The 106529-nt window shown below is 48.3% G+C and overlaps 5 protein-coding genes and 1 long non-coding RNA gene across 13 annotated transcripts in view; 2 read left to right on the top strand and 4 right to left on the bottom strand.

Annotated features, from left to right (window-relative positions):
* Nucleotides 1-5845: 5845 nt before the first annotated feature.
* On the bottom strand, nt 5846-30853 carry LOC129129993 (protein argonaute-3). Of its 2 annotated transcripts, XM_054648162.2 has the most exons (19): nt 30580-30853; nt 23856-24027; nt 22686-22806; nt 21936-22144; nt 20614-20750; nt 18402-18536; nt 16183-16270; nt 15904-16051; nt 15475-15594; nt 14871-14993; nt 14561-14694; nt 13964-14148; nt 13531-13690; nt 12795-12885; nt 11644-11838; nt 11200-11334; nt 10533-10634; nt 9272-9471; nt 5846-8184 (listed from the first exon to the last, which is right to left on the bottom strand). In XM_054648162.2, the coding sequence occupies exons 1-19, from the start codon at nt 30596-30598 to the stop codon at nt 8076-8078; spliced, it is 2583 nt and encodes an 860-aa protein (XP_054504137.1). In that variant the 5' UTR covers nt 30599-30853; the 3' UTR covers nt 5846-8075. The 2 variants fall into 2 exon arrangements, with proteins under 2 accessions (XP_054504137.1, XP_077045711.1); XM_077189596.1 differs by lacking the exons at nt 22686-22806; nt 23856-24027; nt 30580-30853 and having other exon boundaries at nt 22067-22127.
* Nucleotides 30854-33299: 2446 nt separating this feature from the next.
* On the bottom strand, nt 33300-56282 carry LOC129130055 (protein argonaute-1). Of its 3 annotated transcripts, none has more exons than XR_013184974.1 (20): nt 56127-56282; nt 49038-49221; nt 48184-48304; nt 47873-48054; nt 47461-47597; nt 47226-47360; nt 46870-46957; nt 45734-45881; nt 45512-45631; nt 44582-44704; nt 44060-44193; nt 42716-42900; nt 42407-42566; nt 42031-42121; nt 40168-40362; nt 39909-40043; nt 38941-39042; nt 37878-38077; nt 36960-37454; nt 33300-35848 (listed from the first exon to the last, which is right to left on the bottom strand). XR_013184974.1 is itself a non-coding variant. In XM_054648271.2 (19 exons), exons 1-19 carry the CDS (start codon nt 56149-56151, stop codon nt 37346-37348), a joined length of 2574 nt encoding a protein of 857 aa, XP_054504246.1. In that variant the 5' UTR covers nt 56152-56282; the 3' UTR covers nt 33300-37345. The 3 variants fall into 3 exon arrangements, 1 of the variants encoding a protein (XP_054504246.1); XR_013184975.1 differs by having other exon boundaries at nt 33300-35723; XM_054648271.2 differs by having other exon boundaries at nt 33300-37454.
* A 1345-nt stretch (nt 56283-57627) lies between these two features.
* Nucleotides 57628-73041, bottom strand: AGO4 (argonaute RISC component 4). The gene is made up of 18 exons (XM_054648288.2): nt 72585-73041; nt 69873-70038; nt 69099-69219; nt 67949-68130; nt 67415-67551; nt 67201-67335; nt 66947-67034; nt 66345-66492; nt 66149-66268; nt 65802-65930; nt 65530-65663; nt 64874-65058; nt 64470-64629; nt 63202-63517; nt 62620-62754; nt 61756-61857; nt 61342-61541; nt 57628-61249 (listed from the first exon to the last, which is right to left on the bottom strand). The coding sequence occupies exons 1-18, from the start codon at nt 72601-72603 to the stop codon at nt 61141-61143; spliced, it is 2586 nt and encodes an 861-aa protein (XP_054504263.1). The 5' UTR covers nt 72604-73041; the 3' UTR covers nt 57628-61140.
* A 4784-nt stretch (nt 73042-77825) lies between these two features.
* Nucleotides 77826-92019, top strand: CLSPN (claspin). 4 transcript variants are annotated; one of them, XM_054648360.2, is made up of 25 exons: nt 77826-77974; nt 78746-78875; nt 79431-79885; nt 80180-80344; nt 80926-81015; nt 81235-81307; nt 81564-81672; nt 82199-82752; nt 83207-83398; nt 83831-84027; nt 84365-84567; nt 84747-84811; nt 85207-85412; nt 85983-86143; nt 86230-86456; nt 86659-86773; nt 87460-87541; nt 87855-87946; nt 88507-88671; nt 88756-88877; nt 89507-89634; nt 89916-90018; nt 90103-90185; nt 90375-90536; nt 90737-92019. In XM_054648360.2, the coding sequence occupies exons 1-25, from the start codon at nt 77936-77938 to the stop codon at nt 90848-90850; spliced, it is 4032 nt and encodes a 1343-aa protein (XP_054504335.2). In that variant the 5' UTR covers nt 77826-77935; the 3' UTR covers nt 90851-92019. The 4 variants fall into 4 exon arrangements, with proteins under 4 accessions (XP_054504335.2, XP_077045728.1, XP_077045727.1 ...); XM_077189613.1 differs by having other exon boundaries at nt 80177-80344; nt 86662-86773; XM_077189612.1 differs by having other exon boundaries at nt 80177-80344.
* Nucleotides 92020-101375: 9356 nt separating this feature from the next.
* LOC143695610 (uncharacterized) lies at nt 101376-105980 on the bottom strand. The gene is made up of 2 exons (XR_013185003.1): nt 102858-105980; nt 101376-102786 (listed from the first exon to the last, which is right to left on the bottom strand). It is a non-coding gene; the product is annotated as an uncharacterized LOC143695610 (long non-coding RNA).
* Nucleotides 105981-106514: 534 nt separating this feature from the next.
* The window catches only part of C22H1orf216 (chromosome 22 C1orf216 homolog), a 3598-nt gene continuing 3583 nt past the window's right edge, over nt 106515-106529 (top strand). Inside the window, exon 1 of one of the 2 annotated variants that reach the window (XM_077189559.1) lies at nt 106515-106529. This exon is cut by the window's right edge and continues 118 nt beyond it. The gene's annotated coding sequence lies outside the window, so the exon portion shown is untranslated. The other variant, XM_077189558.1, reaches the window with a different exon arrangement.

The raw sequence follows: 106529 nt of genomic DNA, 5'->3' as shown, positions 1-106529 counted from the left end.
CCAGCTCTGTTCCTGGTCAGAAAAAGGCACATACTTGCTCTCAGTGAGTTCAAGTCCAACACAAAAAGTTCAGGATACCCAAGTTAATGTCTGATGTCCCTGAAAGGTGTGAGCTGATCACAGCTCACCTGACACCCACCCACCTCCTACCCAGTCCTTTGTTTCTACAGGCTTTTGTCACCATCCCACCCCCACGCTCACATCCAGAGCTGCTCTGTGCTCCAAGCAGCCACAGCATCCTCAACATGGCTAATTCCATCCAGGCAGTGGAGGGACAGAGAGACCCTGGTCAGGGAATGGGGAGGTAGGTAAGAGCTGAGTAAGAGCAGAGCAGCTGCAGTGCTACAGCAAAAGGAACTCTACACCTGCCTGCTGCTGTTCCTGGGAGCCAGGCACACCTCCAGCAACCAGGAATCTCTCAGGGCATCCGTGTTGTACAGCAGGGCCACATATTGCTCACAAAACCCCTTGGGTTGGTGCTGTCTGAACCAGTGGATCCACTGGAAACCGCATCTGTTCCACCCAAGTAAGGGATTCCAAGGTTTGGATAAAACCACAGTTTGGTTTCAGGGGACAGCTGTCACAGGCACTGCCACCTGGAGAAGAACAGCCACCCCTAAAAATATACAGGAACATGCTTTTCCCCTCATACATTAGTTTTTGAATTAGCAGTCACAGAATAACAGAGTAGTCTGGGTTGGAAGGGATCTTTTAAAGCTCATCCAGACAAACCCCCCTGCTGTGACCTGGGACCTCTAGACCAGGTTGCTCCAAGCCCCATCCAATCTGACACCTTGGATGTTTTCAGAGATGGGGCAGCCACAGCTTCTCTAGGCAACCTGTGCCAGCGTTTCAACACACACATTGTAAAATTCTTAAATCTAGTTTGAACTGACCTCCCTCAGTTTAAAACCATCACTCCATATCCTGTGGCAACAAGCCCTCCTAAAAGTTCAACCCCATCGTTCTTACAGGCCTTTTCAAGTACTGAAAGGTACTGAAGTTTTACTTTTTTATTTACTACAGGAGGCAAAGGAGGCTCTGCTGCTTCTTCATGAGTGTCAATATTCTGATGTTCACACTCGATAACTTTTAAAAGAGTTTGAATAACTCCTACAGTGCTCTGTTAGTTTGAGTCTGCCCTTTCTGCTTCTTCCACCTGTTTTCTTTCCCTTGTAGAGCTGTCCCCACAGCCACAGGATCTCAATGTCCCACAGGTTCTCCATCTCCTGGAGGTCCTCCCTGTTCACCTGCAGCTGCTTCTTTTTGTGTTTTGGTTTGCTGGTTTGTTTTTTTTTTTAAAGTATTTTAATAATGTCTATTTTCAGTAGTTTGTTAGCTCTTATTTAATTTAGATACTTTAAATCATCATGCACCCTCCAATGACTGCAACAGAAACATTTCTACTGGAACTAAACCTCGCATGCGGCAGCTCATGGACACCAAGGCAAGAGATTTGTGTCCAACAGAAAACTGCTTCATCAGGTGCAAGTTCATTCCTTTTGATAGAAAGAAGAGGCAGCAACTTCCTTCTAAATCTCAACAGGTTCAGTATGAGCTAAATATAGAGAGAAACAAAGCAGTTGGTTGACAGGCAGGGGAGGAGATGGAGGGTATTGCTGCAAACAAGCTGATGGTGCAAGATTTTTGGCCCTTTTTAGTCTAAAAGATAGAAACAGCTACTTCTAAAAGGGTCAGGAGACACAGTTTTGGCTCAGAATTTAGACTGAAAAATGCTTTCTAAACCCCAGCCTAGTAACATTGACAAATTGGAAATATAAAATAATTGAACATCATGGCAAGCTTAATACCAACACAGTGGCATTGGGCACTGCAGTAAGACAAGAAAGTTGGTACAAGCTACAAGAGACATTGGATCATGTCTCAAACTTGAATCAGAAGAAATTACAGAGCAAAGAGAGTCAATTTGTGCCTGGGGAGCTGCAGCATCCCCTCAACAATGAGGTGTGGGCAACTCAGCAAGGGCACTGCCCAGTGCTGGGACTCTGAACCCCACATATTTCATTGATGATGTCCAGAAGCTCTGCTCACTCCTAGAAAAAGTCTGGACACAAACATATTCCTGCAAAGAGACCACTTGGAATTACTCCGTGAGTTCTGTGGTTAAGCTCCTGATATTCAAAAATATCCTGACATCAAGTTATTCCACATCTTGAATGCCCAACACTATAAACAGTAATAAAATGCACAAAATCATTTTAGTTGTAGAGAAACAAGGTACCAATGAAGCACTTGTCTATGGCGAGCGGGTTAATTGTCTCCTCTCAAAAACGACTGGTTAAGCCAACTTTCTTTGGAGAAGAAAACCAAAACATTCAGAAACTTCTCCTGCCTAAAAATAAGTGTTAAAAGCAACACACAGAGCAGACACACAGACCTATGAGCTGCACACAGACCACCAATAAATATACAGAAACACCACAACAAAGGACAAGGCTCATCATAAAAGAAAAATCCCATAACTGCTACTCAGACTGATACCAAAGGAAAGGGAAGTGTTTTTTGCAGGCATGTGCAAGCACATTACAGTGTCAAAGCACAACTTTGCTATTATTATTACTTTATGCAGCATTACAAGGTTACTGAGGTGCAGTGTTTAATAGTCTAGTCTACAGCTTTTCCTGACTGCAGGAACGCTCACCAAACTCACCATGGACCCACCCCCTCATGGCATCACCCCAAGCTGCTCCCATCCAGAGCATCCAGCTCCCAGCTGGCAGTCAGAAACACCCACTGATCCACCCCAAACACACGTGAGCCATGTGAGGACCAACCATCCTCCTAAGACACCCTTCAGTTTGTGCTTCCCCTAAGGGAAGCCATCCTGTGGGAGCTATGGATTCCTTTCAGCACCAATCAGGTCCCCATGGCTTCTGCCACACCCCAACCCCCAGTCCCCTCAAAATGAAGAGGTAAATCACATTGACCAAACCCAACCTAACCCCAGCCTACCAGCTGAATTTGGTGATCGCTCCTCAATGCCTCTCCCTCCAAAGGAAAACACCTTCCTGGTTATTCTTGGTCCTGACTCAGAGAAGCTGGTGCTTGAAAGTACCTAAAAGATACCATCAAACACTTGGCATTTTCAATAATTTATCTTAAATTTGCAGCCACGTACAACTGGAAAATAAAAATCTACAGCACCATCTTCTAAAAAGGCACTTTCTGAGGACTGTCTTGCTTAAAAAAAATAAAAGTCACTCCAAGTTTTAAACAGTGGAACTGCTTTGTTTGAAAAGGACCCTACGGTAACAACCCATGTCAGGTGAGGGGGTACCTCAGACAGGATGTGAAAGGCCAGGGCACGTGGGATGGAAAGTGGATGGAGTCTCCCCAACACCCTTATTCCTGCCAAACCAATGCTCTGATATTTTCCCTCACATGCCTCTCCCTTACAACTCCTTCCCCACCATATGCACCTTTGTCTACTCAGGGAACAACAATTTGGGTTTTAGTGTCACGGAGATCAGGATTTTTGAGATTCTGCTCGGGAGGTAAGATGTAGGATCCTGTATCCATCTTGCTCATACCTCAACTACAGAAAGTACACAATCTTCTACCAGCAGAAAGCACCAACGAGCTCAAGCTCTAACCACGATATTTTACAAAAACAAGGAGTGAATTGGCTACGTGAAGTTTGATTTCAACATGTGCCAAACCAAAAATGATATTCCAAACATGCAGCATCAACCTAAAGTACCATCTTTGGGTAGAAAAGACAGACAGAAATCTTTCCCTTTGACACCCCTATGGAATTTTTCACCAGATCCAAACAACCTGCCAGTAGCAGCCATGAAACTCCACAGCACTGAAAGGGACAGAGCATCTGCCCGGCCTGACCAGAGACCACGATGGCCATTTAGAAACAACCACCTTTGAAAACTGAATTTACAGGTCCAACACACATCATCTGAACTTTTGATTCCTTGGTTATAAAAGTGCTTTGAGTAAGGTTCTAAACCCTCAATTCACAAAACAGGGAAAATACCAAAAGTGGACAAGATTTGAAGAAAGTGTAAGAAAAGGGAAGGAAAAAAAAGGCCTTAAGCTTGAGCTTGGAATTTCACCAGAGTGAACTTTAAGACTAGTAGAAAACCAGTATTTGTAGCTGGAATTTTTACAGCAGACTATGTGGTATCTCATGTTGAGCATTTTATAGGACAAGTATTTGTACATGAAGAAGTGAAAATCATTTAGGACCAAGAGCATCTTGAAATAATTTGACTGACAACTTCCAGAAACCCATTTTACTCCTGAAAACCATTTCTGTGGCCAAACTCCCAAAAGAAGACCGGAATGAATACTATAAAAATAACTTTTGGACACGTGTAACCAGATGACACATGGAACAGTGACACAGCGATCCTGAGTCAAATGGCCACAGCTCAAGTCCCTAGAAAGGGAAAAAGGCGACTTACAGCGGAGCCACTCCTCCTGTTGGCAAATGTCGCGAGTTTAACGCCTCAACCACAAACATCCTGGGATTCTCTCCAGCTCTGGATCTAGCAGTGGCCAGGTGGGAGGTTTGGGCAGGGCTGGCTGGGTGAGGAGGGGCTCGGTGATACCCTGGGCCTGCCCCCACCACGGGAGCACTTAGTGGCACTTGTTCAGTACAAGTGAGGTCTCAGTGTCTGAGGAGATGGGAACTGCTTTTCTCCACAGGCAGGAACCTGAGGCCAGTGTCTGCAAAGCAAGAAGAGCCATCAGCCTGTGCCCACATCCCTCTTTGGACTATCCACAGCCAGCTCTCGGCCAGAGAGGGGGATCTGCTGTGCCACTCAAGGTTTCCTCAAACAGCACATAAAATTTGAGTTTTTTTTTTTTTTTTCTTTTTCAAGGAGAGCAGGTACAAAAATAAAAGAAATCCATATACTCTGAAAATATACTGGAAACTGCCACCACAGATGAGGTACCATTTATCCCGACCCCCCACCCCCAAACTGCAAACATCAAAATATATATGTTTTTAAACAAAAGAAGAATATCTGGCTATTTAATCTCAGTTAAAATGACAGCACCCTTTGTTACACTTGATATTTCACACCATTAATTCTCTTTTGAAAAAAAACCAAGATATCTAACTAACCTTGATTCCTTGCTTTTCTCCTCATTCCTTAGTGCAGTAATTGTCCATCTCCATTTAAATAAATATAGCAGCTACAGCATCATAAATGTGTGGCCCTCACAACGTCAGTAACTTGATATCATAATACAAAGAAGTATCGGCACTTGACGTAGATATTTGCAAAACCAAGAAGAGAGATTAAAACTTCCAAATACTCTTCACATGAAAACCAGGTACAATGTTACCTTGACAACTGAAGTCACTTTGTCAATGAAGTTTCTTTAGTTTTTGGTGAAAGTAGTGAGCAAAAAAGCTTCTCAAATCCGAGTCACCGAGCATGGGCAGGGTGAGAAGCAGCTTTGAAAGGAGAGCTAGAAGGCTTTGTAAAAAGGAATTTTCAGCTAAATGCCAGAAGTCCACAAGAACTCTTTGCAAAATAGGTTTTTTTTTAAAAAAAAAGTTCTCTGTTTTCAAAAGAAATTTCTGTATAAAGCTTAAGCTGAACCATTTACAAACAGCATTGCTACTGAGAGAGCTTTAGGAGAAAAATGTCAGGTCACAGACTGGGAAAAACATCTGAGAGACTCACTGAGAAACCACCTCGCTCAAAGGACTCTGTCACACCCCCCTCCCTGCACCAGGTGTGTCCAAAGGCACCCACAGGGACAGGGCACTCCAAGCTGGGACCCCCTGGCTCTGGGGGTCCCCAAATCCTCAGGGCCTCCTGAGCCCCCCAGCCACCCCCACCGAGCACCCCCAGCCAATGCCCACCCCCACCACTGTTTCCAGTGCAATTTTAGCTTTGCCAAGTTAGTCTTTGACATTATTTTCCTTGTTTTTGAGAGATAAAATAGGTATCTACACCAGCTGTTAGTAAAGCTCTTGCAGACAGTGTTGTGAACAGCACTACGGACATTTCCATACAATATACAAACGCACAAAATACAGTACTTGGTTTTTCTGGCAGAAAAAAGGGGGTTCATGCCTGGTGAAGCAAAATGGGCTCAGATTTTAGGCTCAAAATACAGTATATTGGCAAACAGCAGATTTGGTGAGAATGAGGAGAGAAGCTACTTAGACCAACCAGGTTTTCATGTGAGAGCAGGTGGAGGTCGGGAGGGCTGGGATCACAGCAATGCCCATACAAACAGCTGCAGTAAATATACTATGAACCAGTGCAAATAAAAACAGTCAAAAATGCAGTTCACGAGTTTACAAAGTGCAAAACTCCCCAGTCCCCTCGTTGAATAAATGCTCGTCTCTGACATCTTAAACATTGGTTTTAAAGTGGAATGAAAGAGTCCCATTGGTTTGTTTCACATTTCGGTGATTTAACATGTTAGAACTATCCCAGCCCTCTTTATTTGCAAAGTGAAATGAAGTTACCAATAACTTAATTTTAAAAGGAAAGTCACTATCAAAGAGGAAAAAAGCCTAAAAACTTTTATTAATTCCAGACATTTTACTGATGTCAAATAGGTTTAACTAAGCATGTAAAAACTGAGATCTTAATACAAAACCCTTTCCATTTAATTCAAATATGCTCCACATTTCAAAGCCAAAAATAAGGCCAATTCCTTTGTTAAATCAAAAGACTGCAGCAACAAGTAAAGCTTGCAGAAGTCTAGAAGCATTTTTTGTAATTTTTTTTTGATTTAAAAAAGGAAAATTCAAGATTCCTTCTGACTATAAAACTTTCCTTTCAAAATTAAGGCTTTTACTTTGTCCTTTTAAAATCCTGGAGGTGTCCATTCTCCCATGGTCCGTGGTACGGACACTGCTTCAGTACAGCTCAATGGACACAGTTTTTCTTTAGAATGCTTATTGCACTAAAAGGTAGCAAAACAAGTTGTCAGTTTCTTTTTTTAAAAATAAACATGATTACATTTCTAAAAAATAAAAGTTGATGTTGACCATATGTTCCGTAATAATTAAATTAAAGCATTATTATTACTCTAATAAATATAAAAGAAACAAAAGGAAGCTAAACTTCAAACACACATACATATGAATCACATTAAGGTGTGAGAGGCAGCAAGTAAAGTAGCAGGTTTCTTTTTTTTCCAAAAAGACCTTAGCTCTAAAGTTTCAGTTCTGGTGGTTACTGTATGTCATCCCAGAAAACCTGGGACATCAGATCTCACGTGAGGCTTCAACAGATTTGACTTGCCAGATAGGAAAAAATTGAAACTTTTGGACTAGGTAAAACAGCAGCTTTAGTAAATTCCCCCAGGGAGCAAGAAGAGTTGGGTCACTACTGCCTGCACATGAACCACGAGCTTCTTGGATTGCTTTTGAAAGGGAATTCTTGGAGCTGAGAACTCCAAAGCTGTGAGAAAAGACACAAAGGCAGCCATTGGCTAAATTAGGTTCAAATTACTGGATTAGTGTGCAAAACATCTTCCCCCCCTCACTGTTACCTAGCTAGTGCTGTACATTCCAATGCACTTGGATATGTTCACATTCAAACGCTCGATGGCAATACTGAGAGAAAGATTCCTCAGTGCACGGGGGTTAAAAACTTATTTTCTTTTTTGCACACTTCCCTTCTCCAAACAATCACTGTGATTGTTTCTAAAAGGTGGTTTGTTTTTTTGTTTTAAATTACACAATAGATTTTAGTTTATTATTACTATCTTTTTTTCTTTTTTTGCAACAATAGTTGTGCTGCCGAGCAACTTGAGGTAAAGGCAGAAGAGGGTTAAACTACGAGAAATAATAATTAAAAAAAAATGATGGTGGCGGCTTCCCACAGGAGCCCGCCCCAAAAAAGCAGTTGGCTGGTTTCATATTGCATAATAGTGCTGTGTTCCTGGATGAAGTAAACAATCTTCCTCGTGTCAATTTAAGGGTGAGCCTCTCGCCCCTGCACAGCGTCAGCTCCAGCACGATGGGAGGCACAGCCCCTAAACCAACCCCCTGGAAACATACATTGTATGTGGCTTAAGTTCTCAGTTCTCCTCTCCGTGAGTGTCTCCCGGGTCATTGATTAAGCGAAGTACATCGTGCGTAAGGTGTCTTGGTGAATCTGTACAGCCTTCGCCAGGGCCTGCGGGTCTCGCCCGTTGCTCTGTCCTGACACGTGGCTCCCTTCAGCACTGCAGGGAACGAGGGAGAGACAGGCAGGGCTGTAAATTGTATTAATTCGGATCAAAAAGCTGCTTTCACGTCTCTTTGATAGAATCACTCAGGTTGGAAATGACCTCTAAGGTCGAGTCCAACCTGTGAGCGATCCCAACCTCATCACCCAGCCCAAAGCACGGAGTGCTGTGTTCAGTTGTTCTTGAGCGCCTGCAAGGACGGGGACTCCACCACCACCCCAGGCAGCCCCGTCCAATGCCTGACCACCCTTTCCATGGAGAAATTCCTCCTGTCTTCTGTTGTTCTTGAGCACTTGCAAGGATGGGGACTCCATCCCTTCCCTAGGCAGCCCCTTCCAATGCCTGACCACCCTTTCCATGGAGAAATTCCTCCTGATGTCCAACCTGACTCTCCCCAGGCACAGCATGAGGCTGTTTCTCCTTGACTTATCCCTTGTTCCCTGGAAGCCAAACCAGCCCTGGTTGGACCCCCCTGTCAGGGAGTTGTAGAGACTGAGAAGATCCCACTTTTCTCCGGGTTGAGCCCCCAAAGGACTGACTCTCCAGGCCCTTCACCAACACAGCACCAGTGACAGAACTGGACACTGAGAAATATCAACTCTCATATTCACTCAGCAACCTTGAGGCTTTTGACAAATCTCTTCACCATGGCTGCTCAGCTTGTTCATCTAAAAATAAGCCTTTTATAAATAAATTGATGACTTGAAGGTTGTAAAATACTTCTGACGTACAGAGTTAGATAAGTGGAAGCACTTAACATTTGGTTCATTCATGACTACTCTGATTCTAAAGCAAAAAAATTAAATCGGTGGCTTGATTGCCTCAGACCACGTCAAAATCATAACAAAATACTTCAGTAACTGAATTCTTTTAATCTGAGTGTTATTCAGTAGAATCCACCAACCCACTCTGGTCTGATGTAGAGCAGCAGCTGCCAGGAGCGATGATCTTAACATCAGTCCTAGAGGCAACAAAAACTGAGCGCAAGACCAGCAGGAATCACCCAGACACAGTCAGGTGCCTTTAGGCCTGACAGTGGATGAGAGCAGAGGCGACTAAACCCTGAGCAGAGGCTGTGATGTACCTGTCGTGTTCCTTGTCCACGAGGTGGTAGCGTGCTCTGAATGCCACCAGGTGAGCGTAGTAGGCGGGCGCGGGGATGGAGACGGAGCGGGTGCAGCGCACGTAGGTGTGGCACAGCTGGTACGTCAGCAGCTGCAGCTCGTCTGCTGTGAAACAGTTGTCATCCCACAGCACGTGGTAGTGGGAGGGACGGCTGGTTCCCTGCAGAGATGGCCATGGACACAGTCACTTGGCTGGGTTTCCATAAATAAGTCAGGTTTTGATGCCCAGAAAGGGCCAGGCTATCTATTGTGAATGCCTAGGTAACAGCAGCTGAACAAGTTCATTTTTATGTCAGCCCTAAATGTATTTAAAGATTACTAAGTCTAACATATACATGATTTTATTGCTCTGTATGTTCTTGCTTGGATAAAACCCCTCAGTGAGCAACATCTACTCCCAACATGACTAAACCACAATTACAGCTCCTCTTACCTACCTTCAATTAAACTGTTTCTCACGAAACATCCCAGAGAAACACCCAGTGCTTTTAAATCCTTCTGGTTCCTGAGCACCCTAACTGCAAGTATGAACACTAGAAACTCAAGTTAAATCTTCCAGTGCACCTGAATTGGGTGAATAGTTGTGCTTTAGCCAAGCTACAAGTCTCTCCTTTTAAAACAAATATATCTGGAGTATCAATTTAGCTCAGGTTCTTTATGCCTTGTTATATTAAACACAATGAGCTGCAACTACACCCAGCATTTCTGCTTCAAATGATATAAATCTTTTCTGCTTCTCCTTGATATAAATCTTTTTCCACAGGGCCAGAAAGCAGCTTGCTCAGACACAGTGTAAAGGTTGACAAAAATCCCATTGAAATGATTCAAAACTGGAAAAGAAGTCATGCCCAGCCAACCTAAACAAAACTGATGACAATGTGGTCAGACGCACAGGATAAAAATTTAAAGAGTAAATTTTTTTTAACCTTTTAAGCAATAGCCTGATACAAGGCTATAATATTTTTTCAGAAATAATAACGCTACAAAATAAAGTGACCTCTTAAAAACAAAACTTTAAAAAGCACCACTTACCATCAGTGCAAATTTAAATGTGCAAATAATTTGTTAAACAAATCATCCTCTAAGTCTCACAATAATGTTTTATCTCAGATAAAACCGAGCTAAAAGAACATTTCCCTGCTAAGTAACTGTTTGTAAACAGGTGTCACAAAAAGAAGAAAAACAATTTGTTCTAAATTCACATTTACAAAGCATCCATACCTGTATTCCAGCATGGCTACAGAGGTAAAAATCAAACTCGTAGGGGTGTGTAATGTCTGTATCTACAGTTGTCCCAGCTGGAATATTGCCACTTCGTCCAACCTAGAGAAGAGGTTTGTTAAGTGCAGCCTCAGCTGTTTATACAGCTCAACTGTAATGAAAAATACAAGTTTCTATTCACCACTGGCAAGGTTTCGGCACATCAAGCGCCACAGAACTGTTTGGAATGTGCCACTACATCAGCCTTGGAGGTTTGACAAGGACACTGGATGGCTCTCCAGCAGCTTACACAACACTGCACCTCCAGCACATCAGAACCTTCCAGCTCAGACTGAAGAGCTGCAGACATTTGTATTTAGAATTGTCAGCTTCAGTTTGGATTGATTAACTCAGAAAAAAGGTTCCACCATTTTGTACTTTCTTTTATTACTGCTGGAGATTGGTCCTGAGTAGTCACATGGATTTTAGCTCCAATGTGATGCTGTGGGGGTTTTTGACAGACTTAAGGTCAATGATTTTTCAATTTGGAGCCCCATTTTATCAAATCAACACATCCCTGCATGCACATTTAACCAGATGGACAGAAGCCCACGCTAATATTTTCTCCAGCAGACTAAAAGCTCCTCATGAAGCTTTCCCAAAAGGCTCCTCAGAGGGCAGTGATTACCCTTTCTGTTCTGTCAGCACAGAACAGCCGCGTATGATGTCTCTTCTGCACCACAATGTAGGTTATTCCAGGCTGGTAATCCTTCTCCAAACTGATGCAGGCTTCTCTAATGGCCAGCAGTTCATAATACAAAACCTACAAGCAAAGAACAGAGGGGTTTAAGTTTTCCTTCCACTGTATTCTACACACAACTCTGTGTAGTTAACAAGTACAGCTTTGGCACACAACTGGTAATCTCAGAAAGTACTTAGAGATATGTGATTTCCCAAATTTGAAGACTTCTTCCCAGACAGGAAAACAGCTGCAACTCTTCTTACCCAACAAGATTAAGAAATTCTCTCCTCAATTATTTTGTGTAAACATAAGCAACTCGAACAGTACAAAACAACACCTGCAGCTACTACAGAGTAAGAGAATCTTTCAAGAACCCACAACTGAACCAACCTGTCGGAACTGTCCCTCAGAGACCCCGTCCCTGTAGAAGATGATCCGGGTGGGCTTGAACCGTGTTGATTTGTAGAACTGGATGAGCAGCTCCCTGACCATGGAGGCCAGGTCCTGGATGATCTCCTGCCGGGGCCTCTGGACCCTCACCGTGGCACAGTACCGGCTGGGATGAGCATCCATGCTGCCTACAACCTGGGGGGAGATGCACCAGGGGAGGCTTCAAGCTCAAATCTATGCCAAAACAACTAAAAACAAAAAAGCCAAGAGAGGCAAGCACAAGATGTTTGTGCTAAACAACAGCCACAGTAACACTTTCAACAGGAACTTGTACTTGGTACAGGTTTAACACCTTTTGCCCCCAAGCATCCTGAAATGCACCTGCAGAATTTGGCTTCTCACTTAGGCATATTTTTATAATCCAGAGACATTTTTCTGTGACGTTTTCTCACCTTTAACACTGAGAAAAACCTCAGCTTCCCTTAGTTACTTTAAACACAGATGCAGTTTCCTGCAATCAATGACAACTAAGATACCAAGGGGACGAAGTAGGAGAGGACTGACCAAGCCTCCAATCACCACCTTGAGTTCCTGGACTGTACCAACACAAAAGGTAAGAAATGTCAAAACATTTCTGCCAAATCAGGCCTTTAATGACGCTTTTCTCCTTTAAAGAACCAAAAAATGTTACTAGCTAACTGTTGCAGTAAGGAAGAAAAACCATAAAGAAAGGCCTCATAAAATCAGGCCTGCTCTGGCTGGCCTGTCATTTCTTCTAAGGCAGGCTAGCTATTTATGTGAATACAGAATGGGCTTTTTCCACCATGAAGAAAATGGAGTCCTGTGTGATTTATTCCCATAGCTAATGTCACCAAGCTGTATTATTTCCTTGAGAATATTTCTGCAGAAATATATTATTTAACAATGTCATTTTACCTTGATTTAAAAATTAAAGAGCTAAGGAACCACTCTGAAGTATAAGGCAGTTTTTTTCTTTTAAATACATGATTTTTAATATCATTGGGACTGTGTACAAAGAACTGGCATAAGCCCTGAAAGATATTTGATATGGACATAGCCCATAAGTTGCACTTACTATTCTAACATTTACCCACAATGAAAAAACACCATGTAAATTTAATAAAACTTACAGCAGCAATGGAAGGCTTCTTTCCATCTCCAGCTGGAGGGTGAGTGACATCAGCTCCCAAAAAGATCACTGGCTGCTGGAACACAGAAGGTCTTCAAAAAGAAAAAAGTGCTAAGTCACACTCGTAGCTGAAGAGCTGCCACAAGGTCATCGCTCACCGTGGGGGTTGTTTCTGTCTCAGCCTTATCAGGTACCCGGGCCAAGGCTCAACAATGGGATCTTTGTGCACAAGAGGTGAACTTGGAACCCTCCCCAGCAGAGCCCAAAACACACTGCAAACACACTGCCAGAACTGGGGCATGACTGGTGGGGAGCAGCCCCAGGGCTCCACTGGAGTGGCACAGCCAGGGGCTTCAGAGGCCCCATGTGAGCCTGGGGGTCCCCTGAGCCCCACTGAGCTACAGCACCAGCACACACATTATACTGTTCTGCAGGACTTGAGCAGCAGGATGCTCTTATACTGCCTTTAAAATATTTTTCCTCACACAACTGTTCCGCATTTCAACTTTGATACTGATCAAACCTTTGACAAGAACCTTGGCTGAAGACCTACTGCACAGGCCAAGCACCACTCTGAGCCTGTGCTGGAACGAATTTAATTCTACTTCAAATACCACATACTATTATCAAAAGACTGTTTTAATTTAAAACTTGGCCACATTTAAATTTTGGGTGCTAAGAAGCAAACGTAACCATATCTGTCAAAAGAAAACCCAACGCAATCTCCAGAGTCTTACCGTTGATGAGGTACAAGGATGTTGTTGATTCCTCCTAGTTTAACATTAATCTTCAGGCACAGATTTGAGAGGGTCTGTGGAGATGTTTTAATGACGTTCTTGACCTGAACACACTGTGTGGCCATTCCCAACAGCGTGTCTCCCACGCGCTTCACCTCCGCTGGGAAGCAAACACAAGGAGACAGCTTGAGTCCTTTTGAGGTTATTGCTGCATTTTGATCTCAGATAAGACACAATAATTCTAGTGCACATACTGTGCAGTAACTTCTAACTTAGCTGCATACTCAGACCTGCTTCCAATTTATCTTCAGATACAAAACAGTGGTGTCTAATACCTAAAGGACGGTTCTGAGTAATTTTTAACATATGCTGGGCAGCAGATTTCTCCAAATAATACCTGACTGAACGGGTAAAGACAGAGGTGTGCCCTTACCATACACAGGTGTCTTCCCTGGCAGGATGACAATGATGAGCTGAAGCCCTGAATAGGTGTTCTTGAGGTGTCGGAACATGGGCTCCACGCTGTCTGCACCCTGGGCGTACTTGCAGAAGCAGGGCTGGCCCTGGATGGGCATCCCAGCGTCCTTGGAGATCTTGCGCAGCTGGTCTGTGAAACCCCTGCAGATGAGGAGATTTTTGGATTTGTGCAGTAGCAACAGAGCACAATAAGCAAAGCACAAAGGGACAGAATCGTCAAAGGAAGATGATTCCAAATAGCTTTTAAAGCAGCATTTTAAAAATCTTTGTTATGCGAAGGGTGTACAGCTGTGAAACACCACAGGCCAGAATGGGCTAAAAAATAGTCTAGACAGTACTTTGTTCAGGTGTCAGAAGGGACTATATACAGTGATATTACAAGACAAACACCCCACAGTGTACCCAGTATAGTGTTTTGATTGTAAGCAAACCAGCCCAGATTCCCACCCTAACATCTCACATTAAACCCAGGTAAAATGCTCATTGTAATCCTACATTCGTGTTTCACTCCATTAAGAGAACAGTCCAAAGCCTGAACCACAACATGCCTTACTTCAGAATTTCTTCTCTGCACTGTCTCTGCGTTGCAAAGCAAGCTATGGCCCACATCTTGATCTCCACCCCAGTGTGGAACTGTTTCCCTCTCATGTCCCACACACCGTGGCTTGGTGTTGCCACGGTTCGATTCTGGGGAAACAAAAGCAACAGACACTCAAGTGACTAAAAAAAGAAGCAGCCGATGCTATTTGCAGTTTCAGGAGAACAAAGAAGAGTTTATCATTCAAAGTCTGATCCCTGTAGAGTCAAAGTGTACAGGAAATCACTCCTCAAAATGGAAAGCAGAGGAAAAGCCAAAGCCTCACCCGTCCTCCATACTGCAGCATCGGGGCTGGGAGCACACGTCCTGTCACATGGGCCATCTCATCCCTCACTTTGAACTGGAACTCTTGGACAAATGGATCTGCATCATAATTTGCACTTCTCACCTAGGAGAGATTTACATGTTACAGAAATATCTGATTATAATCCATATAATAAACCATAGGATAACAGGAACACTGCAGATGTGTTCTTAAAACAATTTCATTGAAAAAGGCTCAGATGCGACTGCTCAATATTATCAACCCATCCCCAATGAAAACAATTACTACCATGAGATCTAATGGATGAGATGGTGTCTGTTCCCTTCATTACTCAAGTGCTCATTTTCAGTTTGTTCATTCAAAAGTATTTTTTTGAGCATTTCCTCACAGTAAATTAAATGTAGAGATGATAATGCAAGAGCCTGTACTATGGACTCATGTTATCTTTGCATGCCATTTTAAATAAATCCTATTAAAAAAAGTAGTTCAAATCTATTAAGTTAAAGGACAAGGAGGAATGAAAATACTAGGAAGTTTTGCATGAATATAATCCAGCCCAGTGTCACTGAGCAGTGTCCCATGGAGCTGGGACTGGGGCACTCACCAATCTGCTGATCTCCTCCTGCCTGTCTGGGGCAGACCTGGCTGTAGCTTTTATCATGGTTGATGTCTGATTGTCTGTCAGCTTCTTGATGCACCGCTGGCCAGCCACGATGTTACACACCTGCAGGGGAAATCAGAAGCATTAATTCACACCAGAAATACTCAGATCACACCACACTGTACACACATGACACTGTGCTGCCACTATGAACCCCAATGTGTTTGAACAACTGCCCATTATTTCTTGTATTTCTACACTTCAAAGCACTGTAGGATGCAGACAGTATTTAGTGAAATTAAAGAGTAAACCATGTACTCTGTACATGTAAACCCATTAACACACTTGTATTGCAAAGAGCATAGATTCTTAATGTTTTGTAAACTGACAGAACCCACCCAAGCCCAGCTGATCTATCAGAGTAAGGCTTACTTCTAAAGGCAGGTAGGTGTGTTTTTGTTCCTGTCCCACTTGCAGACAAGGAAGGTGAGGGTATTTCAGCTGGAGGTTGTATTTCTCTCTGAAATACTGTGCTACTGTCCTCTCCACAGTCTGGCCATTTTCTAGCTGTAAAGGAAAGCTGAGAAGACAGACATTTTAGTAAAATATTATCTGTCTAATAGCATCATCCCAAAATGAACGAAATAATCAGGTCCTGTTACTCAGTGTGAAACTATCACACATTTCATGCTCTGACAGAAAGGCTCTTACGTTTGATGACTTGCAGGTCGTCTCGTTACGTTACAGACACGGTACTTCCTCCTCATTGTCCCACAGTGAGTCACTTCTACCTTTAGACCTGCATAAAAGCATCAAAAAAACCTGATGCCATAACTACACAAACACGTACACAGGAAATACAAGGTTTTAAATGATAGAACATAACAGCTTTGGGGTCAGCATGAAATAGCACAAAGAAATTATTATTCGCCCAACATTTTTACTTTCATTATAATTTGAGTTCTGACTAATCCTGGTGATTATCCTCACAAATCATGACGTAAAATATTTAATGTTCAATGGCTTCTGAATTTCATTTCAAAGCATTGACTGAACTCGGACAGCAGTTTTCACAATTTCCTTCTGTTCTCATTCTCAATCTTGTACATCTCTCCAAACTATCAGTTCCAATATAATTGAAATTAAAAGGACAAAACCAGGTTTCTACTTTATCATCTTCCCCCCAGCTTTGTGTCCACATTCATACTGTAATTTTCTTTAATTTCACTGACCAAGTTCAATTTTGCATGTTGAGAATCTCGTCTCAAAGCACCCAGCCTACACACCAGAGCCTCTCCAGACTTATCTCTGCCCACGATAATCATGACAGTGGCAGCTCCAGGAGGCTCTGGGGGCTGTTGCTGTGACTGTGCACACACTGTGCTGCTCACACAGAGCAGCCTCAACATCTGCTGGGAGCACCAAGCTTATCACACGAGGGCTGCACAGCATCCACACGCTGCTGTCCTTCCCCAGCTCCACAGGACAGAAAGCAGCTAAAAACAAAGCCTGGGTACTCAAAGGTTTCACCTCCAGCAGTAAAGTCTAATTTTAGTGATGTCTAGGACTACAGGCCTTTGAAAGAGCAGCTGGATGGCTCATCCTGTTGAGGTTTGTGTGGATTGTGGACCACTGACTGAACACCACCCAAAATCAGGTCCCCAGGTACCAGACACCAGACTGTGTTTAGTTTACAGGGGACACAGACATCACAAAGAAGCACTGACTGTACCTGCTTTCTCCCTGACAACACTAATTGCATCAAGAACATCAGTATTACTCAGAGGACGGCACAGTAAAAATAAACCACCACTGCCCTGACACGGCATTAAGAGAAAATAGAGAAAAGAAACCATGGGGCACTGTGACCACAGACAAGGGCTGATGAACACAGAGATATCTGGAACCCATTCCCTGCTCTGTCATTACTCTGCTGTGACTCTACCAAGGCAGTGCCCTCCCCCAGTGCTGCTCACACACAGCCAGCTCTAATGCAGGGCTTGTTTTGCTCTACATGGTCACGTCCTGGCTGGAGCTCTCAGACCCTACAGCAGCAAAGATGAGTCTGAGAGCAAAGGGAGAACTTTCAATATTTTCTGACTATGGTAACAGAGCCTCTGAGGCACCTGAGATCAAGCAGAGGCAGTTTCTCAACCTCCAGTTACCTGCCCTACAGAATTAAGGCAGACAGGCAGATGTAAAAGGGGGCATGCTAGGACTAGTACAAAATAATTCCTGTCTTTTTTCAGTCATGGCTCTTCTGTGAGCACATCCCTTTATGATTACAGTTCAAATTTACTTTTTAGCTTCCCAGTATTTCAGTAGAGTCTAATCTTGCATCAAGTAAGAGCTGAGCTCCTCCAAGGCTTTTCTCTCTGCAAATTACACTGGAATGAAGGATATGGGAAAATACAAACCCAAGTAGCATATATGGAGTGAAACCACTCAAACCAGCAGCTTATGCAATTCCTTTGGAATGGAATTTGGCCTTCAGCTGCAAGTGGTACTTATTTTTCCACAAGGCAATCAGTTATTAGAATTCACTATAATACTCTTTCATAGAATCAATGCTAGCCCTGAAATCAATGTTCACTTTGCCACAGCACTGAAACAACAGGAGCCCACACACAATGCCAGGTGGCCTCAGGGACCCTGGGCTAGGAGAGGTTGGCAGAAGCCACTTACCTCTGCCCAGGCAATGAACAACGTGCTCCCTCTTTCCCTCTAAGCCACTGGAATGTTTTTCAGCTCCCATTTCTGCAGAGCTGCATTGTTTGTCTCAGGATTAGAGCTACACACATGGATACTACAATTCTCTTGGCAATTCCAGGCCCTTCTGATCCATGTTAAACAGGCTTCCAGTTAAAACAATTCCCTTAGAATTAACTTTACTGTGTTACCTAGGAAAAAACCAACCCATTTCTACTCACCCTTTATCTCTTTGGTGAATTTTACCCGATGAGAATCAGTCAGAGGTCTTGGTTGTTCATCAATATTATGAATGTCAAGGACTTCACACATGAACTGAATTACGGGTTGTGCTTTGTAGAAGGCAGTGGCAGAAACTGCAAAAAGTAAAATATGAAGTGTAAAAAAACCCCAGTCAAAGTATTGTGAAGCAGCTCATACATCAATATTTCTTAGAATTCCACGTAAACCTCAGGCACATTTAGAAACAGAACAGTGAGTTCTGCAAGAGTAAAATAACAAAAAGCCAGCAGCAAGTCTACAGTGACACATCTCTCTCCAGTACAGTCATCCTGCTACTTCCTGGAATTTCAGGGGTTTAAAGGGTTTTTCCCCCAGAGAACATTTATTTCTAGAAAGCTGCAACACCCCAGAGAGACATTCTTTTACCTCTGTATGAAGCTGCAGAGACAGGATTAATATCCCTCTACCACAGACTTTTGAATATTAAAAGCTAACATAATTCAACGTGCAATATAATTTTGTCAGTTACACAATCTGCTCAATTACTGAAACAATATCTGGTGTAGACATGAGCACTATTTTGACTATGCACAAATTGTGTTGGTGTAGGGGGAGTGCAACCCTTGATCTACTCCAATCTCCTCCCCTCCCCACATGCTAATGACACTATCACTTTAAGGGGCAATATACTGGTTTTAAGCAGGACAGCTGACTTATTATAAATCATAAATTACCCTCTTGACAAAGTTATAAGCAACTGAAACGACACCTTTGGCAGGAAGGGCGAGGTGGGACTAGACAGAGCTCAGACACAAACTGTTCCACACGTTTAAAACTTTAAATGTCAACAACAGAAAAGAAACACTCAACAAGCATTTATCAGTTTTCCAGATCTCATGTACCAAACCTGCCACACATCTGTGCTCATACAACCCAACATTCTTCAGACATGTGTCACTTGAGCAGCCTACCAGGCTCACATGAGGCATCAACCAACACCTCCAGATGCCTGAGACTGCTCCAGATTTGAGTGACCCCAAACCCTCACTCTCCCCACCCTGGCAGTGTGTGGGCTGTCTCCCACAGCAACACTTCTATGGAGAACCTCATGCAACAAAACAATTCAAAAACCTCCAGTGATGGGATGTGAAGACAATTTCACAGCCTCAAATGAGGAAACAGAACAACAGCTCTGTGAATCAGCACTTAAAAAGGGCTTCAAATTTCTCATTCACAAGAAGGACTGAAAAACTTTTATTCCAAGAGTTACTACTGCACTTGTTAATGCTGGTAAGAAAAACTTGTGTCACAAAGTAACAGCACGGTACATTATCAATTGGTGTAAATTCATCCTCTTCTACCTGAACTGCAGTTCTCTCAGTACCTTACATATAGATACCAGCACTGGTTCTTTTTGGGACAGGTTGAGATTTTTACATTCATTTTTTTAAACCACAGCTGCTGTTAGAAAGGCAATTTTACAAGAACAAACTCTGTAACTTCAGTCACACGAGAATCACCCACAATTTACGTCAACCAGAACACATGGACTTGCAAATTTTTATCAAGACAGCTCAACATCTGCAATATTTTATTATGCTCCAAGCACAACCTGACTTGGAGTGCTCAATGTAGAGCAAGACAATTTACCTTGGGTTTATAAAGCATTTCAAAGACAGTGAGAACTGAATGCAAATCAGAGAAAACCTCAGGCAGCACCTGCATCTCCACCACTGACACTTTTCAATGAGGGTTTAACAACTAAATAGAGTTGAGTGCTCACAGGACGAGGGAGTCTGACACAGGCACCAGTTGATCTCAGATCCATTCATCTGGGACTCAATACAGTGCTGCAGAGCTGATCCTTTTGCATAAGAAAGCCTATTCCAATCAGCCCTATTCAGAGAAGTGTTCGGGGTATGTTTTCCAGAGTTTTCTTGGAAGTACTGAGCACCACTCACTGTGTACAGCTGCACAGAGACACAGTGCAGGCAACCTGCCTCTGTCACTGGGGATGCACCAATACTGAAATTAAGCAGGAAAACAAGCCCTGTGCAATTCCATCTTATGTAGGTATACTGGCTTTTATATGGCAGCTAAATTTCTGCTCAAACATTGACACCACGCAAATGCAAGGAAAACAGACTGAATTTCTAGGTAGCCTTTGCCTTACATGTCTGGTCTGAATCTCAGCCCTGAATCTCCACTTACCATCGATGTTGAGCATCATTTTCCACATGGCAGGTCGGACAGACTGATGGAACCCAAACCAGACCTCCCTGCCCCCTCCCAGGGGGTGGTCATAGCCTTCTGGAGCTGAGAAGAAGGAGCGGCCCACGGGGGTGTACCTGGTGAAACAGGTGGCCACACATTTATGCTCTTGTTTTCCAAACATCAAATTCATGTAACAAAGATTATAACACACTGCATTATTATTTTTTGGCATTTTGTGCACCAGCAACCTGTGCCAAGAAGCAAGTATAAACAAAATACTCTGAATGCTTCTTTTCCTATTGCAGTGCTTTTAAATTTAGACAAAAAACATTTACTACTTTCAGCAATGCACAAACCACTTTCAGTTTTTACAACAAATCAGGAACTAAGTTAACTTACCCTTCCTGATCTTCTGCTTCAAGAAAGTGGAATCTCCACCACAGCAGATTCTGTACAACAGCCTTGTCTATACTGGCCTGACCCTTAAATACCATTTTTTCTAATTCATAGGGAACTTCTGAATACAAGATACATTGAGAGAAGCAAAACTTTGGGTGAAACAAAGAACTAGATGAAATGATGTTTCTCTCACAGGTAGAAAACAGCTGCTCCTGAGCCTCCACACCTCCTGTTTTGTAATGCACAGGCATTGGTACAGAGGCTAACATCTTCAGATCTGGGGAAGCTGAGGAACACTGGATTCCACAAAACCACAGGGCACTTTTTTTGGTTGTCAGCTACACGCAGTGAAACCCATCAGAGCTATCAGTGAAACCTATCAGAAATCTGCTCAGAGCAAAGCCATTGTGCTGCCTAAAGCCAAGAAACTTCAAAAGTAACTTTCATTGACCAAATCAAGCAAAATTAATGTCAGGGCTCTGAGATAAAATAACAAATATGAGACTTGGTTAGGACAGATGCTGGTCCCAGCCATGTATTTCAGACATGAGAAGCATGCACTGGTGCCAGTGTACCAATGGATTAAAGAGACTCTGCTTTTCACAGGCACTGCCCTCACTTGGCACAAGCTGAGCAGAACCAGGACAACAGTGCTGCAGCTCACTGGAACCTCTCAGCATTTCTATGAAGGCCTGTTATAAATGCCTGATGTTTCTCGATCTTTTCCAACACACACATCACCTGCTCTGCCTACAGAAACACTTGTACAGGACTGACTATAAGCTCCCTGTTCAGCTCACCAGCAGTGCTGCAGAGGGCAATGAACAGTTTCTCTTTTCACCTGTGAAGAAATGGGGATGAAGGTCTCCCAGTGGGGATACTTCAGGTAAAGACAGACTGCAGGAAGACAGTGAACCTACTTCATGGAGGGGAGGTGTCGTAGCACCACATCGACAGCATGAACAGGGTTAGTGCTGATAGGTTTGTCTAGTTCCAGAGGCTCAGGCAAGGTTCTTCCTGTCAAAACTTCATGCAGCAAGTGCCAGCTCACCCGAGAAACAAACTTTATTGACACTTTGAAGGGACGATCTTTTCCACCTTCTCCGGGTAGTGTCACATCCAAATCCACCTGGGCAGGAGAGAAAAGAAAGAAATAAAAAGCAGCTTTTTAATCTGGAGTCTGGTAGCCTTGAGATTCCGCTCCTTCCCATAACTGGACCACAGACTCAAAAACTCAGATATTGAAGACACAGCACGTTTGATGAAAGTACATTATCAAATGCACACAGTGAAGAGAAGTGGGCTCTGACCAAGCACAAGAGGACAGAATAAACTTTTGTCAACCCAAATCATAAAGCAATACATTCTAGAAAAACTCTGGCTTGTTTTTTCAATTCATCATAAGATCATGTGTTACAGTCTGTGAAATGAAATGTTTTAATAGATTTTGCTGTAGAAAGCAGCTAAATTATAGAGAAAGTTCAAAATACAACTATTACATGAACATTTACATACACTGGAATTTGCAGGAAATGTATCAGAAGGACTCCATTTCAGTACAGATGCTGTAAGATACATCTAGCTTTTCATAAATCAGCAATATTTAAAAGTTGGGTTTTTTCCTTTCCTATGAAGCTGCTATTAATATAACATGTTTCCAGTTATCTTACCCCAGTAGTGGCCACAGGAAGTGGATTGGCTGTATAGAGGCTTCTTTTCCCATCATAAACTGGTCTACGGTCCCCAAATATTGTCACTTTAAAATGCTGCACCATAGAGTCCACCACGTCCCTGGAAAAAAGGGATATTTGCATTGAAGATGTTTCTGAAGAAGGATCAGACCCAAGCTGGCTCCCACTCCCAGGTGTTTTGCTGAAGTAGTTGCAATAAACAATACTTGAGTGAATTATAAACACCCACTGCTGTTCCAAAAGGTGCTTCACGTACTTTAACTAAATAAACACTACAGAATAAAATCAGAATCAATGCAAATGCTCAAACACTGGAGAATATTGGTAGTGAAATAATCTCAGAAACTCCTAGAAATTACCAAGGCCTTTGTATCATCTTTATGATGGAAAACAAGAACACTGTTACCTTGGAAAAAACCCACAAAGTGGTACTGTGAAAAAACAGCACAAACCCCATCTGGAAGCTCTGCCAGTTCATTGTACTGTCTGCAGCAATGTTTATCTGCTCCTTGATGAGAGTTCTGAATTCTGCCTACACTGGTTATAAACATGAGATGCCCTAACAAAACAGGCTTGGCAGTAAGTCCTTAATAACCTGAGTTTCTACAAAGTCATGCACAAGTCTGATCCAATTTGCACACAATTATAGATTTGCCTCCCTCGCTTTATTATAAATTGATGGCAATAAAGATTAACCTGACACAAGCACTGAAATTACACTTGAAAAACCATAATAAAATTTTCAGCTTATACAAAAATGCTTCTTGATGCAAGTAGTAGATAAAACTTTTGGAACACAGTAGACTTTTGGAACACCTCCAAGTGTAACAAGCCTTTGGGATCTGAATTCTTTGGGAGGTCTCGGTGTTTCAGTGGCACAGAATGGAAACACTTTCCTTTCAGCACATGCAAAGCAGCCTTCCTGCACAGCAGCAGCTTCCAGGCACCACGGCCTGGCCAGGCAATATTAACCCAAAGTACTTCAGGAAGATGATAAATATTGACTTCCTCTTCAAGCTGAATGAGCAGCAGCACTTTCACCTCCCAGCTTGGAGGTGGGGAAAAGGAAAGAAAGTCTCCCTTCCACGGCTCCTGATGTTATTCAACATTCCCATTGGTATGATTTACAAGACAAATGTATCTTCTCACCTGTTCACCCTCCGAGGACACTTATCTGGTTTGATATCCACCTCATAGAGGTAGACATCAATCTTTGGGATTTCAACTTGGAAGCAGTTGGCCAGCAGTTTAATGGGCTTGCCCATGGTGCCATAGCCGGGACGTCTGGGCACCATGAGCAGGGGCTGGGCCCCCACGGGTCCTGTGAAGGAAAAATCCCACAGATTAGGAGAAAAGCACAACAAAAAATCCCCTGAACCAACTCCCAGGAGAACCAGGTGGGCACCAGAGCCAGCACAGTCAAGGAAAGGAAATCAGCTGTCTCCAACAGCATGAAATTCCAAACAAATGCTTGCCCATTATTAATCCTTAATCCTCCTCCTACATCTAGATTGTTCTCTTACTCATGAACTTCAGTGATCAGCATGAATAAAATCAGGAGGTTTTGTTTAGATTTCCTAAGAAAACCCAACCAAAAATCCAAAACAAAAAAAAAAAAAACCAAACTCAAAAACCCTTAAACAAAAGCAACTCCAAAAATAACACAGAAAGTTTTACAAGTCTTTTCTGAACACCCTGGTAATAACCAAGTGGCTGCAGAGTACAAAAATACAGAAGTAACTCTGGACTAATGCACAGGATTTGAGATAAACTCTTCATTTCAGTGCCAATATCAGCTTAGTCTTGGAAGACAGATTATTCTTGAACTTTGCTGGCTGAAAATGGATGAAGAGTAAGACCATTACCTCCCATCTAACTGCCCCCATAAAGCCAATTTGCCAGAAGAGTAAAGACTAAGATTAAGACAGGATTGTAAAACTCTTGATTACTTGTAGGCTAGAGAAGAATACCCAGAACTGCTCAGAAACATCTAAATCTGCACTGAGATGGGTACTTTGAAAAGTAGCTAAAACACCTACAGATTTGTTCCATTCTCATCTATTTAATTTGCTTTGCATAATTTAGGTGAGAACCCTCCACTCAAGATTTGCATTACTCATGCCTTACAAACCAAACACGGTAGTAAACATAGCCCATTTCCCAGAATTTCTACTGGTATTTCCACTTAAAAGCACTTCTTTCCAGTTAAGAAACAACAACAAACCCAAAATGCTTGGTAGCCTGAGTTTTAAGAAGTTACTGGTGGTACAAATGTCCTGATTTTCAGAGCATTTGAGCGAGGTAGTGCAAAGTTCTCCCCTCTCCTCCTACTCGGTGACGCAGGCAGCGATTCCAGCCCACTCGTTTTCATTGCAGAGTTAAAATGTCAAGTGCTGGGAAAAATGGTTTTTATTTGCCTTTTGATTAATCTCCATAATTTCTGTAAAAACCCCTGTATTATCTTGAAAGAAATAATCATGTCCTGAGAACAGGTGAACATCAAAGCCAAGTTCCTCTGTAACATTTGTCTGGCTCTACCCAGAAAACTACTGAAAAATTCTGAGTGGGGCTGGCTTGGAGCCACAAGATAAAACAAAACAGAAAGCAAGAAGCATCATTTAAAACCCGCTCACAGACTCTGCTTATGCAAAACTTGTTCCAAGCATCTGCTCTCTTCAACTTTTCCTTCATTTTAATACTCTCACGTGAGTAAAAGCAGCCCTAGAATTTACTCCAGCTATATTTGCAGAATATAAGCATAAGCAAAAAAGTTACTACTAAACATTTGAGTGGCATAAACAAGTCAACAGTTTGTTTTAATATTCTAAAGACATACACAGCACAGTTTATATTTAGTTCCTATCTGGAGGAGAGAATAACAAAACTGATGAAATAAAGATAACATTAAAAAGGTTCTTTTAGTCTGGTCAGCCTTGTGTGTCTCGCTCACCCTGGAAGAAGTTAGAACCCAGATTTTAGCAAACAGGAGTTAAGTGACCAATAAATGAATCACAAGTGCAGGTCTACACATTGTTCAGTTGTAATTTTAAAAAATTCAGCTATTTTGCTATTATTGTGTGAATCATATGCTCCCTTGGACAAATGAACTTAAAAACATGAGTATGCCAGTACTGCCCAAATATAAGGGCACCCACCCACTGAGAAGACCCTGCTTTGAAGAGACACTGACTTGCCAGATTCTGTTGTCAAAGTCTTGTGTCAGTGGCCCCAAAGCTGTGACTCAAAGCCCAATAAAACACAAATAACCAGCAAAGCTCTGGGGATGGTTCTGCCGCTGATCTATCGGTGACTCACCCAACCTCATGCCTAAGTCCTGTGTCAAGCCCATGGAAATAAACACACAAACCAAAAATATTCAAAGTACTATTATTCTACTGAGTACAGGATGCCCGAGTGGCAGATCCTTTCCTTCAAGTCCTTTAACCATTGCAAAAACAAAGTGGGTCAAGGCTGAAAAACCTTTCTCAAAGCAGCAGCACTGTGACGCCTCCTCCACAGGGGATGGAGCAGCTCCTCAGTGCTTCCAGAGAGTTCTGTATTGCTCAGCTGCCCACAAATTTGAGAGGAGAAACTTCTTTGTGTTAAGGAAACCAATCTTCTGCCATTGCAGCACCAGGTACATACATACCACAGAATCATGGAACGGTTTGGGATGGAGTCACTTAAAGATCACCTCATTCTCACCCCCTGCCATGGCAGGGACACCTTCCACTGTCCCAGAGTGCTCCAAGCCCTGTCCAACCTGGCCTTGGACACTTCCAAGGATGGGGCAGTCACAGCTTCTCTGGGCAGCCTGTGCCAGGGCCTCTCCATCCTCACAGGGAAAAAAATTTTCCCAATATCCCATCTAAGCCTGCCCTCTGGCAGTGGGAAGCCATCCCCCCCATCACTCCAGGCCTTGTAAATTGTCTCCCTTCTCAATTTTTCTTGTAGTCTCCCTTCAGATATATGCCTAGGACGTTCTTAAAAATCCAAGTAAAACCCCCAAACTAACTCTGTTCAGTGTGCTGGAGCAGAGCTCAATTCATAAAATCAGCTCAGCAAAGCTCCCAGCACTAAAACTCAACTGATTTATAACAGAAAACAATGAACACACAAACAGGAACTATAACTGGTGTCTCAGACAGATTCTTGGAAGGCTTTTGTGCAGCAAGGGAGCACGTCTCAGATCATGGAATGGTTTGACTTGGAAGGGATCATAAAGCCCCCCCAGCTGCACTCTGGAAGTCCCTCTAACGGCTCCAACGAGCTCGGAGTGAGAATCTTTTCTTCCATGGAAGTATCAATGTTCCAATCAAGCTTGAACACAGCCAGAAGGGACGGCGATTCCTCGGCAGCCCAGCCAGCACACGGACAAGCCTGGCCTGCATCCAAACCCTGGCTGCACCTACCTAGCAACCAGAGAAGCCCTGTCGGAATAAAGCCTGAGCACAACGAGCAGGAGCTCAGAAACCTGCAAATGCTTCCAACACACCATTGTACGAAAAACTGCAGCTCCTGGCACAAGCAGGGTTTTTACAGAATGAAGAAAACCCCTGATCTCCAGCAGGATGCTAATAGGAAATGCAGATTTCCTTACAGAAAGGGCCATCCCCACCAAGCTTCCAGAAAAAAATTATCCTCTTTCACATTGTGGCTTCAGCATTATAAAGCCAAACTCTAATAACAGAGATAACCTAGTAGCTTTATTTTTGTTTATACAATAGTTCTAAATCCAACTGGATGGGTGGTGGTACTGCCTAAAACACAACAGCAAGGCCTGAGCAGGTAAATACAACTTACTCTAGCTCAGGAACATGAGGCAGAATTGTGGAACCGATTCCAGCCTCAGGCTGGAGCTGCATTGGAGAGAGCTAGAGCTCTCACAAGGAAGGGGAAAAAATAAAAGACTCCCTTTCACAGGGCCCCTGGCCTCCACTCAGAGGCCCAGCCTGTGGAGCTCTAAGAAGATTTTATCACTAACAAAAAATAACCTAATTCTGGATTTAAAAAATACATAGAGAAGATTTGATTCCACGTTGGTTTCAATGATCGAGCGCCGTCTGCCAGAAATCGTGAATTGCCTCATTTCTGTCACTCGGCCCTGCTGGGTGGCATTACATTATTTATGAGTAATGCAATCCATGTTTTCTAAACATTCCTCCTTGCAATTTAGGGTTTGGTTTTTTTCAAGGTTTCGGATACTAAGTCATGTTCAAACTCATCAAAAGCCAACATTTTGATGCTGTGCTCTGTGACTGCCAACTGCACAAGCAAATACTGGTGTGGTAACTCATTCTGCCCTAATGGACTTACAGAAAATACACTGGAGTGTTTTGGGGAGAATTTAAAAGACAATCAATGCTTCTGAACCATTAAAAAAATCTAAATACAAAAGCTTTAAGCCCAAAAATGCTGCTTATATGCACATAGTGGAGTTAATACCCAATTGCTCTGGAAGAAGAGAATGTGCCAGCCCACACAAACCCTGCGCAAGTTTTCCCTGGAAGGTATTTCCACAGACCAAAATCTGGAAGGTAAAAATTAGCTCAAGAAACACTCTTCGACATCTTCACCCCTAAGGAAGCAAAGCTCTGAGGATGAAACAATTTTCAATGTTCATACTGTGAGTCAAACAACTTCCACAGCAACTCCAGAGGAAATCTGCCACTGTATCTTACAGTAGAATAACTTTTGAAGGCAACTATGAATCACCCCCTTCCCTGCTGTACCACACCCACAAAAACGGGACTTTTAATGGGCCTCCCAAAGCACTACTCTGAATCAGAGAAAAGCCACTTCTTGGGATTTTCTCTGCCCAAGCTTTGTATGGAAAATAAACAGAACATTAAGGATGCCTGCAGTGCCTCATTAAAAACTGAAATTAAAAAATCCAATCCAAAACAAATTAACACTTTCAACACAAAAAGACGTGAGCTTTGAAAGAACAATGTAGGACATGGAAATGAAGACAATGGCACTGACACAACTTGGTTACAGCACAGAACATCCCCTTGGTTGGTTGAACCTCCCTGCCTTCTGGAATTTTACTGAACATTCTCCTGGTGGAAGTGCAATGCCTGACCTGTGCTGAGAGCAGCTTCTCCTTCACTTCACTTTCCCCACCAAACATTTTACTGCTGTTCCTCAGTTTGGCTCCACCATAACCCACACCCGGAGCAGCCACCTTCACATCCAGCTCCTCCTTTCAGTGATGTTCAAATTCCATGGACCAGGAGAGCCACAATACTCCCCAGATTCCTTAGCCTAAGCCTCTCACACAAACAGGACATCACCCACAGCATTGCTTCATCCAAGATGTCCTGGCACACACTTCCACACTTTACTCCAGGGATACTCACACCCCAATCTTTGTTCCCCTCTCTGCTTATTTCATCCCATGTTTTCCCTTCATGCACAGAAAACAAAGCACAGCTCAGTGTCTTTCCCTCTTTCATGACAGAGCTTTAATCCTCATTTGCTCCACCAAGGATGGTTTGTGTCCTCCTGCTCCAACACTGCACTTAACACTTCCCCAGACACAGGAAGAACCATCCCTTGTTCTGGACATGCCTGAGCCCACAAGGAACACTCTGCAGCAGCTTTGCTAAAATCCAACACATTGCAGCCTAACAACAGGAAAATTCACCCCAAAGGAAAACTAAACCATTTATGGGGTCCTCTTGCAAATCTGTTTATCAGGAGACAACTACAATTGCACCAGGTTATAATGAGAGTTTATTTAACACTGTGTAAGAGAGCATTATATGAATTCCACCAGATTGTTAAAATCCTGCACCTTAAAACATTCCCAACCCATCACGACCCCAAGCCAGGCAACAGCTGAGGTAGGGAGTTTTTCCAGCCAAATGCATCACTGTCCTTAAATCTCCAAGTATGTTAGAAAAGGATCTCCATATGGAGATGGGAAGGCACATTTTGTGTTGACACCTTCAGTCTCACTCTTGTCTTTTCACCACCTGTGGTACCTATTCAAGTGGCAGACATGGAACTCCAGGTGGCTTTGGACATTCCCTTTGCCATCGAGGTACAGCCAGGGAATTGCTGATTAAACACTGCCCAACCCTCAACCCTCCTCCACTCTTCTGCCAGATTTGGAATAAGTTGTCTTGAAAAACTGAATCAGAACTTCTTTCTCCAACCCTCAAAATCCATTTGAACCACAAAGTTGATAAATACTGAGCATGTGCTTTCCCGGCAAAAGGATCAAACGGCCAAAATCTGTAGATTTTCATAGAATCACAGAATTATTTGGGTTGGAAAACACCCTTAAAGCCATCCCATTCCACCCATACCATGGGCAGGGACACCTTTCACTATCCCAGGCTGCTCCAAGCTCCATCCAACCTTGTCCTGGACACTGCCCAGGGATGGGGCAGCCACAGCCTCTCCGGGCAATAACTCCTCATGATGATTATTGTGAAGCAGCACACCCAAAGGCACAGGAATTAACCCCAAAACTCAGGTCCTGACACACAGGGGCCAATTACCGGGTGTGAGCCCGGCAGGAGCTGCTCGAGGGAGCGCTGCCCGGTCCCGCCGGGCTCTGCGGCTCCGTCCCTCGGGCACCGGCACGGCGCGGGTTACGCAAGCCGGGCACCCCGGTTATGAAATACCGACAATTCCTCCTCCACCTCCGGCACGGCAAGCAGGGCACGGAGCGCCTCGGCCCCGGCTCTGCCCGGTACCGGGGCCCTGCCCGCGGGGCTTGGCTCCTCCCGCCCGATCCCGCTCGGGATGGGCTCGGCCCGGCCGCTGCCCCGCGGCACCGGGGCGGGCACTGGGACTTGTGGGGGATGGCGCGGGGGGCCCGTTCCCCGAGCCCGCCAGGCCCCGCCGGGCCCGCGCTCACCTGCGCTGCCGATTTCCATTCATGGAGCTGGGGCGCAGCCGCTCGGGGCTGCGGCGGCCGGCGCGGGGCTGCGCTAGGCGGCGGTTCCTCCGCCGCGCTCCCGGTCGGGCCGCTCCCGGCGCTGCTGCCGGTGCCTCTCCCGGCGCTCCCGGTGCCGCTGGCGGCGCTCCCGGCCCCTCACGCGGCGGCGGAGGCGGAAGTGGCGTGGCCGCCCCGCAGCCCCGGCTCGCGCGGCCGCTCCCGCCCCGCCGCGCGCGCGCCCCGCACGCCGGAAATCCCGCCCGCGCTTCCCCTGCCCCCGCGCGCGCCCCGGCCTTTCCGGGGGAAGGGGAAGCGGCGCCGGAAGCGGGCGGGGCGCGAGCCGGCGCGGTTGCCACGGCAACAGCGGGGCTGGCGGGGAGGAGGCGGGAAAGGCGGCGGGAGCCTGAGGGGCCCTCAGGGCCAGGGAAGCGCGGGGCGAGCCCCGCAGGCAGCGCCGCTGCCCCGGAGCGGGACTGGCGTGCCGGGACACCGCTAAAACGCACATGAGCCCAGCGGGAGCACCGGGGGTTGTTCCCGGCCCCGCGGCGTTGTGGTGTTTGAGTACAACGCGTTATGTCTGCGACGTTTTCTCCCTGCCGCAGCAGCTGCCTGTGCGGCGGCTTCGAGGGCTTGCAGCCCGCTCCCCAAGGAACTCAGCTGATGTCTCCTTGATCCTCACTAAAGCCGCCAAAGGAGCCCCGCGCCCTGGCCCCGGGGATGTTCCCGGGAACGGGACACGGACACGGCGGGTGGGAGCGGCCGGCAAGGCCCGCACGCTGTGCCCGCTCCGGGTGGCGGGACCCGCGACACGCGGAACGAGTCCGGCTGCGGGAGCCAGAGGGTGCTCGGGCCCTGAACGGCTCCCCGGGGGATGGGCACGGCCCCGACCCTCCCAGAGCTCCAGGACAGAGCTCCAGGACAGAGCTCTCGGCACTGGGTGGGATTGTTGGGTGTCTGTGCAGGGCCAGGCATTGGGCTGGATGATCCCTGTGGATCCCTTCCAATTTAAGGATATTCCATGATTCATGATTTGATGATTCACTGTATCAACATAAATTCAGAGCTTATGCTTGCCCTGTCCTCATTTTTTGAGACTTTTTAGCAATGTTCAGTACTGCTGTGTTAGGGATATTTTACACAAACTGGCACCAAACAAGCAGAGGGGTGAAAGGGGCAAATGGCATGAAGGGAAGAGATTCGAATGTGACAGATGCAACAGGCTCAGTGCTGGGTCAGGCAGTGACACCGTTATTTCCTCTGCCCTCAGAAGATCTTTTTTTCTTTTTTTTTGTAAAAACAGTATATTGGGACTTTTCCAAGTGGGTTTGAACCTGCTACTCATTGTGAAGAAACGATGTCACTTTTTCTGGTAGTGAGAGGGGCCCTTCCCCTGGGAAACAACTGGGAAGGTACCAAAGAACTGGAATTTTAGGCCAATGGAAGTTAAAGATCCATAATCCAAATGTCAGGGTCATTATTAAGAATTACCATCCTGAAGATTCCCAGCTGAATTAGTCTTTAAAAGCATAAATTTAGTTTTCAGGTAAGTGACACAGTAAGGATTTTAAACCCATGCAAATTAAAGGTAACCTACTAGAATATTTCCTTAACTGAAATGGGGAGTGGGAAATGTGATCTCCAGGATGAAGCAGATACGTGGGAGAGAGGCATCTCTGCAAACACACATCCTCAGGGGCAGCACATATGGTCCCACAGCTCGGGCACTGTAATCAGCACCAGGGCCGGGGCTCAAATGCTAATCTAACACTTGAAACCAGTTTTCTGACCTGTTTTCCAGGACTCCAAACCCAGCTGCATAAGGCACGATTTGCTGTTGTACCTCACATAGGAAAAGCCCCTTTAAAACCGCTAAAGATTATTTTTAAAATAGGAGATAGAACCCACAAAGCAGTTGGATGTGTGCAGGACCTGCACAGGTGCCCAGCTCGGGACAGAACTTTCTGGTGCTGCAGTTAGGTAAATTAACTGACAAGTGCCTGCATGCCATTAGCAAGCACTTCCTTAAAATTCCTTGGCATTATTCAAAAACCTAGTTAGAGCTCAACTGCTAAATCATTCATTGGCTTAAGGTCTGCCCCTGCATCTTTGTAAGGTAAAACAAAGAACTCCAACAAGAACTCAGAGGATGGTAAACAACCTTCAGTTCTGGACCCTAAAACTCAACCAGAGGCTGCTGGCAGTGGAGACTAGGATGTCTGCAAGGTTTGCAAAGCTGGGAAATGTAAAACATGATGGGAAATGCAAAAGATGAGGCAGTGCAGAAACCCAGAGGATCAAGTTTAACCTCAATCCAAAAGGAGTCTGAAATCTGTCCTTAAAGCACCTCAGAGCCAAGAGCCCCTGAAGCATTCAGTGAGGCTGCAGGAACAGCAGATTTTGATGAACATTTCTGTTTTCTAATAACCCAGGAGCCCAAAATCAGTCAGTTCTCAGGTGACATTTTAATAAAAGTGGAATTGTACTGTATTCCCAGAAGATTTAAGCACGTATTTGTTTGCTTAAGTGTTTCTCTCATTGAACTGAGACCTGGACAGTGAGGGGTGCTGGATCCTCTGCAGTGTCTGATGCAATTCAGCTCCAGTCAGCGTTTCCCTGTTTGTCCCCCAGCCTTTCCCGAGGGAATGCCTGGGATGCGCATGTCCCTTCCCCACCAATGTGACTCAGGAGTGTCACCCCGACATATTCACATTGCTTTTATTTAGGTCTTCTGCCAACAGTTACAGGGTAACAGACACTTGGGACTGCAAAGTCGAAGTTGCAAGCAAAAATCAGGACCAAGGCAAAAAAAAAAAAAAAATCCACAAAGGCAATTAAATCAAATCCAATATAAATACAATGTTCTGGAGCTCTTTAATCATACTGCTTTCTTTAATAAAGACGTGGTTAGGATCTTACAGTATTTTCTTTTGGCCTAATCCAAGGATTTTGTTACTCTTCACCAGTCTTAATTCCACACATACAAAAAAAAAAAACAACTGATATTCAACCTTTAAAATATAAGCCATATTTTCTTAATAAAATAAGTTTTGTGCTGCTGCTTGTTTAGTAAGTACTGTACATCAAGTGTTCACGGCTATTTAACAAATGGACCATACAGAGTTCAAGCTAGAGCAAAAAAAACCCACAAGAAAAATAACAACCCAAACAGAGCATCCTGTAAACACCCTATGTACAGTCCCACACTTGCTCATAGAAAGGAGGTACGAAAGGGGCTGGAAATCAAACACAAAAGCACTGGAGTCCTGGAAATTTTCTTTCACAACTATTGAAGTGCAAATCACTCAGGCAAGATATGAATTTCACTTGTTTATTGCTCTCCTGCTGTCTGGCTTCCCTTCCTGAAACAATCACATTCTTTTATTTCACGCTGATTTTCCAAGAAGAAAACCTTCCGCGAGGCAACGCTGGATGCTTGGGCTGTTTGAGACATCGTGTGTGCGATCCCAGAACACCCCGACTTCCCTGGAAGCTGCGGGAAGAGGGCAGAGCAGCCCTCCCACCTCGTTCTGCTCAGATATGAGATAAGGGAAACAATAGCATTCTACAGGTAAATGAAAGCTACTCCTCTTCCCACAGAGCTGCATGCACTCGGCAACGCTTCCAGAGACTCGGAGCTGATCGGGATGCCCGTGTGGGGGTTGTGGCTAACTACAGATCCTGATATGTACCTGGGGTAACACCTATCTGCTACAGGCAGCAAAACGCACCTCAACATGCAGCTACTCGTTTGCATCTCAGACAAGAGAGGGGGAGAAATGCCGATGCCAGAGCGCGGAGAGGGCACGGTGCATAGTCCGGTATAGAAAACATGCGGGTCACTCCAACCTCTCTAAACTTCTTCAAAGTGGAAACAGGGTTTAAAGGGCACAGCAGCTACTGAGTTTGGCTTTTTTGTTTATCCAAAACCATGAAAACCCAACGCAGAGGGTGAAATAAGGGCAGAACACGATCTGCAAGTCAACAGCTGAGAGTTTCAGAAGCTGTGAAGCTTTTGTGTAGTTAAAATTGCTGTTAAAAGTAGGTGCTACATCAGCAAGTCTTCATTCATAGTTTTCTATGAACAGCCACCTTACAAATGAGTGCAAATCTTAAAGGTCCATTTTACATTTCAAGTCTCAAGGTTAAAAAAAATTGTTACAGAGCAACAAGCTGTTTCTGTAAATGCCCACACTATCTCTTTTCAAATGGTTAAAAATGGCACGTGCTATGCCACAGCTACTAAAAGACATTTCAGAATTCTAGACCCAACTAAAACACTAAAATTAAAACGAGGAACCAAAATACCTTTGCCCCTCACTGCAGAGCAGCAGCCAGGCGCGTTCCGGTGTAATGCTGGTGAACAAACTGATTTGCAGAGAGAACCTTGACCTTGACCCCGATTTTATTCTTAATGAGGAGCTTTCTAACACCAGGTGAGCGGGAGCAGCCCCTCTGAGATTGTTTTGCTTTCAATGAACATAAGTCAGAGTTCGGAGGATGAGATGGAGGTGCTGATTGGTGTCACTATGCAGGCACTTGTGTAGAGGAATGTAGGCTTCTCATGTTGACACTTAGTGTTGATGTGTTCCCTACGCTCTAAAAGCCTTCCTAAGAGTTCCCTATCTACTGACCACGGATAGGTCCTGGTCTCCTCCCCGTCACCTTGAGGATATACAGCAGTGGAGGTTGACACAAGGTGCAAAGGAGGATATGAACCAAACAGTGTGGTCTTGAGGAAAACAGGACTGTGCTAAACGTAGGATCTTCACCAAACGTGACATCAGTGGGCTCAGCACTTAGTTTGCATAGCATAGTGATGTTGTCACTGTTCACAAACACGTTGCCCCAAAAGAAAATGGGAAGAGTGAATTCCCGGGGTTAGGAGAGCTCAATGGGCCAACATGACCGGTGTGGGTTTCATGAAGGCAAGGCAAGTTTCAACGTCAGAAAGTACAAACCAAAGAGGTGGAGATGTGCTTCTGTCCGCGCGCGGGCCAGGGGCAGCGCTCGCGTGGGGCCGCCTGGGAAACGCGTTCGGCAGGAAAATGATACCAGAGCTCTTCCCCTCAGAACGTGGCAGGAGCGTGCGCCTCGTTTGTCTCTTGAAGGAAGCGCTGTGAATACTTCATAGAAAAAAACCCAGATAATGTGCCCGGATGATATCAGTACTGAGCTGCCACCACGGCCCCGCCACCGTGCGTACGGTCACTGTGCAGCAAAACGGGTCTGAAAAGCAGTGACCAGGTTCCTGTGGGGAAAAAGGCTGTTTTCCTGGTACAAGCACAAATCAGGAGCTTCCCCCCTGACAACAACAGGGATTTCATCATTCTAAGGAACAATCTGGTGTGCTTTCAGAATAAAAACCCTGGGCATGAGAGCAGTGTGATACCATGACACAAAGAGCAGCAAAACCTAGCAGCAGAGAGGGTGAGAGCCTGGAGGTGCTGGAGGTGGGGATGTGGTAGGTGGGAAAGCAGCCTGAGCAGACACGTGCCAAATGCACACAGGCAATGGGCACTGTGGAGCACCCGGCACTGCACAGGCTGCAGCACTCACTGGACAGAAACGTTGGAGAGCTGTGGTGTGAGCACACAGCCTCAGGAAGTGTGGGGATGTAAACTCTGAGAATGTTAATGACTTGTGGATTTTGGCAACAGACTCAATATCGTATAAAAATAATGTTTAGTAAAAAAATCCCGGTGTCCATCATAAAAATTAGGGGGGGGGAATAAAAGAAAGAAAAACATGGATAGCGCTTTCTGTCCTAATGGGATGGAGATGCCCCCATTTGTCAGAAACAGTTTTAAATAACAAGTAGTACATTGGAAACAAAAATGGGTCAGCAGCCATTAAACGTGTCCTGTATGAAAGTGCACATCTTTCAAAGGGGTTTAACCACCGTGAGGTTGTGATCTGACACAAACTGCAACTGAGGACCATAGAAATTAACTCCTTCCGATGGAAATATGGACCACCATCAAGACAAGATTACTAGTTTCCTTACAAGATTAAAAACATTGAAATTTTGCAGCATCATAGTAAGGCACTCACCCATGGAAAAGTCTGTGACTGTTGCTTTGAGCGGCAGCAGCTGACTAGCTTGTAACACGAGGAAGACAGTTTTCAGTTCTGAGCTAAGTGCTAGGGTGCCTTACATTATCCGGGGGGAATTACTCAGGGGCGGGGAACTGTTAGTGTTACAATTCTCCTATAAACTAGTTGTTTTGTTTTTGTATTTTTTTTTTTTTCCCTCAACCCATTAAAGCATCTCATAATCTAAAATATTAGTTTTATAAATCTAGTCTTCTGTTTTAAGGCTCTAAAAATCCCCTCCCCCAACCCCCACAAAAAATACCTACCAGCGCCTGGTGGGCAACGGAGGACCAAAGCCGCCAGTTCACAGTCAGGAGTCTCTAGTATTGCATCTTAAAAATGAAAACCTGCTTCCGCCTCCCGGGAGTTTTATCCCTTCCCTTGAATGCCTTCATGTGTTTGGTCAGGTCAAAATTTTGCAAAGCCAGAAAAAATTAAAAAAATAATCATCATCGTCATCAGTCTCTTCCAATCCTACAAAGGTGTTGGATCGTTCTGTCCCATGGTGCTGGTCTCCTGCCTCAAGTCGACACTGCCTGCCCTGCAGTGATTTCTCATTGGAAAAAAAAACAAGGTGTCCCAATGCTTCCTTTTTTGTATGGCTCCTACAAATCTGAAAGCTTTCTTGAGTGAGGTAACAAAAGTTAGGCTTTCAAGCAAAGTACATGGTACGTAAAGTGTCCTGATGAACCTGCACAGCCTTCGCCAAGGCCTGGGGGTCTCTGCCGTTGCTCTGTCCAGATATATGGCTGCCCTCGCCACTGAAAATCAAGGAAATCACTGCATAATTATTTCATATTTTCCCCCCAGGAACACTGAGAAACTCCCCTGGAGATGGGGATTAGCTGAGTGCTGGCAGCACAGGAAGTCACCTCACTGCAGTGCACAGGGATGCTGTGCATGCTGGTGACTGCCTGTACTGCAGATTCCAGCACCTTGAGGCAGCTGGAAATGCTCAGACACCCCAGGAATGCTCCCACAAGCCTGGGATGAGCTCAGGATAGGATTTAACTCTCCTTTATCCCCATTCCCCTCTGCTGGGCCTTAAGAGGATGCAGCTACATGCAGTTCTTCCCCTAGAAATGCTCTGCTGCAGCACTCTCAGACACAGGCACTTTCAAACATCAAGATGCCCTGCCCATGCCTGGCTCTGCCCTCCTAGAGCCACGGGCTGTGCCCCTCACCTGTCGTGCTCCTTATCCACGAGGTGGTACCGTGCCCGGAACGCCACCAGCCGGGCGTAATAGGCTGGGGCTGGGATGGAGACGGAGCGGGTGCAGCGCACGTAGGTGTGGCACAGCTGGTACGTGAGGATCTGCAGCTCGTCCGCCGTGAACCGGTTGTCATCCCAGAGCACGTAGTAGTGGGACGGCCGGCTGGTGCCCTGGGAAGGAGAGGGCCGGTGTGAGAGATGCTGCTGGCACCTGGATGCAGCTGCCTCAAATCCCCATCAGCCCCTCCCTGAGCTAAATGATCTGCCAGGCAGCCTAGGCAGGAGGGATGCCTGTGCTTCCCTGCTGTGAGAACCCTACACAGCATGGAGGCAGGAAAGCCCTTGGCACCAAGGTGCAAAGCAGTACTAATGCTGCTGCCTGGTGCCTGTTCCCTCTGTGCCACACATCCCCCACTGCATCCTCCACTGCATCCCCACTGCATCCCCACTGCATCCCCACTGCATTCCCCACTGCATTCCCCACTGCATTCCCCACTGCATCCCCCACTGCATCCCCCACTGACCCAGGCCAGCTCCCGCTGTCTGCACAGAGGAGGGGAAGCCAAGCAGTCTCCCTTCTGGAAGCAGCTGCAGATTACACGAGTGCAGTTTTTCCAGTCCGGTTTCTGACTAATCTTGGCTGCCTGCAGCCAGGCAGCTGCAGAGCAGGCAGGGACGGCTGGCCTGGCTCTCCCGCCCACGGCCAGACAGCAGGTCCCTGCTGATGAGCGGGCGCCCCGGCGAGCCCGGCACGCTCAGACACCAGCTGACAAGCTGCTGAATTGGCTGCTCTGATGGAGGAAAATCTCTTAGGAGAGACCCTTGGCTCCAGGAGAGAAACCGAGTACGTGCCACACAATGCAGTAGCAGCACAGACCCTGCACCTGCTTGCGAAACCACCGCAGTGGCAGCTCAGATCCAACTATCCTCAAATCCTGGCTGTTGACAGGGCCAGGACAAAGGCATGAGGACAATCTGTAACAGCAGCCAAAAAACCCAGCATCATCCCAAGAGCCAGTGTTGGAGCACGGTACCTGAATGCCTGCATGACTGCACAGGTAGAAGTCAAACTCAAAGGGGTGGGTGATGTTGGTATCCACTGTTGTTCCTGCTGGGATGTTCCCACTCTTTCCAATCTGCAGGGAACAGAAAGAGATCCAAGCGCTGCAGAGTTTGGTTATTTCCAATTGCCAAGAGTACTGTCTTTAACACAGCTGCCCTGCCCCAGGACCATGGTAGAGGGTCCTCATCTCCCTTTGAGATGTAGAGATGGTCTCCAAGTGCCCATTCAGGGGGGACAGAAGCAGCTCATCCTACTCTGCTCCCTGCCCAAATAGGCCTGCTGGCATTTTTTGCAGGCATCAACACCAGGCATGACATGGAGACATGGCCAACAACATGGGAAAGAGAGCAGCAGGGTAAGGGCTGGGCAGGGGCCCATCCTACTGCAGAGATGAGGAAAACACCAGGGATCTCCGTATAGCATGTGCTGGAGTCTGTGCCACAAGATACTGGGGCTTTTATATCCTGATCAAAAACTGTCCTTAGTTCCCAAGATTAAATCTTCCTGCTCATGTGGAGCAGTCTGGTTAGACTCAATCTTACCATTAAATTCAGATGAAATCTAGGAACAGTGACAGCAATCAATGTTACTACACAGCACACATGAACAAGCTGTGAGCAAGCAAGGGGTTATTTAGACTGTCACGTCAGCAACTCCAGCTATCACCAAAACAACAGATGTTTTCAAGCTGACAGAGGCTATTTCAAGAGTCACCAGGATCATCAGCACCCAGTAACTCATAATAACACCAAACAGCTGGCTGGGCTTCTAGAAGCAGACTAATCCATGTGGCTGTAGGAGTCCACTGAGCAGCACGTTTCATTCAGAGCAAGCTCTCCCTGCCAGTGGTGAGATTTCCCCTCGGAAAGCCAGGGCTGGCTCTTCCATCAGACAGGGATGAATCAGCCGCCTCCAGCCCTGGCACCCTGCAGCACTCACCCTCTCGTTCTTGTCTGCGCAGAAGAGACGGGTGTGATGCCTCTTCTGGACGACGATGTAGGTGATGCCAGGCTGGTAATCTTTTTCCAGTTTGATGCAGGCGTCTCGGATTGCCAGGAGCTCATAGTGAAGGATCTGGAGAGACAGAGAACACAGAATGAGGGGACACATCAGCACCAGCTGTCTCTGAGCACCCTTAAGGTGCCTCACAGGAGCTGGTGCAGCCCTGCTGGCCAACAGGGATCTGGGGGTTCCTCACCTGTGGGAGCTGCCCCTCAGGAACACCATCGCGGTAGAAGATGATCCTGGTGGGTTTGAAGCGTGTGGATTTGTAGAACTGGATGAGGAGCTCCCTCACCATGTAGGACAAGTCCTCGATGATCTCCTGGCGAGGACGCTGCACGCGCACCGTGGCACAGTACCGGCTCGGGTGGGCGTCCATGCTGCCCACGACCTGCAGCGACAGACAGACAGACAGACAGACCATGTCTTACACCAGGAAGGACAGAGGGGATGTGGAACATTCCCAGCTTCCACCTGCTTCCCACACAAACACCTGAACTCACGGATCAGATGGGACAGCAAATACTGTACAGGCAATCAGTGCCCAAAAGGGACATCCCTGGTCATGGCCACATCCTGATGTCACACTCTGCCATGCCCTTTTAAACATTTGTGGGAATTTCCACTGAGATAACTTCGGTGGGTGCCACTGAATGTCGTGGCTGTGGGGGACTGCTGCTGCTCTGCCCTTGCTTCACTTCTCCTGCCTGGCAGTGAGAGGGAGTGGGGCTGCCCCAGACAGCCACGGGCTGCCCCAGGACGTGGAAGGTCGAGTCACTGTATGGCAGCCATTGAGCAGGGAGTTCCCACTGCAGTGCAGGCACACCTCAGACACGCCAGAGCAACAGCTCAGGGGCAGCTGGGCTTGGCTGTGACACAGAGCTGGGGGCACAGTGTGAATCAAGTGCTGGCCCGTGTTGGGGAACAGACACCCAGCTGCCTCACTCCCCACACTCAGCAGTGACTGTGCTGTGTGCCCCACGTTCCCTGAGCAGAGGGAAAGCACCACAGACTCCACATCCTGAGCAGTGTGAATCTGCTGCCCCTGCCCTCTCCAACACTTTCACTTTCACTCTGCAAACAGAGCTCTGGGACTGGGGCTCCCCCACTAGAAGCAATGTGTATAATAGAAACTGTTTCTTTAGTTTCAGCCACAGACCCACTGCTATTGTCCAACCAGCAATACACCAAGGACATGGTCAAGTTACTTCAAAGGCTCTACCCTTCTCCTCCCCTGTAGCTTCAAAAAAGCTTTCACAAAAATTAAGAAAAAAGCCCCAGTGGTCCTGCACAAACCACAAAAGATATTTTCAGAGGGGAAGCTCTGCTGCCAGGAAACAGACTGTTCTGTCCCACCCACACCTACAGCAAACAGCCCAAAGCCTTTCCCAAGCCCTTCTAATTAAGAAAAAAACACTCCTCCAAAGACGCATTTGTATGCCAAGGAAAACCTGAGCTGTGAGTCCTGGAAAGTTAAGAACTTAATAGGAAAATGCTGACGTGCTTATCCTGCATGGCAACGAGCACAGGGCAGTGTCTCCCAGCCCAACACAGGGCACAAGCTGTCCCTGGCCCTGCTGGCATGGAGCAGCACTTTGCTCCATGGATGCTCATTTTTAATTTGAGAAAAAGGCAAATCCTCCTGCACAAAGGGCTCAGAAGCCCAGTCACCCCAGTTTCCTCCATGTCCCAAACCCCAGCTCTCCAGCAGGGGGAAGGTCCCTGAAGGGCTGCAGCTGGACAGGTATGCCCCAGAATGACTGCAAGCAGGACCAAGCTCCTGGCACTGTTAGGGCCACACTCGGGGTCAGCACACCACGAGCCCCATCTGGTGGCAGCTGCCAGTCTCCCTGCAGCTCCCAGAAACTGCAGCTTCTCTGCACGGAGAGGCAGGAAGGGATTGGGAGGAAACTTCCCAGGACTCGGATAAAATCATCTGACAGGGTACAGGCACACCCTGAGAAGTGTCATCATGGGGGCAGCAGTAACACATGGACACGTGAATCCCATTCCAGCTCCTGCATCCTGCAGGGTTTTGGGCACCAAGCTGTGAACTTACAGCTGTTATTGAGGGTTTCTTCCCATCTCCTGCTGGCGGGTGAGTGACATCAGCTCCGAGGAAGATCACTGGCTGCTGAAAGACGGCAGAGCTGGTCGGAGAGGAGAGAAAACAAGTAGTCAGTTTTTGGGGCCATCTCCAGGTGATGTACAACCCAATGGAGATGAACAGATGATATCAAGGATATCTCCAGACCTCCAACTCTGGCCTGGACACATCAACACCTCATTATCAACAAGGTGGAACAAGTTACAAACTCCCATTTCAAAGAGCTGCTTTATGAAGGCCCCCTCTTCACCATGTAAACCAGGCAGGCAGCACCACGAGGGACTTGGGGTACCACCCCAAAACTATGAGAGGCAGTGGCCATACAAACCGCTGGTGAGGCACAAGGATGTTGTTGATCCCGCCAAGCTTGACGTTGATCTTGAGGCAGAGGTTGGAAAGGGTCTGTGGGGAGGTTTTCACCACATTCTTGACCTGGACGCACTGTGTGGCCATTCCCAGGAGAGTGTCCCCAACACGCTTCACTTCAGCTGTGGGCAGAGGAAGCAGGTGAGCACAAAGCAATCAGCCTTGCACCAATTCCAGCAGCACCCTCGGGAATGAGGAGAGACAGCCCTGCAGGAGGCAGCCCTGCTGAGCCAGCCCAAAGCCCTTCTCTGTGTGCTGGCCCCAGACTCACCGTACACAGGTGTCTTCCCTGGCAGGATGACAATGATGAGCTGAAGCCCTGAATAGGTGTTCTTGAGGTGTCGGAACATGGGCTCCACGCTGTCTGCACCCTGGGCGTACTTGCAGAAGCAGGGCTGGCCCTGGATGGGCATCCCGGCGTCCTTGGAGATCTTGCGCAGCTGGTCTGTGAAGTTCCTGTGCCGGGAGGAGAAGCTGTGAGCCCTGAGCCAGCTGTGCCACTGAGCCCCACGGCCGAGTGCTGCAGCACAGCACAGAGACGGGGCCATCAGCTCTATGGCACCCAGCACATGCATGGCACAGGAAACACAAGATCAGCACATGACAGGGCTGAACTGTCCCCTCTCAGTGCCCTCTTACCCACATACTGACTCTTTCTAATGCAATGGAGCTCAGCCCTTCTCCCTTAGGAAGCTGGAGCAGTGGGGAACAAACCTGCTGCCTGCGACAGCTGATTTCCAGGTGACTGCAAAGCTGATGCCAGCCTGCACTTACCACAACTCAGCCACACTCTGGATTTTTGGAATGCCAAGGATTTGATGCCATGAGAGCCAGAGGGAACACAGGGCTCACAGCTCTGCTGCAAAGGGATCACGGGAGGAGTGCGGTGTCACTCCCACCTGCACCCAGGTACTGCACATGTGGACACTGAGCTCTTCCAAACCCCAAACACTGACCATGCCAAACACACAAAGCGCTCACCTCGATGCATCCACTCTCAGTCAGGAGAAACCTAAGGCCCCAGAAGAATCCAAAAACAAAGTGACCATTTCCCTAAATCAAATAAACTGTTCCTGCTCTGTGTCACTTTGCTAGAGAAACATATTCTCTAAACTACCGAAGCTTTTCAGAAAGCCCAAAACTTCTCTGTAATAACTCATGGGAAGTTAGGATGCTTCCTACATGAATTACATCATTTCAGATTATTAGGGAAACTTTTAATCCTCAGAACCCCTTCTCTCTGCAGAGATTCAGACTAGAAGAGTTCAATACAGCTTTAAAGCTGGCAGTTTCATCTCCCAGTACTGCAGCTCCCTGATGCAAAGAGTAGATCGAGGAGAGCCTGACTGACAGCTCACAGGTACTCACTCCAACCTGGCAGCTTTGTGATGGCTTAGGGACCATTTGCAGCTGGGACAAACAGGCTCTTTGGATAAACCAAAAGCAACAGGAACTGGACACCTCACATCAGATTGGTACCACAAGCAGTGGAGCTCTCTGCATGTCCAGCAGTGGTGATGCCAGACCCCCAGTCCCCAGCTGTGAGCAGCAGTGTGGCTCTGCAGCCACGGCCCCTCTGGCTTCCCCCACCCACGTGGGCTGCCCCTTTCCTTACTTCAGCACCTCCTCTCGACACTGCTTCTGCGGGGCAAAGCAGGCAATGGCCCAGACTTTGATCTCAATGCCGTTGTAGAACTGCTTCCCTCGCATGTCCCACACGCCCTGGTTGGGAGTTGCAATGGCCCGGTTCTGCAAGGCAAACAGAGGGTCAGAGCACAGCCACAGCCTGCCCGGCCCCGCAGCCCCAGAGCCCCTGCATGGGCTGGGGCTGTGCTCCCTGTCCCAGTGCTGGAGCTGGAGCTGACTCCCTGGCAATGGGCAATCCACAGCCTCAGCTCCTCAGCAGTGACAGAAAATTCACCCGAGCTGCCCTATGCTGAGCACCCCTCTCCTCTTCATCTCATCACCAATGACTCTCAGCTACAACTTTCAGAACCAGTTATATTGCAAAAAACTCAAAGCCAAGGCACTTTGATGAAACATTTCAGCTCTAACAACTTTTGCTCAGAAGCAGTGTTTCCAGGTGTGGACAGCATCTCCCTGCACAGTGCAGCCCAGCCCAGGCAGCCCCACTTACCCGGCCTCCATACTGTAGGATGGGAGCTGGCAGGACCCGCCCTGTCACCTCTGTCATATCATCCTTCACCTTGATCCCAAACTCCTGAATGTATGGATCCAGGTTGTAGCTGGCATTCTTCATCTGCAGAGGGAAGGAAGGGCCATGGGAGGGAGTAAGACCAACTGCTACATCCCAGGCAGCTGCAGCTGGCCAGGAAATATGGACACCTGAAGCCCTGTTCTCCACAGAGCTGCAGGTGGAGCACCTCTGACAGGGCAGGTCGAGCAGATCAGCACTGAGGCCCAAACCCTCTCCTGCACTCTAACCCATGGAGACCTGATTTTGAAACACACTAACCAATGTAACTAACAGCACAGCCTGCTCCTGAGATTTAAGACTTCAACAGGATGGTTCAGACTGGCAAGAAACTTATCAAGAGTCCCAGAAAGAATACCAAGTGTCCCTGGCTTCAAAAGCCCAGATGTACGCATTTGGGAAACAACAGCCCCGTTAACCAGTGGCCAGGCACAGGGTTCCTGTACTGCAGCTCCACCACACAGAGCCCCACATACACCACAGCCAGGGGTGTGTCTCGAATCTGTTTCCCATTTTTAGTTCCAGCTCCCTTTGGATCAGGTTCCATCAGTGCAAGGGCCTGAATCTGCTGCATGTGCATCTCTTTGATCTTTGCGTGATCTCTTTGAGCCGGGCTCACCTGTGCCACTGTCCATTACATACACACAGGCACCTCTGCACAGGGATTCAGTGAGAAGAGGGGGACAAAACCCCACCATTAACCTCACCAACACCTCCTCAGCAGGTCACAGCTCTCCACCACAGAGCAGCTGAGGAGCAGGACCATGACAAAGTCCACCATGGGCACGATGCCATAACCTGCCATTGGTGCCAAGCCCCAGCCCTGCCCCTCCAGGGACTTGTGCCACGTACCAGGCGACTGATCTCCTCCTGCCTGTCTGGGGCAGACCTGGCTGTTGCTTTTATCATGGTTGAGGTTTGATTGTCCGTGAGCTTCTTGATACACCTCTGGCCTGCCACGATGTTACACACCTGCACGGGGAGGGGACAGATAGCAGCCATGTGTTGGGGACAAGTAAGACATGAGGGGACCCCAGCTGAGCACAGCCCCAAACCACAGGTGCCAACACTCACCTCCAAGGGAAGGTACGTGTGTTTCTGTTCCTGGCCAACCTGGAGACAGGGCAGGTGAGGGTATTTCAGCTGCAGGTTGTATTTCTGCTTGAAGTACTGAGCCACTGTGCACTCCACTGTTTGACCACTCTCCAGCTGCAGTGGGAACCTGGCAGAGGCAGGACATAAGGGATGCACCTACTCAGAACAGACACTTCCAGACCTCAGGTACTATGTACTGTGGCTGGGAAAAGGGAGCTGCCAGGCTCCCACCCTGAGCTGCCATACAACAAAATAAAACATCAGGGCAGATGTTTATTGCAGGACCTGCCATATATGCCATGGTTGGGCACAAAAGTACAACACTGGCACTCAGGAGGGCTTCTGTGCCTGGTGTCCTCTCTGGGAGCTGAACTGAACTCCAGGGAAAGGCTAACTGGCCTCTCCAGGTACAGGACAGCAGTTGCAGGGAGGGCAGATGGAGGCAGGAGGGGTTTCCCTTCAAAAACAGGGGGAAAAAAATCAAACTTCCTGGCTGCAGGGCTGAGAGGTGCCACAACACAGCTGGAGTGCAATACCCATCCTCAGCCAGCAAGAGGTACTCCCAGCTCCATAAAGAGCTCCATGAAAATGCAGAATTGACCTGATATTCTGTAGAGAACCAAAATTACGGGAGAGCCAGGCTGACTCCATCAGCGAGGTGCCACATTCCTCCTGCACTTGCCAAACCCCAAGGCTGTGACCCATGGATGCTGGTGCACAGGAGACACTGAGTGGTGCCCAGGCCCAGCCTGCTCCCAGGCACACGCAAAAAATTCCAAGGCAGACACTCGTGTTAGCCCCTGACAAAGTCTCTGCTCTGGCAGTGAGTATTTTAAGAATGAAGAAAACCAAACCCGGAGGTAAAAAGTAGGACAATTCCTGGCATGTCAGCTCCCGCCCGCCGCCGCACTCTGCCTGCCAGACACAGCATCCTCTGAGCTCCCATCTCCCTGCATCCCACTCCACACATGGCACAGGGCTGCAGAGCCCCACACACGTCTCCTTTTGCCACCAAAGACTGGAGCTTCCTGTTCAGCTCTCCCTAACGACACCAGCAGCTGTTAACAAGGAGAGCAGTGTGGATTTTTCCAAGGGCATCTGCCCACCCGCCTTACGTCTGGTGGCTGGCTGGCCGTCGGGTAACGTTACACACACGGTATTTCCTCTTCATCTGCCCACAGTGGGTCACCTCCACCTTCAGACCTGATGTGAGACAGGGAGACACAGCACAGTCATGGTGAAGATGGGAGCAATTTCCCTTTGCCCAACTTCTCCAGGACACTGTCAACAGCTTCCTTAACTAATTTTCTGCTTGCAGATATCCCAACAATAGCATATGGGAGGCAGTGGTGCCCCAGAAGACATTTAAAATGTGCAACCCCTGTAGCCCCACCTGGCTGCAGAGGCTAGGTGGGACACAAGCTACAGCCAGTGTCAGGGGATGGGTTCCAGAGCTCTCTGGGGGCTCTACCTTTGATCTCCTTGGTGAAACGCACTCTCTGTGAGTCCGTCAGGGGCTTGGGCTGCTCGTCAATGTTCCGGATGTCCAGCACCTCACACATGAACTCGATGACAGGCTGGGCTTTGTAGAAGGCAGTGGCCGACACTGTGGGACAGACATCACAATGTGTCTCTGCTCTCAAGCAGCCTTCCCAAATACACCCAGCCCTCCCACTGCAGCTCCCTAGCATGAGAAATAACGTCACCATCGATGTTGAGCATCATCTTCCACATGGCAGGCCGGACTGACTGGTGGAAGCCAAACCAGACCTCCCTGCCCCCTCCCAGGGGGTGGTAGTAGCCTTCAGGGGGGGAGAAGAAGGAGCGGCCGACTGGAGTGTACCTGTGAACCAGGGAACCTGTGAATACCTGTGAACCTGTGAACCATGTCAATGGCACACACCGGGCCCACAGCAGCACCCCCAGACCCTCGAGCTGGCACTCGCCCTGCCAGCTGCTTCACTCTCTCTATTTCTTTCACAGGAGCACCCAAGGACACGGCTGGCACAGCTGCCTCCTCCAATGACTGTCAAGGCCAGTCCCAGCCACAGCAGCCTGCCAAGGGCAGCAGTCCCCTCCCCTCCCTGGCACAGCCCCATTGTCCCTCAGTGCAGGTACCTCATGGAAGCCAGGTGCCTCATGGCAACATCCAGTGCCTGCACGGACTCCAGTGGGACGGGGATCTGCCCGCTGACCAGGGCCTCGTGCAGCATGCGCCAGCTCACAATGGCCATCCATTTGATAGAGACTTTAAATATCCTGTCCTTGCCTTCCCCCGGGATCGTCACCTCAAAGTCAACCTGGGTGCAGGAAGGAAGGGACAGTGACCATGGCATCCCTGCAGGGATGAGGTGGGGTCGTTCTCTGCTGGTCTTTCCCAGGCAGGAGGGAGGTCACAGTGCCCACATGGGGCTCGCTGCCCCTCTTACCCGCTCATTCCCAATGGGTAAGGCTGTGACAGTGTAGATGTTCTTCTTCCCATCATAGACTGGTTTTCGGTCACCAAAGATCTGTGGTTTGAAGTGCTGCACCATGTACTCCACAACTTCCCTACGCAGGCAAGACAGAGGAGCAGGAGGAGAGAAGGGAGAGGTTTGTTTTGTCACTTTCTTTACAGCCTGATACCTTCTGCAACCTGTCCAGTCCACCCCAGCCTTTCTCCCTAGGGCAACTGAGAGCAGAGCTGAGACCCATGGAGCAGGAAAGCCCCTGGACAAGCAGCTCCATGCCTTGTCCCACAGCTCAGTATGTTGGTTTTGGCAGAAGGAGTGTACATGGCACAGGGGAACACACAGTGGCTGGAGCTGCCTCAGTGTGACCTGCTGCTGAAAGCACATGCAGCATCTGCTCACCGGCCCTTGGGGCACAGAGCTCCCCAGGCTGCAAGGGCAGGAGGGGACAGGCAAGGAAGAGCACATCAAAAAGAAAAACAAAGAAAAGTACATGATGGCCCGAGGTCTGGGCTTGCTATTTTTAAATCAGGGATTGTTGCCAAAATAGCACAGCTGCTTCGGAGCAGCAGGGACTGTGCTGAGGCTCCGGACCCCTGACGCTCCCAGGCCAGGAAGCAGCACTGGCTGCACAAACATGGCTGGGGGGTCCAGCCACCTGTGGGCATAATGCAGTGCCATGACCCCTGCCACTGCTGTGACCCCTGCCACTGCTGTGACCCCTGCCATAATGGTCAGCCTAATGACTTCTACTGCAAAGACAGACACTTAGAGAGTCTCCCCTAGGAAACTAGAAGCAGGGAACAATGCCAAACCTCTAATACTTGCCTTACCTGTTGACTCTGCGTGGACATTTATCGGGTTTGATATCCACTTCATAATGATACACATCGATCTTGGGAATGTCCACTTCAAAGTAGTTGGCCAGGAGCTTGATGGGCTTCCCAACAGTTCCTATCCCAGGCCGACGTGGTGCTTGAAACACCTGCTGCAAGGGGGGCAGGTATGCGCCTGCAGCTGTGGAAGAGAGCACAGGTCAGGAGGGCTGCCAGGGACCCCATACTCAGACAGACAGACAGACAGATCTCACAGAGTCACAACGCTCTCCATCACCACATCCTGAACTGGAAGGTGTCCCACTACCCCTCCTCCTGGCAGGAGGTGGCAGTGGCAGAATTCAGAGCAGCACACCAGGAAGCAGCTTCCCTGGGCACCATCTGGGGAGCACTGGTGCCAGCCAAGCTGCTGAAGGGCAGTGCCAGGCACAGGGGCCCCACCAACTCCCTTGGCACAGGCTCCAGCACTGCCACCTGCTATGGGAGAGCAGCACCAGCTCCATCATCACCGTGCCCCTTTCCAAGGGGATGCAATTCCCTGGATACTCTGTCCGCAGGGACATAGACACATGTGTTTCCCCTCCATTCCCCAGCAAATTCCAACTCACTGCTGGAGGGAGGATGCCACAAGAAATAGGAAATGCATTATTCCATCTGCACTACACAATTGTTGAACTGCTGGGTTTTGCACAAAAAAAAATCCCCAAAACAAATCCAAACCAATCCCAAATCCCCACTTGAAGCAGTGTGGGGACCTGTAAAGAGGGAAATACCAGTTTTTCCACAATTCCCATTACACAGACTCACTTATGAAGTTTGGGAGATGCAGGATGGCACCAGCACATGGCTACAGGACTGAGCTGCATTTCTAAATCAACAGCACCCTTGGACTCAAATGAAAATATTGCCAAGGAATTATTTCACCCCACTGCTCCCTGAGGTGAGCTCTGCCCTTCCTGCCCCATTCCCACTTTGCCCATCTCCACCCCTCCCAGTCTGCACCTTCTATTTGTTCCTCAACCACCGTGAGGTCCGAGCCAGCTGGGCCGGTGCGGGGACCGAGTGTGGGGGTATTGGGAGCGCTCCATCTGCGCGGCCAACTGTCCACGTCGGCCCACAGGCAGCAACCCAGCTCCAATTCAAGCTCCTGAACACATGGTGCTTTTAGCACCCCTTTCTCCCATCCACTTGCTTTTTAAATCCAAATTTCCATTCCAGGCTAAAAATACCAGAAGCAGAAAAACAGCAGAGCAGCAAACTAAGCTTCAAATTTGCCTTTTACTTTTGCACCCAAACTTTGCAAGACTTTTCCTGCCCGTGGAAGGCCGCCTGTGCTGCAGGACACTGAGGGGATGGGAAAACTCTTGTGAGCATCCAGGGGCTGAACTGCAGAAGTTAATTCTCCAAAGCCAACCTCTGCTCCTGCTTCTGCCCTGCAACAGGAGCTCAAAAGACCCAAAATCTGCTAGAAGCCCCAAGCCGGGGCTCACCTGGCCCCAGTGCCTCCTCAGACAAAGCAGCACAGGACTTGGAGCAAGGTGGGGATTCCTGAGTCCCCTGCAGGCACTCACAACTGCCCCAGGACAGGGTGAGTGCCAGCCGCCCCCAAAAAACATCTGCGCTGCACTTCGGAAGAAGCTCGTTTGAAGGAACTGATTTTCAGATGAGCTGCTGCTGGTAAGTCATGTCTCCACATGATTAGCATTTCTTGGCAGTGGCCAGCTCCCTGGCTGCGAGCTGATGCATTTTTAAATCATGGCTCACAAGCAAAGAGGTATTTGCCAGTGCTGCTGGAGCCTCCCAGTCCCTGAGTTTGAGTGAGGAACCAGACTGCCCACCTGCAAGATCTGTCAGGGGACAGCAGCTCTCCACTGCCTTTGCTGCAGCCACATCAAGGCCAGCACCCACAGCTTCTCCTCCTCTGGATCATCTCACTCCCCAGACAATCCTGGCAGCCGTGTGTGAGCAGGACCACACGCAATTCCCTGTGCCCGTGGTAACCCCACAGATGCAGGGAACACAGGGCAGTAGCCACAGTTTGACAGCTGCTCAGTGGCACTTGGGTGCCCAAGAAGAGCTAAAGCCAGTTTAGGGCTGGCAGGAGTTGCAGAGGTGTGACCAATTTGCCCCACAGCAATCTCACACTTGGCACTGCTTCGGTCGCTCCAAAACTAAGGCTTATCCATGCAAACCCTTTTGCCAGAGCATCCCCAGATGCTTCATGAACACAACACCCCGCAATTAGGCTCATGAATCATAGCTGAAGGAAGGAGCCAGCCTCTAGCAACACAAAAGTTGGCTCAGAATTTTGATTGGGCACAGAAGATACAGCAAACAAGAGTAAGATAAACGGGCAGCGTGGCCAGAGGGCACAGGAGATGCTCCGCAAAGACCAGGGCAGGACCACGACCAGCATCGAGGATGGGCAAGTTCACCCCTGGGCTGACTCACAGAGTTTTATTTTGGTGACCACAACACCCAGTCCCTGAATGTTGACAAGCCAAAGCAGCTGCCCAAGCAGCACCTCCAGCATGTGAGCCAGGCTCTCACCCAGCCTTGGCTGCTTCAGCCCAGGTGGGATAGACCCCAAAACCCTTTGCTGAACATGCAGGCTTGGCTTATCCTTTCACATGCTACATTCCTGCCCTGGAGCACTCAGGGTCCCTCCATGATTTGCCTCAATGAAAGCCACCCTTCTCCTCGGAGGATGCTGCCAGGGAATCCCCGATGGACATCTCGGACAGACAGACATCTCAGACAGACATCTCAGACAGACATCTCAACTGTCATCCCCAGGCACCTCATGCCTGAAGCCGGCTCAGGCAGCAGCAAAGGAGGCAGCCAGAAGAAGCCTCGTTAAAAAGCTACCCAGCGTGCATGGAAAGAGGGGGGCTCCAGTGGCACATAGTGGGGCTCCTGCAATAGGGGGGTTGGCTCCTGCATACCTCGACTCTCCATGGCGAAGCTGCACAGGCTCCCACTTTGTCATGTAAATGCGGGCGCCGGGGCCGGGGGCTGCAGGGCGAGTGTTGTTCCTGCAGCACAATGCGGCCAGTGAGCGGGATGAAATCCGCTGCCATTAGAAATTCCGCGGCCTGGGAGGAATCACAGACTTTCGCACACAAAGCCGTGCCCTGGGGACGCGCCGGCGGCGGAGCATCGACGCCCTTGCACCGGGTACCGCGGGCAGAGACGGCGGCGAGGGCAGAGCCACCGAAGTGAGAGCAAGTTTGAGGTAATTAGCGCTGGAATACGCTTTGTTTCTGTTATTTATTGTAACAGCTGGGGAACACGACCCGCTGCCCAACAGCTGCCTGCGCCGGGCGAAGCCGCCGGTGGGACGGCATGAAATTACCATGTCATTGAAATCCTCTCCAGCGCCGCATTCAGCCGAGGGGCCGCGGGAACGGGGCCCAGACAAAAGGGAGTTTTATTGCGGCGGCGGCGGCGGCGGGTCCGTGCCGGCCCCTCTCCGCACACCCACCCGCCAGAATACAGCCGGGAATCAGGGAGGTGCAGACGGGGCCGCGGCACAACAAACGCCACCGGACACGCAGCGTGATCCATCCTCACCCTGAGACATCTCCATCCTAAACCACCCCAGAGCTCCCCCGGGAAATGAAATCCCGGTCGGGGAGCAAAGCAAGGGGCAGCACCAGTGGGAAAGGCAGCTGCTGGGGAGGATGAGCAATTGGCATTCCAGATCTCCAGGCTCGACAGCTTCAAAACCACTGGCTCTAAGCAGCGACCAACATCATTCCACGCAGCCCAGACTTCAAAAAGCCCCATCTCAGCTCTGCCAAGCCAGACATCGCTGCCTGTTCCTCCCGAGTGACCTCAGCACTGCCAGGGTCACGCAGCTTTGAGTGCTTTTTGGTTTGACACCAAACTGAGTTTCAGCAGGTGATGTACACACGGGACAGAGGCTCCATCTGCAGCCATCAGAGCCGTAAACCTGTCTGTGCACCAGAGCCTGGCTGCTGAGGGCACAGCTGAGCTGCTCTGGTCCTGCCCTGCACTCAGGTGGCTTCATGCAAAAAATGAGCCAAAACGGGCTCTAAACGGTTTTACTACAGGACTGACATCTGAAAACTGCTGAGTTCTTCGTATCCTCACACTAAACATTGCAAAGGACACTGCTTGCTTCCCACCTGGAAATCATGGGTGACACCCTACAGTGCAAGCTATAAACCTGCCTGGCCGAATGGGTGTCCCTGCACCCTGGGATGTGCAGTCCCACAGGTTGAGCCAAGCAAGAGGGTGAAGCTGTGGGTGCTGCAACAGAGCCCAAGGAACGGCAGCAAGAGGGGTGCCAACTCCATCACACCCACATGCAGGGGCTGTACTCCAGCTGCTCTGGCTCTGGAGAGCAGCGTGGTGATGCCAGCGGCGCGGTGATGCCAGCAGGGTGGTGCTGGCGGTGTGGACACGGCTCAATCATGAGCTGACCCATGAGGGTTCTGCCAAGCTGGCTTCAGCTGTCCAGCAGCTCTCTTTTCCATCCCTCAGCCGGGTTTGAGAAACACTGGCACAGCAAGTGCCAGCACCCCTGCTGAGCACACCGGGTGACTCTGCTCAGTGACCCTGGGGTCCCCGCTAATGGTGCCTGGGCTGGGCGGAGGCTGAGACGCCCTGCCCAGCCCTGCAGGGTCTCCTGCTGCTCCTACACTGCCCAGGCAGCAGCCAGGGACGCGCAGAGCCGAGAGTCGCAGACAAAGGCGGCCCCCAGTGCCGGAGGGACAGGACAAAAGCGACGCCTCTCTGTGTCCCACCGCGGCCCTGCAGTGCCAGCGGCTCCCGGAGCGGAGGCTGAACCCGCCCGTGGCTCTGCACGGATCGCCCTGCCCATGGAGCAGCTTCTCTGCCTGATTTGGCTTCCTCCTCGCGTCTGCCATCTTAATAACTTGTCTGTGTTTTGTTCTTCCCAGGGTTTAGGGAGAGGCTGCAAAGAGTGTTTAGAGATAAACCATCCGTGCTGTGTCTCCAGGCAAGGTGCTTCTCCTGGCTTTGTTTCTCGGCCTAATCCCGTCCCAGAACCAGGCATACGCAATTTCGTGTTTCCTGAAGATAAAGAGCCCCAACAGACGGAGCAGCTTTGGGGTTTTTGCAAGGTTCAGCACAGGAAGACAACGGTTGAGATTAACAGCCTTTAGGAAGTTCACAAGGGATAAACTAAAAGTTGTGGGAAAATAAGTTTAGTTTTTAAAACCTCTGTGTGTGTGTGCTTCCCCGAGTGCTGCCTGTGGCTCAGATGTCCTGGGTTTTCCCGCTGCCTTTCCAAGCATCTCCATGTTGGGCACATCCAGGCACATGCCAGTTTCTGCTTTATTGCCCTGATAAGCCACAGCATCATCAGAGCTCGCAGGCAAGGCTCGGTCCATACTCAGGGTCTGGCACAAGCAAAGGAGTTCCACAGCAGGGCAGGATTCACAGCAGCTCTGACAACATGGGGTTCGTGAGTCCCCTCCCATGGGGTGAACCTGGGTGGGAGCAGATATCCCCCAGCCAAATTTGGGGACACAGGGGGAAACTCCCAAGGGTGCAGCAGCAGAGCCCTGCTCCCAGTGCAGCCCTCATAACCCAAACCTGTCCACCAAGTGCATCCCCATCGCAACACAAGAGATTATTTTAAAGCCTTAAGAGCATCATTTCAGGCTGAGGTAGGAGGGTGCCTGGTTATCTGCCTGGCCCTGAGGCAGCAGTGCTGCTATCGCCCCAAGGCGCTGGCAAAGCCTGCGGTGCCGCCAAATCACAGCTTCCAGAGGCCATAAATCAGCCCAAACACAAAGCACCCAGCAGCCAGAAGGTAACGCAGACAGAGGGAGATTTCTGTGTCACACTTTAAGTAAACCTCGTAAAAAGGACTGAAGTTTACAAACACTCAGCAGATTTATGTCAAAATCTCACCAGGCTGATGGGTTATGGAGGGTGGCAAACGCACCAACACAAGAGAGGCAGCAGGGCAGTGACTGCCGATCCCCGTGCCTTGTTCCTCGGAAGGGCAGCAGCTCCCCATTCCCATCGCCCCGTGCCTCAGCAGGGCAGTGACCCGCGTCTCCATCACCCCATCCCTCCCTCTGCCTTATTTTAGGCACCAAAATCCTTCTACGACTCAGCAGTGCAAGTTGGCGATGCTCAGGCCAGGCACAGGAGCGAGCGGCAGCCGCTGCGACGGCCTAGGGAACAGCTCTCCAAAGCCCCGCGGAGCTGCCCGGCACCAAGGGCACTGCCAGCTGCTCCCGTTCCCAGCCGGGGGGCGGAGGCTGGGGCAGGGGACACGGGGGTACAGGGTGGCTCTGGAGCTCGGCCCCGCGGGGCCAGGCTCAGCCCTGGCTCCGCGCATGCCCTGGCACGGGCAGAGGAGACGCTTCGTGCTGTCACGGCACACGGCGTCGCCGGCCTCCCGCCAGCTGCAGCCGGCGCCCCGCTCCCTGAACTCGGGGAACGGGGAGCTGGGGGATGGATGGGGAGCTGGGGGATGAAATGGGAGCTGGGGAGGCGGAAATGGCAGGGAAGGGGGTGGAATGGCAGCCGGGGGGATGGATGGGGGTGGGATATAGGGGGAATGGAATGGGAGCTGGGGGAAAGGTTGGAAAGCTGGGGGATGCTGCTGCTGCTTTGTGCAGAACAGGCCCCTTGAGCAGGGCTCGCTCCGCGCTCTGGGGACCTGCGGCTGGACGTGACCCCGGCCCTGTGCCCCCTCCTGCGAGGTTTCTGCGGGTCCCTCCATCGCCCCTTCCCCAGCGCCCTCACCGCTGCTGCTCTCGGGGCACCCGGGGGACGCGCCTGCCCCGCAGCCCCCCCGCAGCCCCGCTGCTCAGACCCGCGCGCTCCGACACCCTCCGATCCCCGGCATCGCCCCCGCACATCCCGCGCCGCCGCCACATCCATCGCCGCCCGCCGCGGTCCTCTCCGCACACCCTTCCACCGCGCTCCCCCGCCCCGGTCCCCACCCGGTACAGGCCCCTTGGCCCCCGCCGCACACCCGCCCCTCGTTCCACCGGCCTCATCCCTTTCGCCCCCCGCCGCCCTCCCGGCGCTCCCCGGCGCGCAGCGCTCCGAGCTCCCCATCCCCGCCGGCGGTACCTGCTCCCGAGGGTCCCGCTTCCATCCCATCCACGCGGGCGCCGCTCCGAGCCGGGGGCCGGGGCAGGGCCGTGCCGGGGGCCGGGGCCGGGCAGGGCCGGGGCCGGTGCCGCAGCCGCCTCACGCCCCTCACGCCGCGCGCACGCGCCGCCGCCGCCCGGCCCCGCGCGCAACAAAGGCGGCGCCCGCCGGCTCCGCCGCCATCTTGGGGCCCGCGGGGACCGGGGGGACCCGGGGGAACTGGGGGGCTCCGCTCGGGACAGCGGGGGATGCCCAGCCGGGGCCTCGCTGCAGCCGGGGAGCGGCGGAGCGCTGTCCGCCCGCCGGCGCCGGGGCCTCCCGCTGCGCCGTTGCCACAAATCCACAAATATTTATTTCGCGGGTTTATTTCGTGGTTTTCCTTTTTTTTTTTTTTTTTTTTTTGACGTTTTTTGACGTTTTTTGTTTAGCCGGACCGAGGAGGAAGGGCCAGTTCTTGTATCGACCGCTGTACGGTCATTCTTGAAGTGCCCTGAGTCTCGCCAGGCAGGAGCAGGGCAGGAAGTCCCCGTGGCCCTGCTCCATCTAAACGCACAGAACCGGGCAGAGCATCCCTTTTCCATCCTGTTTCCCACCACGTCCCAGATCAGTCCTTCCCAGGAAGCGCAAATCCCGACCCTGTGCCTTGACTTTGTCAATAGCATCATAAACCCCAGGCGCATCATTCCCACAACGAGCCCGGGTGTGTGTTCCTGGCTGGGCCATTACAGGAAAAGGTGGAAAAGCCACAGGAATTGAGGCTGTCAAAGCATTCCCATCTCCTGCTGTTCTCCCAAGGCATGAGCAGCAATTCCTGCTGTCCCGAGGGAGTGGCTGGAGCAGGACCCAGCTGGGATTTTGGAATCAGAGCTGCACAAACAGCAAGGCTGTGGCACAGAATCACACGCATCACTCAGCCCTGGGTTCCTGAGGTTTGGTCTTTACATCAAGTTTGGAAGACACAGGATGAGCAAACCTTGGGGCTTGAGCTCCTCAGGTTTCCCTGAGGCTGAGCAACCTCAGGATCTGCCCTGCAAACGGAACTGACACCTAACGCGGGGCTGCAGAAGGTGCCGGGCATTTCAGACAATCCTGTCCCGGTTTCAGTCACAGCTCCCACGCTCTGGCCTCCTCCAAAAGCTTTTCCTGTCCTTCCTGCAGTATTTATAGTGCAGTGCAGCTGTCTGAGGAGACAAACCCTCACCTCACATAGAGAAGGTGAAGCAGCCAACAGCTCTTGTATTTATTCATTGCATCTCTCTGATAGAGAATCCCTTCTCCAGGCAGGTACAGTCCATGACACCAAATTTCCTCTGTAATTTCCCAAACATTATAAAAACAGGCCCAAACTCAACCCTGCCCCTGGGATTTGCAATTTCAGCTTCCTTTAGGATCCTGAGAGATGTCACCCATACGTATTTCTTTAACTTGCTAACTCTTAATGCATCAGATATAGATATATTGTGGTAATGAGTTCCACAGGTGACACATTCTGTACAAGTTTTAATTAAAAGTTAAATAGTTTAAGACATTTGTTTACAGGCAACAGTATTGGTTGCTCACTCTGTACATTGCATTTATTGGACAGCAATAAGGAAAAACAGAACATTTGGCACGAGAATGCCAATTTTTTTATTATTATTATTATTTTTGGACACATGAACACAAAATATCCCTGCAGGCTAAAAAAAAAAAAATACAATGCAATTGTACACGACCAGCATCTTATCTCGACACGGGGCTGTGAGCCCCAGGACAGTTTAGAAAGTACCTCGTATTGCTAGAGACATACATCCAGTCCAAAGTTAATAAAATACCATTTGAAACATTACAAGTCTAACAATATAGAAACCAAAAAATTACATCAGAAGTCAAACTGAACAAATGCAAACATTTTACATTGAAGTTGCAGCCTCTAGACATAGAAATATGAAAATGTCAATAGCAAGGTCTAAGAAAATCTGTGATATTTAGTGCAAGACCTTTCCTCCAGTGCACAGGGAAAGAGCCTCGCGGTGGATCGGGATCAGGATGGATCCAATGCCCTCTGGCCCTGCCTTCTGAAAATGAAAGCAGAGTCACTGCCTCGCTATTGAGCAAGAAAACTCCTACAGCACATCCACAAAGGGGTCGGGGCTGTCAGTGCCAGCTCTGAGCCAGGGCCCTGCCCCATCCCGAGGGCCCGGCCAGGGTGGGCCCAGGACAGCCCCGGCACCGCCCTTCGGATGGAGCTCCCAGCGACACAAGAGCCAGACTGGTGGAGACAGGCTAACTAGGGATTGCCAGAGCTTGTTCACAGCTCAGCAGGGACAAAGCAAGCAGAACCGGGTGGAAAACAGGATTTCTGCCCCCTCCCCCCGTTTTTTTTATATTTTTTAATATATATATATATATCAACCACCCCCTTCCCCAACTCCTTGAACTTTGCTACATTTAAAATCTTTCACACCACAGAGCTAAACAGTGGCCAACAAGCTTTATTTATTAAAAAAAAAACCCAAAAAACAAAAATCAAAACACCCTAAAACTACAGCTACAGAATGCACATCTTCCCATTGATTGACACATGCAGAACGAGTCACTCAGGCCCACAGGGCTCACTCAGGTCCTCAAGTCCTCCAGACTTGGGCTCAGACCTGCCTAGGGCAGCACTGCTGCAACTTGGATCCTGAACTTCAGTGCTTTCCCCCCAAAACTCCAGCCCTGGGCCCGGGGTGGGCTCACACCAGCCCCGCTCGGGTGCTGGCCCAGGGCTCACCAGGGGCTGATGCTCCACCTGGTCTGAGGTTAAATATCCAGTCACAGGCAAACCAAGGAGAGGCTCTCCATTCCCTCAGTCTCAACCAGGAGTGCTTGGCACTGGACAACTAATTGGTGATAAAGTTCATTTTTTATGCACCCTCGTTAAACCAGCCCCATTCCTAGTGCACAAACTCAAATCAGGGATCTTGGATCCTACCACCTCCAACAGGTGCTCAGGTGCTTTTCAAGGTGCCAAAGTTCTCTGTGTGTGTTGGGTCAGTCAGAGTTCACTCTAAAAAGGGTTTTTGTGTCTTCTCCCTGAACGAGTACTGAGAAAAGCAGCGGTCAGTCTCCCACCCACATGTCCTGATTTTGTTACACAAGTGAGGTATTCTTTAAAAAAAAAGTTAAAAAACGTAAAAGAATCTTTTTTGTTTTTTCAATCTAAACCTGTCCTGGCACGTGCCAGGAGCAGGGTTCACTTCAGTCCCATTTTCAACAGAAATGAAAAGAGGTTAAACTTAATTTATGAGACATACTACTGGCAAGGAGGTTATAAAACTGTTTGAAGATGTTCAGTGTACTCTGGTACAACTGAAAACAACAGCATTTAGAAATGTAAACTTTCATTTATTTACAAGCTTAAAGACTGAAGGAAACAGCATTTCCTATTGCTGAAATTTGGAGGGGGCTGGTTCCTAAGCTTTGGGACAGCAGACAACTTAGCAGCAAACCCCACACAAGTATCAGAGACCACAGTGCAATCCTTGGGCTCCTCAAACTCCTCCTCAGTTTAGGAATAAGCTTTAATCTGCACTAACTCAGGTATACAGTAAGGAATCTAGTCTTAAATTACTACGTTCATGGATTACAGGAATACCAGGGAAACCAGGTCCCTGTTCTGGATTACAGGTTGCAGCTGAAAAAAGCCAAGCAGATTAAAAACCCTAATTTCTAGGCTGGGACAGAATCAGCATTTGAGACTCACACGGGTTCAACATGCTGTAAATGCAATTGTGTGGGCAACCCAGATTCCCAGGAAAAAAAAACAGTTCAAAATGCTGGTACAAGTCCTCAGGTTGCCTGTCACACAATACATTTCAACTGCACACGTTGGCCTTTCCTACACGGAACACCCAGTTTCCAAGCTTATAAAAAATGTTGTAGACAGGACACCAACAGTGAATATAAAACAGTTAAAAATAATTCTTAAAAAAAGCATGGAAATGCGTCTTTTCTAATTTGTTTCAGAAACTGCCAAATTGTGTGTTCAGAAAACGACACGAGAATGTTGGTTAAACTCATGCACAATCCTCAGCTAGAAAATTACACTGTTTGGGGGGGCTTAAAAAACAAAGATTTATTGCCAAAGTTAAACCTTCTATGAGAAAAAAGTTTTAAAATCACTTAGATTTATCAAACCACACAGCAGCATAAAGTGGGCACTTTTGTAAAAGTTTGCAAAATACCTAAAAGCTAAATTTTTTTTTTTTTGTTTTATCATTTTTAGAGGGGGGAAATGATGGTTCAGTACTTGTTACGATACCATGGCAGTATTATTTATAACCATTATCATTAAAATCTACTGACAGGCATCACTATTGGTTATATTACACATTCACAGAACAAGAACCACCTATTAACTCGCAGTATAGTGCAATTGCTTTGCAGCCCAAGTCTGCAGAGATTAAAAAGATAATTAGTAAAACTGACAAAAAACTGCAATACTGTGAAAGTTATGTTTGTTAAAAGGCATTTACAGTAGTGAAGTCTAAAATCTCCATAAAAAAATCTATGGCCCCACACGACAGAAGGATTACAGCGAGCTGGATAAAACATTTTGCCATCACATCATACTCACGAAGCAGGGCACGGAGACAGAGCAGCAGTCACCGTCAGCTCATGGGATGAGGAGAACTGAAAAAACCACAGCTAGCAAAAGATTTGATAGAAACCTTTCGTGCCAAGTCCTTGAAAAATTTCAGGATGATCGGCCTTTGCGCTTTGAGGTAAAAATTCAGTCCAATGCATCAGAAAAGACAAGTCTATGGATTTCTAGTACAGAAAACAATGAAACAAATGGCTCAATTGTGTTGGTGCATCAGACGTTGCAGTGAAGAACAAATTCAGTGCGACTGTCCGGAGCTGCTGGTAGTGGGCAGTCCGAAATCCCCCGGCTCTGGATAGAGCAGGAGGCTTCCAAACACTTCAGGACTGCATGGGTACTTGTTTTGCCTCATCTTCCCAGGTGCTCTCAAGCGAAATACATGGTGTGCTGGGTGTCGTGGTGGATCTGCACGGCCTTGGCCAGCGCCTGCGGATCGCGGCCGTTGCTCTGCCCCGACACGTGGCTGCCCTCAGCGCTGCGAGCAGACACACACCCGTCAACAACTGGGACAAGCAGCTCAGCTCAGCTTCACTACCTGCTTACCACGATGGTGAGGCCATTGCTTACCTGTCGTGATCCTTGTCCACAAGATGGTACCTGGCCCGAAATGCCACCAGCCTGGCGTAGTAGGCGGGCGCGGGGATGGAGACGGAGCGGGTGCAGCGCACGTAGGTGTGGCACAGCTGGTACGTCAGCAGCTGCAGCTCGTCTGCTGTGAAACAGTTGTCATCCCACAGCACCTGGTAGTGGGAGGGACGGCTGGTTCCCTGCAGAGAACAGGTGAGCAGTCAGCTGGAGAGCAACAGCAAGGACAGAGGTGGTACCTGCAGGCTGCACCTTCCAGCAGGCACTGAGGAGTCAGTGCCAAGCAGGCACCAACACACTCTGGGTCTGCCAAGTGACAAACAGAAGCGACTTTTCCCATGGGGACAACTACAAGGATTTAGTCACACAGCCTGAGTGCAGCACAGCTGACATTACCTGAATTCCTGCATGGCTACAGAGGTAAAAGTCAAATTCAGAGGGATGTGTGATGGTGCTGTCCACAGTAGTGCCTGCTGGTACGTTGCCACTTTTACCCACCTAGTGAGAAAGGTTTATTATTAGTCCATGGGCTTTTTTGGAAGTGACCCCAAAATGCTTTCAAAGGTAGGCTCTATTGAAAGCTGCTGGAGAATTTACTGCTCAGAAAGGTGAAAATATATTAAGGTCGTTTACACAGGAGGAATGAAAATGTTCTCTGTGAATTCATTTTTAGAAACTTCACCAAATCCAGCTGGTGTGTCATCAGAGGAAAATAAAACCCTTGCCAGCACCATTAAAACTGCAGAGTGGGATAAAGCCTACACAAGTAATTCAGGATCTGAAAATACAGGCTCCTGAGATAAATTTATTTCGTACCCTTGTTTGCTCTCACACCCTGGAGATCTGGGTTTAAAAGCAAACCACAGATCAAGCTCTTCCCTAAAGAAGGTTCCTCAGCTGGCCTGTGGATTTGTACCACAGGCACATCTTAGATGCACTTGGAGACAGAACAGGGAATAGAGTGACCAGCCAGGTCAGCTCATCATCAGGAATCCTGGCTATAAAACCCCAGGATACATCTCCAGGTACACAAATACTGGGATACTGAGCACACCTATTCCAAAAGGGGGAACAAGCTGTTCCATCTGATGTAGAGCAATAAAAAAAGGAGGAACTGGTTATTTTGGTAGAGGAAGCCTGCTACCACTCAGTACTGCTGCTGCTTTACAGCTTTAGTGGGCAAGACAGATCCCACCCCACTGAATCAAACAATCCCACTTTCCTGTGCCACCACCTCCCCCTCAGGGAGTCAGTACTTGCCCTTTCAGTTTTGTCAGCACAGAACAGCCTGGTGTGATGCCTTTTCTGCACAACAATGTAGGTTATTCCAGGTCTGTAATCTTCCTCCAAACTAATGCAGGCCTTCCGGATGGCGATCAGCTCTGGCCAAGCTACCTACAAGCAGAAGATTTAACTATTATGTGATGAATTCAGTAGGTATTTGATTATTTTTTTTTAACCTGTGTACAAATGCTGCATGGTAAGGGACACAAGCAGACTGGTTAATTGTGCTTGCCCAGGACAATTCACTTAATTTTTAATAATTAAGTGAATTTTAAAAAATTTTTAACCTAATTTTTCCAGTAACATATATAATCTACATGAATACAAATGCTGCATGGTAAGGGACATGAGCAGACTGGTAAATTGTGCTTGCCCAGGACAATTCACTTAATTTGTAATAATTAAATGAGTTTTAAAACATTTTTAACTTAATTTTTCCAAGAACAAATATAATCCACATAAATAAATATATTTTTTCAATGGCAAATCCCTTATAATCCACATAAATATCTAGCAATCCCTATTCATGAGCAACAAAAAATTATCACCAGGCAGTACCTGTTTCATCTGTCCTTCCGACACTCCCCCTCTGTAGTAAATGATCCTGGTGGGCTTGAAACGAGTGGATTTGTAGAACTGGATCAGCAGCTCCCGGACCATGTTGGTCAGGTCCTGGATCACCTCCTGGCTGTAGAGCAGCTCCTGGGAGGTCTCCTGGCGCGAGGTCTGCACGCGCACGGTGGCGCAGTAGCGGCTGGGGTGCCCGTCCATGCTGCCCACCACGGCCGCGATCGACGGCTTCTTCCCGTCCCCGGCCGGAGGGTGAGTGACATCTGCTCCCAGAAAGATCACTGGCTGCTGGAACACCGAGGGCCTGTTTGGTAAGATTGAGTTTATTAGTTAGAATCACCGAATTCCAGAAGGGTTTGGGTGTGAAAAGGCCTTAAAAGCTCAGCCAGTTCCACCCACCCCACCCCAACCTTGGTTGCTCCAAGTCCTGTCCAACCTGGCTTTGAACACCTCCAGGGATGGGGCAACCACAGCTTTTCTAGGCAACCTGTGCCAGGGCCTCACCATCCTCACAGTGAACAATTCCTTCCTAGTCTCTAATCTAATGTACTCTCTTTAGGTTTGAAGCCATTACTACAGTCCCTCACTGGCCTCCTTGTTGGTCCTTTTGGACACTGGAAGGTGCTGTGAGGCTTTCACACAGCCTTCTCTTCTCCAGTCCAACTTCCTCACCCTGACTTGAGAGGAGAGGTAGCCTCTTATCAACTCATAATAATAAATAAGAACAGTAAAAAGAAAATGGCCCAGGAACAAAAAACATTAAAGCTGAGGAAGGTGCATCCAAAGCACTGAACAGAACTTAAACCTGTGAGAGAGTCTTTAAGGGCAAAATTCTCTGCCTCCAGCACTTACAGTCCAGAAAGAACAGAAAGTGACAGGACAGGATCAAAGGCAGACCATGTTACAAGCATTGATTCCAGGTCACTCCTCCTCACTCCTTCTCTTTCAATTTGGACATAAACACAGGATGCTATTGGAGGTGGCAAGAGGAAAAGGTACAGAGTGAATCCAAAGGCAGGAAAGAGACAGGAAAAAAACCTTGGTGAGTTTGGTGGCTCTGACTGCTGGATGGCTCTGACTCCCCTTGGCTCAGGGCTTACTGGGAACACTCCAAATGCAGACATATCCTCCACTGTCCACTCCACACTGTGGGAATTTCTGAAGTATGTTTTATTTTGAAAAGTATCATTTTAGCAAAACAACACAGTTTTCCTTGACAATGCAGACATTACAAAGAGCTTTTGATTGAATCTCACCTTTGATGAGGTACCAGCACATTGTTGATTCCTCCAAGCTTGGCATTGATCTTCAGACACAGGTTAGACAGCGTTTGTGGAGAGGTTTTGACCACGTTCTTTACCTGAACACACTGTGTGGCCATGCCTAGAAGAGTATCTCCAACCCGCTTGACTTCAGCTGTGACAGAAAATAAGGCAGTGGTTCCTGCTTGCTCTTATTTTTTTCAAATGTTACTCTAATTCAGATCCTTGAAACTTCACTGACAAAGGTTCAGTTTGCTCTTTGGTAATACACAACTTCTCCAACCAGGCCTGACAAACCAGCTCCAATCTTTTTCAAGAGAACCCATCTCTCCTCTGCCTCCTTCCTGCCACCCACTTGCAGTACAACTCCTGATCACTTTACAGCCCCTTCTCCATACCGTACACAGGCGTCTTCCCAGGCAGAATCACCACGATGAGCTGCAGGCCCACATAAGTCAGCTTTAGGTGTTTGAACATGGGCTCCACGCTGTCTGCCCCCTGGGCGTACTTGCAGAAGCAGGGCTGGCCCTGGATGGGCATCCCGGCGTCCTTGGAGATCTTGCGCAGCTGGTCTGTGAAACTCCTGAAATAGAAGTGGATTTGTTCTGCCCTTCTCACTATGGCTCACTCATCAGTTTTATCAACCAGATCTACACTGGTTCTGCTATTTCACAGCACTACAGTAACTGGTTTTTAGCAATTCTATTCCCAGCAGGAGCTCACTAATATGACTCTAATCCTCTCTGAGGAAGGTCATCAGCTACTGTAGTTTTACAAGCCTTACAGAAACAGACATTTGAGATAAACATCCTGAGGCAGACTCCCAAACTAATACTGATGCTCTGGTAAATTTTCACTTATCCACCTACTTTATCTGAGTATTATTACAACCATGACTTTTGCCAATCAGTAGTTCACAGAACCTCTTTCTTTAGGATTCTGTAGAGTAATTTGAAGGGCAGGGGAAAATCAATCTATACTACACATCACCTTTCAGAATCATGAGAAAAATACACCTTGAAACAGAATCCTAAATAAATAGGAAAATACTTACTTCAGCAAGTCCTCCCTGCATTGTTTTTGAGGAGCAAAACAGGCAACAGCCCAAACTTTAATCTCAATGCCAGCATAGAACTGTTTCCCTCTCATGTCCCACACGCCTTGGTTTGGTGTGGCCACAGTCTTGTTCTAGGTAAAAACCAAAGGCAAATTACAAATCAAGTGCTGCTCCATTTTGACTGTAGCCCACAAGAGGAAGATACACAAAACACCTCATGAATTTCAATAACCTCAGGATAAGGAGTTTTACAAGACATGGAAACTCACCCTGCCTCCATACTGCAGCATTGGGGCTGGCAGAACTCTGCCTGTCAGCTCTGTCATTTCGTTATGGACAACAATTCCAAACTCCTTCAGATACGGATCAGGCCCACCAACCATACTGTTACTCTTCACCTGGGGACAAGACAAGTACTGATGTCACTAAACTAAAGCTTCAGGTGACTCTGCCCTCTTTGTCATCAACAGCCTTTCAGTTTAGAAGGATTTGTTTTAACCAAACCAGATTTTTTTAACTTCTCTCCTGGTCATGCTGCTCAACATCACTGCTCCAATGCTCTGGAAAAGCCACGAGAAGTGACAAACACAGACTGTGCAGCTGGAAAAATACTCACCAGTCTGCTGATCTCCTCCTGCCTGTCTGGGGCAGACCTGGCTGTTGCTTTTATCATGGTCGAGGTCTGATTGTCTGTGAGCTTCTTGATGCACCTCTGGCCTGCCACGATGTTACACACCTGCAGGGGAGCAGGGAGAGGTGCTGTGACACCGTTTAACAGAGGACACCCCACAGTGCAGGACTCAGATCCTCACCTCCAGTGGCAGGTATGTGTGTTTCTGCTCCTGTCCCACTTGGAGACAGGGCAGGTGAGGGTATTTCAGCTGCAGACTGTACTTCTGCTTAAAATACTGAGCTACTGTGCACTCCATGGCCTGCCCATTCTCCAGCTGCAGAGGGAACCTAGAAATGACATTTGTTCTGGTTAGACTTTGTCAGATTTTTTAAAGGAAAAAATTATATGAAAAATCTATTCCAGACTACCTTTAGCAAATCTCTATTTGCCTTACTTACTGGATCTCTTCTTTATGAAAAGATTTTAGACTGTATACCAAATTTCTTGTATTTTAGCTATTTTAAAAATTTCTTGTATTTTAGCTATTTTTTATAGGAGCTTTTGATAACTGTATTTAAAAACCAGAATACAGCTCAGTTTTCCTGGGTTGAAAGAAATAAAAAAGTAGTCAAAACCCACACTACTCCTCTACTCCACTAAGACTAAACATTCCTGTAAAGCCACAGAGCTGCTTCACCTCCAGAATCAACTATTCCCGCATAAAAAATACACCAAGTATATTCCAGATATATTGAATAGGTTGAAGATTTTAAGAACTGTCAGGCAGTGCTGGATACATACGTCTGGTGGCTGGCTGGCCGCCGGGTAACATTGCAAACTCTGTATTTTCTCTTCATCTGGCCACAGTGGGTCACCTCTACTTTTAGACCTGAAAACTCAACAGGAAATAAATTCAGAGACAGGAATCACCTTTGAAAAGGATGAAGGGAAAAAGGGAACAGCCCAGTTCTCCATGTGCGTTGCAAATTTTCATTACAATATATTATGAGCAGGTTTCAGTATTTTCTTGCAGCAGCTTTAGGACAAGCTTTTACCTCTGATTTCTTTGGTAAACTTGACACGCTGGGAGTCTGTCAGAGGTTTGCTTTGTTCACTGATGTTCTGGATGTCCAAGACCTCGCACATGAACTCAATGATAGGCTGGGCACGATAGAAAGCAGTCGCTGACACTAAGATAAAAAGACAGGACAATGAACTGGGAAGCACAAAGAACTCTGTTACATGAGCGAGACAGAATCTCCTACACACCATCGATGTTGAGCATCATGTTCCACATGGCAGGACGGACAGACTGGTGGAAGCCAAACCAGACCTCCCTGCCCCCTCCCAGGGGGTGGTAATAACCTTCAGGAGGGGAGAAAAAGGAGCGACCCACAGGGGTGTACCTGGAAAAAATAAGAAAATTAATACTCTGATCATTTCCTTCTGATGTATTTTTTACATTCACACCTATAGTGTTTAAAACATGTTATTATTACAGCATGTTATAACTGTCAGAGCTGACTTATGGCAAGCACACAAAGACTTTTCTGACAGGGCAGCTGGAAAGGGTACAGCAAATTCCTGTTAGAAACATGACCAGCAGACACAAGTCTAGTTCAGATCACATTTCCCTATTCTAGTGCAAATTTGTAAGGCAGGTGTTGAATTACATGGCTGTATCCCTCATCCCTTCTACCACAGGAGTGTAATGGGCAGCAGAGCAGCAGCAAGGAATGACAAACACAAAGGTTAAGATGGACAGAAGACATAGCCAGTCAGGAAGGCCCCACAAGTACCCACCTCATGGAGGGAAGGTGCCGTGTGATTACATCCAGTGCCTGTACAGAATCTTCAGGAACTTCATTCAAGTGCCCTGCCAGAGCTTCCAGCAGCATCTGAAGGCTGACGACTGACACCCACTGAATGGAAACCTTAAATGTCTGGTCCTTCCCCTCTCCTGGAAGTGTAACCTCCATATCCACCTGCCACAGGCACAAGAAAATTAAGCACAAGCTTTTGTCATGGATTGCAGACAGACACAACACTCAGCAATGGTATAGTTTTCTCCTAGGCGTCCTTTGATTCTGTATTTTTGATTATTAGTTTGTGTAATGACCTTAAAATATTACAATTGCCTCCCTCAGGACTTTGAAAGTTTGTCATTTATTCATCTGAGAAACTGCACTGAAGTATCTTTAAATGTAAATTTTCAGCAGTGATTAGTATGGTGACATCAAAGCTCTGGAGAACAGTGAGTCATTTTTTTAAGTCAGCCAATTAATAGCAGGATGTTTTGTGAACCAAATGGGAAGGCAAGAAAACCTTTTGGTCATAAAGGAGACTCTCTGAGAGACACAAATCTCAGAGTTCTGGCGCAGGACTTGGGATGACTGTCACACCCCACAGCCCAGAGGGTAACTGTGAACTCGTCCTGGACATCCTCCAAGGCACAACAATGACCAGATCCCTTGGGAGATCAGTTGATGGGAGGAAGTTTTGTTTAGAGCTGGGGTGCACATGCAAGGCAGGAACAGCTGATCCGGTTGTTCCAGGAAGACAAGGACATATCTCCACAGCACAACCAAACCCAACCAGAGTCATCATCAGCTACAATGACTTTATCGTTCAGCAACAGAACAAGGGTCAGTAGAGGGAAAAGGGAAGTTCCCACCAGGGTGAAAGAAAAATAGTGTCCTTGCAGCAGCAAGAACAAAAATGTAGTTCTCATGTCTCATGATATTCTGTAGCTGAAGAAGTGGGAATTAGAAACCCAAAGACACAAACTTCAGTAAAACACCAGTGAGCTCCTAGAGTCCCTGACTGGTCCTGTCTGTCATTTCCAAGACTACACCAATAGGTGTGACAGTATTTTGGGTTAATGTCAATAAAAGAACACTTTTCAAATGACACTGTAACAGTTTTCCTGTGGAAAAGTTAAAGCAACACTTACTCTATCCCTGCCAATGGGTAAGGGGTGTGCTGTGTACATGTTCCGCTTCCCATCGTAGCCAGGCTGCCGATCCCCAAATATCTGCATCTTGAAGTGCCTCACCATCGTGTCCACCACCTCCCTAGGCAGTGATTCATTAAGTGGAAGAACAGAAAAATCAGTAATACTCTTACACAATTTAAAATTATTTTTTTCATTTTTTTTCTTAAAGGAGAAAGATAGGAAAAACAGCAATGCACAAAAGCACCCCCAGGTCACGCCAGAAGCTGTGAATGTCACCTCCAGGTTAAGACACCCAAGTGGCACACACAGGTGTCTGTACAGGTATCTGTGCTGTCAGCAGAGCTACACTGAAAACAAGCAGAGGAAGATGTTCTCCAAAACATCCTGGAGATGTTCTCACACAGGAGCCTTGGGGTGGGTGGGACACTCTGTGGATTGATCCATGTGTGGACTCCAAAATCTACAAGCTGAAATGCCTCCCCTCAGCTGCTACACATTTGTGTAACAGACTGTGGAACAATTACCAGAGACATGGACTTGTAGACTGTAAAATAAAACCAGCTGGAGGTCAATGCTCAGTACATTTCCCAGAGCCTTCCAGATTACAGGCCAGTTGCAAGAATATTATAGTTCACTGAAAAGCAACTGCTGACCACAGTACAAACACAAACAGGCCTTTAGCAGATGGAGAATTCCTAGGATTCACAGCTTCCTTACATCAGGCATATACACTTAATTTAAATCAGTAAACCTTTATTAAGTTACTCCTACCTGTTGACTCTTCGGGGGCGTTTCTCTGGTTTGATGTCCACATCATAGTGATAAACATCAATCTTGGGGATCTGAACCTGGAAGTGGTTGGCCAGGAGCCGGATGGGTTTGCCAACAGTGCCCAGGCCTGGGCGACGGGGGGGCTGGAAGAGGCTGGTTGGGGGCCCTAGAAAGCCAAATAAATGTGTGTGAGATGTGATGGCTCACTCCATGCACCATTTGACTGGGCAGGAAGAAATCTTAAGCTTTTTGAGGCTGTAAACAGAGGCGTTCAAAGAGGCTCAGCCTTCCAGTTGCTCAGAACTCCAAGGTAAAAAAGGTGTTCCCTAAAGCATGTATAAGGTAGGTGCCATAAATCATTCTTAAAATTTTAGTTAAAATTTTAGTGGCATTTATTCATGACAGCGGTTAAGAACTTCAGAGAGTCCTAAGAAGGAACGCAATCATACAGATATTATGTATTTTCATGTAATGCAAAGAGAAATACATCCCTACCTCCATTTCTAAAACAAACCAACAGCCACCCAAAGCCACACTTTGTCATTGTTTTCACTACAGGCCTAAAGTCCAGACGTCAATGATCCAATTTAAAATTCCAACGTAAAGACAGGAGTGAGGAAAGGTTCAGGCTTTCCTCTAAGCAGAAGGATAAGGGAGAAAGCATTAGACAGGTGTGGACTCCTAGAGACATGGAAGAGATATTTTATTGGGACAAAAGAAGAGCTTCAGGAACAGATCTAAGGAGGAAATTATTAGAGGCCTGGAAGCATTACTCACATGCAAGCTGGTCACTAGGGAAGCCTTTAGTTACCCTCCTCAAAGTGTTAAGATCTGAGATACCATGTTAACGAGATTAAACTGACTATTTTTTAAATCGATCAGAGCCTCAGCTGACACTGCACATAAAGCAAATGACATTGGTATATTTTCATGGGTTTGTCTATATCTGAGCAAGGCTCAGTGTGATCAAAGTGTTTTCCCTCTGTTGTAGAGTAGCAAAGGAGAGGGCAAGCACTCTCACTAGAATGTAATAATAAACCTATCATAAAACTTAGGGCTAATTTAGCATTATAACCTGACAGCATCCATGTACAACAAAATCTCAGAGTTTTTGTACCAGGAAAAAGGAGAGGTAGGTGACTCCTATTTGGGTACACTGCAGGTGTAGCAATAAAGTTTAACACAAGCATAAACTGAAGCCAGGACCAAATCCCAGGAGATTCCACACTGGATTTAAAAGCCATCCATTGGCTACTGCATTACCAAATGAAATTACCAACCTAAGGACACCAGCCCTGGAATATTTTTAAGCAGAGGGAACACAGAGCATGTAAGCAGCTGAAGCCCACGGCTGTGTCAGCTCTGCAGAGCTGCTGGGGACAGACACCCCACAGGACACGTTCCTGGCTCCACACCTGCCTGAGGGATCATGCTCCCTCACGGTCAGACCAGTTGTGGGGTACAGTTAGTGTTTAAAAAAAGTTACAGTTTGTTGTTTAAAAAAACTACAGCTGTCTTGGACAAGCGTGAATCATTGAGGGCAATCAAAGTTTGCTGTGCTTATTTGGATACGAGAGATGATCCATTAATCCCATGCTAATTAGTCTGAAGGAAGTGCAGGCACTGACCTCCTGCAAGAGATTAAATGACAACTATATTTACCCATTTTCCTCCCTTGGTATTGACAAGTTCTGCAAACATGCACAGCAACGCTGCCCTCTGTTCTGACCAAAGGAAATAAAACTTACATCTCCTCCTTCCTAAAGTTATTTCTCAAAGGATTCTAAAGAATCAGCTACAAACTGTTTTCCCATTTGAAGCCAGGCTGCTCTGGCATCACAGGATTTTCATCTGATCAGCCTGACTAAGGTTGTATGTGCTGTTGTATTTTAATTTCTCTTACCCCACAACCATTATGTACTAAGCACCTCAACCGAATTGCTTCAGACAGGAAGCAGTTTTCAAAACTGAAAGAGAATCTGCTTCTCCAGCTGGAACTCGGGGAGGCCAGGATACATCACACACATACAGCAGGCTCTGAGTCAGCCCTCACTACCTCAAACTCTGGATTCTTCTGGAATTGCACCTTTGTGTCAATAAACGTTTCCTATCACACCAAAATTAACATCACTTGGCTTATACCAATCGTTTGAATGGGAACTTGATGGGTCAGGTGTACAGGCCACTGAGGGCTAGAAATACATCCCGCGGGCATTTGATGGGAGAATAATCATGGAATAGGACACAAGCAGGAAAGCAGCACATGCAAAAACCCACCAGTATTTAAGCGAAGTTTGTTAAAGAAATAAACAGCCGTATTTTCAGACAGCATCACCTTAAACTCTCAGAAATAGCTCAATGTCAAATATAAAACTTATCACTGCACAGGTTGCAGGGCGCGCATGGCTGTGACACCACAGCCCTGCCTGTCCCCGTCCCCTCGCTGTCGCTGTCCCGCTCCAGCCCCGTCCCGTTCACCCCGGGGAGGTCGAGCCGCGTCCCCCGGTAGTCCCGGCAGCAGCGGGGCCGTGCGGGCATCCGCAACCCCCACGCAAAGTTTCGCGACCCGCAGCGGCTCCTCGGCACCGGGCATTGCCGGCGGCTCCGAGCGGGCCCCGCTGCTGGCGGGGAGCCCCGCCGGGCCCGCGGCCTCCTTCCCCCGCTGTCACGGCCCGACAGGCCGCGGCCCCCGCGCCCCCCCCGCGCTCTCACCGGGTCCCAGCGCCTCCATGGCGGCGGTGGCGGCCTCGCTGCTCTCGCCGCCGGCCCCGCCGCCCGCCCCGGGCCCCGCCGCCGGCCCCGCCGCCGCCGCGTAGCGCTTGATCTCGGGAATATTGGCGGCGGGGTGGGGGTCCGGCGCGGACACGGGGGCGGCGGGGCGGGAGGCGGCGGCGGCCGAGGAGGAGGATGAGGAGGAGGCAGCGGGGGCGCGGCGGGGAGCGCTCCCCGCGTTCCGCTTCCCCGAGCGGCGGCGCGAACAATCCCCGCGCTGCGCCCCCGCCGAGCCCGCGCGCGCCCCCGCCGCCGCCAGCACGCGCCCGAGCGCGCTCCCGGGACGGGGATGAGGAGGAGGAGGAGGAGGAAGAGGAGGAAAAGGAGGAGGAGAAGGGAGGGAGGAAGAGGCCGCTCCGCGCTGCCCGGCGCCGCCGGCTCGCGCACGCGCGCCGCCCCCCCCACCGCCCGCGGGAGCGCGCACGCCGCCCGCGCGACCCCGCAGCCGCAACAGGTGCCGGCTGTGAATCACGGAATCCCGGAATATTTCGGGTTTGAAGGGACCCTGGAGATCGTCCAGCACTAACCCCCTGCCAAGGCAGGGTCACCGGAGCAGGTGACAGGGACGCTCCAGGTGGGGTTGGATTGTCTCCGGATAGGGACACCACGCCCTCCCTGGACACCTGTTCCAGTGCTCGGTCACCCTCAATATAACCAAGTTCTTCCTCATGTTAAGGTGAAACACCGTGATTTTGGTTATGGCCATTGCTCCTCATCCTGTTGCTGGGCACCAGCGAATGATCCTTTTCAGTGGTGCCCAGCAACAGGGTGAGGAGCAATGGCCGTAAACTAAAACACTTCCTCAGCATAAGGATGAACTCTCCATGAGCATGGCCGAGCACTGGAACAGGATGCCCAGGGAGATTCTGGAGTTTCCCTGCCTGGAGATTCCAAACTCACTTGGGTGCATTCCTGTGTCACCTGCTCTGGGTCACCCTGCCTTGGCAGGGGCATTGGCCTGGATGATCTGCAGAGGCCCCCTCCAACCCCAACAAATTTTGTGATTTGGTGACAAGAGTCTGGCATCATTCTCTTGGCACCTGCCTTTCAGATATTGGTGTGGATTGATGGGATCCCCTCTCAGCCGTCCCTTCTCCAGACTAACCAGGCCCAGCTCCCACAGTCTCTCCAGACCCCCCATCATCTTTGTGGCCTCTCCCGGACCCTCTCCAGTGTCTCCTTGTCTTTCTTGTCCTGAGGAGCCCAGAAGTGGACACAGCACTCCAGATGTCCCTCACTAGGGCTGGGTGTCAGGATTTCCTCTGCTGGCTCTTCCCAGGGTGCATCTCACGCATGTGGCCCTTCCAGAGCTGCCTCAGAAGAGGTGACAGCTGCTGCCCCTCGGGCACCAGGAAGGAGGGAATTGTCTGTCTGTACCTCCCTGTTCTGTCCCAAAACCCAACACCTGTTTGCAAGTTTAATAATTAACCCAGAACTCCAGCACACTCCGTGCCAGCCACCCTGATGGTGCCTGCCTGCCCACAGCGGCGCTGCTCCAGCTTCACCAGCTCTCCACTGCTCCCCAAAACCAGGGAATTCTCCCTGCTCAATTGATGACACCCTGAATAACTCCCAGCATTCCCAGCTAAACGGCCTCAGTGGGGTTTAAAACACCTGACTGTTGGAATTCAGGACATCCCTCTGGCTGTCCTGGATTGCCAGGACCCCTGCCAGGGGGCTCAGGGACCCTGGCACAGAGCCCAAGACACCTGTGGGTTTGATTATGACCCATGGAAAAAATTACCAACCTTATATGAGGATCTGCAAGCCACAAAAGTATAAGTAGAATAATAATCAGTTTGTCACGGGGTGAAAAATAGATTTTTTGAGGTTTTTAGAATGGGGGTTCAGGGGGCAAGATGGAGGAATCTGGGCGTGTCCAGCCTTTCTCCTTCTTCTTCTTGGCCTCCATCTTCTGCTGTGATGGTGGCACTTTGGGATTGGTTTAGAGTAGAAGCTCACTGTCTAACATAGGTGATAGGTATTGGGGAGTTATTGTAAATATTGTACACGTAGTTTTTAGTATAAAAGATAAATAACAACACTGCCCTGAGGGTGGCCAGAGTGCCTCTGTCTGTCCTGCTGAGTGGACCTTGGCAGGCCAGGAGAAAGAATTTTATAGATAAGAAACAATAAACAACCTTGAGAACAAGAACTGAAGAGCTCTGACTCCTTCTTCGACCGCCAGGCTGGGAAAAGAGACTTTCTAACACATCTCAGGGTCACTGTGAGCAGCTCAAGCCCTGAGAGCTGACAAAACAGGATTTGCACAAGGCAGGTGAGCCCCAGCAGTGAACCTGTCAGGGCTGTGACCAGCAGCCCTTGAGGTGCTCCTTGGACATGGAATGGCTGAGGATCTACAAGGGCTGGAGATCCACGAGGGCTGGAGATCCATGAGGGCTGGAGATCCATGAGGGCTGGAGACCCACAAGTGTCTGGCACAACCTTGGACACCACCCAGGAGCTGCCTGGGAATCAACGGGCTGGGAACCCAGGGTGTTCCACTGACCAGGGCGTTCAGCTCCTGGGACAATCTTGCCATGGCCACATCCCCTTATCCTCACAGACAATAAATTTATCCTCTGGTAAAGAGACAACACTTCCAGCTATGTGTCATTAAATAAAGGGCCTAGGGACTTTTTGCCTTTTTAAGCAGTTTATGTTATTTTAGCGAGCTGCTCTCTTGTGCACCTCCTGGGTTCTGTTTAACCAACAGCTCCCTGCTGACTCACCAGAAAATCAGAAGTCAAAACATTTTATAAATAATAAATGCTGAGTCCATTTTATTTGCCTTTTTTAACCTGTGGGGCTGATATTTTCCAAGTTGAAACATCAAAATCTATTTTAAAATGAAATGAAATCTGAGATTCTCATATAGATCTGAGATTTTCTCATAATTCCCTGACAGCAGCTGATGAACACCTGAGGAAAAAACCAGTTTTACCAGACCAGTAACAACCTCCACAACACCTGGCAATATTTCCATGCTATTATTCATCATATCTATGTATAAAAACCACGTATGTAAGGCTACACAGATAGTACTTAAAAAAAAACCCACCAAAGATACAATCTCTGTCTCAAGAAATCTGCAATACAAAGGCTCAGTCCTGTAAGATGTTGAGTGTGATAACTAAAGCCTTTACTCACTGCATTATAAATTCAATTAACTTGATAAATATTACACACATAGTGAGACATCCCCACTGCCACAGCAGTCAGAACCCTATTTCTCTATGTTAACCCAGCCTTATCTTGAAAACAGCCACATTTCCAGGGTCAAGACTGGACTTGGGAATGACAGATCAGAGTTATGACAGGATTATCTCTGAGGATTTCCTTCTAAACACCTCATCTGCTACAAGCTGGGGAAGGAGTATGTTGTTTAGTAAAAAACAGATTCCTAAACTAGCTTTTATAATATAAATGTCTTAAGATGGGGCTTGATCCAGTGCTAAAAGTCTGTGTGACATTTAGAACCTCCTTAATGGCAAACATTTTACCTGTTCCATGGCTGCCTCTGTGTGCCAGGTATGAGTAACAACCCAGGATCAGAAATTACCTAATAAGGCCAATCTTTTTGTCACCTTTTTCTTGTCAGCTGACTCTGACTCTCATCCTGACGCAGCCATGAGAGCGCAGCCCTGAGGAGGTGTGTTTGTGCAGAGCCAGCATCTGTCCCTCTGTTACTAAACACTAATTATTAAATTAATTACTGTAGCTCCTGCAGCAGCTAGAAGAAAGCAGAACTGTGGTGTTTGTGGCGGGTTTCATGGACATTTGCTTTTCTCACTTCCTTTGTTCTCAGGCTTGTTGGCTCCATGTGAACTGTCATGGTCGATCAGTCTATCTGCTCCTTGCCCCTGACAAAACCGTAATAAAATACCCCAAAAACTGACCAAAAACCCCAAAACACTTCTTATTTTTCCCTTGCCTTCAGTGATAGCAGATTCCCACAGGGTGACTTGGAAGGAAGTGTATTACTCTAGCAGGATGTTCTACAAGTAATTGTAATTATGAAAAAAGTGCCAAATACACCCAATTGTAGATCAGAACAGGGTCCCTGACACTCACCCCAGCTCAGGGCTCTCCCTCCAGCTACTTGCAAAAGAACTACAAAACGAAATGAAGCCAAAATGGATAAAGTAGAATATTTTCATACTTGGATTGACTCTGTACTAGAATATCCCTGTATGGGCCATTCACCTTGCACTTGGACTTGATGATCCTTGTGGGTCCCTTCCAACTTCGAATATTTTGTGAAATCTGTGAAGTATGAAGTGATTTGCATCTGTTGAGTAGTTCTTCATTGATTTACGTGTTTTCAGTAAATTTTTCTGGCTTCAGAAGCCTTTATTTTCTTCCCTTAAGGAGCATTAAGCAGCAAGGTTAAGTAAAGAAGTTATTAAATAACTACATAATGAGACTAGATGACTTACAAGAGGTAAAACTTAAATCTTTTGTATGTAGAGGGAATATTCAGAAATGCAAGGGAGAAACTGAAAGAAATTGAAAGAATTTACCCAAAAGGTTCGAGCCTTCATTCACCTAACATGAGTGGGGCTGGCTCAGAGTGTCTGTACAGCAGCCAATGGAAAGTGCATGTATTTTATTCTGTAAATAGGACACTGCTGACAGTAATAGCTGTGTGTATCTAATATCCATGAGCTCGACTCGTGTGCTCTCACCGAGACACGACATGTAGCATATCACAAAGATCAAAACGAAACATAGGCTTTGTTTAACCCATGAAACAATGTGAAATGTTTTGGCAGCGGAGACTTGTCCCCACAATGTCGATAATTGACAGAGCTGTAAATCCCCGGGCACTTTACGCCCCTCCCTTCTCCTCTTCGTCCCTCACGACCCCGCTCGGTCCCTCACGTCCCCTCTCGGTCCCTCACGTCCCGCTCGGCCTCCCACGTCCCCTCGCATCTCTTCTCGTCCCTTTCGGCCCCTCACGGTCCCTCACGTCCCTCTCGCTCCCCCTCAGTCCCTAACATGCCCTCGTGTCCCCTCGTGTCCCCTCATGTCCCCTCACGGTCCCGCCTCAGCCCAGGCGCGCGGAGCGCCCCCACCGCCAGGCGGCGCAATAGCGCGCGCGGGCGGGAGCCGCGATTGGTCCATGCTGAGGAGGCGTGGCTTCAGGGAACCCCGCCCAACAAGGCGGTCAAGGGCGGGGCTTATGGCGCTGTTCTGGGCAGCCATTGGGTGATCCCGGGCCGGGGCGGGGCCAGGGCAGCGCGCGAAGGCTCGAAGCGGTCCCCGGGCGGCGGGAGCGCGGGCGGGCCATGGCGGCGCTACCGGTAACAACGGAGGGTTCTGTTGAGGTGAGTCCTGCCGCTCCCCTCCGTTCAGCATGGCCGCCCGGCTGCTGACGGCGGAGGCAGCTCGCGGCTGCCCAAGGCCTTGCGGCTCCTCGGGCTGTGGCGAGGTGGAAGGCCCGGGAGGGACAGCGAGGGAGATGGCGGTTCCAGTAACTGTTCGGATACGGCGCCCATTCAGGTAGCAGTGCCGGTGGCGGAGCCAGTAGCCACCGGCCACCGCTGCCCGCCGCCCTTGATCACGGGCGGTCCCGCGCCTTCACTGGGCTCGCCCTTCCTGTCAGACTACAGCTCCCAGCATGCCCCGTGCCCGCCCTGCCGGCCGCGGGACACGCTGGGAAGGCCGCGCTCAGCCGCTCTCTATGGGCGCGGTGCATGCCGGGAGGGCTGCTGGGCCCGCCGTGCCAGCTCTGAAAAAAATTATTAAAATTAATAAAATAATAAAATAACGAGTAAAAGACGTCCGGCCTGAATACGATCAGCCAATGTCAATGGTGTGCTTTTGCTGTGCAAACTCGCACGTGTACTACCCATTATGTGAATAGCGATTTGTATTGATAAATATGGTAAATATAAATAATAACAATAAACATTACTAAATATGTAAATGCCATAATTAAAATATAAGGAGAGAGCATGTGGATTTCATTGTCTGTGAGGGCTTAGCCAAGGTTTTGGAATGAATTTGGATGCCAGCAGTCAGGACTACATAAGCAATATGCTACCCCATTAAGTAATATGTTATCCCATTAAGAAAAATCGAATTTTGCCTTGTAGCTTCCACTGGAGGACTTGAACCCAGACTTGCAGAAACCCCTGGACAGTGACTCTGACAGTGGCCAGGGCAGCTGTGAGACAGCATCCCCAGGGCCCCTTGGCAAGAGCACAGCATCCTTCGAGGACAGAGGTCTGTAACATTCCCATGAATTGTTTTTCTCCAACATTACATTTTTTGTTTCATAAATACCTTTTAGGAGATTGTCGCTGCTTGACCTGTAGGAATCCAAAGTCTTCTTGTTGCTCAGAATGTGGGCAGGCATCTTTAAACCTCTGAAGAGTGTTTTATGAGCTACAGAAAGAAAGACTGAATGGGATGTGTTTAATTACTTATTCACTTTTTACTTATTAGTAATTGCTTATTCACTTTCCTCCCTGTTTTGTTTAATCTATGTAGTCTGATTTTTATTACTGTTTTAAGGCAGGGCACTACCAATGAAGGATTTTCAGCTTTGCCTTTTTTTTAAAGGTTAAAAACCTTTAACATCAATTTGGGTTAATTAAATGCTGTTCTCTGGGGAGAAGTGGATTTTTGAAAGTCGAGTTTGAAGCGTGAAAGATTTTTCATGCTTCCCTGAGAAGCTCATTTGCTGTGGATGGTGATATATGTCAGATTTCATGGCTGTAAATTTGGTTGTTTGTTAATTAATTTGTTGCACTTCTTTATTTTCATGTATTTTGCCAGATTCAGAAGAAGAAATTTTCGTGCGTAAAAAAGCAAAAAACCAGAAAGTGCTTGAGGACAGTGAGAGTGAAGAGGAAGAGGATGGAGGCTCAGCTGTGCAGGAGGATGCTTTGGGTGGAGACAAGGAAAATGGGGAGGAAAAGGAGAACATTGCTGCTGAAAAGAAGAAAAAATCCCACCGGATCCTCCCAGCTCTGCTGGACAGTGATGACAGTGACACTGGGGACCCACTGCAGATTGAAAACCTTGAAACAGGCAGGAGCTCTGCCTTGCCTGAGGGTGAGCTGGGAGGGGAGAGACCCCTAAAATCTGGGAAAAAGTACAGAAAGCATAAACATGATATTGAAGAGGAGCCAGCAAAAGAAGCTGTAGCAAAATCCAGGAGGAGAAAGGACAAGGAGAAAATAATGGAGTCAATTAAACAGCTGAGGAAAGAAAAGAAGCCTGTGGCAGAGGTGGGTGTTTTGGCACAAAACCTCAGATAATTTCTCAACTAAGTTAGATATATTGTTGTTTGTGGTTATTCTGTTGCAAAGCTTCAGTGTTGTGTCCACATTCCTGAGCAGGTTTGGGATCCACAACATACAAGTCTTACCTGCAAAATCTGCAGGTCAATTTCAATTAAATTGCATTAAATTTGCAGTTTAAGGAAGTAAAAACTTGATGATTTAATGCCATTTTAAATTAATGTCAAAGAACCAAAGGGACCTTCTGAAAGGAATCACACAAATAATTTATTCTGGAAGCAGGTGGATGGTGGTGAGAGGTTTCCCTTCAATGACAGTGGATGTCTTCTGGATGACAAGGACCTCTTTGATAATGGCTTGGAAGAGGAGGATGATCAAGCCCTTGAGGATGAAGAGTCCCTAGAATCCATACGAGCAGCTGTGAAAAACAAAATAAAACACTACAAGGTAACAGTTGGCTGTGATACAAAAATTATTGTAAATGAACTGTCTTTCATACTGATAGAAAATAGGTTTAGATGGGATATTGGGAAGGAATTGTTCCCTGTGAGGGTGGGCAGGCCCTGGCTCAGGGTGACCAGAGCAGCTGTGGCTGCCCCTGGATCCCTGGAAGTGCCCAAGGCCAGGCTGGACAGGGCTTGGAGCACCCTGGGACAGTGGGAGGGGCTGAAATGGGATGAACTTCAGGGTCTTTTGCAACCCAAATCATTCCATGGTTACTGGATTTAGCAGGAATTTCTACCTGAACAGATTCTAAAACTCTCTGTGACCATGGTGGAGCTGTGCTGCTGTGGCAGAAGAGAGGAGAGCCTTCTGGATTTGTTTTTAAAGATGGAGGGATGTTGTCCTGGCAACTTAAAAAGAATTCTGGAGTAGGAGCTTTGGAATCTGCCCTTGTGTGGGGTCTGTGCTGCACTTGCTGGCTTTGCTGACCAGTGGTAGCTTTGTACAGTCATTTATTATGTGTTTGCCCTTGATAGTGCCAGTGTATTGATAAAAATCATTGAATTTCTTCTTATACCCCATAGAACAAAGAACGTTTTCCTGACAGCGAGGGCTACAAACATGTATTTGATGAGAAGAATGAGGAGCCTGTATTAAAGGAGCCAAAAAGGAAGGTGAGGTCTTCATCTTTTCAAAGCTCTGGATTGTTTGTCATGACTAAAATGGTTTTGTGTGCACAGTGTGGTTTTGTTTTATTTTTTTTAAATGGGATGCTTTATTCTGACTCCTTGCTGTTTGAAAGGGAAAAATAAACTATTTAAGAAGCAGAGAAAGAGCCCCATGTTTTGTTCCCTGACTTCAGAAACCTTTCTTTTCCCTTTTCTCCCCCTAAGGAGCGGAAAGCAGCACGGTTGAGTAAAGAAGCCATTAAACAACTACACAGTGAGACCCAACGACTTCTTAGAGGTAAAACTTAAATTCTTTATATGTAAAGGGGTATAAACTGTTCAGAAATTCAGAGGAGAATTTGAAAGAATTTACTCAGAAGGTTAGAGCCTCCTTTGACCTAATGTGGCTTACTGAGGGTCAAAGGGTGCAAGACCATTTTTATTGAAGGACCTGTTAAAGGTATTTTTGTAACTAATGAAAATAAAGATACTTGTTATTAAATAAAGGGCTCAGATGATGTTTTAAATCTTCTCTCACTGTTTTTCTCTGGCAGAATCATCTGTGTCTCTCCCATATCACGTGCCTGAGGCCAAAAGTATTCATGACTTCTTCAAGAGCAGACCTCGACCAGCATGTAAAGGAAATGCCATGGCCCTGCTGAAGTAAGGACTTAAACCTTCCTCATCCAATTTTTTCATAAACTTTAGGCATCTCTAGCTTTTCTTTGGAGGATAACCAAACTTTAAATCCATAAAAATAGGAAATTAGGAGACTGCCATTGCTAACATCAGGCAATGCTGCTCTCCTGACAGAGTCATACTGCTGAAGTGATTAGGGCCACGAGTAACTCATATGAAGGAACTTGCTGATGCAGAGTTATTTTAATGGGATTTAGACTGAACCCCAATATTTTACTTGGGCTGTTTCTTCTCTGAGTAATGTGTAGTAAAATACTGAAGCTACAGTAGTCACAAAATCCCTCAGGAATTTCATACTCTGATACTGTAACCAGTACAAAACTTTTACACTTCCTTAAGGTCTCATGAAGTTTTCCAAATTTCTGTCCTTCATCTCTTCCTACACTTAATGACAATAATTAGGAAATGGTTTATTCCTTTCAGTTTGTCCTCAGCCTTCTCTCCATTTCACACTAACCATGGGTGGTGTGTTTCTTTCTGCCTCTTTTAGGTCCTCTAAATACCAGCTGACCCTAAATGAAGAATCTGCAGCTGTTGGGAGCTTGAGCAAGGATGGCAAAGATGGGCCAATGGAAGGTGATCAATCAGCAGCTGCTGAACCAGAAATGAGCCTGGGCAGAGATGTTGATGCTTCTGTGACTGAGCCTCTTGCTGCTGAAGGGAGGAACTTGCCAGAGGACTGTGCTGAGCAGCCCAGGCAGGACAGGGAGGATTCCCATGCAGTTACAGAGTCTGTAACTGATGATAACACAAAGGAACAGCAGCTCTCCAACTGCCTGAGCACTGACTGTGATGAGCAAAAGGAGAGTGAAATTCCTCCAGCATCTGGAGATGCCCTCATGGAAAGAGAGGAAAGAGCACCAGGTGTACAAGGGGAAACAAAAACTCCACAAGGGGGGCCTGGGCTGGTGGCACAGCCTGAAAAAGTGAGGAAATCCAAGCTGGATAAACTTCGTGAACTGGGAATAGACCTGTCCATCCAGCCAAGAATCTGCTCTGACAAGGAATCCTTCATAAACCTCGATGAAGCTGATTCAAATAAAGGTAGCACTTGTGTTGTAGTCCTAAGCAGTGTTGATCTGAGCTTGGCTGGAAAACTCAGAAATATTTAGGTGATAGAACAGTCAGGCACATTCACTTACTAGTGTGGATTCTTTAAAATATGCTAGCAGAAATTTAGAATTGCTTGGTGGATGGGAGGCTGGGCTGGAAGTGAATTGAGGTCTTGTAGACAAATGGTAGTCAATTGTAAGATAATTTAATATTAGCTAATATCAATGAAATCCAAGCTACAGCATAAATATTCTGTGATGGTTATAATTAGTTGAATAGAATAGTTTTGCCAATATTTTAGTATTCAAGATTTACCTTTTAAACTATCCTTTTTTAACTTAGCTTTAAACTAAACTTTGGGGGCAAGAAATGCTCAAGACCTACTCTTTTAACAGTCAGTGCTTTTCCATGCTATCACATTGATTTAATTAATATGTATTTCAAGAACTAGAAGCCCTGAAAGCACGTTTCTTGAAGCACACTCTCCAGACATCGAAATCCAAAGGCGAACGGGCCATAAATATGAACATTATCCGTAAGGAAACAACATCTGATGGGAAGGAGGAGCTGAGAGCAGATGTGGTGCCAGCAGTTTTGGCTGCAGAGAGCCTGGAGGAAGCAGTCTACAAAAAGCCAGGTTGGTGGGGGAGAAGAAGAGACAAAGATTGAATTGGAAAACACAGCATGAGAGGAAAATGTTTCTCAATGCTGCCCTACAGAATACAGGTGAAGGGATCTTCTTCTGTAAGATTACTGGGTATGTTCCCAGTAATATCCCCCTAATGGATAGCCCTCTTTAAATTAACAAATTCTTGGTAGACCACTGAAACAGCAGTGGCCTGTGTAGGACAGCCTCAGTCAGATCTTTGTGATTAATTCCTTGGATTTTTTCCTGGTTCCATGAGAAGCTGTGGCTGCCTTGTCCCTGTAAGTGTCCGAGCACAGGCTGGACAGGGCTTGGAGCAACCTGGTCTAGTGGAGAGTGTTCCTGCCCATGGCAGTGGTGGAAAGGGGTGAACTTCAAGGTCTCTTCCAACCCAAACCCTTCCCTGAATCTTTTCCTGTGCAGGTGAAAAGCTGCAGGCCCTGAAGGCCAAGCTGCAGGAGGCCATGAAGCTCCGCAGGACCGAGGAGCGGCAGAAGCGGCATGCGCTGTTTAAGCTGGACAATGAGGAGATGCTGGAGGAGGAGGAGGAGGAGGAGGAGGAGGAAGAGATGACAGATGAGTCTGAGGAGGAAGAAGAAGAAGAAGAAGGTGATCATGAGGTCTGTATGCAGCATTTTTCCATAACCTCATCAGCATCTCTGTTCTGCTTCCTCTCCCCTGTGGAATGGGACTTTGGTACACTACTGACTGGGGGAATTGCTAAGAATTCCTCCTAGAAGCTGGATTGTCTAACCTTGAACTCATGAGTATTTTCTCTATTTATCTAAACACTATAAAATCAAATAGAAGTGTTTAAAAGGTTTTGATGCCCTTTTCCCTTTTTATAAATCCTTGGCTCGTTGCTGGCAGGGCCAAACAGCTCACATGCCTCACCTGGGGTAGGATTTGCCATGACCATAATCATTATCTGTGATGTGTTTTGGGGATGTTTTTTAGAATTCAGAATTTCTCCTTGATGAAGCAGAGGAAGATAATGAAGATACAGAAGAGAAACACACCGAAGATTGTGATAAAGAAAGTGACAAAGAATCCATTGATGGAGAGAAGCTGGAGAAATCTGAACATGGTGATTCTGTTCCAAAACATCCTTCAACAGAGTCTACATTGATGCTTTTTAAGGACAGCTCCTCAAAAATGGGGTAAATAATCCAAGCCTTAAAAGTGATGACTGAGAAATTTTAAATTTGATCAGCATGTGTAGTTTTTTAATTTAAAGTGCCTTTTGTAAGTATTTTTGTGTTCCTTTGTTTTGTTTTTATTTGCAATTATATAAATTTAAGTCCTAAATTTATTAGCAAATATCTTTTATGAATTGCAGATATTCTCTTCCTGATGAAAAACTGGAAATGGAAGAAACTGTAGACAAAGGACCTAACAAGTTAGGTAAAGTAGAATTATTGCCCTAGATAATTGTTGGGGTTTTTTTTAATTTAGCATATGTAAAAGTTTCTATTTAAGACTGGTATTCAGAATTTCTGTTATTTCATCACCTGTATATAGTTATATAGTATGGTATAGTTTTAAAAGTTTAGATTGGTGAAAAAATGGGTGGCTTGAAAAAACTAGAGGGAAAAATACTGTTCAAAATAATACTGGAAGAAATATAAAATGTCAGAAAAGTAAAAAAGTGTAATATGCACCCTGTGAGAAGAAGGAAATCCAACATGATCACAAAATGAATTTTTAGCAAGGTGTCAGTGTTGCATAATATTATATTGAGGTTTTGCTGGATTACACACACAGAAATATTAAGCACTATATTTTTTTTTTATTTCCAGAGGATGATGATTCATTTTCTCTACCAGCACTGCCAAAGGAGAACAGCCACAACAGCAGCTTTGAGTTCATTGGCTCCATGATCCCATCCTACCAGCCCTGTAACAAGCAGGCCTCGAGGGGAGGGAGCTTCTTCCCTGCAGCAGGGGGGTTCAGGTCACCCTCCCCAGGATTCTTCAAAACAAGTTTTATCAGCTCTGCTTCCAAGGTGAGATTCTCCTGGTCATGTCTTATAGTATAACACAGTGGGAAGTAAATAAATGTATTTTATCCTGATGGTCAGAGCTATCAAAAGAATCAACCCAGATAAATGCTTTGGTATCAGTGAGATTTCAGAAGAGCAAACTGCCCCTTGGGTTTGTGTCCACATTGGAATGGATAAAAATGGCATTATAAAACTTATATACTAAAGCATTAAAGAAATGATGCTATAATCTGGCTTTTATATCTAAAATACATGCATCATAAATATGGTTTTAAGAATGCTTGCATGGGCTACACAACATCTGATAGCAGTGAACTCCTGTGGTGTAATGGAGCAGTGTGGATATAATTTGGCTCCTGCATGGTTTGGGTTGGAAGGAACCTCAAAGTTCATCTCATCCCAGCCCGTGCCATGTGCAGGGACACCTTCCACTGTCCCAGGGTGTTCCAAGCCCCATCCAGCCTGGCCAGGAACACTCAGGGATGGGGCAGCCACAACTTTCTCTGTTCCTTCCAACACATTTAAATTTAAGCTTGCTAAACAACTTCTATATTTTTGTATTCCCTTGATTAGAGCTCAGGAAAGACCTCTGAGCCTTCTCTTCCCATAGAAGATTCCCAGGACCTCTATAATGCCTCTCCTGAGCCCAAGAGTTTATTTCCAGGGGCTGGGGAGTCAAGATTTCAGTTTTCCCTGGAAGATGACACTCAAAGCCAGCTGCTTGATGCAGATGGGTGAGTGATGGTTGTAAAGGATGGTGTTTAACAGAAATAAGATGTGCAGACCAGCAAGATTTTTCTAACTACAGCCTTTCTTTCAGGTTCTTGAATGTTGGACAACACAGGAACAAATACCAATCCTCAAAGCATCAGCTGCCACTGGCCAGCATGGATGAGAATGCCATGGATGCCAACATGGATGAGTTACTGGACCTGTGTTCTGGACAGTTCAGCAGCCAAGCTGAGCACGTGCCAAACACCAGCAGCACCAAAAAGCAGAACATGGAGGAGCTGCTTAATCTTTGTTCAGGGAAATTCATGTCTCAGAGTACGTCCTGAATTCTTTTCTCAGCTTTGCTGGTTACTTGATTTAGAAATTTTTAGCTGAGGTGACTTCAAGTCTGGGTGCTGATGCCACATGTGGAGTTTTGTCTTTGTTGGGAGCATATGCAGTTTTATTTCTGGGGTGTTCTCTGACACTTTAAGAGCAGAAATAATTTAAATAAGTTGCATCTTATTTCTTTCTGTAGCAGGTTCTCCAACATGGGCTTCTTCAGTGTCTTCCAAGGCAGAAAAAGACAGTGACATAGAAGATCCAATGGCAGAGGCTCTGGAGCTCTGCTCAGGCTCCTTTCCCACAGACAGGTTAGCATTGCTCTCCTAAAATTTACAGAAGTTAATTCTGGTAACTCTCCTGTTTCACTCTTAGAAGTGTTTTCTTGTTTAACATGAATTTGCTGTCAGTGAAAGTGTGCTTGTTTTGGAGGTGAAAGGGAGGAATATTGCAAATTGCTCAGCAATTACTCTCTAATTGGCAGCATCAACTGTTTCCCACAGCTACTGTGAAGGGGAATCCTTTGTCTTACACTGATAGTGAAAGAAATAGTGAAGAACTTTCATTAAACTGAGAAAAGGTGATTAAAAGTGGGACTTTTTGGAGTCTGTTCTGGGCTGTTGCCAAGCTGCCATAACAAAGTTGGATACTTGGAGTTTTTTATTGACTAAATTGCAGAGTGTAGGGCTGCCTGACAAAAGGATAGTGGGGCTTAATAAGTGGGAATGCTAAGGGGATCCAAGAGGAATTTGAGAGGAGGAAAAAAATTGGAAAAATTAGTGCTTGTCCCATGGTTTCTGCAAGTGAAGACCTGAAGTCTTAAAATATCAACTCACATGGGGATTTGAGGCAGTTATTGCTAAATGCTGCTGGCAGATTGGAGCTCTGAGCACTCCCAGGGAATTGCTTGATAGCAGCTGAGGTGGGTGTTGAAATTTTGCCTTGGTTTACTGGAGGTAAAATGAAAATGCCTTTCTCCCATTTGTGTTTTCCCTAGGGAAGAGGAAGAAGAGGAGGAACAAGAAGAACTTGGTGGTTTTCAGCTTTTAACAGATGATGAGGCCTGTGCAAGTGAAGAGGTGTGAACTGATGGAGCCAGGCAGCTGCTGGATAAAATGGATAAAATCCCATTTATCTTTCTAGGTTTTTAATATATCCATCAATGCAAAGTACCACAACTTCCCTAACAAGGGAACTACTGAAACATCTGTCAGAGCAAACTTTGGATCACTTAAAAGATCTCTTTAATATAATGATACAGTGAAAAAGGCAAATCCTCTGAAATATGCCTCATGTTTTAGTGTCTTGTTAATTGAAGAACACACAAATCTGTCATTACAAAGCAATCCACTCTGAGAAATTTCTTATTTCTGGAAACTTTCTCTTTGACAGGATGAAAAAGGTGAAGATAGTGCTGCTGAAGAAGCAGAAGTGAGTGATGAAGAAGAACTGCTGAGACATAGACCAGGCTTAAAGAAAAAACTGTAATTATTTTTTAAAATCTTAATTACCAGAGAAAATAGAATATTAACAGTACTAGAAGTTTAGTTTGGAATTATTCCCTCTCTAGCAAATGTTTATATGGTCTGGTTTTTTACTTTGGAGCTATCATATTACATGAATTTAACTGTGTCACTTGTGGCTTATAGATGATTTCCATTATGTATGGAAATCAAAAAGCCACAATAAAAGCAGTGCAGCATTTTTTTTTTTTTGACCAAAAAAAGGGATGCAAGAATATTGTTGTCATTCCTCATGTCTTAAGATCTTATTTGTTCTAGCAAGAAAAACCCAGAGTTGACAGTTATTGCCATCATCTTTGCAATCTGGTGGATGACAATGGTTTGGGGTGGTACATGATGCCAGGCTATGTGTGTAAATGTGCAAGAACTCAAGGCTTGGTCTTTCCAAAAATTACATGAGAAATTAGGATACATCCTTAGGAAATGTGTTCATTTTAGGTCAAAAGATAAATCTTGCTTTCAGAAGATTTGTGTGATGGCTGTTTTGCTCCCAAACTGAACTCTTTTGACATTTTTCCTAGAAAACTGCAAGATTTCATGGAAGAGGAGGCAGAGCTGTCGGGGAGTGATGTGGGAAGTGAGGATGAGTATGACGGTGAAGACCTGAACGAATACGAAGAAGAGATTATCGACGAGGAGCTCCCAAACGACGCAGAATTAGGAAACCAAATACAGAAATTCCACATGTCAGTGCCATTCTCAGCAGGTTTTTGGGTGTGTAAGGCCCTGGCCAAGCTGGCCTAACCTGTCCCTGTCCCCTGTGCTGGCAGGAAGGCCATGCTGGACGATGACAAACGGCAGCTCCGCCTGTACCAGGAGCGGTACCTGCTGGATGGGGACCTGCACAGCGACGGCCCGGGCAGGACCAGGAGGTTCAGATGGAAAAACATAGGTGACCTGTCACAGACACAGTTTATGAAAAGTCTTTTCCTTAGGGTTTTTTTCTCCCGAGAAGCTGAGAGGCCTCAGGAACAAAATGTAACCAATGGTTATCTGCTGCTGTGGAATGCAACAGGTGCATCTGGGATTGGGCTCATGTGGTTGTTTCTAATTAATGGCCAATCACAGCCCAGCTGGCTCAGACTCTGAGAGTCACAAGCTTTTGTTATCATTCCATTATTTTTCCTATTCCTTTTTTCTATTCTTTTAGTATAGTTTTAATATAATATATATCATAAAATAATAAATCAGCCTTCTAAACATGGAGTCAGATCCTCATCTCTTCCCTCATCCTCAGACCCCTGTGAACACCACCACAGTGACCCATGATCCAGAGTTCAGGGAGGGGGAGAAAGATTGAAAACAGAGCTTGTGTGTGTGTGTGTGAAGTAGCACTTTGTGGTCCTCAATAAAATATTTCAGAAATAAGTTGGGGAGGGATGATTCTGGGTTTTTTTTTTTGTTTGGTTGGGGTTTTTTTTGCCTTGTTTGTTTGATTTGCTTTGGGGTTTTTTTGGTTGTTGTTTTTTACTAGCCTCCCTTTTCAAAACCGATAGCTGACTGTCTTGTTTTGTTGCCTAGATTTTGCTTCACAGATGGACTTGTTTCAGAGAGATTCAGATAACGAGGAGGAGAATGAAGAGTTTGATGAGACAGAAGTGAAGTGGAGGAAGGAGCGATTTGAGCGAGAGCAGTGGCTCCGTGAGCAGGTAGGGTGAGCTGCTGGAAGGGCTTGCTCAGTCTCTGTATCATTGCTGGATGTGAAATTGTTCATTCCTCAAGTTAAACTTCAGTATTAGGTCAGATTTCTCAGCTGAATGTGATGCTGTTCATTAATAGAACCAGGATGATGAAGTATCTAAGAAATTACAATAACTTCTTACAGTAGAAAGTAAATAAAATTAATTTACATAAAGAAAATTACTTAAAATACTGAATGAAATGTCCATTTGTAATATGAAATTTTTCAATTGTCTTCTCTCTGCTACAGAAGGAAAAAAACAAAGAGCAGGAGGAAGAGGAAGAAATTGGTGGAGACAGCGAATTCATGAAGCTGGCAAAAAAGGTGACTGCCAAATCCCTGCAGAAGAAAGGTGAGTTTGATTTTTATTGAAGTGACAAGAAAAGAGGTGGGGAAAAGAGTTCAAAAACTGATCTTTCCCCCATGTCTCTGCCAGCCAGCCCAGCAGTGGTGGCACAAGGCTCAGCTCTGTTACCCAGGAACCCATTTGAAGCCTTCAGACCTGCCAGTGACATCCAGGTGGGTACCAGTCCTCAAAAATGGCATTTCCCAACACAGCCAAGTGAGCTGCCCCTGAATTCTGGGCACTCCTGATTTGTGTTGTTGTAATGTGTGAGCAGAGAGTAGATTTTCTCTGCAGAGTAACTTACTGAGCAACCTGCCTTGTTTCCTGAGAGTGGTTTAATGCAGCTTTTCTTTGCCTTTCAGATAAAAAATGGGTCACTCTTGAACAGACCTAAAGCTGTCCTTCAGAAGCTGGCAGCAATGTCAGATCTTAATCCAAATGCCCCTCGAAATTCAAGGAATTTTGTCTTCCATACACTTTCACCAGAGAAGAGTGAAGAGGCAAAGGAGAAATCAAAACCTCAGGTAAACATTTGGGTAGCAGGTGCTGCCAGTTGTGCAGATTATTTGAATATACAGGCACTGAAATCTGCCAAGCAGTTGAGAGCTCTGCTGTCTTAAATATTTGGTATGAGAGCACACAGGGAATATTTCTCTAATAACTCAGAATTTAAACTTTTTTTTTTGGACATGTTGTAAATTTTAATGTATTTGACTGCCCTTAGGTGAAGAAGAGAGGCCCTTCTGCAGTGATAACATCAGCAGCAAAGCGGCCCAGGCTAGAGAGCTCAGAGGAATCCAGTCAAAGCAGAAGCATTTTCCAGTATTTGGAGAGCTGAATATTCCTGCTTGGAGCCAGAGATTGTCTCCCCTTTGCCAGCTGCAGTTTATTTTGCCAATCTGCCAGAAATCACCAGCCAAGGAAACAAATGGGTGCCACCACCTCATTCACAAGTTCCAGTAATTTCCAGGCAGTGGTTTTGTGCTTTGTTTTTTCTCAGTCCTCTGTGGCAAATGGGAGCACAAAATCCATTCCTGGTTTGGAATGAAATGCTGTCTTGATCTTTCCCAAGCATTAAGGAAACTTCCACTGCTGTGGGCTGTCCTCACAGGTGCTGCAGAGGTATCAGTTCCACCTGGAAATGCCATTGGTGTGACAAGGAAATACCTCAGGTAACTGAAAGCACAATAAAGGAGGAGTTTCTGCAGCTCTGGGAGAGAATGAAGCAGTGTTGGCCATGGCAGGACACTTGTTTACAATTGCAGCACAAAGTTTTAGCTGTGGCTCCCTCCAGTGTCTTATTTTTAATGTTGAGCATTTATTAAGCTTCTCCTTTTTAGAAGCTCTAATTTATCCTTGAAATGTTTACTTTGTGGGAAAGGTCCCAGTCTCTTCTGAGGCAATATGAGAAGGGTTTCTTTCCAAGTTTTTATTACTGCTGATGTCCTTAAACTTACAGATGGATGTGTGTGTGGAGAGGGAAGAACGTGAGAGACGTGTGGGAGAGGAAAAGGTCTGGGGGGGTTTATTTGCATTGCTGGGGTTGCTTTGGTTTGCCCAACTCCAGGCTATCTTTAACCATGCATTCTGTTGTTTTCATGCACTCATCCAAGAGAAACCATCCATTGCTGAGCAGCCAGTAAGGAAAGGGCTGCTCTAGAATGAGGGAATTTATAAGGAGCTGTCATTCACAACTATTCCAAACAGTGTGACAGAAACATGAGCCAGTGTCCAGCATTCCTGATGTTTCTGATCACAAGCTGAAGGTGTTGGAGAGCAGATATTGGTACCACAGGGTCCTGCTCTAAAACTAAACCTCTCTGGGAGTGGATGTCACATACCTGAGGTGCTGACCCCATTGCAGAAATGTCTGAGCTGTAAATTTTGTAACATCTTGAGCACATGCCTGATGTGCTGTGTGTAAAATATTTTATTGTACAGTATGTTATAAAGAATTATGGTACTAATTGAAGTGCAACTTTACAATAAAACATGGTTTTAATTTTGGAGGCAGTTATAATTAATTTATAGGATTTTGCTCATGTCTTGGGGTTTTCCCACCAAATGTTTTTTATTTCTGTCTGTCTGTTTTTTCATTGCTGCCTTTTTTTTGTAGCCACAACTCAGCCCTTCACTAGGAACAGCTGCAATAATATTGGAATACAACAAAAACAACCCCTTGTGTTTATTGGAGGGTGGATTTTCAACTCCTCAAGTCTTCCACTTGGGTTTGCACAAAATTCTTGGCCTGAAGAATATGTTTTTTTCCTGCTTCAATAGTTTTGGATTTTTTAGTTCCTAGACAAAACTTTCTTTATCCTGGTCTTGAGAAGTGTCTGTTTCAGGTCAGTGCAGCAATTCTAATGATTGGTGTACCTGGATTTGGGATTGGAGGTTTAGGGAAGAGGAATGACCTTTCCTTCCTCGTTATCAGGCTTTTCTTGAAGGACCATGTAACTGAAAGATTTCTGAACACTCACTTCATTCTTTATCAGTGTTTCACTGATATGAAAGGTGAACTAATTCAGCCCAGCTTTGTTGGGCAAAAACATTCAAGCCCCAAATTTGGGCATTTTCCCAGGATTTTGCTCCTGCTCTGCCACTAGAGTGCAGCAAGAGAATGTGCTTGCTCTGGCACAGGGGCAAAGCAAAATCATTAAAGCTTAAGCTGTGTCTTGACTCCAGGGGAAATTCTTGCAGTTTTCCATGCTCTGGCATTGCAAGGGATTAAATTTATAGAGACCTATAATTGCCACATTTTTGCATTAGAACGTGGTAGTTTGAGGAGCACCTTTAGAGGATTGGCTGGGTCCTGGTGGTTTCCTGGCTTCTCCTCAGCACATGCTACTAGCCATAATTATGGCTTTTATTTTGCTTTCCCTGTAGAATTTTCCCTTTAAAATACGTTTCCCTTGTTCCAGAGCCAAGGGTAGAAAAATACCATTGAGCCTGAAAAGCTTGTAAATTGAAATACATGGAAGGGGAAGGTTTCTGGCTGCATTTCCCCCACAACTTTGCAGTAGTTCAGGGTTTGTCAGTTGCTGCTGGAAGCTCTGCATTGAACCCTAAAAATTCCTTGCCTGGGAGCCTGTTCCATGGGAGGGAATTGGAGGAGGCCAAGGACAGGTTCTGTGGGAGCTGGAATATCAAGGAATATCCCATCCATCTCCTGGCTCCAGCTTTTCCAGGGCTGCCCCTCTGCTCCTGTCTGGCACATTAACTCAGCTTTGCCTTCTCATTTTCAGGTATTGATTCAGCTCTCCCCTCCTGGCATGGATGTGAGGCTGCTGTGCTAACAGGGACAAAAATCCTCCCCATTGCTGCTGGAAGTGCCAGGGGTGGGCTGGGAAGGAGGGAATGGCTCAGGGTGGGGATGAGGGTCCTGCATCCAGGCACTGCTGCAGCTCAGCCTCAGCAGAAGCTGCTCAGAGGTTGGACTTGATGATCCTGGAGGCCTTTTCCAACCTCAGTGATGCTGTGAATGGTGTCTGCAGGGCTCTCCTGGGCTGAAGGAAGAGCTGATTCCACTTCTTCCATTTCCCTCTCTTTTTTTTGCCCTAAGTTGCCTTGGGATAACTCAGAGTTACAGCTGAATGCTGTGATTGGTGATGTTTGGGTGGGACTTTGGTGCAGAAGTGGCTGCAGCCTGAGATTTTCATCTGAGTTGGGTAGCTCTAATAATAACAACACCTCTCTGTGCCTCAGTTTCCCTTTCCCACAGGAGGAACAAAACCCCTGAGCTCTGAGTTCCTGATCCTTGACTGCACCACAGGAACCTTGATAAGAGCAGTGCTGCTAATGCACAACAGTACCTGCTGAGTTTGCAGACAGAATGAGCTTTTGGGAACCCAAATGATAATGGAGAATTTTTTTTTAAAAAGGACTTAAAAGCAGAGGGAGGAGCAGCCCTAGGTGTGTGGTAAAGGTTGACATTGCAGACACGTTCATAATCCCAGCTCCCGCCGCTGCACGGCTCCTCGGGGCTCAAGGCACTCACTGAATTATGTTTTCTTTCCCTTTTTTGCCAAGAGACTGAAAAGGGGAGAGAAAAAAAACTATTTGTTTGTCTTGTCTAATTTAATTTATGTTATTTATCAAATAGACAGGTTATTTGGGAAACCAGATGGACCCAGGCTAAAATCATCTGTATTTCCAACATGTGAAAAATTATGTTGGAGTGGACACATAAAAAGCAGCATGGAGCAGGTTTGGTGAGCACTCACCATGTGAGCTCTGCACCTCATCTGTCCTGGGCCTCTAATCAGTTGTCCCAGACCCATTATGAGGGTTAAAGGACAAAAAGACCCCCAGGCACCCACGGGGGTGTCTTCCAGAGCAGCCATGTCACAGTTATTTACCCTCCCTGGCTTTCACTCTGCTCATTGACTGGGGCATCCCTTCCTCAGGGATGGATGGGGTGGGTTTTTGGGCCTAAATAAATATTTTAGTTGGGTTTGGGAGCAGAGCAGGTGATGGTTTTTGGTGTCTGTTTTTTTTTTCTCCTTTGGATTTTCTTGTTGGAAAAGGAAAAACAGGAGATGGAGAGCAGCATGGATGGCTGAAAGGGAATGGATAATGCAAGAAATACAGAAATAATAAAGAAATATAATAAAAGCAAGAGCCCTCTGTTGTGATTGGCTTGGCCACCCTGCTTGCTGCTGCATTCCCCAGAGCTGAGCCTGGAGCAGCCCCCTGGCAGCCAGGGCTGCTCCTGGCTGTGCAGAGCCCAGACAAGCTCATGGCACAGCAAACAGCTCTGGGAGACCTGCAGGGTTTAGTGGGTGACCTGTAAAGCAGAAGTTCCATTCTCTATTAACTATCAGTCATTAATATTAATTCCAGTGCAGACAGATGTTCAGTCCTTGGAGGTTGTTATTTTCTCTTGTATCATCCAGAAGCCCAATTTAGGGCTGACTCCAGCTCTGCTTCTCCAGGCAGCAGAGATCTAAACCAGCTGTAATTAAAGAAAACGACATAAAAGATTGCAGGGTGTGTGGGGGGGGAGGGAGATCAGCAAATCTTACAGCTTTGCAAGAGATTAATTTTATTTTTAGCTAATATTTCTCCCTGCTCCTCAGGGCTGTTTTCATGCAACACATTCTGCGCCGCTTCCCTTGCAGCGGCCCATTGATTTTCAATATTTGATGGTGTTGGTGCACGTGGCCAGGGGGGATCTGTATCCTAGGGCACATTCACGTGTGTCCTCACACAGCAAAGGCCACCTGTGGTGTCCCAGCCCTCACCTTTGCCATGGGGATGCTGCACAGAGCCCAGAGGTGCCACTCCTTGCTGCCATGGCTTTCTGTGGCTGCTGTGCCAGGCCAGGCTCAGCCCTGAGGTCCCAGCCCTGCAGCATCTTCCTGCACTGCCCAATTTCCAGCTGACACTCCTTTCTGTGCAGGAAGACTAATGAATGGCTCCAATGCCACCTTTCTGGTGGCTCAGGATCCAGAGGTGGCATTTCCACATTCCTACTTTACATGAAGCCTGAAGGAAGCCCTCAACCCTTCCCAAAACACACCAGGTTAGAGGGAAAAAATGGCTTTTCCTTCCTTGCTCCTGCTCCTCAGTGAGCCTGGATGGGGCAGAGGGGCCCAATTGTGCCTGGGAATGTGGAGTTCAGGAGCTGCCACTTGGGTTGGCTTTTTCCCAGCCCCAGCTGCAGGCTGGCACTGTGCTGGAAAGGGGCATTGCTGTGGCTCAGTGGGACACCCTGAGCCCCCTGGCTGGCAGCTTTGGGGTGCCTCAAGGTGCCTCAATGAGCCTCTCTCAGCAAAGTCTCAGTCAGGGACCCCCAGAGAGGTTTTGGCATTCAAGACATTTCCCATCCCATCCCAAACCCCATCCCATTTCCCAGCTCCATCCCATCCCACCCCATCAGGGTGGCCACAGCTGCATTCCCTGCAGGATTCACATCCCAGCTCCACCACTGCCAGCACAGACGCTCCAACCAAAGGCAATGCCAGCCCATGCAGCCACTGCTGTGAGAAGATAATTAAATCAACAGGTAATTAACCCTCCGTGTGGTCCCCATTTTGTGTGATGCGAGGGTGATGCTGGTGGTGCAAATCTCCAAGTGAGGCATCCAGGATGAGCTCACAGGCAGCACTGGGCTGGTTCTGGTGTCCTTGGCTCCACCTGCAGCTTTGTGAGGGTGTGTGATCCTCAGAGCTGGGATCAGTGAGCCCCCAGGTATGGTAACATCTCCCAAGGTGTGAGTGCAGCCTGACCCACAGCGGGTGCTCTGTCCATCCCCTGCCCTGCAGAGGGAAAAGGAAGGGAGGAAGGGAGGATTAGATGGCATCAGTGTGGCTGGCAAAGACTCCTGACACCTGCAGGGGCAAGGGCAGGGCTGGAGGAGCTGGGTTTGGTACCCTCAGCCAGCACCCAACACAAATCTTGAGGGTTGGGATTTGTCCCCGTGGCTCCTGCTGAAAGGCTGTGAGTGACACTGCTGGGGTCTCAGCTTGAATGGAGACTGGAGATGCCAAACCAAATCCCATCATGGTGCTGGTGATGGTCAGCCAGGCATTGGCTCCTCTCCCCAAAGCCCCAGCTCCATCCCGAGAGCGGTGCCACAATGACCACGGGGTGTTTTTATTCAAAGTGCGGGACCTTACAGCAAAATCCTCACACAAATGTTGCCAGGACCACTCTTGAGGGCACGGGGCTGATGGTGGGGGGCCAGTGTGATCCCCAGTGATGGAGGACAGCCAGGAGGGGCCATTGCCCTCTGCTCTGCCCTGGTCAGGGTCAGGGCTGGCTGGGCCGGTGCTGAGGAGCCACGTGCACATCCTGCGAGGGGAAGAGCCCTGCTCCCAACATCTGCTTGGCGTTTGTTTGTCTTTCATTCCCATTCCCATTCCTGCCCTGCCCTCCCTCTGCTTTCATCCCTCCATCTGCACAGGCCTAAAAATAGGGCCAGACTCGGTCTGTGCCTCATCAGCCTGTGGGGATTTTTGGTATGATCCCATTTGTGGCCTGACAAGGTGGGGACAGGACCCACCAGTGTCCCTCGGATGCCACTTTCCTGCCACTGATGCCAAGTGGCTGCTCAGGGGTATCTGCACCCTTGACTTTTGCCCTGGGCACTGTTCCCTGCTCCCAGCCCAAAATGCTCAATGCTGGGCACGGGGGATGTCAGGCTGAGCCTCATGCCAGCTCCTGCATGGCCCCACTGCTGCACCTGGGCTGGGCACGACACCAACTGCAAGGTGCCCTTGTGGAGCAGAAGGAGCAGAGAGATGACCCCAGCCTCCCTCATACACTCCCCAAAAGTGCAGCCTGGGGTGAGGAAGTGGAGCCACAGGGAGCCCTCGTCACCTGGCTGGGGCTGCAGGGGGACCTGGCTCTGCCACCTGGGCAGCTCTGGGGTCCCCAGGGGCTGCTCCCCTAGTTTCCATCCCTCCTGCTCCCCAGGCAGGCTCATCCCCTCGGCCTCTCGAGAGTGTGGAGCAGGATGAGCATCAATTTGGCACGTCCTTGTGTCCCCCTGCCCGTTCCCCAAGTTGCTATGAATAAATCATTGTTTTATTAAAGAGAAGCAGCTGCTTTTTTTCTTCTCCTTTTTTTTTTTCTTTTTTTTTTTTTTTTTTGACACCCCATCCGTACCCACGGAGCCCTTTGGCACATGCTCGAACGCTGAAGCCCCATTGAGGGCCCCCAGAGCATAGCAATTGATACACAGAGATCCCCAAATCCTATTCAGACCCCGCTTTTCTGCACGAGCAGCCTCTAAACAGCTCATTCACTGCTCTTTTTGTCGCCGGGGTTAAGTGGTTAAGTGTGTGTGGATCCCATAAAAGGCCTTTACTCCATGAAAAGCTATATTTACATTGTAATCACCAAAGAACTGTTTAGGCAGTCAATAGCGGGGCAGCGGCGGCGGGGGCTCGGCGGCGTGTCCCTCACCTCTCCCGCTGAGCCCCCCGGAGCAGGACTTTTGTGGGATTACGTCCCCCCTCGCCAGCTGCCGGGGCCGCCGCTCTTTGTCTCTTTGCGGAGCGGGGACAGCCCCGGCTCCCGCAGCAGCATCCCGGGACAGCCCCGGCTCCCGCAGCAGCATCCCGGGTTCCGGTGGCCCCGGTGCCTTGGCAGGGACAGCGCCCGGGGTCCCGCAGCAGCATCTCGGGTCCCGGTGGCCCCGGTGCCTTGGCAGGGACAGTGACCCGGGTCCCGCAGCAGCATCCCGGGTCCCTCAGCAGCATCCCGGGCCCCGCAGCAGCATCCCGCATCCCCGGTGCCTTGGCAGGGACAGTGACCCGGCTCCCTCAGCAGCATCCCGGGTCCCGGTGGCCCCGGTGCCTTGGCAGGGACAGTGACCCGGCTCTCTCAGCAGCATCCCGGGTCCCCGGTGCCTTGGCAGGGACAGCCCCGGCTCCCAGAGCAGCATCCTGGGTCCCTCAGCAGCATCCCGGGTCCCGGTGCCTTGGCAGGAACAGCCCCGGCTCCTGCAGTAGCATCCCGCTCCCGGTGGCCCCGGTGCCTTGGCAGGGACAGCGCCCGGGGTCCCTCAGCAGCATCCCGGGCCCCGCAGCAGCATCCCTGGTCCCGCCGCAGCATCCCGGGTCCCCGGTGCCTTGGCAGGGACAGCCCCGGCTCCCGCAGCAGCATCCCGGGTCCCCGGTGGCCCCGGTGCCTTGGCAGGGACAGTGACCCAGCTCTCTCAGCAGCATCCCGCATCCCCGGTGCCTTGGCAGGGACAGCCCCGGCTCCCAGAGCAGCATCCTGGGTCCCGCAGCAGCATCCCGGGTCCCGGTGGCCCCGGTGCCTTGGCAGGGACAGTGACCCGGCTCTCTCAGCAGCATCCCGGGTCCCGGTGGCCCCGGTGCCTCCGGGCAGGGAGAGCCCCCGGTCCCGCTCAGCACCGCAGGGCTGGCATGAACCCGGGGGATGGTGGCTCCTGGGGCAGCTGTGAGCTGGCTGGGCTGGTGGCCGTGCAAGCAGCTTGGTGAGCTCATGCTGTCATCAGTGGGAGAATTAGGTTGGGTATCAGGGAAAGGTTCTTCTCCTCAAGGGTGCTGGGCACTGCCCAGGCTCCCCAGGGAATGCCAGAGCTCCAGGAGCTTTGGACAGGACCCCCAGGCTCAGGGTGGGATTGTTGGGGTGTCCTGGACCAGGAGTTGGAGTCAACGATCCTTGTGGATCCTTTCCAGCTCAGGATATTCCATGATTCTACTCTGTGATTAACCAACCCCAGGAGCTCCCCTGGTACCCCATGAGTGAAGTGTGAGCTAAAATTTTATCACTTTAACAAGATTAATTGAGCACAGCCAAGAATGGCAAAAGTAAAATTAATTCACTGAGAGGAAGGCAAGGGCTTCCCTTTCCACCAGCAGCAATTTCCATGTAATCAATTAGATGATGTTCCAACTGATATCCCCGTCAGGGAGTGTGCCTGCTCTCCCTACATAGGAGCAAATATTCACAACAGCAGCACCTGAAGAGTAAATATGGGAGAATCCCCCCATATTCCCTGGAAACCCCCGTGAGGTGTGCCCAGGAGGGATTAGCACTGGGGCAGCCAGTGGGAATGGGAGGGTGCATCCCAGCAGGAACTCAGATAGGGATGGAGGTGGGCATGAGGTCAGGAAGGAGGCTGGAGATGGAGATGAGAATAGGATGGAAGTGGGTATGAGGATGGGACTGAGGATGAGGATGCTTCTCCAGACACATGCCAGCAGAGATCCCTGTGGAGGAGCAATTCCAAACCACGCTGCTCCCATCACAAACCACAGTGAATAAAGTGGGCACAGCCCATGGGACATGGCCACCAGCCCCTGGGTGCTGGGGTGGTGGTGGAACAGCTCCACTTGGTGGGGCCTCCCTTCCCCTGCTGTGTTTGCTCCTGAAAAACAGAAATGAGGATGTTTTCACAGTTCTCAGTTACTTCAGCTTTTCCTGGTGCCTCATGTGAGGCTTTGAGATACAAGAAGTTTAGAATTCTTTTACTGCCAATGGGAATTGGAACTGTGAGGCTGAGCACACTGGTTAAGTAAAGAAGGTGACTTTGCCAGTGGGCAAACCCCCATGGATGGGGTTTCTGGCTCCAGCACAGCCTGAAGGACGGCATTCCCTGCACAGGAGCTGGCAGAAAGCTGCCCTGAGTGCCCCTGTGCCATGCCCTGCACTGGCAGCACCACATTTCCAGCATTGCTTTGCTCCTGGCCCTGCCTTGCCGAGCCATTCACATCATCCCAGGGTTTTGTTTTCCCTCTGCTTTGGCTCCTGCCTGGATTTTTCAAAGGCTCTGGAGCAGCAAGCGCCCTTCCTCCCCCGGCCGGCGCACATTGTTCGAATTAGTGCCTAAATGAAAGGATATTGTTGGTTCCTGTTGGGAGATAATAACCTCGGTAGCGGAGGGAATTTCACCCATGCAGAGAGAATTTGCTGGGCTGCTCCCCTCGCCGGGGTCTGTCTCGCTGGGACGATGGCTGATGGGAAAGGATCCGCCAGGAAGAGGGAGTTTATCTTGGCATGCTGCTCTAATTGCTGAAAACTCTGCTTTCTGACCTCAAAAATGTGCCACTGCTCCCCATCTGGCACAGGGGCACCTGTGGCACAGCTCAGCTGGGATCAGGGCTGATAGCAGCGGTTGCCAGCCATGAGCCCCGTGGAAAAGTGCTCCTGTTCCCAAATTCTTAGGGGATTTTGGTTTTCCCTCTTCCTTCCCATCCATCTGCCTTCTCCCATGGCTTAAGGAGCTATGAACCCCTTGCCATGCCATGGAAGTGGAAGAAAGACAAAGGAAAATGTACCCAGACAATGGAAATCCCAGTGTTTCCATTTTATTTCAAGCATATGGGAAGCATCCTTGTCAGCCCAAAAGGCACCTTCTGCTCCAGTCTTCTGTTTTGGGGTTGCCAAGTGGCTCCCGCTGCCTCAGTCACCACCATCCCCAGGATGTTGTGGCAGGTGCTGGTGGTGTGGAGGTCACAGGGACACAAGGACAAGCACAGTGGCACCTGGATGATGCCAGGACAGGAGGGGATGGGCTGTGGGATCCCTCCATGGTCCCTGTTCCTTGCAGCCAGGTGGGCACCAGTGCTGAGCCCACGTCCAGCCATCCCACCTGGCTTCAACCTGGACAGTCATTTCATTTTACACCCCAAATTTTAATTTTTTTTATGTAGCCAGTTGTGCTCTGATTGAATTTTTAACAGATGTTTGGACTTGTTATAGGTGAAGGAAAAATAACTCAAAGTGTTTCTTTAGTAGAGCTTGTTCAAAGTTCTCCAGTGGAGCTGTTTCCACACCAGAAAATCCTGACTATGTGCAATCAAACATTTAATTTCCATGGACACAATATCAGAGGATTCCTTCAGGTTAGAATCTGTTACAGTTATTAATCAAAGCGGCGCAGCTGAAATGAAACCTTTTATTGAATGTTGTGACAAAGGGATAAATTAAAGCATTTCTGGAATGTATCAGATTCGGGTCCAAGGCTGAAATTTCAAAATCCTGACGTTTTTTCTGCGTTATGAAGTCCAAATGTGGAGCCTTTCTGTGTCAGAGCGAGCGTGCAGCATTCAGGGGGTGCTGGGGCTGGCAGGGAGGGAGGGGACAGTGCTGGGGCTGCAGCACATGTCACACATCCCCTTCCCAGTTGGTGACACCAGCCCTGCAGGGACACTGTGGTGAGGCTGCCCTGGAGAGTTCGGAACAGCCAAGGGATGGTGGTCAAATAAAAAACATATAATTCAATGTACACTGAGATTTTCACCCCGAATCCTTGCGTATAAATAAATCCATGCGCTGGGAAGCTCTGCCTGCAGCCCCGTGGGGTTGGGGCTGTGGCTGGAGCAGATTTGGGGACCCCAAGGCGGGGACCAGCCCGCGGCTCTGGGAGGTGACGCCGAGGGGCAAAGCCACCCAGAGGCACCGGCTGTGTGTCCCTCCCCCTTCCTTTCCATTTCCCAAACAATTTCCTAATCAGCCCTTTCTGTCTGGAGTTTATTAGTGATTCACAGGCCAAGAGGAAATGGTGATTTTTGGGTCCTGGTCGGATGGAAGGGGTGGAGTCGGCAGCAATATTCCCTTTTTGTGGCTCAGCAGGGATAAACCACAGAGGAAACATCAGCCCAGCTCCCCTGGCCAAGAGAAATCCATTTTTGGGGGGGTTTAGGAAAGCAAAGAGTAAGGAGGCTTGCTCCTCAGAATGAGTGCTTTGGCAAGGGGGTCTCTGCCCCTGCTGGGTGACAGAGCTGCGTGTCCATCCCTGGTGAGAGGGTCACACCTCTGCTGGGCTCCCAGGCCCCGCAGCCCTTTCCTCTTCCTCTTCCTCCTCCTCCTCCTCCTCCCAGAGCCACCCAAAGGCTGATTCTTGGGGCTGGGAGCTGCTGCAGCGAGCAGGCTCTGACCTCCGTGGGATTCCCAGCCCCTCTGAAATCCAATCTGGCTGCAGATCCCTGGCATTTTTCACCAAACACATTGCATTTGCCACTGCTTTGGATTCTGATGGAAAAGGAATTCAGGAGTTACAGGTAGCAGGACTGGGCAGGGGCTGGGGCTGTGCACAAGGGAATGGGATCGCCTGCATCCAGCCCTCTCTGCCCCTTCCCTAAGTGGTGTTTTCCCCAGAAAATCCTGTGGGAAATGCAGACCATGGGATTCTATGTGTAAAGCAGCAGAGGGCTGGGGATGGACCTGGGGCTGGGGATGAGGATGGAGCCAGGCCAGGGATGGGGCTGGGCTGGCAGTGATGCTTCCTCCCTCCAGACCAACAGCTTTTCTGGCCCCTCTCGTACAGCCTGGGGTTGCTTTTCTTTTCTCAGCCTAAAAAAAATGACCAGGGTTTAGAAAATAAGAGTGTTGTTTTTAAATTTTGTGAGGCCAAGAGGACAAACCTGTTAATAGCATCCTCCTCCTCCTCCTCCTCTTCCTCTCTCCATCTGCAGGACCTGCTCCCAACACGAAGTTTTCCAGCCCCAGCTCTGCAGTGTGGTGGTCCCAGTGGCAATGCTGGACCTCAGTCCTCACAGTCTCAGTCCTTGTGAAGCCCCTCACACCACATTGGGACCACATTGCCCAGAGACATCACCCATGGCTTTGGCCCAGTGCTCAGCCCCAGTTCCAGTGGCCGTGGGGACAGCTGCATCCCCAGGACCCCCTCAGTCCCCTCCCCTTGTATTTACTGAATGTGTTTACAATTACAGGGGATGCCAGGGAAGGCTGTGGCCAGCGAGTCAGCGTCGGGGCACTGCGGGCTGGAGGTCAGCACACTGTTTACTTTAATTTCTCTGAGAGCTTTTTGGGAGATTTCCCTCCTCCATTATTAAACTCAGATGAGCCGCTGGGGAGGTTAGGTCGCATGTGGTTCAGGGCACTTTTTTCTTTCGTAATTTTTTTCTTTTTTTTTTCATATTTGCAATGTTTCACCCTTAACTCTTTCAGGACAAGCTGCCCATCTCAGCACTGGGATACCAAGATGAGCCCACGAGTGGGATGGTGGCTCCTGGGTGAGCTGTGACCTGGGCTGGTGCTGAAGATGCCATCATGTCCCCACCTGAGCATCACTGGGAGGTTTAGTTGGATATCAGGAAGGAGTTTTATCCCCAGAAGGTGCTGGAGCACTGAACAGGCTTCCCAGGGAATGGTCACAGCCCCAGGGCTGCCAGAGCTCCAGGAGCACATGGACAATGCTCTCAGGGACAGGGTGGGATCCTCAGGGTGCTGCTGGGCAGAGGGCATGCAGGCAGAACCTGAGGAACAGCAGCACCAGCACTCAGCAGGAGCAAGGCTCTGCATCCCCAGCTCATTTTGCACTGGGTGGCTCCAAACTCTGCTGCCTCCTTCCCAGCAGAGGGGTCAGGACCAGCCATGGCTGATGTCATGTGGGCACAGGGCCAAGTGCCAGGGCTCCTTCTGGGACTGATTTGGTTCAAAGCCTGTGGCACGCTGCAGTGGTGAGCAGGACACACAGCAGATGAGAAGCAGACAGCAGGATGAGCACAGGGAGCAGGAGCTGGGCCCTGGGATTGGAGGGTGAATTCCAGCATGGCCAGTGCCAGGCTGCCATCTCTGGCCCGTCCCTGTGATGGCAGCAGGTCTCTGCTGGTCACAGAGGCCACCCATTCCAGGCCCCAGGGAATGGCCCTGGTGGAGTAATTGGTGCCAGTGCCCTCTGGAGAAGCTCCAGTGGGTCACCCCAGCACCCTTTGGCCTTCCAAGCCCAGGAACTCCAGCTCCAAAACCCCAGTGAATCAAGTCCTGTGCTCAGCCTCCTTAAATTATTTTTAATTTCCTGGAGGGAGAGCTTTTAATTTATTTCTGGAACAAAGTGAGGGAAGGGGAGGGGAAGATGACTCTGAAGTCCATCACTAAGCCCTCTCCACTTCCAAACATTCCCTTTCCCACTGCCCCTGAAAGGACCAGCCCAGCCCTCCCTGAGTCACCATGTCCCCTCTATCCTGTCCCCAAGCTGGGGTTCCCTGCTCTGGGGTTCCCCACAGTGTCCCCACAGGCAGGTCCTTGCAGAGAGGGACAGCTGGGCCTGGGGGACACTGGCTTGCAGAGGAATGGAACTGTTTTCACAGGAAGCAGCAAATCCTGCTGGCCCTATCAGACACAGACAATCCCAAGAGCTGGGCTGAACCTGAGCTGCACCAGCACAAAATCCCAGTGAGACAGACCCCTAAAATCACTGCTTCTGGATCCCTCTGTGAACCCAGAACTTCCCTGGCTCCTGCCATGGTTGGCACCTGGGGAGGAACCCCAAACCCCCCAAATCAGTGGAGCCAAGGCCAGGGCAGCAGGTTTGCAGCAGGCTCCAGCACACTGGCACCTCTTGGCCTGTGGGGATTCCTGGGGTGGGGACAAGCAAAGCTGAGAGAGGAGAAACCCTGCTCTGCCCTGGAGCCAAACCCCAGTGGCGCTCATGGTTTTCTGTGCTGTTGAAATCTAAACCAGAGATGGAAAAGGCCTGTTTGGGATGTGCCTCTTGGTAAACTGGGGGAGAAGGTCCCTGAATGGATCAAAATTCCCTCTGTGCTCTCAGTGATGAAAATTTCACCCAGTTTGAGTTCAGGCCATGACGGGAGCGAAGCCCAGAGCAGCACAAAGCAAAGGCTTGGCTGATGGCAAAGGCTGAGCTGAGCCCATTGTGTGCCCAAACTCCTCTTTCTGTCCTGCCCATTCCCAGGTGCCTGAGTCAGCTCCTGCCTTTCCTGTGTGACAGGAAGGGTTTGTTCCTTTAATCCCAGGCTTCCCCTGGAGCTGCAGCCCAAGTGTCCCAGTTACAGCTCCTGGTCCTGCCCCTCTGACTGCTCCTCCATGGAGTTGTCAAAGCCCTTGCAGCAGCCAGGAGCAGGAGAGGCTATCAAGGGGCCTGTCAGGCAGACGAGAAATTAAAACAACTTATTTATCACTCACATATTCCACTGCTCCAAACCCTCACCACGTCATGGGCGAACATCTGCTCCCTGCATCCCACCTCCAGCAATTCAGAGCTTTCAAAAGGATTTTTGTCCATCCTGAAAGCACCTCCATCCCTCATCCTCCCCTCGGGGCAGGTGAGAGGTGCCGAGCCCAGCCCGGGGTTGGGCTGTGGAGGGTGCTCTGCTCGTGCCGTGTCTGTCCCAGAGCTCGCACAGGATGCCAGGCAAGGCCACATCGGGTGATCGGGCAGGAGATGGGGCCATCCCCGCCCGGGGCAGCTCTGGGGGTGACTGGGCAGTATGGGGCTGTCCCCACCGCGGCTCCCAGCCGCACAAAGCCTCTTTATCCCCCGAGACGTTCCCGGTGCTTCATGTGACCCCCGCGCCGGCCGGGGGCTCGTGGGAACCGTTTGATGTTCCTGAGCCTTTTCCTTTCCCAGTGCCGCCACCCCGGCTCCGGGCGAGGGGAATAAAGAACCCACTGAGCGCTCAGCCCCGTCCCCATCCCCACGGGGACCTGCTGAGCCTCACGGGACCCAGGGGCCGGTGGGAAGGAGCCAGAGTATCCCAATCCAGCCACCCTGCCCGTGTCGGGGAGCTCCCACCAGCACCCACCCAGCATCCCTGTCCCACCCCCCAGCATCCCTGCACCCCCCAGCATCTCTGTTCCCGCAGCATCCCTGTCCTCCCCCAGCATCCCTGTCCCCTCAACATCCTTGTCCCCCCCCATCATCCCTGCACCCCCCAGCATCCCTGTTCCCGCAGCATCCCTGTCCTCCCCCAGCATCCCTGTCCCCCCAACATCCCCGTCTCCCCCACCATCCCTGTCTTCCCCCAACATCCCTGCACCTCCCATCATCCCTGTCCCCCCCACAGCATCCCTGTCCCCCCAAGCATCCATATCCCCCCCAGCATCCATATCCCTCCCAGCATCCATATCCCCCCCAAGCATCCTTGTCCCCCCCAGCATCCCTATCCCGCCCATCATCCCTGTCCCCCCCAGCATCCCTATCCCCCCCATCATCCCTGTCCCCCCCAGCATCCCTATCCCGCCCATCATCCCTGTCCCCCCCATCATCCCTGTCCCTCCCCAGCCCTGCCGGCGCTGTCGGAAGTGCGGCCGTGTCACCTCCCCACGCGGGG

This window comes from Agelaius phoeniceus, chromosome 22 (genome assembly GCF_051311805.1).
Source record: "Agelaius phoeniceus isolate bAgePho1 chromosome 22, bAgePho1.hap1, whole genome shotgun sequence".
In the NCBI taxonomy this organism is placed as follows: domain Eukaryota; kingdom Metazoa; phylum Chordata; class Aves; order Passeriformes; family Icteridae; genus Agelaius; species Agelaius phoeniceus.
This window is presented reverse-complemented; position numbering and strand designations above follow the sequence as displayed.

Coding starts and splice junctions, on each gene's coding strand:
- LOC129129993 (XM_054648162.2), bottom strand. Junction 20,751..21,935: donor CGACACCTCCCCTCCATGAA/GTAGGTTCACTG, acceptor CTGTTTCACCAG/GTACACCCCCGTGGGCCGCT. Junction 8,185..9,271: donor GTGGACAAGGAACACGACAG/GTACATCACAGC, acceptor CGTTCCCTGCAG/TGCTGAAGGGAGCCACGTGT.
- LOC129130055 (XM_054648271.2), bottom strand. CDS start 56,151: ATGGAAGCGGGACCCTCGGGAGCAG. Junction 47,598..47,872: donor AGGCACCTGGCTTCCATGAG/GTACCTGCACTG, acceptor CCTGGTTCACAG/GTACACTCCAGTCGGCCGCT. Junction 42,122..42,406: donor ATCCTTGTGCCTCACCAGCG/GTTTGTATGGCC, acceptor CTCTCCGACCAG/CTCTGCCGTCTTTCAGCAGC.
- AGO4 (XM_054648288.2), bottom strand. Junction 65,664..65,801: donor TGCTGCAGTATGGAGGCAGG/GTGAGTTTCCAT, acceptor GTTTTTACCTAG/AACAAGACTGTGGCCACACC. Junction 63,518..64,469: donor GTGCTGGTACCTCATCAAAG/GTGAGATTCAAT, acceptor CTTACCAAACAG/GCCCTCGGTGTTCCAGCAGC.
- CLSPN (XM_077189612.1), top strand. CDS start 77,936: ATGGCGGCGCTACCGGTAACAACGGAGGGTTCTGTTGAG. Junction 90,019..90,102: donor CAAATCCCTGCAGAAGAAAG/GTGAGTTTGATT, acceptor TGTCTCTGCCAG/CCAGCCCAGCAGTGGTGGCA. Junction 90,186..90,374: donor GACCTGCCAGTGACATCCAG/GTGGGTACCAGT, acceptor TTTGCCTTTCAG/ATAAAAAATGGGTCACTCTT.